The sequence below is a fragment of the Polyodon spathula genome, chromosome 24 (genome assembly GCF_017654505.1).
Source record: "Polyodon spathula isolate WHYD16114869_AA chromosome 24, ASM1765450v1, whole genome shotgun sequence".
In the NCBI taxonomy this organism is placed as follows: domain Eukaryota; kingdom Metazoa; phylum Chordata; class Actinopteri; order Acipenseriformes; family Polyodontidae; genus Polyodon; species Polyodon spathula.
Genome location: NC_054557.1, coordinates 12,170,344 through 12,314,522, shown reverse-complemented (window position 1 = coordinate 12,314,522; position 144,179 = coordinate 12,170,344). Strand labels below are relative to the sequence as shown.

The 144,179-nt window shown below is 38.3% G+C and overlaps 5 protein-coding genes and 1 long non-coding RNA gene across 9 annotated transcripts in view; 2 read left to right on the top strand and 4 right to left on the bottom strand.

Moving 5' to 3' along the window:
• Positions 1-25,988: 25,988 nt before the first annotated feature.
• Positions 25,989-41,602, top strand: LOC121299271 (aldehyde dehydrogenase family 1 member A3-like). Its single transcript, XM_041226937.1, has 13 exons — positions 25,989-26,256; positions 27,671-27,775; positions 28,533-28,673; positions 30,905-31,034; positions 32,850-32,911; positions 33,592-33,720; positions 34,306-34,419; positions 34,512-34,614; positions 35,339-35,523; positions 36,022-36,186; positions 36,970-37,127; positions 39,019-39,093; positions 39,648-41,602. The coding sequence occupies exons 1-13, from the start codon at positions 26,161-26,163 to the stop codon at positions 39,718-39,720; spliced, it is 1,536 nt and encodes a 511-aa protein (XP_041082871.1). The 5' UTR covers positions 25,989-26,160; the 3' UTR covers positions 39,721-41,602.
• A 421-nt stretch (positions 41,603-42,023) lies between these two features.
• On the top strand, positions 42,024-80,879 carry LOC121299086 (leucine-rich repeat serine/threonine-protein kinase 1-like). 3 transcript variants are annotated; one of them, XM_041226605.1, is made up of 34 exons: positions 42,024-42,418; positions 45,234-45,445; positions 50,282-50,442; positions 54,167-54,338; positions 54,775-54,954; positions 55,523-55,671; positions 57,044-57,270; positions 58,300-58,427; positions 59,175-59,338; positions 59,700-59,837; positions 60,476-60,588; positions 60,959-61,029; positions 61,673-61,802; positions 62,609-62,721; positions 63,082-63,296; positions 64,129-64,293; positions 64,977-65,149; positions 65,606-65,726; positions 65,973-66,132; positions 67,185-67,461; positions 67,639-67,810; positions 68,232-68,401; positions 69,159-69,298; positions 70,360-70,609; positions 71,197-71,366; positions 73,820-74,017; positions 74,320-74,597; positions 75,722-75,916; positions 76,365-76,516; positions 77,216-77,333; positions 77,646-77,762; positions 77,871-78,736; positions 78,901-78,999; positions 79,696-80,879. In XM_041226605.1, exons 2-34 carry the CDS (start codon positions 45,379-45,381, stop codon positions 79,871-79,873), a joined length of 6,027 nt encoding a protein of 2,008 aa, XP_041082539.1. In that variant the 5' UTR covers positions 42,024-42,418; positions 45,234-45,378; the 3' UTR covers positions 79,874-80,879. The 3 variants fall into 3 exon arrangements, with proteins under 3 accessions (XP_041082539.1, XP_041082538.1, XP_041082540.1); XM_041226604.1 differs by having other exon boundaries at positions 74,317-74,597; XM_041226606.1 differs by lacking the exons at positions 42,024-42,418; positions 45,234-45,445 and adding an exon at positions 47,469-47,706 and having other exon boundaries at positions 74,317-74,597.
• Positions 80,880-91,032: 10,153 nt separating this feature from the next.
• On the bottom strand, positions 91,033-132,049 carry LOC121299307 (chondroitin sulfate synthase 1-like). The gene is made up of 3 exons (XM_041226991.1): positions 131,328-132,049; positions 129,388-129,883; positions 91,033-93,951 (listed from the first exon to the last, which is right to left on the bottom strand). Exons 1-3 carry the CDS (start codon positions 131,639-131,641, stop codon positions 92,359-92,361), a joined length of 2,403 nt encoding a protein of 800 aa, XP_041082925.1. The 5' UTR covers positions 131,642-132,049; the 3' UTR covers positions 91,033-92,358.
• Positions 132,050-134,746: 2,697 nt separating this feature from the next.
• LOC121299330 (selenoprotein S-like) lies at positions 134,747-137,879 on the bottom strand. 2 transcript variants are annotated; one of them, XM_041227021.1, is made up of 6 exons: positions 137,702-137,879; positions 137,079-137,204; positions 136,691-136,797; positions 136,491-136,580; positions 136,334-136,406; positions 134,747-136,005 (listed from the first exon to the last, which is right to left on the bottom strand). In XM_041227021.1, exons 1-6 carry the CDS (start codon positions 137,781-137,783, stop codon positions 135,926-135,928), a joined length of 558 nt encoding a protein of 185 aa, XP_041082955.1. In that variant the 5' UTR covers positions 137,784-137,879; the 3' UTR covers positions 134,747-135,925. The 2 variants fall into 2 exon arrangements, with proteins under 2 accessions (XP_041082955.1, XP_041082956.1); XM_041227022.1 differs by having other exon boundaries at positions 136,334-136,403.
• Positions 137,880-139,098: 1,219 nt separating this feature from the next.
• Positions 139,099-143,371, bottom strand: LOC121298776 (U2 small nuclear ribonucleoprotein A'-like). Its single transcript, XM_041225984.1, has 9 exons — positions 143,144-143,371; positions 142,526-142,673; positions 142,360-142,438; positions 141,786-141,832; positions 141,449-141,551; positions 140,455-140,534; positions 140,007-140,082; positions 139,671-139,764; positions 139,099-139,340 (listed from the first exon to the last, which is right to left on the bottom strand). The coding sequence occupies exons 1-9, from the start codon at positions 143,223-143,225 to the stop codon at positions 139,279-139,281; spliced, it is 771 nt and encodes a 256-aa protein (XP_041081918.1). The 5' UTR covers positions 143,226-143,371; the 3' UTR covers positions 139,099-139,278.
• A 707-nt stretch (positions 143,372-144,078) lies between these two features.
• The window catches only part of LOC121299312, a 6,070-nt gene continuing 5,969 nt past the window's right edge, over positions 144,079-144,179 (bottom strand). Inside the window, exon 3 of the long non-coding RNA XR_005947381.1 lies at positions 144,079-144,179. This exon is cut by the window's right edge and continues 987 nt beyond it. This is a non-coding gene — a long non-coding RNA (uncharacterized LOC121299312).

Genomic DNA, 144,179 nt, shown 5'->3' with positions numbered 1-144,179 from the left:
AAAAACTGACAGCACCTGTTTCATAAATAACATTTTTGTGGTTCATTATAAGAAGTTACCTGCCTTCTGTGTAAAACATAAGACAAGTAATTCAAGTTTTCCACTTATGAGAAAAATCTAGTTCCAAAATGAGTTTAAAAAAAAAAAAGAAGCTTCTGTCATGTTTTATGGTACTATGTTTTAGATATTTTAGCAAAAAAGATAAACATTTTGTTCATACGAAAATATTTCCTTGCCGTACAGTTTCGTTGTCATTCTTACTGATGCATTTTTATACTCTCTTCCAGTTTACCTTCATGTTGTCAGGTACAACATTTTTGACCATCTTTAACGCAATTACACTTTCTCCACAAACTAACACACCGATATGGTTTCAGGTGTTTGTTTTTTTTTTTAATTATTATTTTTGCAGCTGCAAGCAACTTACAGTTTTAAATGAATTATTGGTAGGCAAGGTTTAACACAATTATTAAATTGATTATTTAACTACATTAGACTGCCCAATAGGATATGTTCCTGTTGAAACATTTGTTTTTGTAATGATGCATCAAATGTTAGATACAAGTTCATATTTAAGTGAAACTGGTGAAATAATCCCTTTAGTCTTGTACTGTTTGTGCTACTGTATTTTGTATTACAATTGTGCAGGGCAAGTTTGTTGTTGGAGTTTGATGTCTGGGTGTTTGCATTGGTAGGTTTAAAACCCCATTTCAGTGAGTGGGATTCTTGAGAATTAAAATTATTTGAAATCCTTTTGGAATTGAACACTTAATATTTATTTTCATACTGTTATGCTTGGCCACAGAATATGTCATGATACCATACAATGGAATTGCTGTAGCTTTCAAGCCTGAACTCAGTAATGGCTTTAAGAAGTAACAGCTGTGTAAAGTTGCATGACAGAAACTAGCCACCAGAGGTATGCTGTGTTACTCAGGCATTTAAAATGTAATACAAATATTACTGACACTTACTCGTTGTTTGCTAGCTTATCATAGCAACAACTTCCAACTTCTTATTGGCTAAATTCTTCGTTGATCATTTTCAAAGATGCATTGAACATACGGGTTATAAGACCTAAACAGCACTTATCAAATCCCTTCTTAATTTTAAACACATTATTTCCTCTGTCTTAATTTAAGAAGAATATTTTAGACCCGTAATGATAAATGTTTAAACATGCTTGAATCAAAAGTGCAACAGTGGCTGGATGTGTTCTTTTTTTTTTTTTTTTTTTTTTTTTTTTTTCAGTAGGTTAAAAATGGCACATGTCTACTATCAAAGTCACTAACCAATATTTCTTCCAGTCTTCCAGACATCATCTGCTGATTTGTTGGGATAAAAAAAGTAGTAAAATAGTGGAAAAGCGTAATATGTCAGCTGATTTGTAAAATGTAAAAATGTGTGAATTAAAATGGGAGAGTTATACTGTCTGCCATGGTGATTGTCTTCCTTTTACCCTTAATATTACCCTTGGTAGAATCCCTGTATTATGACTGAATAATGAGATTGTGTTCGTATTGGACTTGAATGACACAGAGCAGTCTTGAATTAGAATTTACAGTAACTACAGCCCTTTAACTGGTATATGTTTAGTTGTGCCTCAACATTATACTGGCAAAGCCTTTAGAGGAGGACTCCAGATCTGCCAGTGCTTGGATTCTGTTTTTCTGTTACAAATACTGAGCAATAAATCAGCATTATGTAGGATTGCTCTGTAATAAAATGAGACCTCAAATAACAGATCTCAAGTTTGCTATGGTTTGTAAATGACATTATTTTTTTTTTTTTATCACAATTACAGATTTGTCAAAATCCCAATAGATCTTATTCAGTGCAGAACATTGCATAAACATTTTGCATAAAGCATATTGTACTTTCTCTCCATTGAGAAGGATTTATTTAATGTTCTATTGATTTTACGTGAGATATTCAGCATAAAATGGTGTTCATGTGCACTGACTGTAAAATAAAATGGACTTAACCGAATGAGGCGTCCTTTCTCTGGATGTCACTCTTCCTTTGTGACGGGTTAATACAAGAGTTTGTTTTCGGTAGTGGCCTTAGGTTACATTTGATCCGTACCTTATGAAACTGAATACCTCTCAATGATTCAGCTCTTCAAATCAAGTAGCTGTTGGCACTTTAGAGCAGGGATTGGTTTAATAAGATTCTTACAGACTTCAGGTCTCGCCTCGGTTTCAGTAGTTGGTTATTAATGTTCAGTGGAGCCAGCATTTCAAGTGAAAATGCTCCTTTTGTCTTTTCAAAACTCTTGTCATACTTCAACTTAAATATTCATTTCAATGCCTGGCTTTTGATAACGTAAGGGATACACATTGCTGGTTAAATACTCTCCCTGATACTATTGTATAAGGCTTTCTGTTTCTAAATCTGGGAGTCACTTGTGGTTATCATCACAAGAGGACTCCAGAAAAGCTTGTTAATACAAAAGGTGATTTTCTAAAGGATCTAACAGGATGTCTAGAATGCACTGTGAAGTTTTTGATTTTCTTTGCTGAATGCCATTTGAAGAGTCTTTTGGCAAACAAGCAAATAAAAGAAAGCCTTTTGGAGGGATTGCATGAAAAGCTATTGTAGATTTTACTGAGCTTTCTGCAATCCAACACAATCAGTCTTTTGTGACAAGCAGCCTACCAACCCCTATCGATATTCTGCGTTTGAAAACAAATGTGATTTTGTTTTTTTTTTCCACCTTGTGGAAAATGAGCTTCAAACAAAATAAATTAAAAACAATGGACAGCCAATAGAAATAGCATCTCCTGGAAGTCCTGTAAAGCATTTAAGATGATTTGGCTGGGAAATATACTGATTGTGCATGATAAGCATCACTATTTTATAATATATCCTAAAGTCTCAAGCACTGGGCCCAAGGTTAGAGCGACCTCTAAAAGCTTTGGAATACTTGGGACTTGTATTGAAATTAACAGGAGCAATGGTTTTCTACGGGGAGTGCACAGGACTGAGTGAGATTGGTCAGATAGTTGCCTTGTCAAAGGCTTGTTTTACTTTCTGATTCTTATACAGTGCCATTCCAGTCCTGCCAGGAATAGCTGGAGTAATAATTCCGGTCCTCCCGAGCTAATAGCTTTCCAGTATGTTTTGAAGGGTCTGGAAGAGGATTGCTGTGTTGTTTGGGGTCAGTTCCCGCACAGCTCTTGACGTGCTGGAACAACCACTCTTCAAGCTCGCTTTCTAATAGAACTTGTAGATTCTCAACTCTTTTTTTGCACTCTCCTAGCTGTGCAGTAGTAGGTATTTTGGGTGTGGGAAGATCCTCATTATACAATATAGTAAAGTCTGATACCACGTGATTATGTATTTTTCAGAACCTACTAGTATTCTGGTTTTATAGATCCTGGTTGGCACAAACGACTTAATGTTGCCTGATGGGAATGTAGACCAAGATTAGTGCTAACTGAAGCCCACAATGAGAATGTTTAATAGTGCAATGACAATGTTTATCCACCAAGTGGCGCTGTATGCAGTGTAAAATTCAGATTCAAATCTAACATCTTGTTCATTTTCAGCATTCACATCTATACTGTGTCGTTTTACACTGCCATTTACAGATAAAAACAAATTCTGCATAGAGTGTCCTGAATATTATATCCTTGTACCCCCGCCCCCACCTATAAAAGAGCATCATGTTCCAAACATTGTGTGGACTAATTGTCAGCAACATGAACCATGCCAGGTACTTTAGTTTCAGTGGAATTTAATGAACATTTCTGGAAGGCTTTAGGCACCATGCAGGGATAATATAATAAGTCTTTTTTTGGCATGGCAAGCTAAAAACATCATCTAATGATCTGCTTTAGAAATATCAGCATATACATTTCTAAGTGGGTTTACCTACAGTTACTCTGATAGGCATTTTGCAGTACTTTCACAATAAGACATTTATGCCTCCCTTCAGAATAGGTGTTGTTCCCCTTGCTTCGTGCTCAGGAATGTCACAAATACAGCCGTCTTCTTTCATGTTAATGGGCGCGAATACAGTACATAACTTAATATTGGCTAAGGTGACATCATAGAAAGAAAGATATTTTTACATATTACTTTACAACAGCGTAGGTGGTTTTGTCGAGTGAATCGCAGGTAATGTTACGTTATAAAACAATAATATTTCTTTTAGCTAATCTTGCCTCACCTGTAGGAAAAAAAAACAATACAAATATTGTTTGAAGTCACTTGTGCTTGGAGGAAATTGCTGCGGTGACACAGTTTCTAAAAATAAACAATGTTCTTACCTTAAATCGTATCAGACAGATACTTCCAACTGAATTGAAATGTATAATTAAAACGCCTCGGGGTAGTACGTGCTGGGTAATCACTGCGTGGAAACACTGAGTATATTAAATCAGCAAATGGCAAGTCTAAAAATGAGTCTACATACTGAAACTATGCATGCAAACGTACAGTTCGGCTACACCTGTGATTGTACTATTATCCAATAATATTGGAGGTGGAAATATTTAATTTGGCAATCAGAAACTATTCATTTACAGGTCACCAGTTTCTCGGCGAAACTAAAAGCAATTAAACATTGCTCCTATGCCTGACTGTTTCAATGGTATTTAGTCTGGTAGCACCATAAGAACAGGGAAGGGGACATTTGAGAATTGTTTAACAAACAGTCTTAAGTGCAGTGCGGGTAACGACACATGTACAATTACAAGGTCATTGATTCTGTGCAAGTACGTGATAGGGACCATGTTTTTAAAAACAACAAAAAATAAGTTTTGAATGTTCTTTCAGTGGAACAGGAGTTATTCTGTCAGGCTGCCATGAATACAAATTGGATGAGTTCCAAACCTTGAAACATGATTCTTCAGTTCCAGGTCTACCATTTAAGCTTCTTACTAACAGCACAAGACAAGATGTCATGTACTTGCAGTGATGGATTCAGTTCTCAAATGACTGTGGTTGAGGGCTATATTCAGTGAGAGAGAGAAATGTGCAAATCCAAGAAATCTCTCATTTCCTTTATGAATTTCTGAACTAGAATCCTAAACCTTTGATAAAGAATAAATATGTTTAACTAATTAAAAAGATATTCCCAAATTGTTGTTTGTATTTGTTTATATTTCAAAAATTGAGAGAGAAATGCAAGAAATAGTACCAACTGCATACTATTGGCCACTTAGAATAAGTTCTTCTGTGTACATAGGTTAGTACATATCATAATGTACATTATATACCTTGTACTAATTAATACTACCAGCATAGTTATAATATATATATATATATATATATATATATATATATATATATATATATATATATATATATATAAACAATATGGAATGAGTCGATTGATGCTATTATAGATAATATACCATTGAATATACTTCATGGCCAATAAATATATGTTAGACCTTTTCAGTTTAAAGCTTTACAATTGAAATACTGGCCAGGGAGGAACTTGGGCCTAATAAAAAGCAAAGGCTGCATTCTCTCTTGTTCAGTACATCATTGTACAGAATTGTACCCCATGTGTGTTGAATTATCTACCATTTGTTTATGAGACCCAGTGGCTTTGAATTGTTTTTATATATATTTTTTCCACTATTGTTTCACTTGATTGATTGAATTATGTAGCTATTAATTTAATTTTATCATAACTTTTGTTTTAATACCAAAGCCGTCCCTCATAGACCTTGGAACAAACCTCTCTAGAGAAAGTATTTAAACCAGAAATATACTCTTGATTTGCAACATCTCATTTAGTGATTTGTGAGGGCTTGTGGGATTTGAGTGAACTGTTGCACTGTTACTCACAGTTTACAGTATAACCCCAGTCATATATCGGACTTCAATCTGAATAAAACATTTGACTTTTTAACATATATTGAAATGTAAAAAAAAAAAAAAACACTAATCAAATTCCAAGACTGCTACATATATATATATATATATATATATATATATATATATATATATATATATATATATATATATATACAAGGCAATGATTCATAATAAGAGTCAGGAAGCCTTTGTACAGAAATATTACTCTGTAAAGAATTTCCCTTTACTTGCCAAATGGACCTTTGGGGGTAGATTTTGCCAGTATATATTGTAATGCGAGCAATTACTAAGAACAGTTTAAAGGATAACAAGACCTTTAATCTTTCTAGTTAAGAACAGTTGGCCTGACCTGACTATTCAATTATGTATTTATTTTTTTTGTCTTTGTTTTTTTTTTTGTTTTTTTTAAATTAGGCCAAATGTTATTTTTTTTTTTTTTCCTAGTCTAAAGCAGCATGACGGACCCAAAAGCAACTCAAATTGCAAAAGACATTAGAAAAGCATTTCTCAGCTAGCCTTGATGCTTTTTATTGCTTTGTTTAAGCTCACAACTAGGGAAACTGGTCACTAATCTTGATGATAATTCCCATTATAATGTCAAAGCAGATCCCATTAGCTTGGTGGAAGGGAGTTCCTATCCATTTGTGTTTTACTTTCACTGTGCAGGATGCTTTCAGCCACTTGCAGGTCACAAAGGATTCTGGATTATAGAGATTAAAGGGTTAATAAATATTTGGTGCTGGTAAGGTATGTTTATTTAATTATTTATTTTTAGTATGTTGTGTTATCAGATGATGCACAATAAGGATTTGTTCATTTTAGACCCCCTAAGTCACTCAATGCAATAAACATAATAGCTGCCTGATTATATTTATAGAAGAACGACAAAGAACAGCCTGTTATAACAGAAACTATAACTTCCTTATAAGAATATACAATGAACATCCTAAAAGGTTAGTTGAGTGTCGATTCACTATTCAGTTCTTATTAACAATCCCTTACTTTACAAGCAAAATCAATGATATGATGTGGTAGTATTTCATTATATGTTGCTGTTGCTGGAAAAACAACATAAATCATTGTTCTAGGTAGTCAGCTTTTCTCTTCCAATTTTATTGCAAGGGGGATTCCAACAGACACAGTATGCTTATCTCAGGCTTCTGACAGGCGTGTCCTTGAGTTCTTCATTTCTCAATAGGGCAAAGATCCAACTGACAACCCTAAGGCTATACTAACAGGTTTCAGTTGTTTAGGTTTTTTTCTTAAGCAAGTTTGACATTCAAGCGATCACCTGCTGATTGTTTTTACATTCATACCCTGAGAATACAAAGATTTACATTATAGCCACTGTGATCTTATTAGCATGATGTGGGTTTCCCTCAACTTTTATTCTTGGAGGTAAAAAGAAAAATCATGCTGACACATCAACACACGCTCACTTAAATATAGGTAAAAGACATATAAGAGACTCATATAGTTGAGTAAACATCCCCAAACCACCCAGTGTGTTTAATGTGACAAAAGTGTAGACTTCACTCTCCCTTTTACGATCTCTACCACAATTGTAGAATCGGCCCACCGGGTGGCACTGTGTGCTATGCACTTCTCAACTTGTCAGGTTTTTTATTAGTTAAAGATGTCAGCTATAGTCAGCAATGCTCACTGCATATCCTAGATGTTACTGAACCACAATCATGTGTAGGCAAGCTCTGACAGACTCTGGATGGTTCTGAGGCCAGGACATGGCTTATCCTACCAGCAAGGGGCTTAACATGCTCTGCACCTACCAAGGATTCACAGCCAAGACATGTCAAGAAACAATAAGTGGCCACACTTTATATTAAATGGGCAGAGAGTAACAGAAACTATGGGGTAATCAACAAGGTTGTTATCTGTAATTTTCTCTGTAACTGGTAATACTGTTTAGGGTTAGGGTTAGTTTTGAATTTATAGGGTAATAAAATGAAATAACACAAAACTGCTTGGTCAACATCAAGCTTTACTGTCAGTGGAGCAGAGGGACCCGATGAACAGGCTACAATTGAGAAGAAGGGGTGCTGAAGAAGGCTCCCGCATCAATTAATCACTGCTGCCAATTGAATGACATACAAGGCAAGGTTGTATGTACAGACTTAATATTGCTCTTTAATCTTGTTTTAATTAATTTTATAGAGAGACGTTGATGATGTTCATGCAAGTGAAATTCCTTACAAAGTCACTTCAGAGTGGGCTTAACTAATAATATACACAAAACACTTTTGCCAGTTTTCGATATGAGCATGTACAGGGAATTCCGTGATTAAATTTAATTGCAGAGCAAACTTGATAAAAGACGTCTGCAGACCTTTTTTTTTTTTTTTACATGACTGGAACCTTTGTGTGTTTAAACCATTTTCTATTTTATCAAGTATTCCTCTTCCCAGTGAATGCATCTATTTCTCTTGCCAGATGTACAGAGCACTGATGCAAGGCAGACATTGGAATTCCCTCCTGCTGAGTTGCTCAAATAATAATCTACAGAAACCACTTGTCTTGTGGCAGACTCCTGTGTACTGTATGTCACTGTGGCCTGCAAAAAGACCTGACAGGGATCATTATTGTGTGTGCCACAGGTATGCACAGTGGAAATGCAGAGCTGAAAACCATTAGTTAGACGAAAGGAAAGGGTTAATCTGCTGGCTAGATGTGTCAGGTGTCAGCTGGAATGGTGCTGTTCACCCTGTACCTCATGCTTCATTTTGCTACTTTTGTGACATATTATGATTCATGTTTGTTGAATTCAACCAATGTAGGTATGAATGTGATATTAGTAGATGCATTTTTTTAATATTTAAAATGATATGGTAGCAAAATTAGAATGACTTAAACTTTGACTTGACCTTCAAAATGCTCACTGCGTGAAAGAAAACAAAAATAAAAACAACAATAAACAGTTAAAATATTTAATTTAAGTCACACAAAAAAAAGTACAATACCATATATAGCTAAGTACATTTACAGGCATTTCCCAGCGCTGTAGGCTTTTCTCATTAAGCCTTTCATTGGATTTACAATGTTTCTTTTTAGTATTTCTAAATATCTTTCTCATATAAATCATAGCTCTGCCAACCGATTCCAGGATTTATGGGAAGAAAGACAGCAGCTTCACCATATAAGGCTATTCGGTCACTGTTGTATATTTTGGATTAAACATCACACAATTACAGTATTACTCTTGTATAGGTCTTCTTTTATTACACGCTATTTCACACACTACTACTGACGCATTGAGGTGGGTAACGGACTGCTGATTTGGGCATTGCTTTGAAGTTATTGCAATAATCCTGGTTGTTTGTTCCAGGTCATGAAAACAACATGAGAAAGGGATCCAGTTAGGAGAAGAGAAGGCCAAAAGATGAAAGGAAAATATGGCATTCATGGGTGTTAACCTAAAAAAACCCTCACACATCCTAATTGTCCTTGCAGTGGAGAAGTGACCCCAACGGGATGCTTATGACTGGATATTGAGCAGCAAAGTAGGTTCTGCACAGCCTCAGTCGGCATTTTTGCAGCACTATTTTATTTTATTTTTTTTACGATAACATGCTGTCTTTGTGGGCTTGTGCTGTACAGAGTGACTTCAAGTAATAAGGCCGGAAAGGGTTAAGAGTTCTGGGAATCAGTTTGCCAATTTTGCTCATCTATAACTTCAAATGATCATAAAATAATTACAAAAAAAATAAACTTTTACAGTAGACATTAAGCATTATCTTGAGACACCTTGCTTAAGAAACTGCCTCCTGGATTAAGTTTCTTTCGTTTGTATTCAGACCCTCCTTGTTATGAATACTGTTCAATGTATATTAACAACTCCTGGACTGAAGTTTAACAATCTACTCAGCACAGTGGGTTTGCTTTGTATCACAAACAGCACTTGTGATATTAAAATGTCAGTCTCATTTAATGAAACTTATATATTTCTCAGTAATAGTATAGTAGAAAGTAGACATTACTGTTCCATTCGTTACATCAATTTACAGGTGGGGCCTGTTTGATAATAGGGTTATTATAAAACAGTTACTAGCAGATAATAGGCACTTTGTCCATGCACTACAACAGAACCCAAGAGGGGTATCAAAAGCATACTTGTTTTATTTATGCCACCTGTCTGCCATATACCTTCATAATGAGGCAAAAGATCTTGACCAATTACTGAGATGCTGTCAAGCCATAATTTCAAGGGTGGCCTCATCATAGGCTGATGAGAAAGCACCCTCAATTTGAATGAGCAATACATGCCAGCTTTTGTATTGATTGTAATGTCTTCACCTCCGCCCATCTCAGAAACACAATGAGCGTGCAATATTCTTATAGAAACACAAACCCTATTATCTTTCTCAAGAAATGCAACCTGTTCTACCCAGCTGTGTAACTTGTTCGATCTTGCTGCCCCATGTTTTCCTTTTATTTTTTTAAATATGTCCCACTTTTTAGTGTCTGAACAGACCAGCAGTCATACTGTTGTCTTTTCAATCTTCACGACCTTCAGGCTAAACTCTGTCTCACGCCATGATATATTTTTTTTAATTACATGTTTTGTGTTTTTTATTACCAGCCTTATTTCATTTAGTCTGAACTGACTAATCAGTTCATTATGCTGTCTTATTATGATGCTGTGCTTCCAGCACCATTGAATTACATCTTATTGCTCTATTTTTTTAATAACTTGTAAGTGCTTTTAATATTTTTTCTTTCAATGCAGAGCCAAGTGCACTGGTATATAATTGGTTTGTAAACACCAAAGTTCCTCTGCTAATACACAGCACAAGTAACTAGCAAATTGGCTACAGACAGAACAACATGGGAGTCGATTTGTCTTTATCTGTTCAGTTCCTAATTTTCTCAGTCTACTCACACCTGGGCGGGTATAGAAGTGTTTGCATTGATGAAATGTCAATGAAAGACACAGCCAGGCATTCTGGTACAGAACGCATAGTGCCGTTTTCAACCCTGTGTGTGCTGTTTGCTTAGCAAGCAGACGCAAATAGAGAATCAAACGTCAATAAGACAAATTTAAAGGACCATCTGAAAGCTCTTAAACCAGTTTGCTTTCATTTCACCTTCACCTGCTAAAGTCATTAGTCAAAGAACAAACCCAGGTAGCTAGAGAAGGGTTAGAGAGGGAATAAGTGGGATGTTATAAGTGAAAAAGTATTGTTTGGTCTTTGTTAAGCTGAAGGCATTGTGTTGTTTTCTCCCTAAGAGAATTCTCAGCATTGTACTTAATAATAGTAAGAAAATGCTAGTGCTGTACATATTATAGGAATCCATTTATGAATAATTTTAGTTTATACTTTGCTCCGTATTTCCTTTTGCTCAAAACATTGTGGCCATCAAGGCCCAGAACCTCTTGTAGATTTATTGTTGTACCTGTGAACAAAAATAGTTGAGATATTTACTTATTTAAAGCTCTTTCAAGGGTCTGGTTATCTTCCCAGTCTTTCCAAATTGCGTACTGTAAATAATTCCAGTGCCAAAGGCCACAGCTTTGAAATTAGACATATACAATCTGTTTCAATTACTGTTGTTCCAATCTACACTTATGCAACAAACACTTCTTTGCTTGAAACAAACCACCACCATAGAATATGACTCCTTGGGGATTTTAACAGAGCCCTTGTTTTGTTTGGGTCGCAAAAAGAGACGCTCTTATTTGAATGGCTTTGGGTTCTATAAGAGACATATGTGGCTCCACTCCTAAAGGGGATATAATGGGTTCTATATAAAATCAGTGAGTTCCCATATTTCAAAGCTTCATATTTGTCATGTGATTTGGAACGCCTGGTTATATGGCTCTGTTTTTTTTTCTTCTTTAAATTTTCCAGTAAAATATTGAGTTCACTTTTAAAAGGTTGTTGGAAGAAAGGAAGTAGCCTGGATTTATATTGGAGGGATTCAGCAAGTTCCCCATTTAAGTTACAAATAAAGTCAGCTTCCTTTGAGAGTTCTGCCCAGTGATTATTATTTTTTGTTTTAAAAAACTCAGTGATTACCTACATTTTTCAGTTTATAGTCTATTACAATTTATTACTTTTTTTATTACAGGGGGCACATACACTCATCCCTTTCCCCACTAGGTCTAATGGACCCTTCTCTTGCCAACAGCCTTTATTACAATGATGATGAATTTCTTTAAGGGCAGTGGATGCTCTTTCTCTATTCTCTAGGCTTTTTCCTGCCCTAATTACTTTTCTTCTTGCCAAAAGAAAGTTATTGCAATCTTGGTTTCTAACATTGAGCATGTTAACATGTTGTAAAGTTGGATTGCTGCACGTGTTTAAAATAAACCTCATAGCGGTATATTCTGGTTTATTTTAAAGCCTGAAAGGGGTGATAAAAAAAAATAAAAACACATGAAAGGGGTGATAAAAAAAAAAACTAGGGAGATATTTCTTGAAACTTTACCAGTGTAGGTATGCTGTGTGTTTGGGGAAAAAAGATGCTAACACGTGGGTTAAAGATATCTTAAAACTCTTCGATTTCCAGTAAGCGAGGTGTTGCACCAACTTCAGTGCACAATGCTTCACCTATGGGCTACACAGTGCAGTGCTAATCAGCTTTGTTGAAATAGTTGTGATAGTAATAGCAGTAGTGAGCATGGCAAATAATACAGGCAGAAACAATAGAGAATCATACAATACATACTAGGATATTAAACAATCAAGAACTGAAATCATAGGTACATGTAGATAACATAAAGAATCCCTTTATCAAATGGTAAAGAAAAGTCAAGCATAGTATGCAAAGAAAATGACCGCCTCTTGAATTCACAACAAGCTACTGGACAGTAGCTTCTTTGTGCAACACTTTTTTGTTGATTAGGAAACTTTTCCCATCCTTTTTTTTTTAACCAAAAAGTAACAGATGAGATCAAATAATTTAATTTATGTGGGGTGGATGACCATAGATATGGGGTAGAATGAACAATAGGCCCTTAACAAACCAGACTTTACAAGATGAGAATATGTGATAAGGCAGTTCCTATTTCTTCTCATATGAATTCATATCTCCAAACATCTGAGGCAGAAGGTATGAAGTAGGATGTATGTTGTCCATCAGGACTAAGCTCAAGGCTATTATATAATACCAAGGGCATCCAGCACTGATGTTGTTTCGCTTCACAGGCTGTCACTTTGTTTTTGGTAGCCATTAGGATTCTGCAATTGACCAATAAGACTGTCCCAACCCTGATCTGTGTTCATGAGGACTGTCGCAGGTATCTGGAGCTAGACTAAACCTGAGGGAACACAAAGTCAATTTGCGGCGTGGAACTTGGTTTCAGGCCATCGCATGGCACACCAGGGGAGATGTGGGCTTTGATACAGTAAAGTTGTCTCAAACTCGGAACTCACAGTCTCGGAACCAGGTTTCAAGCCACTGTTCCCTTAGTTTAACATAAATTATGTTTACAAATCTATCAGCGATGCTGAGGCCCACATTATTATAGTGACAGAGTAGGCAATAAACATCTACCCACATAGGAAGATTGTTGCTGCCATGCACTGAACTCTTAGTGTAAACAAGCATTTAACATTGAAATTATCATACACATTTTCAATGAAAAAGCAGACTTAGCTCATATTATGTTACATTTTTATGGTTGAATGTTTATGAAAATACTGTGGAGTTCAGCACTTTAACATTTAACTTTAACAGCCTTGTAACTCGGTCCTCAGCAGCTCACTCACACTGCTACCAAATCAAGAAGATGTACTCACTGATTCATTATCGGTTCTACTGCTGTAATTAACATATTCCTACAGGATGGAAACTTGGCACGGACACTGAATCATGCCAATGTGGAGTCAAGTCAGGATAACCCACCTAGATGACTGGTAATCTAAACTATTTATTATGTAAACATTGTAAGCATTGCCCTTATAAAGGGTGCTGCAGCAATGCAATCCCTACTTATTTTTCTCATGAGGGTTTGACACAGTGTCTAAGAGTGATGGGAAACCTCCCAGTAGCAGCAAAAACTACAGTCCTGAAGCATGGTCAATTTGATTGGTTCAGTCTGCTGGCAGGAGTTTGAGGTACAGCTGTTGACATTGTTTTCTGCACCAGCTCAATTTGAGGAGTAATTGGAGAGCATTTCCTTTCCCATGAAAAACTGCATTGCCACGCAAAAAAAATAAAACAAAACAAAAAGCAAGAACGCCAGACTATAATCGTTTGCAGGGACTGTGCTTTACTTCCATCAGAAACCAATCTGGCCAGCTGTTGAAATAAAACAATTGTGTTATTTTCAGAGGAAACAACACTATTAATACTGGTACCAGCCAAAATACTCATTAATAAAATGACATGAATGTTATATGGATCTCATACCGCATAATGCTTATAAAATAATAAGATCTGAAAATGAGAAGCTTGGTTTGTCTGAGATGGTGATTGACTTCTTTATAGTAGTTGGTCATCACATGGCTTGGCATAGGAATCCTTCTCTGTATACTGTACTGTAAACTGCAGCGTAGCCAGACTGCAATTTAGCTACTGTATCCTATAAGCGATTATATACAATCTGTAAACATGTTATTACTATGCCATAACAACAACTATGCCTAGAGATAATAGCACTATGTTGCAATACCCTTTTGACATGTTTTTGCAGTAAAAAAAAAAAATATTGTTATAAGATTAATGTTTAAAACCATCTCTATTAGTTTAACCTTCTATCTAAAACAGTAGACAATGAACATCCAACTCTTACGTTCGTTTACCAGTGGTCAAGTTCTTGGAAAACTGAATCGACAGTGACTCCTGCAGGCTCCCTCCTTTGGCTTGTTGCCACATCTGTGAGTATTCCTCTTCTAATCTTCATTTTGCGTAGCCATTTACCGTCATATTCATTAGTCAGTCAGTGTGTCAGTTGTCTTTGCCATCAAGTTTTCATTTTCCTGAATCATCAACCACTACGAGAAAGATGACCCTCTATAACCGTGACCCTCAAGATATGGACCCACCCCATCTCACTATCTCACCCTTAGGACTAGACACATCAAGGCTAGGAGCTTAGTAAACTAAGGCAGATCACTCTCCCCAGGACAAAGCACTTTCCTGCCATTTTTCTCCTCTGCACTCGCCTCTTCTTCTCCGAAACCTAAAGTCTTGGAATGTATGGTATAATAAATGGTCAAGGGTCTTCTTTAAGTTGTTTTGGTCTCTCCCTCCTGTTCTTATCAGGCCCACTCATTTCTGCGCACGCTGCTAACTCTTTCCATCCAGTGTTTTTTGTTTACAAGTTATTAAAATGTGACATTTCTTACATATTTCCTAATCATTGTGTCATCTGTTTTCTGACATTTATGCTTTGATTATCTTTTAATTTCCAAGTGTTGGCCATGTGCTGATGGCAGATTTATGGGCATTAAGGGCATGCATTCTTTCTAGCATGGGAGTAATCCTATTATACTGCCATGCATTGAGCACAAAGTTAACCATATTGCTTGCAGTGATGATGTGTGGGTTTCTTTAAGTTTTGCAACAAACCTTGTTTCTTTCAGCACAGTGTATCTGTCCTAGGGCTCATTTTTAAGTTATTGATTTAATGCTCATCGCGCTGAGTGAGACAAAGCAGAAAGGTCTCATATGTAAAATGTTGACAATAATCATTTGGGATTGCACCACCACTGCGGGACATTGATAGACTAATTTAAGACTGCAAAGCAAATCAATCAAAGCTGGAATGAGCAAATTAAAAGCATTAGTACAACTTTCATCTTTCATAAAATGTATACATAACTTACCGACAGTATATGCATGTAAGGGTAATTAACCAAACCAAAATATAGTTCCTGTTAATATGGGGTGTGCAACACCTGTCAGAAAAACCAAGGAGATTACAAGGAGATCTCATAGTGACTGGCATTGTTTCTTGGCATGTCATAATCCCGTCAACCTACCTTATTAAAAAAAAAAAAAAAAAAAACTTCTTGGTTTGTGTTTCATCAAAACCATAAAGGATCTCTCTTACATTCTTAGAAAGAGGGTGTTCATGCTACAGAGGTTTCACCATTCATTCAGTGCAAAAGAATATTAGCTTAACAAGATTACAACCATGTCCTTGTATCGGTAATTATATAGACAATGTTGTGCATACTAAGTGCTTTGTTAAACAAAAGCTGACATTGACGTTGCACTTTTCTGGTGCCCCACTAACAATCCACCTAGGCCAAAAGGGGAAATGTAAACATTGTTCAGTCATTCAATCCTCTACATTAGAGCATTGCTTTTGACAAGGATCCCTGCGTCCCTTTACAATACAGTCACATTCCGCTTTCCTTAGATGCCGTGCTGATATACTTCCCTGGTGACACACAATCTTTCAGACTAGCTTTCACCTTAACAATTGGCCACTGTACCAGCAGGGCAAGCCACCATAGGCAAAGGTAAGCACCAGGAGAAGAAAGCAAAGCCAATATACGTCTGCCTTTATCTTTTCCAAACGCTCCATCCAAATTCAGACCACTGCTGCTTAAAAATAATAACTTCCAATTGAATAGTGCATTGTGCATTTGATGTGTTCAGCTTGTGTGTACCATCTTTCTTCCTAGTCGCACATCAAAGCTCAACACAGCTGGATAATTTGGACTACTTAGTCACACCAATGAACCAGCTACAGTGCTTCGCTTTTGTTTTCTCCAACTGCTTTGAAAACTTATTTTATTATTATTTGGTTTATTTCTTTATATATTTCTTTTAACTTAAGAAGATTATACGTCACACAAAGCCTTAATAGAATACATATTAGCATCTTATTGAATTAACTGAAAAGTCTATTCTTTCCACAAACAAAAGGTATAATTTTAGTATTTGCAGTGTTTGATGACTTATTCAGTACTGCGGACATTAGCACCCTAAATATAACTACACACTGTGTGAGAGTTAAAGAAAAACTTGATTTATTGAAATCAAACAGTGTTGACTTTGTTGAGGGAGTTTTCTTTTTGTATATATTTATAGGGGCTGTGAAGTCCTAAGGTTCTTGCGAGACAAGGAAAGATTAATTTATTTCTAAATGAATATCTGTTTATATTGGCTGAAGTTATTTGCTTGTAGGGTCATTTGATTTGCTGACAATTGCAAGATCGCTTTGGTCCTTTTTGTAAATAAAACTGTGAGCTGAAGTTGTCTTTAATTTGTTTATGAATTTCTTCAAGAAACTACATGCGAGATTTTGGACTCGGAAACCCAGATGCAGCACTCAATTTCCAGGACATATTGCCTACTTTCAGTTTTAATAATACAAAAATAAACTGAAACATTTTTGAAAAAATTATACATATATCTGTATAATAGGTTCTAGAGTGTTTAGGTTATTGATAAAATACTTTTAGTTTCAGTATTTATACCAATAGTAAACCCAAACACTAAACCTACCCATGAGATTGCAATATACCAGTGCAGACTAGTTTAGAATTAAAGAATACATTGTTTCTTGCACATTAAACTTAAATCTCTTTATTTGTGTATGTACACCATAAGGTAAAAGAAGACGTAGCATTTTAGAGCATTTTACAGCACTGGGAGATTACACCTAAAATTAGTGGTTCATGCATTCCAGCTGGATTCCTTGACTGATGCTGTAAAATTCTGTAAAAAAAAACCCAAACAATTCAGCTGTGTTTTAACACAGATTGATCAAATCAACCCCTAAGTCAAATAGACAAACGTTTCTGCTTGTGCCTTCATCAGCGCATCAACATGCGTCTACCTGACTACGTTTTTTAAAAGGTTTACCTTATACTTTCACTGTTTTGAAGGTATGCACATCATAATGGGTCCAATTTTATGAACTGCTTGGTGAAAACCGTGAAACATACAATCAATGTTACTGAGAAAAAGGTTGAAAAACATGCTGCTGACCACGCAGACCTTAAGCATAAGATAGATGGTCTTGAAATAAAGCCAGCAAAAATAATTTATAGGCAACAAATGAAATCTTGCAGGGCGGTTACACCACTATTCCTCATTGTTTTCCCTTTTCTGTAAAAAAACAAATGATTAGAAGCAAATGGTACAATCCTTGTAGCAAACTAGAGTCACCCAGCACTCTAATACAATCAAGGTCTGATCTAATGATCCTGAACAGAAACTACCTGTGTTTGAAACTTGCTTTTAAGTAAAATAAGCTTTAAAGAGTACATAATAATTGTCATTTGTTTTTGACTTACAAAAATGCATTTTTTGTATATAATTGCACCATTACTTTTTTTTTTTTAATTATTATTATTTATCCATATAAATTAGTATGGCTAGTTGTACATATTGTTTCTACATTGTTTCATAGTATGAAGATGGAATGTGATCATCGTTCTTTCTCTGGTTATAAAAATCATATTTGGTATTGCTTAGAACCTCCTGCCAATGCTTCTCCTCCAGCCCACATTAACAAAGAGATACCGGTATGTCTTATTTATTCAATTCTTTGATCTCTGTAAGCTCTGATTTAGTTTGAACCTCACTTGTTTTTATTGTGTTGCTTGTACTTGTAATTGTCATTTTGTTGTTTTTCAGGACCTCCTTTCAGTCTCAATGGGTAGATCTCCTGGTTAAATAAATACATATACAAATTAGAAGGTATATCACAGGACTAGTAGTACAGAAACATTGCTTGTTTAAAACATGCTAGACTTTTCATGTTAAGTTTGTATTACTTGTTTTTCTCTTTTGGCTCTTAAAAACACCCTCTTAATAAAGATATTTCACTAAGCCTTTACTGACAAGACAAAGTAGATGGTAGACTCCACTCAATACAGGTCAGTACAGGTCAATTCACTTACCAAAATGCTGCAGGCAACCCGCCCTCCAGCACACTGCAGTAAAGCTGGAAGACCCCCCTTGTTGACTTGACTCCCCTTCCAGCTTCCCATAATCTCCATTTGGCATGTCATGCTAATGCTGGACCATGAAATTACAAAAAGTTAAGATACCACCAGATTTTAATAGACTGATCCAAAGAAATGTTTCTATCAAGTATGGGACAATGGCAGGTTGGCAAAATCCAGGCAACTGCAATGTCTGTCTGTTTTATTCAGATTTTCTGACTGTTTAAAGTTACGGTTGATGTAATGTTACATATTACTGCCATTTTCTCCAAACAGACCCTACTGCCAAGGCTGGCACACTTTCTTATGTATCTACTGGTGCCCAGAAGCACTTAGAGAAGTGTCGACTAACCTCTGATTAGCATTCGCAATATTACCGCTGACCTCCCTTTTCTTATTTTGGTTCTTTGCTTGTATTTAGACGATGCTATAGACTAAAAGCTGCTCCTACTTCCTGGCGTCTAATCGTACCATGTTCTGTAGTTCAGACTCACTCTAATGTTCCAGCTGTAATCAGGACACGTGAGCTACAGCAAAGGGACCGGGATGCAGCAGTTTTCTACAGCATTGTATTTCAAATATTTGCATCTGCTGCATTAACGTTAAAAAAAAATAATAATAATAATGTCAGAAATCAATGTACAGTGAAAGGGGGGCCATGTTAGTTAGAACTATTTTCAGCCTGCCTCTTCAATAATCCTATCAGTGGAGGAACATCACTTAGGTGCATGTCCAGTCAGGTAGCAGACAAAACCCTTGCATGTCTCCACGTCCTCTTTGTACAGCCAATGTATCTCAATGCATATTGACATGATTGTCTACGTCCAGACAGTTTAACCTAATATGAAACTTAATCCCCTGCTGGCGCTAAATAGTGTTGATGGAGTCCATATCTAAGGGCCTTTTATTAGACCGTGTTCCTCAATAAGCTTGCAAATTGCTCTGATCCGAAATACAAAGCTCCCTCTCACTCCTTTAACCATCCAAATATCCTTCTCAATATGATCTGAATTGGTGAGAATACCTGGGATAAAAAATCTCCTTTAGAACTTCAAAGGCAGGGGTTTCTGAGCTGTCAGCTGCAGGTATGTGAAGTGGCTGTCAGGAAAACGAAGATCTAGCACAGAGATAAAGGGAAAGTTAAAACCTCTTACTGAATTATTACTGTCTTATTTTTGTGGTAGGATTTCTGTGAAGGGTTTGATGTTATCATCTCAGTTGTGAACAATACTATCCACTTTTAGCTCTTAAAACTCAATGGAAACCGACCAAAGGTGATGGCACCTGTCAAATAAACTTATGAACACTTCCAGAACAGTTTTATGAAGTGTAATCACACCTTGTTCTAATTTCATGATAAATCCATATTTAATTTCACTGAAAACAATTCAAAACTCTGCTGGTATATCAATTTGATTCAAGCGTGTCTCCTTGAACAAGTCTAGAAGTACAGCAGACCAGTGAGGCCACAGGGTTACCAGCAATAGCAACACAATGGAGCTGGAACAAACATTGCATAGTGGTGGTACAATAATGCAATATGGTAGCAGCGCATATTGCTATAAAAAATAATAATAATTAAAAACACTGTAGCATGTCAGTGTAGTTCATTGTGCTACCATACATGCATTGCCATCGATAAGAGATTTCATGTCTTTTCATTTTGGGTGGATTTAAAAAAAATAATAATAACAATACCGATAACAAAATGTTCACAAAACAGGGTATGAACAGCTGCATGTCAATAGGATATTCAAATATAATATAATATGGTACTATATGAAGCCGCTATTTACAGAAGTGACCTGTGATTAGATATACCAACATATCTGATACGACGCATAGGCAGGCTAGTTAAGGCTGCGTGCCTTAACATCCCATTTCACGACTTCTGTGATTTTTAATATTATATAGATACAATTCAACACATTCTCATATATGAGCAATCGTAAAAGACACTAAATGGGCTTCTGTTTTAACTGTGTGTTTTGTGTGTGTGTGTTTTCTGAAGTGACCCTTTCCACTGGTGTGACGGAACATGATGTCCTGTTATGTTCTAATATATCTGTGTTGTTTGTTACGATATACTGTCCGAGTCCAGATTGCTCCCCTCTGCTGGAATTCCTGTAAAAAGCAGGTCTTTACTGTAACAGTATATTACCATCTGGGGGAGGTTTCTGGCACATCTTTTGCAGCAAGCGAGAGGCTTCTTCATTCTCAGAGGGGGCTGAAAAGGGCCTTTGTTCACACAATGAACACCTGGAGAGAGTTATATCAGGCTGACCCCCTCTCTCTTGTGCCACTGTGGTAGCTGCGGCTCGGTGTCTGATCAGTCAATAGTGTCTGGGAGAGAAGAGAGAGAAAGCACGGCAGGGCTGTCTGTCCAAAAATGGACTATCCTATATTTAAGTGATCTGTTGGCCTTGAAAGACTGCATCTGATCGTTCCTTTGTATTAAAAAATGCCCTTCACAATCTCAACTCAGATACCAGTTTAGGTTGTAATTAAAACTGTTCAGAGGACTAGCCTATACGCCACACAGTGTGTGTTTTCAGCAGACCTACACCAGTCTTACACTGCAAACATTCATTTGAATGATTTTGTCATCTTTTAAAACCGCCCTTGAAGAAAGAATTTGAAGGGAAATGATAACATTGCACCTGTCTGGAAAACTTTATTCGAGCAGCTCATAATTCCACAAGTGACTTATTTGCATACATCCATTTGCATCAAATGTCCGTCTGATCAAATGTATCAATTAATACCCATAGTTGTTTCGTTTAAAACAGGTTAGGGTTTTAATTTTGATTGCAATTTAATTAGAAATGTTGCACACTCAATGTAGACTATTCATTACAAAGAAATTGACAATGTAATGCTGCAAATGTACCTTATACTTTGCGCTTTAAAATAAAAAATCAAATAGAATATAAAGTGTGTGTAAGCTGCTGCATAATTTATTAAATGTAGTTCCTCCCTCTGAAGTAACATTAGTGTAATGGTATTTATTTCATTTTATTAGAGACTGGCTTGACACTTATAATTTGCAGTATTCATGCACAATAAAGTATAGGCCCTATAAGACTTTTAACTTATAAAAAATGTTATTGTCCGTTTAATATTGATAAGATGTATAGATATAGGCTGCTAATTGTATTTTATTATATCTACAGCTTTGATAATCCATACACTTATTTTATTTACTGAAATTATTACCACATTTGATATAACTACATTTTATCAATATCCATTGATATAATTTAAAAAGTTATATGCTTTTAGTTCAGAATAATACTTTAAAAAAAAAAAAAAAAAAAGCATTATCTATTTGACTGTTCAGGTTTATTTATTTATCTATTTAGTTTAACTTGTAGCCATAATTAAAGAAAATGACTGTTTTCCATTTACTAGTAAATGTATTATTAAAAAAAAAAACCTTTGATATTGAAGAGTTATTGCATCTTCTGATGTTCATTTTAAACAGTGTGAAGAAAATTATTGGGTAGTGTAAGAATATAATAATAGTTATGTTCTAAGCAACAAAAATGTATCTTTATAAATAATATTACCAGCAGTAATTAATATAATTGTGTGGATAATAGAAGAAAAAAAAAGATCCTGGGAGTGACCACCAGCTGTAATATGTTCATTTATTGACACAGATAATAGTTCGAGCTGTAACATATAAGGTGGTGTTTTCTCCAATATTATTTGAGTTAATAAAATGTTAGTCAATATTACAGGTTAGGCGGATAAGCAATATTATTGCACATAAACCACAATAGGCTAAAAAAAACAAATAAAAAAAAATAAAAATAGCTACTATTTTTGTATTCTAAATTATATATACCTATCATTGGGGTACACAAATTCCACTCAGTGACTATAAGATTATAGATTACAATAATGCGTTTATTCTGCTTCTGTATCTTTTCACAGTTTTATCTATTAGCCTACAGCAAAATGGACTGGGTTGAAAAATAGCAAGATAACAATTATCATATGTTTAAATGCCTGCACCTTAAGGATTGTTTTTTTATTATTATTATTATTATTATTATTATTATTATTATTATTATTTATTATTTTTAGTATGGTCCAAATGATTACTTTTTGTAATGCCCCAGTATCAGTTGTTATGTTCACGAGCATTCATCCAAATTGCAGCGTGTTCCATACCTGCAACAGAGAAACAAAAGGAGTAGCGGCGAGATTAATAAACAACCCGGCGGGAATATTTGTTGGTGGAGCTTAACGACAATACACGTCTACAGGTAAACACCTGGCTAACCTAGCAGCGGTGTTTTCAGGCACTTGCTCTTAGGATTCCTGAAAGTATTGATTATGGCCTGGTCATTTCTTTTAAATGTGTTTTGTGGTGTGATTAGAATACATTTTTTATATTTGTATTTATTTATGTCTTTATCTTTTTTTTTTTTCCTGTCCATATAAACACATAATCTGGTGGATTAATAGTGGTCGTAGTCATAGTGTTCTTCATTGTATTTTTGTTTCATTTTTATTTAACTCTATAATATGCATTTATTTTGTCTGTTTTGTATTTATTTTCATAGAGGATACCACTTAGATTGTACCATACGTGACATTTTGCCTCTAACAAGTTACGAAAAGATCTGTAGGCCGTTTGCATCTTTACTGTTGAGAACATAAATTTACCTTTTATTAGGGATTATTACTAAAATGTAATGCTATTTGCGTTGGTTTAAAGAATGCGCAATAGCAATAATAATAATAATGTATTTCAAACTGTGTATCCGGTATACTGGTATTCGTATGGCATATGATTTTATTATTTTAATAGGAGACGCCTCGGCGAATTTGATTAAAAAGGTGCGCGAGCCTAATTACCAGATGCAGCAACCGTGGCATTCAGAAAGATCTCGTGCAACTTTCCCACAGGTGAAACCGCGACAAATTAGCAAGCAAGGACATAACCGGATGTGAAGTCTTATGAATATTATCAAAACAAAAGTATTGTAAATCTTTAGTTTTACCAGTGCTTTATATTGGTAGGATATATGAATCATGTGCTATGTTGGATTACGGATACCTTTTGGGGACCAGACCCCTGGTTCTTGTAGATATTTGTTTATTGCAACAGACTACATTAATTTAAATGTCTGGACAGCTAGGGCCTGTTTCACTAGGTGTACATTAATACATTGTTATGTAAGTGAAACATACAGAGCATGCATTTTGGTTGATTGGTGGGTTACAGCTTTCCTTAAAAGGCACATACTATCATGCATCTAAAGACCACGATATTATAGCTTTGTATAATAGGTTACTATCATGTATGTGTTTCTTAGCTGTCTGCATGAATTAATATAACCTGTCTACTTTACCTATAGCGTACCTTCGCTACACCTGCACGAAATCAAATTCCAGCGCGTTACCCGGTCGATCCTTCTCGAGTTCCCTTTCAAGTTAATCACCCTCCCCCTCTCCTTTATTTCTTATAGTTTTTTCTGGTGTTTACATTTGTCTCACCTATGCCTTTTGCTTCCTATTTTATTTTTTCTTTCGTTTTGCTTTCCTTCCTTCCTCTTTCGCCTTTCCTTTTTTCCGTCCCTCGCATCTCCAGTCTCGCTCAACCACGCTTTTTCAGTCTCTGTCTCGTTGTTAAGTGTTAGAAAGTCGCTGAAGTGAGAAATGAGCCTGCGAAGCTCGTTGTCCTAATTAAACTTTGACAAGAAGCAACGGAGAGGAAACAATGCCAACAGTGTTTGAGAATGAGCCCAGAGCGGGGAAATGCTTTGTCCTTTCGAACAAAAGCATTTGTTTGCATGTGTTAAACTCTATTAAACTTCATCAGACCCAGGTGCAAAAACCAGCTTCTTCAAGAACATCACAACTCATCACACCTACACGGCTGATGAACGGTCCGCCGTCACTGCTAATCAGTTCATATCCACCCGTGAGTGCCAGATCAAAGGTACTCTGTTACAATATAAATATTGTGCTCCAAAACGAACTCACAGTCATTATTATCATTGCATGGCTAAAATACTGCCAGTGAATCAGGAACAAACTTTAACTGGTTTCCAGAGGATTTGCAAGATTTTTGTATTAATTAGTGTGAAGTGTGAAAACGAAGTTGGGTTACAAGCTGTGCAGTAAAAATACTGTATATGTTGTCTACTGTTTATAGAAATTAATACTTATTCCTCTGATCCTGTTATTATTATTATTATTATTATTATTATTATTATTATTATTATTATTATTATTGCGACTACTAATAATAATGTTTCATTTAGAAACTTCACCTGTGGGTATACTTAATACGATAAACCCCAAAATATCTGTTAAATGCCTACTGCGTTATTATTTTAGCAAAAATATGATTTAATAAGTAAAACAACGCACTGATTGCGGAACTGTTTATATATCCATGGCCAACATAACCGCGATCAGCTGTGTGGGTTTGTCTACCCAGGCGTGAGAATGGAAAGATTATCGGGCATTTGGCCCAGAGCAGATGTTAAATTAAAAAAAAAAAAAAGAAAAAAAAAAAAAAAAAAACAGCGAGCGGCAGCTAGATGAACAGAATAATCCATTGGAGCACGCAAATATGCTGGTAACACATTAGTTAGTTCTCCTTCCCTTAGGCTGTATGCAGTAACTTTAAGCCTACGCACAAGCACGACGTCTGGTAAGGTGGTGACAAAATGTTTACTAAATATAACTGCAAAAACAGTTGTGACGTGGGGAGATATTAAATACACATAGGATAATGGAATAAGCATTAGCAGGGTTCCTTTGATTGGTGTAGGCCATTTATTACATATTTTAAGTGCCAAGATGAGCGCAAAATTCGGCAGAATCCGACTGTATGGAAATAATTCCCATCTGCTCTAAAACTTTTCCATTTGTAGTCTGAATCCTGATCTCATAACCTACAATAAATAAATACAAGATTTTAGAAAGATGTTGCGGAAATACTACGACTCGTATGACATCTGTTTAAATCTTTACGAATTGTACAATAGTTTTGGTAGTCTATGACGTTATCGGTTTTAATCACATAACTTTACTGTAGCAATAGGTAGGTTATGTACGGGCTACAGTAAATTAAAAGTGTTTTTCTACGCGTAAACAATCATTATAAATAAAATATTGGAATTGGCAATACTCATAACATTTTAGGTATATGACAATGCTAACAATTAAGAAAAACACGCACGTTAGTCTAAAGGCTAACTCAGGTAAAACTGCTACTGCCAGAATTATATGAATGAAAAAATGAAAAGCGATTAGGGTTTGGGGGCGGGGTAATCTAGCCTGTTCTTAACCGCTATCCCAGTCTGGGAGGAACATGCATTTCTTATAAAGCCTGTTCACTGTGCTACACACACACAGACACACACACACACACACACATCAACACCCAGCAGCAGCGGAGCAATCTACAATATACATTATTATATCTAACATGGCAGAGAACGGGACTACAGAGAACGGGCAGCCAGAGAAAAAGATCCCTTTCTTCCCTCATCCCATTAAAAACCTGGAAGTGAAGTACACAAAGGTAAGATGCTGGGACAGGCAATTCCAGCATACAGAAGCTCCAGTACCTGTTGCTTCGGTTGCATTGAGATAGTACAGCGCTGTCATACGGCTGTGTTTGAAATAGACGAACACAAATTTGTCGGATTTAGGGGGAAGATGAGGAAACGTTGTACATGTTTAACATGTCATTTGTGTGAATTCACTATGAACTAAAATACGCTTTTAACAACATACCTGCTTAGAAATGTCGATGAATACAAAAACGATAATGTACAGGATACATGTGTTAGATACATTAATTTTAAAATGTCGTTTAACGTTCCTGTAGTATTTTCTTTTATTATGTAGGCTGCTGGAGTAAGGATCCAATAAGCACCGGATCCTAATAATTGTAATATTAGGAAATTCATTTTCCAGGTCTTCTTTGAACAAGAGATTTTAATCTCAATGAGACTTTCCTGGTTAAACAAAAGTCAAACACATTAAATGTTAAATTTGAAAAGGATTTGTAGTTTTCATTTTTATAATACAATTAAAAACTAATACAGTGTGTTACCATGTAGTCATATCTGACTTCATTGTATTATTACTTTTTTTAAAATAAATTAATTAGATTTTGTACTGGTCCTATACCAGCATTATAAATTTATGTTAAGGTATTATAAATAGCCTATACTTAATTCAAAATTCAAAAAACCAAACATATATTAGGTGTACGATAATCTATATATTTATATATATATATATATATATAAAAATATCTATATATATATATATATATATATATATATATATATATATATATATAGGGCACATTACTGTAAGGCAAACGGGTTTAACAGTGATATACATTTGTTTTTCAACAGGAACATTTCAATGCAGATTTGTCAGTGTGAAAATCAGAGAATATTTACTTTCAATAAGAATTTGCAAAATATCGTGTGCGTCTGTACAGAGATGGAACCTTTTAAATGTCATGATCGTTTTAGCTTGATATTAGAGAAACGCTGATGGAAATGCAAATAAGAGCTCTTTTGTCTACAGTGTAACCTACAGTAAATAGTCAACACATAACAAATCTCGTATCTTACTTCATTTACATGTAATCAGAGAAATACAATAATTGCAGTGATAATATAATCTGAGCGAAACAGGTTGATGAATTAAATAATATATAGCTATAGGCTTCGCAGGTGTTCAAGATATTGTCTTCGTTTTTTTTTTTTCGTTCACAAGATAACTTTCACTTATTTATTTAACTTATTTATCAAGCTCTGATGCTGTTTCCTTTTCTGCCTTTGGATTATGTGTGTTGCGGCAACAGGCGCGTTTCTTTTGCAGCGGGGAAATGCCTATACAAATAGCCCAATAGACATGTTTGGAAATACACTAACTGTGTGTTCGTTTGAACATGTTGTTTTCCCTTTCCACAGGTTTTTATTAATAATGAGTGGCACACTTCTGTCAGTGGTCTTAAATTTGCGACTTACAACCCTGCAACTGGCACTAAAATCTGCGACGTGGAAGAAGCTGACAAGGTAAACGTTCTGTTCTTGTATTTCCTATAAAAAAAATAAAAAAAAACTCGTAGTTGCTCGTTTTCCAACAGACACGACTAACATCGGATCTGCGAAATGTGCCCTTCTGTTTATACCGAGTTCTCCAATCTCTACACATTGTTTACTTCTCTTGAGAGCTGTATCACGATTGAGGTACATGCTCAAGACTGCTTTAAGAGGATTATGTATGTTCATGATATACTCAATAACTGCACCATGATGTAAAGGGTCAGTGTACACTTATGTATACCCATGTAATTACAGTTTCCTATCTGTTAACAAAACTGACAGTAACCAAATGTATTACTCAAGTTTAAGCCCCTGTCTGCCATCTATACCTTGTGGTAAATAAATATCCATAGGTTCTTATGTCACACTTATGTCTTAGGCTATATCTTGTGAAGCTTCAGTCATCCAATTGTTAAGCATATTTGCTATAAGTATTCCTTAGCACAAGTTCACCAGGGTATCAGAATCAAGGATTCTAATGCACACACAAGTCTATTAAGTCATTTTTTACTTTGATGTTACTCCTAGTATCTGATGATGAGGTCTAAAGGAGGCTATCAGGATTGTAGCAGTTTTATCACTGCTGACATACAATCACCTATTAATTTTATTATCCAGTTTAGCTGCATCTTTTAGAAGAAGTCTAGTGAGCAGAAGGCTCATTGTGGCTCAGATGTTCTGTAGTGGTGCAATGCGTTGTCTTTATAATCACATCTCTATTTCTCAGGCTGATGTAGATAAGGCAGTGGAAGCTGCAAAAGCAGCTAACCTCAGGAGCTCTCCATGGAGAAAGATGGATGTGTCGAGTCGAGGGAGACTGTTACACAAACTGGCAGACCTCATTGAAAGAGATCGGGTGGCGTTAGCTGTAAGTGCATCCCCTACCTGCCTGTCTATCAGTCTGCGTTCCTGATGTACTGGTAACTAACTGCATGAGAATACTGCCAGCGCCTATATCAATTTTACAAGTTCAGGTCCTCGGAAATTAAGAAAGGAACAGGGTTTAAAAATGTATGTGCCCGTGTAATGGAACCCAGAGGTTAAAATAATATATAAAACATAATAATTATGTTTATTTTACAGTTAAAAAAAATGGACTTCATTCCATATTTAGTGACGTCCACGTTCTGATTTTGTATTGTTTTTATGGCGCCTGGGGATGTAATTAGCTGCATACTTGGAGGCTTTCTGCAAGGATAGCTGGACCAGTTTTTAAAATATGCATCATTCAGTTTAAAATGTGTTTTCCTGCAGCAAATCTTTTCATTCAGTGCATGTTCTAAATTACACATCCAGAAACCAAAAAGTTGTATTTACAGGAACTAAAACCACAAAGGAAAAGGTAATGGGAAATTAAAGACAGTTATTTACCAGAACATAGAAATAGCTTGACAGTAGAGTAATATTCTGCAATTTAATTTAGGGGGCTGGTATGTACTCTGAAGTTATTTCTGATTAGTTTTAGTTTTTTAATTTGGCTGACAACTAAGTAAAAAAAAACATTGAGAATGTATTAAAAGACAAATTAAATTAAATGGCTGCAGTATTGAAATCTATTTAGATAATAAGACAGACCTCAGCAATGCAACACTAAATGAACTGCATCAACTAACACAACATTCCTAAAAGTTATGTTGCAAAACCATAGGCAGTTATTATATCGTACGTAATCAAATCCTGGTCTGAATCATTTTGCACTTAATTCAACTGTCACATCTTATAAAGGAGATACTATTTTAATTCACAAGGTAACAATGTGAATGAAGTCATGTTTTTGTGGGTTTGCATGTGACTGTTAATTACATACATGCCAGACTGGGTTACTATATCAGTAATTGCAGTGACTCCCAAACCTGTACACACAGAATGGAAGTAAACTTGGAGATGACAAAATAAACATAGATTTTGTTTAGTTTTGGTGATAGGTATTTAATGAGCTATTATCGGATCTGGATAAGTTATTTACTAGTTTATTTCATAATAATTAAAGCCTAGGGGGATAGGTAATTACATTTCTAAGAGGAAGTCTGAGCTTTTACAGCAAAAGATTGCTTAAGCCAACTCTTGCACAGGAAAACAAAAGAAAAAATCTTCGTTATCCCTTCTGATTCACATATGGGTTTCAGTGTTCAATGCAAAACTATTGCGACTGCATTGAGGAGTCTTTTCAGAAGTCTTCTCTAGAATAGTTGATAAGTATAGGAAGTAACGGCAGACGCAATAATATAGTATTAAACAGAACACAGAAAATTAATCAGGTTAGAAATAAGAGGATAATGTTGTATCTAGATGGTACTATTTAATTTTACAAATAACAAGAGTCACACATTTGCTTAAGCCTGTGTGGTGGTGTATTACCAGAATTATTGAAATAAAAAAGAGAACAAAAGAAAATACTGTTGAGCTGCTGTTCTTTAGTGATTGCTTCAGGGAAGAAAACAATCTTTAAAAAAAAAAAAAAAAAAAAGTTTTGTCACTCCCAAACTGTTATGTTTTGAACTGCAATTCTTTACTGCAGAGCTTTTATGAACTTTTCATTCTCTAGTAGCAGCATCAGCATACAGGTTATTGTTTTAGGTGCAAACATGGGGCTAGATTCCTGAATATATTCGAGAGAAATACCCACAAATACTGAACATAAAGCATCTATGTAAATATTGCATGATGGGTCCTTCTACTGTGAGTCCTGGCATGCACATGTGTTATCTTTTTTTTTTTTTTTTTAATAAAAGGACAATCCTCAGCTGGGTGTCTTCTCTGCAGTTGGTTTCATTCTCTTATTTAGATGAAAAATGATCTGAGGCCATTCATAAGAAAGGAATGTAATTCTTGCGTCCAAAGTCAGCGATAGATAAGTTGTGGATGATGTCCTCAGGGTGAGCTCTTTTTTCAATAGCAGTGGCATCTCAAGTAGCGTTCTGGGGAATTCATACAGGACAGAGAGCACCTACAACCCTGTAGCACCACATGTGTTGTTTTGTAAAACCCCCAGTGTGTTGCCAGGCAGACCTTAAGTCAAATCCACTGCAAGTTGTATGTAACCCCCTATGTTAAGATGCCAGCGCTTATGAAATATGTGTTCGGTGTTGTTTTTTGCAGACAATGGAAACGATGGACACAGGAAAACCATTCCTCCATGCATTTTTTATTGACCTGGAAGGCTGTATAAAAACCTTGAGATACTATGCAGGCTGGTCTGATAAAATACATGGCAAAACCATGCCAGTGGGTAAGTCCATTTAAAGAGGTCTGACATACATACATACATACATACATACATACATACAATCTTAATACAAATACGCACCTTGAATCTTATTTTGAAAGCGTTTCCTCCATTCATTAATTAACTTCTACATTTTTTAAATTGTTGCCAAATGAAAAACAATACACCTTTAGTGTGATGAAGAGAACTTAAACTATATACCTTAGTTGTTTTATTTCTAGTTTTGTAAAACGAACAGGTGTTTTAACTCTTTAAAATAAAGAGGAGTTAATTAAAGACTGGAGTAAACGGTTTGAAAATGTGGCCCATAATATAAAAATACGAAATGCACACCCTGTAATAATGTCATTATAAAATCCAGTGTTAGTTTGATACTCACTTCATTATTGTCTCCCAACTCATACAGAGTTCATTCCATAAACCACAAAAGTGCACCAGCTGGAACCTGAACACCAATCAGGAGACATATGATGAGGTCACTTGCTTGTGTGCGTAGCTAGTGTATTTAAAAAGGTGTCACTGGCAGCCAAACCTGTTGGAAAACATTTTTAAAAGTCTACTGATGTTAAGAAACTATTACAACATAGATTAAACATATTTCTGTGAGCATGATGTATGATGAGTCTTGGATTGTTTCAAACTTAATCACTTTTTACAGTGGGTGTTTTGATTACCGCACGCTCTCAGTGGGAGTTTTGTTTTGGTAATGTGCTTCAGCTCTGCTCAGCGTAATTCTGAAGCACACGTCATGGTAGCTAGAGTAGACCAGTTGGTCAGATTTATACACTCAGCGGTTACACGCTATTTAGACTGTTTGGGAGGGTGGTCTCATCTCGCTCTCTAACAGCTGGGTAAACTCCCCCACTGTTTAAGGGAAATAAACGCAATAACCGAGTCACTTATCGCAACATGGCACATTATTTCTGATCTGTCAGGGTTTTTGTTATTTCATACATTAATATTTCCATTTACCACAAGTTAATATATCTAACTCATGTCACTAGGGAAGAGCAAGAGGACTGCAAAGCTACAGTTCATCCCAAGTATAAACCAAAAGTTATCATAAACATACCCTTTTTCAAATCATCTTGAGTTGAAAACACACACACACACACACACACACACACACATATATATGGCAATCTTATGAAAACGTTACAGAATGTAATTGGGATCATACTGTGAACTGTACATTTTATCCTAACGTTTATTCATAAAGATTTGACTCAAATAGGGATCATCACAGTTACATATTGAAAGGGCACATTACAAAAATGTGATGTCACATATCTGCTAGTTGATATTTCAAATGACCGTCGCTTCCTCATTTCAGCTGAATTATCTACTTTCATACTTATGGTGGCTTTTGACATAGATAAGGAAGCCATGCTGTTAATGTGAAACTTGGACAAGCCTTCGATCAGCAATGCCACCTTAATTCATAATATTGCAATACCACCTTAAATTGCCTTTATGTCGATATCTGATGCCACCCTGTATCAGGAGTAATGGAGATGGAGTCTCTAAGCCCAGAACAAAGCTTTAAACCAGAGCCAAAGGTAAAATTCACAGAGCTTGAACCAGAGCCCACTCCTTTCAATGCTTCCTCTTCTCTAGTTACAATATGGCTCTCTAATAATATATAGTTATTTGTTCTGAGGCTGTGATTAGAATTGGCTTGCTATAATTCTCATGTTTTATTTTTTATTTTTTTTTAGTCCAGAAAGGTTTGCCCAGAAAGAAGCGTGCAATTCCTTGGCTCAGGAGAGCTTTGAAACCCTTTCGCTAATGCGCTGGTTTATATTTCTCTCCTTTTAGATGATGACTTTGTGTGTTTCACTAAGCATGAACCCGTCGGTGTGTGTGGAGCCATCATCCCCGTAAGTAAAGGAGGGAAATCGAGGCACATCAGTACAAAACTATCCCATCAAAGTCAGTGAAACTGGAGTCTTCAGCTGTACTCCAATGTGTTAGCTCACTAGGAACTCGGAAGCTCATGGAAAGCTCATTGACAACAATGAATGAATGTGGCATCTTCACTTAATGTAGATAACTGTGGAATGTAATTTGTACTTCACGTGACGCTCTGAAACCATTCGCTCTGTGCTGCCAGGTTCACAAATGCAGACGATCAAACAGGAAACCTCTGGATTCTTGTGCCACAGACCCATCTGTTTGCCTTGCACTTGTCCATCTCCCATTGTCAAACTGCAAGGTGGCTGTGGTGTTGCCTCTGTTGTTGTGAGCTCTTTAGTGACGGTGATGCTATCTGTCAGAGCGCTGAAGCAGAGGTGCAAAGTGAACCCTGGGGGAATGCAGTCCAGGTGTTTGCTTTCACTCACAGGTGAACATAGCTGGGTATCAGGATCTGAACTGGTGTCAGCTCGATAAGATAATGCCAGTCAGACTCTCTATATGAGATGGACGCACTTGGGAACACAGAGCTTTATCTTTTGTCTTTGTTCTTAGTCCTGAAGCACTCTTTCCCTTCCCTGTTTTCATTAGGGGGGTATCCAGTCTGGTTCTATGTAAAAACATGTGCTTCTCTTCTCCCCTGCAGTGGAACTTTCCCTTATTAATGTTTATGTGGAAGATGGCTCCAGCACTGAGCTGTGGGAACACTGTGGTTATCAAGCCTGCAGAGCAGACGCCTCTAACAGCACTGTACATGGGTGCTTTAGTGAAGGAAGTGAGTACACCAGTGCATACAGAATACAAGAAGCAAAACAAACAAACAAGTGACTCCTCTTCTATGATAGCAGTTCAAACACTTATGGATAACCCCTGACAGACTGATGCATAAAGCAAGGGTTATGTTTTAAAGCAATACCTGTTGACAGGTTCACACCGAGAATTAATTTGTAAGTGAACTTGATGTCTCTGGTACTCTCTTGGAACACAAGTTGTTACAAGCTTTAGATCTTAAACAGCACTTCAATAAGGAGCTGTTAGAAAATGCATTTGTGGACCATGCGCTGTAGAGTCACTGCAGTCCCGTTAGGCTCAATAGATTGTGAGAATTGCATCCTTGCTCCCCAAGGATTCAAGTGTAAGGAACCCTCAATATACCGATGGAGCTGAGACCGATCCCCAGGGGAACACATTGTTGTGTTGCTGTAATTGTAATTATAATTCTCACCTTCAGAATTACCTTTATTAAAAAAAGAGAAATATTTTAGACATGCATCTTAAACAAACAGGTTGATATCAGTGAAGTTAGTATTAGAGTGCTGTTTGCCTGTAACGGGTTACAGTTCGTTTTTTCTCGACTCAGGCTGGTTTCCCTCCTGGTGTGGTGAATATAGTCCCAGGATTTGGACCCACAGCCGGTGCAGCCATTGCTAGCCATGTGGATATTGACAAAGTGGCATTCACTGGATCAACCGAGGTATGTGTCTTTAATAAATAAATAAACATCACTGCAAAACACTCACATGCTGTTTGACCATTTTATTTTATAATTTTTTTTTTTTTTTGTAGATTGGGAAACTTGTCAAAGAAGCGGCTGCTAAAAGTAACTTGAAACGAGTGACTCTAGAACTGGGAGGGAAAAATCCATGCATCGTTTATGCTGATGCTGACTGTAAGATCTATTTATATATATATATATATATATATATATATATATATATATATATATATATATATATATATATATATATATATTATATTGTATTATTTAAAATATTCATCTACTGATGGTAGAATATAAATACAGGCTAGTACTTGACCAATGCTTTTCTCCCTCCTTGATCCTGTTGCCACAAACACCTGTTCATTGTAAATAACGCCATGACAGAAACTGTCTTTGCTAACTGACCTGTAGTGACGATGGAAGAGCGAGTCATAAATCTGTTGTATTGCTTCTGACAGTATCAAAGCAACATGTTACACTTGAACTGCTGATCCATAAGGTAAATATTTGCAGCATCAAATGGTCAAACCGCTTAAAAGAAAGCTTGGATAATAGAAGTGTTTTTGTCTACCTTAAACTGAACAGACTTTGATGAGGGATCAGAGTTGGTGTTAAAGTTCACAGAGTTTGAAGAGGTCATATCATTATTAAAAGAGCAGAAGCATGATGCTTTTTTATGACAGTGTAACCAATAGGCCAATATCTTTACATTGCTTACTGCTTTACAGGTTTGTTTGGATTTCTGAAGGCATTGTCCAGTTACAAATGTGGTTTGATTATTATGTGAGTTACCTGGTTGGGGAGGCTGTGTGTGAATTCCATTGTGAAATGATTTCCGGAGTCTCTCTCAGTGGTACACGGATTCATGCATCTCTCTGTGGTTCTCTTTCAGTGGACCTGGCAGTGGAGGAGGCGCAGCAGGGAGCGTTCTTTAACCAGGGCCAGTGCTGCACGGCCGCCTCTCGCATCTTCGTGGAGGAGCAGATCTATGAGGAGTTTGTCAGGCGGAGTGTGGAGCACGCTGGGAAGAGAGTCATCGGGGATCCGTTCGATCCACGAACATCCCAGGGACCGCAGGTACTTCTAACACAACAAAGCCTTGCGCTCTATAACCACCTTCAGTATAAAGGTTCATAAATTACAAACCTTTGTCTCGGGACTCTGCATATCACACCTTAAAGCTTCAATTAACTGTTGGTTTTTCTTAAAGTTTCATGCACACAGATCTTTCTTCATTCAGTGAAAACATGCTTTCTCTAAATAATCTTTATGAAGCGTGTGTCTGAGGTTAGTTGCATGTAATTTACCATTACACTCTGCAACATGCAGGGGGAGCTAATAAGCCTTTTTTTTTTTTTTTTGGATACCTGACAGTTCTGGCACTGCTTCCAATGTTGACTTAACATTGAAACATTGGAAATATGAAGTGCCATAAGAAGCCAGGGAAATCATAAATGTGTGCAGCAGAACAGCCAACAGAAACTAAACAATACCTCTAAATTCATTTATTTATTTATCAGTCCACATTCAACAGCTTGATTCACTGTTTTCCCTGTTGACCCTCTCCCCCTCCAGATTGACCAGGAGCAGTTTGATAAGATCATGGAGCTGATTGACAGTGGGAGGCGGGAAGGCGCCAAGCTGGAGTATGGCGGCTCAGCCATTGAGGACAGAGGTCTATTCATACAGCCCACTATATTTTCGGGTGTTAAAGACCACATGCGCATTGCTAAGGAGGAGGTACGCCACTGTCTGTATATGTAGTTAAACAACATCAGGGGTATTTGTCAGTTTCACACCACTTAGACCACTTGCTTACTAGATATCGTGGTATCTTGGAAGAGATCATTGGACTCACTTCAAAGATGATCTAGACATCTCATCAGAATAGTGGTGTCCCAAATGATATCTCCACGACCAATGAAGAGCTATTCTATGGATTGTTTGTTTTTCATTTTACTCTTAGTTTGGTTTTCTTTTGAAATGGTGACTTCCAAAACTGGTATCACATTGAATGTCGGATGAAGCATTTATTGATGTCTTATTTTATTTCTAAAATGCTACACCTGCTGAAATATCACATTTTTGATTATTTGACAAATGATTTTGGGACCATAGAGTCTTGATACTGACTACAGCAGAGCTTCTCAAACTCGGTCCTGGGGAACCCGTGTGGCTGCTGATTTTCATTCCAACCGAGCTGAAAACAAGTAAAAGGTCTGATTAAGCAAATTATCCGTTCAATTAAAGGTCTAGTTAAGTAATTGAGAGCTCGGTTGGAATGAAAACCAGCAGCCACAGGGAGTCCCTAGGACTTAGTTTGAGAAGCCCTGGACTACAGGTAGCGCAATTATTTTATTAGTGACCAGGAGGTGGCACCAAAGGACTAGCTCCTGCAAGAATTTATGGCTTTTTGTAGATAAAAGGCCAATATTCGTGTTCATTCTTAACAGGAAAAATATTTCAGCTTCACTATCCCTATTATAAAAACACCAATTTTACTGTGTTGATTAATTATTACAGATCTTTGGACCCGTACAGTGTATATTTAAGTTTAAAAGCCAAGAGGAAGTCATTAAGAGAGCGAACAGTACTCGGTATGGATTAGCAGCAGCTGTGTTTACAAAAAGCATGGACAAAGCGCTGAGTGCAGCTTCTGCTTTGGAGGCTGGGACTGTCTGGTAAGGGTTTCTTTTAATGCAATCCCAGTTCATTGTGTGAATTAGACATGCTTTGATGCTATAAGGATGACATAATTCACATGACCCAGTCTGGTTCACATGAGCATTAAGGAAAAGCTTCACAAACACCAGCCTATTATGTGCCACTATTACATTGCATGAAACTATACAATAGTGTAAATTATACCTGGTATTAACATGATATCGTAATCGCATTACAGAACACCCTGCAGCGTTTACAAGAGTGCATTGCTTTGCCATTGCTGTATCCAGTGTTGTTTGTATAACAGTGATTTTTTTTTTGGATAAATCCTGATTGTTTTTATATTTTTATTAACACCTTTTCACATGTGAGCGTTCTTCAGAAGAGAACAAATTTCTCCTATTAATTTCATAGTGTATCCAGTTCGCTCTGTCTCCTGCAGCAATGCTGGTTCTCTGATTGAAATGAATGGCGTAATGCGGAAACAGACAACTGCCATTGTTACAGGAGGAAGGCTGATCTGGATACACTACCATTCTCATAACAGAGATACACAATCTAACAATTCATTGGAAATTAAAGCAGTTGTGCATTTTATCCACAAGATGGCACTCAAAGATGGCAAATACAATACTGTAAGCATTAGAGTTTACATAGCCTGAGGAAAATGTCAGGTAAGAATGTCAGTGTTCAGCCAAAATGACACGGTAACTATTTACAGTCTGTCAAGAAGGGTTCCTCTGTTTCAGTATTGAATTTCTTAATTTTGGGGCTGTAATAAAGCACATTAAACTGCATTGTTTACTATGCTGTTGTAGAGCTAAACAGATGTCTGCTTGGCGCTGTTTAGTTCCTGGATTTCATTGACTAAAACTGATTAAAAGTGAAGCAGCTATTATCCCACCAGTAGTGCCCACCAAGCTTGGAAACTTGAACTGTGACTGTAACTATTCTTACAACCAGTCTTATACAAAACCAGGTCACGCATATTCAGAACAAAGGGGCCTTTCAATCACTTGAAGAGTGTCTTCAAATATCATTTTTTGTTTTAGTTTTTTACATTTGCCTGACTATTTTCATGACATTTACAGTCACTGTTTTACTATTTCATGATATTTACAGTCACTGTTTTACTATTTCATGATATTTACAGTCACGGTTTTACTATTTTCAAATTTACAGTCACTGTTTTACTATTTCATGAGATTTACAGTTATTATTGTGTGGTTCTGGATTGTGTTGTTCCAATATTGAACTTTCTTCTCTAATCTGCCTTAATGGTTTTCCGCTTGTTTTGAGCTTGTCTAGAGAATCCTACATTCCAGGACTAAGCAGCCTTGCTCATTCTATTAAAACCAAGTGGCAATATGAGCTTTCAACTGTGCTAAGACTACTTTATCTCTTACCAACCACTTTGTCTACATACCAGCCTGCTATATCTATCTAGCTATCTAGCTATTTATCTATCTAATATGTTCAATCCCACCACTGAGCATTCATCAGACAAGCTCAAAGCCAGGTAAAGGCAGATTTATATATATTTTTCTTTTCAAAAATTATAATAACTCTGCATAAGAAAAGGCAGCACCCAAAAGCAATTCAAATAAAAGCTGAAGCTACTGACCATTTCAAATGCCGTATCAACAGGAGAACAGTAGTCTATGATCAAAGTCTGGAGCAGAGTGTGGCAGACAGACGGACGGGTTCAAGGTTTTGAATGATGCCCCCCACAATAAAACACATTTCAAAATATATTTCTGCATATTTATTTGAGGTTCCCAACCTAATTGTTAGCTGCTGTTAATAATCTGTATGCAATTCAGGCTGTGTTGAGTACTGTTGCTTAACAATAAAGCAGCAGTTCAGCACTGCATTCTCATAGACATTTTTCTGCTTTTTCTCACTCAGGATAAACTGTTACAATGCTCTCCATGCACAGGCTCCCTTCGGTGGCTATAAGATGTCGGGAAATGGCAGAGAACTGTAAGAACATCTTGTGTTCTCTTCTATATATAAATAATGGCATGCAAATGAGTGATGGTGCTTGATATTGAAGTACATGTAAATCTATACACAGTACCACGTTGTATTTTACTGAGCGTTGTCAGCAAGCTATTGAAGCAAGTGGAGCTGGTTTCCCTGCTTTTACTTCTTCTGTAAGCAAGCAAGGAGAGCCCTGGAAGAAAGCAGTCTCAAACTCTCCACGGGTCTGGAAAGACTTGCCCCTGGTCCAAAATGTCTAGAGAATTCTGTAGATTTATATAACAGGGATGGAAATGGGAACTGCAGTTTGATCCATTCCTGGTTTTCCTAAGAGTTTAATAAGACACGCCTGCGCTTGTTACCTATACACTAGGGCTAATTAAGCGCATATTAAAACCTGGAATGGGTGAAAATGATATTCAATTGGAGTCTTATTTCCATCCCTGTATAGTCCTATTTTCTATATATTTTTGTTTTGTTTTGACCAAGGGCCATAAGGTTGTGTACAATTCAGTTTTTTAAATGTGTCTTATTTTTATTTAATTTTTTTCCAGTGGGGAATACGCTCTGGCAGAATACACCGAAGTTAAAGCAGTCACAATCAAACTTACACAAAAGGATCACTGAATAAACAATGAACAGAGAACTGGAAAACTCCCAGTGTACAGTACAAGTCACTACTGGAGTGGAGAACAAAGCGTGCCAGCCTCACAGCTGGTGCTACAGCAGCACATGCTACTGTATCAGAACACCAGCCCTTTAGAGATAATCAAGGGATGTGTTTTAAAACCATAGTGTATAAAAGAATCTCCTTATATGTTTTAGATTTTCGACTCTAAAAAGCTCTTATTTTATTTATTTAGAAATTGTCTACCCAGGAGGACTGAAGTACAGCCCCTTGTTTTCTTTTCCCTGCTTCTTGAGAAAGCAGCAGGGAAATGGTTTATTAAGAGGCTTACTGGGGCAATGTAATCAAGGAAGGTGCTGCAGAATTGTATGTATCTTGTGTATCTTGACATAATGTTGTATAACCTTTAGCAAGCCATTCAAGCCACAAAGGCTTATTTTTTGTCCATCAGCCAGTTTCCCCATTTCTCAAACCGCAGGGATATACATAGCTCTGTGAATTTAAAGTTTGCAAAGGCAGTTCCTGATATTTCACTTCACAGAACAAAAGGAAAGCTTCAAAGACATCTGTGGGTTTTGTGTTTTTTTTGTTTTGTTTTACAAGCCGTCTATAATTCCAAAGCCATCCAGAATGTTTTTCTAGTTTACGGCAACTGTAAACTGCTTCCCCACTGGCACTCTAACCTGCACTGTTGGTTCCACTCTTCCGACCAAGCCGTGAAGGTTAATTCAACAGTAAGGACGGAATTTGAAGGTGCACTCAACATTGTCAGGTTTAAGAGGCAGAGGAAGAGTTCAAACAAAATAACAGCGACAAGCTGAACTTGGCGATTGAAACACCGGCAGAACAAAAATAACTACTGTATTATCTAAACTAAAGTAGGCCACCACATGTATGAAAACAGACTAATAATTTGCCAGAAACATACCCTTTAATAGTTGGTTTGTTGTCTGCTTAATCTCTTGGAAGCAAAGCATTCTGTGCTGGATCTGCTGTTTGATTTCAGATTCCCGGTAGAGAATGAGGTCAAACTTGAAAATTGCTCTTTAGGACATTTATATAATATTTATATGTGAATGTGTATTATTAAAATTTTCTTTGTTAATATAAAAAAACAAAAAAAAACGTTGTTGTATTTGGGTATGAATAAACACTTCACATTTTAAGATTGCAATGGAACTTGGTATGCGGTTTACTATACATTAGATTTTGTTTCTATGAACATTATAACATCTCTGTGTAGCCGTTTAGATTTCCCAACTGGGACAGTAAATAGACCCCAGTAGAAGACCAGCTACAGCTTTTATAATCTTATGGTCTCTGGTTTTAAAATCAGCCCTTGATAATATATTCACTGGGTGGGGTGGGGACTCACACTAACATGCATTTATAGTTCAGCCCAATTCTATTGTAAATGATATGAATGAGCCTCTTCAATTATTATGACTCCCTGGTAATGCGAATGTGGCTACTTTAATAAAATGGTTTGCAAAATGGTTGTTAATTAATTAATTATATGTGTGTGTGTGTGTGTGTGTGTGTGTGTGTGTGTGTGTGTGTGTGTGTGTGTGTGTGTGTGTGTGTGTGTGTGTGTGTCTGTCTTACATTTGTAGCATTTAAGACAACTTGTAAAATATACAACAATCATTTTCTATTTAATAGGTCATTTAAGTGTTTTGTAAAAGAGATGTCTGTCCTGGTGGGTTTTTTTTTTTCTCTTCTTGAATAGATGACATGTCAATGTAGGCCATCAAACCAATTGTAATACTGTTGTTTCAGTTCCAATATAGAATGTTTAATTGTTATAATATTCTTGGATGTGTATGATTATGCTCCAGTGATTTCTGACTTTTAAACTGTTTTTGACTTTTATATATTTAAATATCCTACAACACCCCTTCTTTCTTTTAAATAAATGGTATTCAAGATTTTAAAAAATCTGTCCAATTTGTTTTCCTTCATTGATGTTTTGCATGTGTTGAACACACAACTATATCTACATTATCAAACCAGATACTCCCAATATGTAAGTTTTATTACAATTAGATAACCTAGACATATGTTTAAAGACAAGTCTGACGCACAGTATGCCTCCAGTAGGGTTACCATATCACTGCTCACTGGTACAGTTCAGGCTTTTCAACTCACATCGCAGTGCATTCTGGTACGTTTTACCTGGCTCAGGTACCTGTTACTTGTTTCTTTTCTTTAGAGAAGCAGGACTACACTTACCAAAATGCACTGGGGTGTAAATAAAAAAATCTGAACTGCCCCAGTGAACACAGTCAAACGTTAATCCTGTGATATACTTAATTATCTGTTCTAATTATTATTATTTTTTTTAAAAAGGAGGGGGGGAGGTGTTCTTCGCAAGATACATCATAATTGAGTTAGGAGGTCTATCAGAATATAAGAGAAAGTCTAGAGCGGATAGAAATTAGACTTATGAGTTGTTGAATACAGCAAGTACGTATTTCGTAAGGTGTGAGTTGGTGCATTGACAGTGGTTTTGTAAATGAGGAAGTGTTTCAAAGTTTACATTAGGGCTGCTTCATCTCGATTGGAATCAATGCTTTCAACACACTGCAACTAAACCAGCTGAAGTGAAGTACATCCCCCAGTTAAATAAATGCTTATCTTTCTACCTCGATCTTAATTACGGTCTAGCGATGAGCTCGAGCACTTTGGAACCATGAGGTAAGTGAAACTAAAAAGGTTTATTTTAGTTTAAGGACGGCATTCCCTTTTCGCGGGCCATAACCAAAACAAGGGATCACGTGAAAGTGCTCTCTCTCTCTCTCTAAAAAAAAAAAAAAAAATCGTTTCTCTGTTGAAATACGCGATGCTAATTGACGGGAAAGGTGTTGTGTTATTTTATTTCTACCCTATAATGCTTTATTTGTGGGTCAACTTGCAGAGTTTGAGAGTGGACGGTAAAAGTGATTTTGTCTGATCAGGGCGTGCTTGTGTTTTTACTGACTAGTCTGCTACACTGACAGTGTTTTCTAGTATGGGTTAACTGCAGAGCATTAACATAGTTAAGAGCGCCTTTTCTTATGAAAGCATGTTCTGCCTGCATGCTATAATAATGAAGTGTGAAGGGATACCTGCTGATTTAACATAACCGGTGCCTTTTTACTAATATCCATTCAAGTTGTATTCAATCAGTTGGCCTCTTGATCAGTTTATATTCATTTGAACTTTAATAAAATTAATACGATTTAAAAAAAAAAAATTGTGTTGTAATACTGTGTATTAAACACATGACGAAATATCATTTTGATAAACTGCAGCTTCATTAACTAGGAATCTCTATAGAAGTACAGTTGCAGTAATGTGTTAGCTGTTCATAATCCCGGTTTCCTCTGACAATACTAGCAAAGGCAAATTATTCCAGATGTATAGGATTAGGTAGCCATTTGTATCATGATACTGCACACTTTATTACCAGTGTAATAGCCCTTTGGGAATTTCAGTTCAAAATGTTAAATTAAGCTTGGTTGCTTGCCTGTTTATTTGTTTCAAACAGGAAGAGTAGTTATAATCATGTGCTCAGAAATAGACAATAATACTCATAGTGATGCCAGCCCACTCTGTTTAGCAACTGGACCCTGAACACAAATGCGTACATGTGACGTTTGATTTTAATCATACACTTGTGAAGAAGAAACACATATTTCAATGTTCCTTCATATCTTGTGGTATTTTTGAAGAAAGAACAACTGTGATTTCAGACTTGACTTCCCAGTTGCATTTAGCAAAAGATTGAGACACTAAATCCTGAAGAATTATGCCAAGAATCAGGAACACCTCTTCAGACAAAGCCTGTAAAACTCAACTCTTCCCTTCTGGACAATATAGCACGCTGCCTTTAATGCACTTTAACTTGCACTGAGCTGCGCCCTATTTTACTGTATTTAAACCTGCACTTAGTGTGTGGTATTTTTTTATTTCACCTGCACTCGTGTCTAACCCTGATGTAATTATCAACACAGTTATCTGCTCTTGAACTGCCCCAATATCTTATAATATGTCTTATTAGGACGGAAGCCATTGTATTTTGTATCTTGCTCTTAATTGTACTGTAACTCTTGATATGTATTTTATTTCATATACAACTGTAAGTCGCCCTTGGTAAGGCCGTCTGCTAAGAAATAAATCATAATGATAACAGAGACTGTTATTTGTAGGTTTTCTAGAGGGGCGGAAGATAACAGGAAAGCAAGATAACTAACGCAAATAGAACAAAGACTTGCTGTTCTTTTTTGAAAGTTATAATGAGATCTTGTGTGGCAATACTTCTGAGGAACCAATTACTACAACCCTTAGACTAGCACATAACTAGCTACTAGCTACACACACAGCCCCATATCTTTACTTTGGCTCCCAACTAGAGTTATAGTCCGGTACAGAAATTTTGATTGGTGTCTTTGTAACCGGAGTGGAGAGGATTTGCAGTACGCAGATTTGATGCTGTTGGATTCATGTGACATTAATCGGGTTTTGTGGTGCTTTTAAAACGTTCGTCCTGCTAAACTAATAATACTCAGAGCTAATATCAGCCTGTAAAAAGCACTTTTTTTTTTTTAAACCTGCAGTCGTAGTTGGACTCCAGTCCAGGAAGAGGTGTCTGCTGGCTGCATTATTGGCCTGCTAGAAATGTGTGCTCTGGTTTATGGTTGCCTTTCTGGATTTGACACGGCTGCCAAGAGGGCACACACTCGTCTCAAACACAACTGGGACAGGAGCTGTTGTGGGAAAGCTCTAACACTGCTCACAATGAAGGGAGAGGGAGGGATGCAAACGGACTCCCATTGCTTAGCAGTTTGAGCCATTTCAGGTTTTGCTATGAGGGTTATAAAACACACTTGATAGATGAACAGTGGAGAGGAAAAGCTCAGGTGGTCTAGATGAAGTTCATAATAAAAACTGGAATGGCTGAAACAGCTGTAGGAGTCGTATTTTAATCTCCATTACCAGTCTGTTCCATCCAAGTCTTATAATTTAGAGGCTTTGCTTGAATTCTGAATGGTGCGTGGTTGTTGTCAATGTAAATATGCTTTTGCTGGTGCAATCCTGTATAGTAAAGGAATTGTCTCAGATTGGAGGCTTAAAATACACCATTGTCATGCAGTTGAACATTAAATGAGGTTCATCCTTAATTTAAATACTCCATGATAAGATACTGTATGTAGAGAGACATTTTGTTATCCTTAGCCAGACGTCTTTTGCTTGAAAGATGCTTTTTTTTGTATTCTATCCTTTAAGCTGGACAAGATTAAGCTGTACATATTTTGTGAATGCTAAATGTAACTCAGTGGGAATTTTGGTCAACACTGCATTCATTTTATATTGATGATGACTGCAAATATAATGAATGGAGAGGAATAATTATTGGGATAGTTACACAGCTTCAAACTGTATGGTCTTATTCTCTGTTATTACAAGACAGTCTTCAATACTTTTAAATCTTGAATTGCAGATTTGTTTTGTCTGTTCTTCTGTTTTGCAGGATTGTTAGTGTCGTAGACGGCTGTCTGTTTTTGGCAGATAGTTTTGTGTAATCACATCCTGAGAGCTCCTATGGATACGACATTTTTCGCTTTAAGAAGCCACGAGAATTCGTCAGACGTGACACACTGCCAATAAAATGCAGGATGTACTGGTCTGTGGGCATAAGTGAATCAACCGACGGTACTGAGAACAGCATGGACAGACAGCATGGTGAGTAGCTCATTCATATTCACTGTTGAAACACATGCTGTGTGGTTTTTTACACTTGAAAATACTATGAACCTGTCGTGCACTTCTGCTGCTATACTGTACGTTCTTTAGATATAAATACTTCACAGTATTTGTTTATCTCATTTTAAATAAGGAGAAAGGGGTCTCAAGTACTTTAGGAAGCAGATCATTTAAGTATTATACAGAAAGAAGATTAACAAAAAAAAAAACACGAGTACCAGGAAAAAAGTCAATATTTGTTAAGCTATCTATTACAGTATTTTTTTTTAAATCATCTGCTTTTTCTAACGTAATTAGCTACACATTTGCTTCACTATGTGTTGGCATTTGTCTACCAAAATGACTCTTCTTTTTCCAAACAGCATTAAAGAGAAGTAGACACTTTCTGCCTGTTGCTGGTTTAAACTGTGTCTGACTTTACTGTATTTTTAACACCTTTTGGTTTCAGTTTCTAGAAGTACTGCAAATCTGTGAAAGGACAAATTAGATTGAGCTGAAATTGCGTGCAAGTGAACTCCTAACTTTGCAAATCTTGTATTTATCCCAGAATTGGGCTGCTGTGTGATTCCACTGTAGATATTAAGGATGAGGTTTGTCATGCTGGCTCTTTTGTTTGTATAGCTGGTAGAACAGGCTTTGCCTTAACTGATCACTGATCTGAGAGACTAGATAAGAAATGAAGGAATATCTTCAATTTTAAATGTATTTTTTTATTTTATTTTTTTTAAAGAATGTACATCTAAATTTGTACAATTACGTATGTGATGTCATATTTTTTTTTTTTTTTGTGGGGGGGGGGGGGGGGGGGGGGGGGGGGGGGAGCGGGCATTCCCCAGGCCTTGAGTTAGGAAAGGGTAAAATGCATCCAGACGGTTACCACCATCTCTCTTCTGTTTTTTTTATGTTGTTGTGGTAACCATGTGGGCCTCAAGCTTCCTCCCCTGCAAGTCCACAAGGAGTACTTATGCTGAAGAAGGTTGTAAATATCAGCAAGCAAACTTTATTTTTCAAATGATCTTTGTTCTGCTAATCTTTTAAAGACATGTCTAACACCTATTGAGGTGATACTTGCATGCCGCTTATATGATGCCCATCTTGAAAATGCAGCTCTTTCAGGCACCCTGAAGTGAAAGTTCATGAACTGCCTCCATGCCCTGGCTATGTTGTGTATCCTGTATTTTTTTAGTATGGCGACATATTTTGTGTTCTAAGCCAAAGGTAAAACATCCTGTTTTAAGTTGTGAAAAGCTTGGTAAATCTGACAGCTTGGTAAAAATGCAAAGCTTCTTGCTTTTCTTAGGGTCCTCTGCTAGTTGTGGTTTGTTATCAATTACTATTGCTGGTGTTGGGCAATGCAGCACAGTGAGAAGCACGTTAATATTCAGTCGTGAAGCGCATGGCAATAATATGAACTTGCACTTTTTCAGCTATGCTGTATGTTCTTTAGATACTATAAAGACTTTACAGTATTTGTTTAACTCCTTGTAGGTCAGTTGGTAAGTGTTGTTAAATCAATTTTTGAACAGTAGCCTCATATATATGTTCCCCAGAAAAATGATTGTAGCTGATTTTAGTTGTTTCTGTGACACTCTTGGATACTAGTTGCTGCAACTCAAGAGCTTATCCCGGTGTGACATTTTTAAATCAAAGTCTGAATTCACTACATTCATATTTTATACATATTAAAAAAAACTTGCAACAGGGTGTTTTATATATAGCAAACAAGTGTGTACAACATATGGCAGGTGTTTCCCATTTTTGATCCAGTCCCTGTAGATGTTACAGTAGAAAAGACCAGCGTGAATATCCTACAGAAATATACTCTATAACAATATTGTTAATGTACTAGAATTTAGCCGAAGCCATCTGGTGCGGAACCAGGCTTGGAGGTCACCTCAAGGCGACATGGATTTCCCCCCCCCCCCCCCCCCCCCCCCCCAGTTATCTCTACTTCAGTTAAAGAGGGTTGGATTTCACTGTAATGGCTTCTAGGATAGCAGAGACAAGGCTTGCTATCACGGCTAGGAAGCTACTGTCTTCTGAACACAGGAGCGTCAGCCACACCAGTCAGAAGAGCTGCAAAGGATAACACTGCAGCCACTGTCTCTAAGAAAAACGAGAAAATAAACCCAGTAAATGAACATGCCAGAAACGCACGGCTAGTGTCAAGAAATCGAGTTGCCGCACAGCATCGAGCTCCCTGGATCTACAGTTTTTCTTCACGCAGTATGAAAAGAAAGGTGAGCAGTATTTACCAACATACAAGCGAAGCCCTTTTCTTGTGTTCTGTGACACTTTGGAATCGGCTGTCAGTGTGAGGACAAGCATTATTTAACTGCTGTATCGCTGGCTGTGTTTACAGATTTAGTGCTCGTGAGCAGGCATGGCATGAGGTGAAGGAAGCACTTGACATAAAAGGAAATGATAGCTATGTGTTTAAATAGCTTCTGTTAAACAGCATGCCACTGTAAGGGAGTTTTATTGTTTGTTAATATAGGACATAAATATGAAGATATTTCCCAAGGAAATAAAATACAGAAAATAACTTAACATTACATATAATTTAATATGTATTTTGTTTAATTAGATATATAGTTTCTTTCCTAACTAATGTTGATATTAGCTGAATATTATCATGATAAATAAATACATGCTCTCGTCTGGAACACTCTCCAGCTGTCTCCACTTGTCTTTCTGATTAAGCACAATAATTCAGTGGTACAAGAATATATAAAATAGCGCTGCAATATGCTAATATAGGCTGCTGCTAGTGATTATTACAGCCAGTTCCTGAAATGGGCTAGTCACCAGTACCCACTGTTTTGTGTAGTTTGCACAGAATTCTGTTAAGCACCACCTTGGCACTCTAGTTGCCAGTGAACCTTTAAGCTCCAGTATGTTTCAGTTCTGCACCAGTTTAGCTGCTCTCTTAATACGAATGTTTAATAAGAACTCATGCATGAACAAGGACCACCAAGCAAACTGTTTTTAATATGTGAGCAAGCAAGTGCCTCTTTCAGCTACCCCCTTTCAGAATAAGCTCAGCAATGAACTTGAAGCATTTATGTAAAAATCTAAAACTCCTGTGATTAAGTGAAATTGCTGTTTGCATGGATGTCATTCCCTTTTTGAATGAAATAAAATTTAAAAAAAGGCCAAGAACATGCTACCAGTTTCGTTAATTCCAGATAAGCTGCAGATTTAAAGTACAAGTAAATGCACATTTCAGACAGACTAACGAGTTACCTTTCATTTGTAAGCATGACATGAAGGCTGCTTCAGGTTGACAGAAGTAATTCACAAGGTTTAGCAGCTGTGACTGTAGGCCAGGCTTGGTGAAAGCTTTTACTGGTGTTTAAGTGCACTGCTTGGGTAGTGAGGGAGGGGGGAGACGGTCAATCTGAACAATCGTTGTTTTTCTAAGGATGTGGTTCTTTTATTGATTTATTTATTTCTATGTGTTTGGCACTTCCCTTTGATCTATGTACTAAGCAGAAAACATACAGGTTTTTTTTTTGATGTGCACTAATCAACGTTTATAATAATATACTGCAACTGCACCGGATGCAGTAACTGTGAACTTGACTCTGCAGCAGTCTGTAGCGGACTAAACAAGAAAGTAATAGAAAGACTGTTGGTTACATGTGAACTTCTGATAAAATGCTTTGGCCTGTGGTTCTCAGTTTCTTGCCCTTCAGATTTCTAACTTGGCTGCATACCATAAAGGCTGCAGTGATGCTTGCTGTATTTCCAATGGCCATGATCCCCTGAGTTTTCTTGGATATCTGTCTGACTCAGATGCTTAATAATTAACAAGGTCTTATATTAAGCCGCAATGTATTAGGAATTCAAACAGCTGGCATCGGTTTTTCATTCTGCGTCTTGCAGCTTTTGACTTTCCCTAGAAACGGATACGTTTGTCTCTCTTGCTGAGGAAAAACAGAAAATCTATTCAGTATTTGATTATCTCCACAGTGAGAGGCTAGGCTTACTCGGTCCACAGTAAGTGGTTTGAGACAACCTGAGCCCTCATGAGTAGTTACAGCATGATGGTCTTTGTGCAATGTGCATCCTTTTAAAACCCCCATGGCTATATACTACAGAATATTAGCTATTATCTGCAAGCGTTTTACCTCCAGGATTGTTAGAGAGACATTACAGATCTGGAGTGCTTTGTGTGGTATGTGTTTAATATTCTGAACTATGAAAATTAGTTGAAATTAATTCACTATGGAATTGTACCTAACAGCAGTACAAGCGTTCTGCTATAGCTTGTGCATGCTGGCTTCTTTGTTGTTATACATATATATTTGTATAGTCGCCTGTTCTTGCCAGCTGAATACAGGTGAATGATGGAGAATGTATTTAATAGGCAGCCATCTGTCTTGTTCATTCACTGTAGTTGCTCGGTGTGTTATTCCTGATTGGTAACATTTTTCATATGAATAAAGTCATGCAATCCAGTTGGTGTTGCAACATGATTTGCATTTTGTCATTGCCCTAATGATTCTTTATGCACGCATTAATTACAAACAAGACTCGCTCATAAATTAATGCTGAAGTACTGTATGGTACCAGTAACTCCAGTCCAGCTGCAGAAGAGGCAAAAAAAACACATTTTCGTACTCTTATCAAACATGAAGTATAGTTAAGAATATCGCAGGAAAATTATATTTTCTCCTACAAAAGTGACTGATTTTTCAAAGCTGTCTTTGTACAGGGGTTGGTAGCTGCCTGTAAATCTGATTTTATTATTTTCCTACTGCAGCAGTGTTTGCTTAATGTGCTGCACTGCTCCTCTTCTTTCTGCTGCAGGCACTGTGGATATGGGAGGCAAGCAGTCCGTCCTGGGCAATTCCACTTTGAATCAGTCTCCTACCATCGAAAACATCCAGGCTGCATACAAAGAAGGTGAAACCAGCAGGGCAGGGGAGCTCATTAAAATCTTGTGTGGCGAGAACAACAGGCTGGAAAAGGTAAGGGATTGACTGGGGACGAGACGGCACACATCCAGGTGGGTTTGCTGCTGTAAGGCTCCTGTCCAGGCCGTCGGCTGACAGAAGACACACTAGTGCTTCTCTGCTGCAGTCTTCCTTGTTTTTCTGACCCATTTCGAAGTGATTTGTATGCAAATAAGTTACATTGTTAAGTCATAAATAGAATTCATTATAAAGACAGAAAGAAGAAGAAGAATGGTGAGGGTTTTCATTATGCAGTTAGCCAATAGTAAAATCATGCTTATACCATACTGTTACTGCGTCTTGTAAAGTGCTTTGTGATGGGGTGGTCCACTATGACGAGCGCTATATAAAATAAAGATTGATACAGCTAATGTTATTAAATAAGAAACACTACTATTTGTTCTCTGTTGCTCTGAAGCACATAGAAGAAATTGGGTGTTAAGATGATCTTGCCCATCATTGCTTTTATATGCGTTAAAACCCTACCTGAGCTGTACTCTGCATTACACTGATATAAAAATGCAGACAGACTTATCAGCTATGTTTTTCCTGTATAATTGGTATGACAGATGTACTGCTGGATTCAGTATGAATATCTTTATTCTCACCCTGCTGGGGTTGCATGATGAGGATGTGGCAGAGGCGTCTGCACAGTCAAGGTCTATATATATTAAACTGCTCATCTCACGTATTGAGAGGGTCAGAATGAGGGTGCCAGTCTTACACTTCTGATACATTTGTGATAAAACTTGAATAAGATTCTGAGGATATATGAAAGAACGTATCCACCCGTCTGCTTTCATCCATGATACTGATAGCTCTAATTTTACATGATGCTTCTTGTTTTAAGATGGTATGTAATCTCTTCTCGTAGTGTGGATATATGGATAAGGACAACCTTGATAAGCAAAAGCATGCAATTGGATGAAGCATATATGGAACGAGTTATATAGTTCTGTTGCTGGAAATGTCGGGGGGGGTGTATTGACTGCTGTAGCTTGTTCTATATATGGAACAGCAAAAGAGGACTAATGTAGGTGAGATTGGTATTGATATTGGGTAAAATTCCACCGACCGTTGAAATATTAGTCTTGTTTGCTCAGGGCCAGGAGATGCTAGTGTTCTTGAACATTCTGTTGCGTGCATCCCATGTTGTCAGATAATAAGTATAGTAACTACTGGAGGAGCCTGGGGTGCAGGCTGTGTTCTGGTGGTTATAAATATTACATGAAAAGGCAATTTCTTTTGTAGTTCTCTGTACTGCGGGGAGCTACCCAATCCGCTGAATGCAACGGTATTGTAATGCTATGAAGATTTCTGCTTTGAAAAAAAAAAAAATACTCTGCTGAAGGAAAATTAACAAGAGACTTGGGATATTTGTCTACACAAGTACACCTACGTAGACCAGAAAAGTAGTCCTAGAATAGCTTGAGTTCATTTATCTTTGTGTTTTTGCTGTTAATAGTTTGGTTTCTAGGAAGAGTACAGTGTTACTACTCACTGCAAATGTTTATGCTACTGTAAGAACTGTTCAGAAGATACAGACTCGCACAAGCACGGCTATATATATAACTTTATATTTTTAAAAAATCGCTTAGGGGGATTCATCAGGATTAGAATGAATAAATCTATTCAATATCATACTAACATATTAAAAATGTTAGTATGTTTTCTTAATAGTTAGTTAATATATAGTATACCATTGTAAATTTTTAATAACAAAGTCCAACTAAAAGGGTTCTGTAATTGAAAGAGATTATTGTAGCAATGTTTAGAAAATTAGTTCAGGTTTTGTTTTGTATCCCTGCCATTGCATCGGCACCCCAAGTAATTGCTAATTGTTTTCCACCAGGGGAATGCATTACCTTGGGGTTTACAGAGTGCTGAGAGAATTTCCTTATACTGCTTTGGGCAGGTGTTGATTGGCTAGATGTAAATAAGGTGGACTGGAAACTGTGGACTGGCAATCCTATGTAATTCCCATTCTTAATGCTGTCCTATTTACTGAAATAAATAATTATCTATCCAGTGCTCCAAACTGTAAATAAGATGAAGACATTGGATCAGTGTTCTTGACTCATGCGGTTATCACCCACTGAGACCCTACACGAAGTGCTCCAGGGAATGGAACTGTAGATTAGAAAGTGTCTTTGTGTCACCCACCAGGGATAGTATTATCTTCCCTCCTTAGTGATGAATTCAACTGATAGAGAGTGTTTAGTCCTGAAAATCTGTCTGTCTTTAATCAATAAGATGTAACCGACACCAGACCTAGCACTTGCTGTGCGGTGTGTTGATGTTCACTTGTAAGGGTTGCCCCAGTCAAGGCTGCTAACTGCAGCACTTCCAAAGCGGTTGTGTTGTGAGGTGCTGCCTCTAACAGGACTGTTTTGACTGCCATTTTGGTATTCCCTTAAACTGTCTTTACGGTCAGGCTGCAGGAAATCTGTTGTGATTTTGATCAGCTGAAGAGATTTATTTGTTGTAAATCTTTCACTGTATTAATTTTAGAAAGGCTTTAGGAAGGGGCTGCCGAGTGGCGCATCCAATAAAGGCGCTCCACGTGGATGCGCCCTATAGCCTGGAGATCGCAGGTTCGAAACCAGGCTATGTCATTGCTGACTGACCGGGGGTTCCTAGGGGGAGGCGCACAATTGGCCGAGAGCCGCCCGGGTAGAGAGGGCTTAGGTCGGCAGGGCAATCCACGGTTCACCAAGCACCAGCGACCCCTTGGCTGACAGGGCGCCTGCGGGTCTGCAATGGAGCCATCCAGATCTGTGTTGTCCTCTAGCACTATGGGTCTGGTGGCTTTGCTGTGATCTGCAGTGTGAAAAATAACAGATTGATAGAAACATGTTTCAGAGGTCGCATGTTTCAGCCTCCATTCCCCAGGATAAAAATAATTGGGCATTCCAAATCGTGGAGGAAAAACCATTTCCAACAACTTAAAAAAAAAAAAAAAAAAAAAAAAAAAAAAAAAGAAAAGGCAGGCTTCTGGAAACTTAGGAAGTTACAGCAAGCGTTCTGGCTACACAGCTTTCTCAATGTCTTCAGTTGAGAAACAGTACTAGTCAAATGATTTGTCCATATTTAGTATTTCTAAATTCAGCTCTGCTCAGTGTTTATTAGCTATGGAAGCCCCTTTTTATTAAACTTTTAGATTTTGTTGCTCGTATGTAGTTTAATCACCTGGGGTATTGCTTCCTGTGTCATTTCAACAGCATTTGTACTGCAGTTGGAGAAAGTCTGTATTTATCCAGATTGCTGCCTCCTAATACCAACAATGTGTTGAATAAGCGAATTGAAATGATTCATATCTCCTGGGAGGCTTCAGCAGTAAGCTGTAAGAATGATTCACAAGTCGGGGTTCAGTAACACACAAATGTCAATCTGTCTGCTTGTCGCTTGCCTGTCCCTGAGGAAGCCTAGTCAGTAGAGTTATTTTATACCTTCTCCTAAAAGGCAGCAGCTCTGCCTCTTATCAAATAAACAGTACTTATATTGCCCCCTAGTGAATATTTTTGGTAGGTTTTGCTCTATACTACAAAAATTTGAGGTGTATAAATATTTAGGGTACATTACTTTCATTCTGGGAAAACCTAAATGCATCCAGTAGACTGGGTTAATGATAATTTTGAGTTGATATATTACTGTAAACATTGTTTTGTAATAGGTTGATCAGAGCCTCAAGAGCAATGAGTTTCTATTGTCTATTTGATTGAGCGTGTTTGTTTTCCAGCACCAGCTCCTCACTGTTGCAGCAGGGAATGGAGACCTGGAGTCTGTGCAATATTTACTGAAGGAGGGCAGGGTGGACCTGCCCAGGGAGCCCACAGATGAAAATCCAGCAGTCGTTGCAGCTTATTATGGCCATGAAGACATTGTGAAGGAGTTGCTAGACTCCTTGCCAGGTGAGGCTGTCCTGCTTCAGAATTAAGTTCTGAAATGCCTTATTTTCTGCACCCAATGATAAATACAAGCTTAACGTGGTCTTGGAATAAAATTTAGGACAAACTGAAACTTTTGTATTTGTTGTGCTCATTTTGAATTTGTGTGTGTTTTTGTTTTTTTTTGTTTTTTATATGGTGCCGCTTTGACCAGGTTAATCTCAATGGGACTTTCCTGGTTAAATAAAGGTTAATTAGAAAATAATAATAATTTGTTTTCTTCCCATTATTTGAGTTCATTGTGCTCTAATCTTATGTTAAATTCTTGTTCGTACTTCATTAATGTGCTTTACCATGACAAAGCTCAAGGCAATATCTTTTGTTTTGTTCGAGTGAAAATGTGTTTTGTATTGTCGTCTTTAATGAGGTGAGGGGGTGGTATTGCTGTTTCTTCACCTAGGGTCGGGCATCTATAAAGATCTGCTAAACTGGATGCTGGCAAAAGCTTGCCAACAAGGACATCTGGCCATCGTCAAGCTGTTGGTGCTCAACTACAAGGCTGACACTGAGAACTGTGCAATAAGAAACAATGACTTCGCTGTCATCACAGGGGTGCCGCTCTATGCAGCGGCAAAGGCAGGTATGGTGAACACGAGCTGAAAGACTAACCAGCTGAATGTTAGTTTAGCTTTTAACAAACAGTGTTTTCATTGCTATTGATGTAACTTCTGGGAAGTATTTTGAGGTGTGTTTTGTATGATCTTATATTCACTACTGAGAAGATATATGTTGCAAACTCATGCATTACCTGATATTTGTGTAGTTATGTATTTGTTTTACCATAGCAGTTTACAATCAGTTTATTTCACCTGTACAGGCTAGTGTTTAGATTTTACCATGATGTATTACTAAATGACACAACCTTGCCTGTCAAAATGTCAATGAAATTGTACAAATAAGTGGTAATACATACATGCAGTTTCACTCCACACTGTAGCCTGGACTTGTATTAAAAAACGTTGCATTGGTTGGCTAAATATATTGTAACACAACAAACATTATTTTTTTTTTTTAAATTAGCACAGTTCCTCTTTGAGTAGTGAACTGAACTTCCCAAATTGGTTTAGCCATGCAAAGGGGATTTGTGCACTGGGTTTTAGTCCTATTTTCATATGAAGCATCACTTTTATTTGTTTTATTCCTTGTAGGAAATGAAGAGATTGCTGCCTTTCTGCTTCAGAATGGGTCTGTTTTCTGCTCGTATACTCTAATGGACCACACTCACTTCGCCAAGCAGCTTCTGAGAGAGAGATTTATGGAGCCTAGCACTCCGGAGCACAGCGAGGAAGTGGGTGATGTAGGTAACAGATGAGTTCTCTTTGTAGAAATGTTACATCCTGCAGCTTAGGGCTCTCTTTCTAAAGAGAAGCACAGAAGGACAGTGCAAAGTATGGCAATGTTGTGTTGTGTTGTCTTGTTGTTCCTGCAGTTTGCTGCAGCTTTAGAGCACAGGTGGCCAAAGTTGTCCCTTCCACTTCTGGTCTTTGTTCAAAACATGTTTTAAATTGTTTAATTGAACCAATGAAACCTCTATCCAGACTTTTTGAAGTAGTTCATTATACCTGTTAAACCTGGAGTGGATTGGCCCTCCAGGACCATGATTGGACCCCCTTGCTGAAGAGCGTTAGTTATGCTGCTTTTTTTCTTTAAGCAGTAGAAGGTTATTGGTCTATGAAGGCTAATCCTTTTAACATGTCCTGTACTCTTATTACTGTCCATGGGTATATACTGTGTTCACTGAATTGCTTTATATTGAACTGTACTGAATGTCGCTAATATATGAAACAAAATGCATCCTTTTTAAAAAAAATTCAAGATTATTATTTATTTATTTGTTTATTTTTACAACCTTGATCCCTTATCAATATCATTCAAGCTAACATGAGAGCCTAAAATTGAGTTTGCCTGAAACTTCTAAAGTTGCATTTGGTCAGCTGTGAAACAAGCTTACTGTATCAACTTGTTGTTCTGTTACTGTGAAACGTGAAGTTAGTTTCCCCACAACTGTGTTTTCCAGACTTTCAGTTCCACAAAGTTTATTGAGGAAATGTTTGGGTACAATTGTAGAAGTTAACAGTATGTGGCCTGCTTTTTCAAAAGGGCGCAGTGAAGACACACAAACTCGACGTGCATGTAGGTTACAATGAAAGACTGTCATATAACCAACAGTTAAGTATAAATGTTCTCATACAGCAGGCAGAAGCCTCCACAATCTTTGGAGTTGGTTTAAGCAGTAAGTTGATGGATGTAGGTCACTGTTCTGTAATAATACTAGATGTAGGCAATTGAGTCTGTTTTAATGATGCAGACACTGGTGGGCTGTGACTTGTAAACCATGTTTTATAGGGAATCTCTTTCTACTGTATTTTTAACTCGATCAGGCTGGGGGGGGGGGGGACAACTAGATAAAAGGTCGTCGTTATTAATCCCCACCACTGGTTCATTCAAAATAATAGCCCCCATTTCCTGCCAAATCATTAGCATACAGTAGCGCTAAGTATGTGTCACCAAAGCACACATGTTTCTGTTCTTGGTTTACATAGAGGCTAAGCATCCCCTTTTGAAAGGGAACATTCTAACCTTGTCTGGGAGAGAATGACCTCTGAACCGGGAATGTGATTGGTTGAGAGTGCAGCTGATGTTTCTCACAATGTTTCTTCGCTCCCCAGACCCTCTCTGTGCAGTGGTCCAGGTTGAAGCTGCCCTGGCTGGAACTGGACTGGTTCATTGACCTCTCCTCCAGGATCTCCCAACTGGACCTGTCTTCTAACAGCCTCACCGGCCTGCCATCCGTCGTCCCCTGGGGGCTGATCCAGCTGCGGCAGCTCAACCTGGAGGACAACCAGCTGAGAGAGCTTCCCTCTGTCCACTCCTCGGAGGGTATCCTCTGCACAAGGTGCGTCCCGCCTGCCACTGTTTCAAGTGCGTCTGCAAAAGCCAACTTCCAGCCTACATGTAGAGTGTGTTCCTGGAACGTTTCCATTGAAAGCAGAGCTGGTGTAAAAGACGCCATGTTGATTTGGGAAGCAAGTAAAGTGTTCTCTTAGCCAAAGTGTTCTTTAAGACAGAGTTGGCCAATGAACACAATATGAATCCATAAATAAATATTTGTTACATGTCATGATGCACGTGCAGCAACAATGAAATGTACAGAATAAGTAAGAGAAAGGCAATTGGCAAGTGATTGTTAATGAACTATAGTAATAAAGTAACAGACAAACCTAACGTTAATAAACTAACTGTCAATTTAAATTAACACACCACCCCTACACACGTTAAAAATGCAGCAGCAGCTCTAGATTAATTATGAATACAGGAGCAATATTCAAGAAATGCACACAAGTATTTAATAGAATGGTGAAGCAACTCGCCAGAACGGGAAACCCCAAATTGCTCGGCGACTTGTATCTAAGTCAGGTTTTTTTTTCAGGAGCTCAAACAATTTCCAACTTTTTGTAGCAAGAGAAACAGCAGCACATTTCCCCGTTTTTTGTTTACATGCGTTTTATAGCGATGAGGTGCACTTGTGGAAATCAGAAGACAGAACTAGCCAATGATATGACAGCAGTTCTGGAAGATTGAATAAACCAATCAGCGTTCCTCAAAGCACACGCAGTGACAAAAAACCATTTGAATTTAAGTTTGAGTTATCGGGCTACAAAACAGTACTGTATCAGTTGTGAACAAATCGGTCCAAAGTGTTCTCTTAGGAGGTGTCCCTATACGTGGACACTACTGTAGTCTATGCATATCTTTATATCGCATACCCCAGGAGCCACGTGGACACAAGTTCCAAAATGTTCAGTTAGGAGATAGGGCCACAGCGAAGAAGTTAGAAAAAGGCAAGCTGAGCTTTCTGTTTTGTCTCCTTTTATCTGCTTCTAATTGTAGAACTACATTTCATTGTCACGTTCTGTTTTCTCAGGCTGCTGGAGGTGAACCTCTCCCAGAATGAGCTAACCAGTCTTTCTTCAGGATTCTTACATCTTTCCAGTCTCCAAAAGCTCTTAGCAGCAAAGAACCAACTGACAACATTATTTGAAGCTGAAAATGGTACATTCAAGTTTTTATATTGCATTGCCTGTATGTTGTACAACACTTTAATTATTTTTCAAAATATTGCATAGCCTAATAGTGCAGACTGCTGGGCAGGCAACGGTTTGAGAGTCGGTTCGTTACTGAACTTGATTCGTGGAATCGCCTGTATTTTATACAAATACAGTGTAATAGCTGAATAATGTTTTTTGTTGTGGTCCTCATCAGCTTGTCATGCTCCTGCCAATTCTAATAAAACTTATGCATATGGCAGCATGCAAATGTAATAACCTGTACTCTGCCTGTCTGCAGTCGGGAAACAATACCTGAACCGACAGGGGGACATTAGGGGTCTGTGAGTGGCTCACCTGGGGGGCGGCTGGAAGCATGCCCACAGGGTGAGCCAGTCAGGGGAGCGCAGGTCCTCTTCCTGGCTGTGTGAAGTCACCGGTCTTCACTAGGGATTCTGGTCTAAGTGAACATTCTAAATTGGGTGGAAAATCTGGTGTAAAAAAAAAAAAAAACACTACATTTGTTTTAAAACGGACGTGGATATTCACAAGAAGAGGAGTAACAAAGTAGTTTTGCATGGGGGTGGGGTGAGCTTTATTGCCATCACACCTTTTAATGAGTGCCTGGGTGACCAGTCAATTGGCACCCTAAATCAGTTCGGCTGTACAAACTTTGATCCCAACTGTTAGTTTTCTGTCTGTTCCCGGCTACAGTGTCTTGCAGTGTTAGCAATGTACTCTTTGTCTTTTTTAGCTACTAACTGGATAGGACTGCGGAGGCTGCAGGAGCTCAATGTGTCGGACAATCTTCTCACCGAGGTCCCTGCTTGCTTCCTTCACTGCTTCAAGTCGCTCCGTAGCTTCAATGTTTCTAGGAACAAACTGAAAGCGTTTCCAGATCCATGGGCATGCCCCCTGGTAGGTATCCACGGGGGGGGGGGGGGGGGATGAAATGCTTCTTTGCTTGGTGTACCTTGTATTAACCACTAATAATGGACAATTGTTTTAATGGATAAATGTTCCGTGTTTTAATACGAGCTTGATTAGCCTTGGTGTATAGGTAGCAAGCTCCTGGTGTCTTATTAAAACTGGATCAAATCACTCTGCGATGGGAGTCTTAATTCCAGCCCTGGAAAGTGAATTGGTAACTTTTCTCCATGTTGGGGTTGAGCTGAGGTTACGGTTAGGGTTAATACTGTAAAAGTCCTGGTTTTAGGAGAAAATAGTAATACATGATTACAGTGTGTTTTTTTTTGTTTGTTTGTTTTGTCCCTCCAAGAAATATTGTCGGGCATCTTCCAATTCCATAGAGAGCATTTCAGACACTATTTCCATATTTTGGAAAAATCATCTTCAAGAAATTGACTTCTCTGACAACTGCTTGAAGGAGCTGCCATTGCAAATCTTTCAGCTAGAGGTAATTATACATTTGAAGGTGTATGATGAATATAAACAGTATTCCAAGCACTGTAGTAAGCTTTTTGAAATAGTTTTAGTTTCTTTAAGTACTGCTACTTTATTGAAGTTTACTTTTAATTTAATGAGTGAAACTGAAAGTATACATTAAATACATACAACCACTAGAGAGCACCTTTGCTCTATGCCTTGTGTAGCATGTCCTTGTAAACTATTTCAAGAGAAAGATACAAGACATTTAGAGCATAGTCTTTTTAAAGACATGTAGTATTTACAATGATTGGTATTGTTTAGTCTAATTTACATACAGTCTGGCAAGAGAGCAGCGCCTTCGTGCAATCTGCATGTTGAGGGCTGGACTAGGGCAGCATACTGTGGCGCCGTCTTGGGTGCTCACAGCCAGGAATTTCAAACCTGGCGAGACAGTATAACCACACACTCTGTCAATGACAGGCCACGAACTGGGAGACCAAGAGTCACAACACCTACCCGAGATGGACAGATCATTTTGCAGCATCTTCGCGATGTTTATTGTTAATCAGCACAATAAAATGTCATTGCACCTGCTCTAAAACAGAGTGTGTCATTTTGAGTTTGTCAGGATTGCAATCTGAAATGTTATCTCCTTTCTTCCTGCAGGCGTTGGTGTCACTAAAAGTGAGTGAAAATCAGCTAACTGCTTTGCCTTCGCCAAACAAGTGGACTTGCTCTCAGCTCAAATCGCTTGATCTTTCAAAGAATCATCTCGGAAAGTAGGTTATTGATATGGAGTCGCTGTACTGCAGTAGAAGGCTTTTGGTCTGGATTAACACGTTTAGCTCATGATTTTTGTTTTCAAAGCCTTTTAGCCTTGTGTTAAACCTTGGGGAAAGTTTGCAGATTCTTTTAAAAGCATTCCCACCATCAGTGATACTGAAATGAATTAATAAGTAGATAAATAAAATAGACCAGGGAATGACGCATCGAAACACATCCTTTTGTAAGAGGAAATAAAGACTTCTTTTGGAGCTTTTTAGCTCAAACTATTCTAAGCTTCAGTGTTTTAAAATTTAAATTTTGTTTTTAGATCACTCAGTAATGCAAATGATTGACCGTGAAGGTATATTTCTTCATTCCCTATAGGACTGAGGAGGGAGCAAAAACTAAAAGACGTGGTTTCTTCACTACATGGAGCAGAAGAGGCCCGGATACTGGTAAACTGGGTTTCATTATACCGTGTCTGGGTCTTGCTATAATGGCCGTGTCTTAGGCAGGTCCCCTCAAGGGATCCACTTTTTTTTTTTTAATTTTCAGTGTCCTGTTTCCTCATTTGCATTCAGTGTTTCACTTTGGGATAAGATCAATTAATAAATGCCAAGCCTGTGACCCCAGCATGATCCCCAGGATGGTGCAGCAGGTGAAAGGGCTTGTTCCTTTTAGATTTTGGTTTGTTCTGGCTGCTCTGGCCAAGCCTTTGCTTGAAATGTAGACTTTTGTCCCTAGCTGCAGTCTGAAGCATTCAGCCCAGGGATTCAGTCATGCTCGTGGTTTCTGCGTTTACCCTTTTCAAGAAACAAAATTCTCATCAGTAGTACCTTCTTAAATTGGGCTGCTTTTATTATCTCCTTGGTAATACACATTTGTAGTATGTTGCTGGGTCAGTTAAAATATGTACTAAATTAGAAAGTTTACCTCTGGATATCTGCTGTTACTTAAATGAAATAGTGTTACAATCCGAGTGTGTTTGTTTTTTTAAAGCGGACACTTTGTGCAGGTGTAAAGATGTGTGAATTTGGCCCGTGGTAATGTATTGATCTCCTAGACCGTGTGAAGTAGCTGTTGTTCTCTCGCCGTCAGCTTCTTTGATCGAATTCCCCGGGTTCCTCAGCGAGTGTTTGGAAGTCCTGTTCCTGAATGATAATCAGCTGGAGGCAGTGCCCCAGTCAGTGTGCTGTCTGAAGAGCCTGAATGAGCTCTATCTGTCACAGTAAGTAACCCTGGCAGTGGGGCAATGTAAAGTCCGTTACTGCAAACGTGTTTCTCCAGGGGACTTTATCGTGATTTCTGTGATTTTTTTTTTTTCTTTACAGCAGGGATAGCCATATTCTCCTCGTTGTTGGTGTTTTTTTTTTTTATTTTAGAGCCATATTATTTTTTTTATTTATTTTTTTAAACCAGTTTCTGGTATAATCCCCACAAATCAAATCACCTAACCAATGTTGATGAGCAGTGCCCTACTGTAATGTACTCTCATGACCATCTCATTCCTAGCTAGTCCTATAAACTACTGAAGTGGGAAGTGCTTTAGTTGTAAACTATCTATGTTTGTTAAGCTATCAACATGTTTTCTTGTTATAATTGATGTGTGTTTACAGCGTGTATAAACATGTATAAAAAATAAACCTCAACAGTGGCAGAGTGTGGCAGTGTTCTCGTCTTTCATATATATGTATATGAGTGTGAATTTCAGTGGTGTCAAGTTGCTGTTAGCTCAGCTATCCATAACCCACGTCAGAAACAAGACTACTTTCCAAATTGGCCCCATTAACAACGTGGTGTGATTGATGCAGATTACACAGGAAAGACTTAAAATGGATAAGCAGATCTTCCCTCTGGGGAATGCAAACATGAACAGTTCTTGGAGTTTGTCTGTTGGTGGCCATTCATTGTTTATTCCTGTGTCCTCCACTCAGAACCATATGTGTACTAAGCGTGTGAATATGTATGTGGTTAGTACTGTTCTGAGTATACAGTAACATTGGTATAATGCAGTATCCTTTCCTTCCCGTGCAGTAATCCCGGGATTCGAGAATTGCCTCCTGAACTAGGACAGCTGTCTAATCTTTGGCAGCTGGATATTGAAGAGCTGAATATTGGTAACATCCCAGCTGAGGTCAGGAAGGAAGGTAATGTCCATCTCCTGAGATGTGCCGACCTCTTAGCCCTGTCTGCTCGGCTGGTGTTCCTGCACAGTGGCAGCTGAGTCTGTCTAAGCACACTGCATTGACAGCTGGGGAGCCGATGCATGGAGCTTCTGATGGCACTCTGTCAGCTGCTTCAGGCAGTAACAATTCCATAAGAAACACACAACTGTAGGTGGATTGATAGGCTCACAAGACATCATTGTTAGTTAATAAGCTGCTGTACATCCACAACTCTGTCTCAATCACAAAATTAATGAAAATGGAAGACCGCCAGTGCTAGTACTACTACTAAATGTTTGAATGTGTTTTTTTTCACTGCGGTTGATTTTCTCATTGATCCAGGTCCTATTGCAGTGCTGGCTTTCTTGAGGGCTCATCTTAGGAAGGCAGAGAAGTGCAAGCTGCTGAAGATGATCGTTGTGGGGCCTCCTCGGCAGGGGAAATCCGCATTGCTGGAAGCCCTACAGACAGGGAAAGTGCCGCAGATGCTGCAAAATGAAACCAGCATCAGAACAAGCAAGTGGGAGCTGGAGAGGCCCAATGGTGTCAAAGCCAAGGTGGGCATGCATACTGTAGTGCTGTGTATCTGTGTTATAGCAACTTTTCAGCAGGGGTCGCCTTATTTTGCACTCTGCTATCTTCCTGTGAGTCGCAGTTTTCCTAGAATTGAATATTTTGATTTTGAAACTGTGAATTTTTAATGTTTTGAACTTGCACTTTGGGTAACTGTAAAGCATTAACACAGCCAAACTTATTTTTTAAGGAAAGTGTGAATCCCCTTCCCTCTACTTGTGATGTACTACTTAAATCCAGTCCAAGTAAGGAGTAGCTGTGTGCACTGTGGTTCCTGTACTCGATAGTTATTTGTGTTTAACGTGTGGTAATCTCTGCTGTTCCTCTGATTTTTCTTCACGTTGGTTGTGCCATTCTGGCCCATTTCATTTCTCCTTTACCCCAAAGAATAAAAAAAAGGTTCTGGTTCTATTCAGTAAAAGATACAAATATTTAATAAGTCTGATTTTAATTCTCTTTTTGGAGTCAATATTTAACTAAGTTACATGTTTATGTGTAAAGTTTGCAGTGTAAGCAGTATAAACGGTACTTGGAAGATGATTAACTTACACCTTGAAGGGTTTCATAAAGCAGACAGATTTTGTGTTACTCAAATGTAATTTTTTTTTTTTTTTTTTTTTTTTTTTTTACAGAAGCACAATCTGCAGCATTTTAAGGGTTAATTGGATAAGCTATATGGAGGGTTGAATAAAAAAAGGGATTTGGGATTAATGTCATTTTTTTCTGATTAGCTCAGATACGCACAGAGGAGTAGAAACATTGCCTGCATTATTTGTCAGTTTTATAGAGCGGTTTGTTCTTGTCTTGTGTGAATAGATCGATTCAGTGGAGTTCAATGTGTGGGATATTGGAGGCCCTGCCAACATGTCCACAGTCAATCAGTGTTTCTTTACTGACAAGGCCCTGTATGTAGTTATATGGAACCTGGCTCTGGGGGAAGAGGCTGTGGCGAACCTGCAGTCCTGGTTATTAAACATTGAGGTAAGAAAGAGGCCACTGCATCTCTCCTAGGAACCCTTTTTATTAACCTACTGTTCTTCCTCTCCTCCCCTGTCCCTGCCCCTGGCTCTCTGCGCTCCCCCTGGTGTTTCAGTGAACACATTCAGTACAGTATGGTGTCCCAAGGTACAGCCAGCCACTGTGGGTGGGAGGTAGCGTCCAGCTCCACTGTAGTTACTGCTGGGTGGAATCAGTTTCACTTTTTTTAAAAAGTAGATTTATAAATGTCTCTCTAAGCTGCAGAAGCCGTTATTGATGCATAAGTTGGGAATTCTCAGAAAAACGTCTACTGGCCCCAGATTTAGCAAGAATCGAAGGTAACTGGGAGGATAGTGTTTTAGTGTGTGTATCGGGGTTTGGAGTTTGCTAATCCCTGATGAATGACATAGCCAGCTACATACAACGGTCTCTGTATATCACAACTTTTTTTCCAGGGTGTACTTTTTTTTTTTTTTTTTTTTTTTTTGTGTGTGTGTGGAAGGAAAACCTACTAATAACAAAACTAACAACTTTACTTTTACCTAATTCACTAATTATGCAAATTGCACATTCTTAAAATATAAGTGCCGATATATTTAAAGCTTTGTCAACAAATAGTTTTTTTTTGTTTTGTTTTTTTTGCTCCACTAATGGAGTGATCTCCACCTTGCTGTTTCTCACTGCAGGCCCGAGCCCCGAATGCTGCTGTGGTGGTGGTAGGGACCCACCTCGATCTGATCAACTCCAAGTTCCGCACAGAGAGGATCGCCACCCTGCGTGCCTACGTCCTGGCAGTGTGTCGCTCCCCATCTGGAACCCGAGCCACGGGCTACCCCGACGTCACCTGTAAACACCTGCAGTCAGTACAGCCTTTCTCATCACATTCTCATTCCACTGCATTTTATCTAACCTGAATTACAATTGCAAATCCCTTTTGCACAGCCAGACACATCTCTACTAAGTGCATCTGCCAAAATGTTCCATCACTGAAAAACAGTACAACATCTAGCTTTTTAATCGTCTTGCTTATCAGACAAACTGTGCAAAAGGAATGAACACTGCAGGTCAAAAACAAATCTCTATTTGCAGCCCAGAAATTATACCAGACCCTGTTGTAGTAAAGCTGTGTTTCCATTGTCAAATGGTAGTGCTCAGATGCATACTCGCGCCTATTCTCATTCGGCACCATTCTCAATTAAAAGCAATAGTTTCTGTCTCCAAAGGTAGCTGCTTGTGTTGATTTAAAGTAGCATTTAACAGAGAGAGCGAGCTGGCCAGCAGTGCTGATGCACAAGTGTCTCTTTTTCTGCTCTAGAGAAGTGTCTTCTAAGACCCTCGAGGGCTTCGATGGGCTGCGAAGGTTGCTGTTTCAGGTTTCCTGTAACATAAAGGATATGTCCAATGCGGCAACGCCCCAGAAACTTGTGGGAAGATTGGTGAGTATTCTATAAAAAAAAAAAAAGCAGAAGAACCGTGCAGAGCAGTCAGTCAATTTTAAGGGCCCATAAATCCTTTTTCCTGTGGACAGCTTATTAAATCTATTTTTAAAAAAGTTCCTTTTCGAATGAAAAGCTTGTCTCTGGCTTTAACTGAATCTCTCATTTCTAGCACTGTCTAGAACAATAGGGGTGTTTTTAATGAATTGGTTCCCTTTTTTAATTACAATAACTGTAACCTTTCAGATACCCAAAAGCTATCTACTTTTACAAGAAGCAGTCCTAGCGGAGCGGCTGAGGAGAGACCTGGAAGATGAAGTCCAGTATCTGACTGACGTGCAGCTGGAGCAGATCATAGAGCAGAACCCTGACAGTGATATCAAAGACTACGAGGACCTGCAAAGCGGTCAGTCCTAGCCCCAAACTCGCTGTGCAGGATCCATTTCTCTCAGAGCTCCCCATTCCTGTCCTAGCCCCAGCACCAAGTTAAAGTCAATTGCCACATTTATAATTACCCACATAATCTGCTGTAGGACCCCTGAGTAGATTTCATATGCAAGTGTGTTTTGTAATAGTCTGATATTTAATTGAAGAGTTACTGTGGCAAGAGAATGCTAGCACACTCTGTGCTTCCACTTTTTTTTCCTTTCTTTTGACAGTTCCTTCATTGTATTGTGAGTTTTCTTGGACATGCTCTCGGAACAGCCAGACACTAGAAATAACCACAGAAGCAAGATGACAGACTTTGTTTTTCACAGTCTTTTCCACCTACAGCTATGGCTAAAGGTTTTGTCTCACTTAGAATTTTAGGATTGAGCTATTATATATCTATATATAGATATAGATATAGATATAGATATAGATATATATAGTCAGTTTTTCATGAAGTATATAGGAAAATGGTATGTAATTCCATATATTAACGTAACATCATCCAGCAGGTTTCAGTCAACCTTTTATGAAGCTAAACTTGTTAATTCTATTGGATGATGCAAAACGCTTGGCCATAGCTGTAGATTCTACATACTTGTACATATTGTATGTGTGATATTTGATAAAGGAGACCTTGTGTGTTGCAAAAGGTGCTCGAATAGAGGATTCCAGTCCCTTTCAGCCACTAATTCATAGAAGTTATTTTGCAGTTAGTTGTCAGAAAGTCGCTCACATTTAAAGTCATGTTAGCACATTTGTTTGTTTTGGTTTCCTTCTGATTGGAGTGCAGGCATTCTGACACACAGATTAAATAAATAAATCTAGTCCAGTAAAGTATATAAACTTAACCTGGGGAACAATGTTTGTGATCAAATCGGTGCCTCTAAAACGTTCTGGAGACCAAAGCCCACCTGTTTGCTATTAACCACAGAGCAGGGATAGCCTGGTAGTGGTGATGTGAGCTTCACCTCAAGCCTGCCCAGGAGGGATTCTTACCTGCCAGTGTGCCAACTGCTTTCTCGACAGCTCTCAGCTTCCTGATCGAGACGGGAGCGCTCCTCCACTTCCCTGACACGAGCCACGGCCTACGAAACCTGTACTTCCTGGACGCGGTGTGGCTGTCGGAGTGTCTGGAGAGGATCATCAGCATTAAGAGCTCCAAGTCGGTGGTAAAGAACGGCGTGATCAAAGCAGAGGACCTGCGCATGCTGCTGGTGGGCACCGGTTTCACTGCAGAAACTGAGGAGCAGTATTTCCAGTTTCTTGCCAAGTTTGAAATCGCACTTCCAGTTGCCAGTGACAGGTGAGCCCTTTTGAAAGCAGTCTCCTTCCTTATTTGTATTCTGCGCTTGTCTCTGTATGAAAATGATCAGTGAAGAGACCTTTCTAGGAATGCCCTAAAGGGAAAGTGGTTTTAACGTGGGTTTTCTTTTGTAAATGTGCAGTTGCTCACAAATGTTCTGACCTCTTTGTGCTGCAGTTACCTGCTGCCTCATCTACTGCCGCCCAAACCGGGACTGGATATCCACGGCTTCCGCCAGCAGACAGCCAACACCATTCAGAGGCTCTTCAAAATGAGCTTCGTCCCAGCTGGATTCTGGCAGAGGTTTATAGCTCGGATGTTGATTAGCCTCACAGAAATGGACCTGCAGGTACCTGTAATCTTGTAATGAAACAGCAAGGGGAATTGAGGGCAGGCCTCCGAACAGCTCTGGTATTCTCTGGGGAGCATCACCCATGGAATGCAGAGAGAGAGAGAGAACACGACTGTGAATCACTGAATCTCAAACTAGTACATAAATACCAACCGAAATGCAGCGGTTCCTTTTTATTATTTCAGCAAATGTACATTAAGTATTTTTTTTTTTATTTAGTAACACGAAACTAAGACTATTAAAGAGAGAAATACTTTTTTATTTTGCTTTTACTGATTTTATTTTGCCATAAAATCTGCAAGCAGACTCGCACAAAACAGTGATTGCTCAGACAGCAAATGACTACATTGTAAGCTGAGAATTTCTGTAATCAATGGTGTTGTGTTTTTTATTTCCTTTTATTTTTATTTCTTTTCAGTCATTTGAGAACAAAAAGAACACAAAGTCTCTGAGAAAAAGGCAGAGTATAATTTATAGCTTTGCTGGCAACCAGCAGCGAAACCGATGCAGTACCTTCCGTGTCAGGAGAAGCCAGACAATTTACTGGAAGGAGGGGCTGCTGGTGACATTTGACGGTGGCTACCTCAGGTAACCAGAATAAAGTTCCACGTTCAAGTACAATAAGCAGTCTGTATGATATTATTGAACTCCTCCAGCAGGCTTCCAGCCAGGCTGCAATATTTCAGGTCAGACTCCCTTGAATTAAGGGAAGTCTTGGCTCACTAGAATAAATAACAGCCTGTTGCATCAAATGCTCCATTCTGTGACTCATTAATACTTCTGTTCAGATGATGATAGGCTAATTCGCCTTTATTACAGTGTCAAAGAGATTCTTTGTATTTGTGTCGGAGCATTTCAGGTCAAACTAGGTTTCAGCGTTGTCTAAAAAAAAATAAGATTGGGGACGTCTTTATAAAAATGAAGAAATCTTAGCAGAATCATTGGCAGACCACAGCATTACCAGGACGTTGTAGATTTGCAACAACAGCCATGATAGTGTAGTGTTAATGGGATGGAATTGCAGTTTCACCCATTCCACTGATTCAAACTGCTGCGCAATGGGGTCTTATTTCCATCCCTGCATGGTACTGTGTTGGGTTGTAGGACAACCATATGTGTGTGAAGTAATATCTGCATGTGTTTATATGGCTGAATCCATCAACTGTGAGGTTACCATTTTGAATTGACTTAAAGGGTTGTTTTTTGTATAGGAGGTGGCCATACTGATATTGACAAAGCACAGTAGAATCCCAGTATAGCATGGTGTACACAACTGGCACTTTGAGCTGAAAGATCCACAGCAGTCTGTGATGTGGTGTTTGTGCCTTTCTGTTTGTTCTGGTAGTGTTGAATCATCAGATTTGAACTGGAAAAAGAAGAAGAGTGGAGGAATCAAAATAATCTGCCAATCTGAAAACCGCGATTTCTCCGCCATGGCTTTCATTACAGACCATGTGAACTCCCTGATTGATCAGTGGTTTCCTGGTGAGAGTCTGATTTTCATTACATCTGCTCAGATCCTTCCTGAGGCTTCTGCACTCGCTCCTCTGATAGTGATTTTGGGCAGAAGATTGGAGTGTTCTAGGCATCACAGGCAAATTGCTTGTCCTGTAGGATGCTTTTAATTGTATTTTGCAATGCCCTGGTGTTGGGGAATGAGTTATAAGCTTCCCAAGCCCTGTTCCATCATTAATCAACTCGCAATTTAAATAGGGTCTGCAAACTCAAGCTCTTAAGGTTTAGTCACTAAAGCTCAACATCAACACATTACATATTGCAGCAGGTGTGGGGCGAACATGTTTCTGTTCAAGCAAGGCAGCTGGTTTCAGGGCATCAGCGTTGTGATAATGTAGTGTCAACACTAGCAACAGGGCTGAGGTCAGAATTTCTTTAAAAGCAGCCAGACTGAATGGGAGTATGTGTTCAGATGGTCTATGACATTAAACACTCAATAATAAAGTCTGAATAAAGCTTAAAGAAACGTCGTAGTGTACCGTGGCTCTGTACAACATCTGTCTTTTTTATAACACACTGCAGAATCCAAGGCATGCCTCTCTGGAGTGTTGGCATTAATATGAGCCACACTTCAGTTGGTGACCTTGACTGACCAGTAAAATGGTTCATACTAGAACTTCTACTGATTGGGTATAACTCTTCTTGACCTGTTGGTTATGCAGCCATTCAGAACTATTTAAACAAGCTCAGTAGAGTATGCTATCCTCTGTGCTATCGTCTGTGTGTTGCAAGTGACAAACGTAACAGCTTTCTGCCTGCATCTGACTCACTTACCAGAACTTGTATTATTAATGCACTTTTTTAAATGATATAATATGTGATGTTTTGACAAATTTTATAGTTTGATCCATTTTATTTTTTGATAAATTACTATTTTATATATATATATATATATATATATATATATATATATATATATATATATATATATTAGCAGATTTCTGGTTGTCTGCTCGCTCCTTCTTTGCATGCCTGCTGAGGATCTCCTGCATTGTTTCAGAGTCAGTTACAATGCCAGTCTTCATTTCCAGCTCTGACTGCCAGTGAAAACGATGGCACGCTGCTGATCGAGCAGTATGCGCCGTGCCCCTTCTGCGCTACAGCCACCACAGAGAGGGCAGACGTGCCGGGGGCATCGAGGGCAGTGCACTACTTCAACATGGAGGACTGCGTTCACGCTGCCATGCAACTGGATCACATTGTCTGTCCGAATCACCCCTCTGTCCCAGTGCCCCTCCAAGAGCTGGTCCCAGAGCTCTTCATGACTGATCTCCCTGCACGGTAACGCCTTCATTCCCTCTTGCTGGAGCTCTCATTGCTCTCTTTCTGTGCCTGTTCTCGGTATGCAGTCTCCAATATTCATCTCTTGCACAGTGTGCAACCCAGATGAACATCGCTCTGTTTGGATTTTGGTTCGAGGATGCGCAACAAAACAAAAATCCTAATCTATTATTTTTGTTGAGGGGTTAAAATGTCAGCCATCTGTTCCATTTTATTTCAGCACTTACTGTATGTATATGCATTACAATATATACATACATCAATATTACGCAGGAAAAGCAAGATCATGTGTTCTAGTCAGCATTTGCTGTACACTGATGCAATAAACAAAGTCTGTAATATTTACAATGAGGGTTGTTTTCAGGAAATCCTTTATCCACATACAATAACATCATTGTAATGAATGCTCTAGGCACACCTGGTCTTGGCATAGAAAAGGCTGTATACAGTTTGCTTGCAGGCTGTTTCTACTAAATACAAATAAAAGGAACCTGAAATATAATGAATGCCTCTATGAAATGTAATAATCCAAAGGGGTTTCTTGTCCGTGACGTGGAGGGTGTATGAAGTTGTGGTTTCTGTTGCAGGTTGTTTCTTGAAAAGAGCAGCCTGGAGTATAGCGAGGATGAAAGCAACATCCTTGGGCAGGGTGGCAGTGGGACCGTTATATTCAAGGCCCAATACAAGGACACACCTGTCGCAGTGAAAAGGTTCCAGTTCAAGAGGTGTCGACAGCAGTCCTTGGATGCCAGCACAGGTAAGGGTGCCCTTTTCACCCAGCGAGATTCCCACCCTCCAAGGAATGACAGCGCGCCGATGCTGTGGAGCTGCCGGATGCTGTTTCTTGAGGGTGCCGTGTGGGGATGACAGCAGTTCTTCTCACACCTCTGACCTTTATTATTACAGTTGTGCTGTTCCCTTGCTGCCTGCTCAGTCTGTCACAGTTCCTTTCCATCTCTGCTCTGAAGAGCCCCACGCTTGAAAATCCATGCCCTTTACCTTTCGCTCCCACATGGGTCACTCTCCCTACTCGGTTCATTTTTAAACATGTTTGCCGATTACCTGTCTAAACAGCAGCCTTGATTTTTATTGTTTAAGATTCAGATTGATGACTGCTATCACAAGTTAATAAATCCAGTGTATATTAATGAGAATTTGGCTACAGTGCACGACTTGGATAATATACAGGGTGCCCTAAAAGTCTGGAATGGTAATCAATATCATGTTTGTTATAAAGATAAGAAATAGGGAAGAAACCAATTAATAATTGTGCAGAGACTGTTTTAATGTCCATTAGGACATTATTTATATATTTATTTTATTTTATTTTATTTAGCACAAAAATGGTGAAGCCCTTTGACATTTTCAGGTGCTCCAGTGAATCATTTGTCTAAAGCATTTGTCCTTCTTGATGAGTGATAATTATCAAGCATGGTAGAGATTTTCTCAAACTGGATATTCATTTTTTGTAGTGCCTAGCAGTGAGCTCGCTTCTCTGTTCTTAAACTATTCTACATTTTAAAATAACTGTAAGGTAAAATATTTCGGCTGTTTACATTATTCTACTGATGCTGGGCATCTGGTATAGTATCTAGCTGGTGGATAAATAATGGGGTGCAGTGCAAACAGTGTAGAGTGAGCTTGAGATCCTATCACTCCCCTTTGATGGAGTAGAAAAGAGGTACACTGGGATTTCATTTAACTAGACAAACAGGCTTGGGATTCTGATGAAGGGTTAGAAGAGCTTGTATAAATGCTACGTGTGTCCTTTGCGGTTGGATCTCTGTTTCCGGGGATGTTCCTTTCTCATTCGAACCCAGCATGATGCTGTAAGAGCTGGAGTTTGGGGGTTGAAACTTGCCTTCCATAATTGTTCAATCAGTGGGAAGCACAATATATCAAATGTGCATTATAACTGGAATGTATACAGCAACAAGAGAACCACTTTCCACTTATCAGCAAATTGATATTCCCAGCTGTCAATCTAGAACAATTTCAGGAGTGCGTCTTGTATTCCACACTTCGTTCAAACCGGTTTGGAATATTTAGAATTGTTTTTGCATGATTTATTTGCGTTCTATCCATGAGTGGTATAAACCAGTTCCATTGGGCTTTGGTGGAAATCCGTTGATTTAAAATGGTTTGATCTTTTTATCACTTTGTTCCACTTCTAACATCCTGTGTTTTACCTGGGTTTGGTGCAGTTTTAAAAATAAATAAATAAATAAATAAATCATTTAAAGTATACATGGGTTAGCAGGAAATGACAAAATGGGGAAAATGCAGTAAACCAGTGCTTTTAGATGCATGCTGGTTGGTTACATAAGATTCATGCTGATTGTTAGCCAGAGACCTCTTCACTTGCAAGCTTTTCATTGGCATCGAATATGACGTCAAGTGATACATTTTTTGTTAGTTTTTACAGTGTTTCCTTTTTGGCCACAGTGACTAAAGCCTTACAGCCCCTCCTAGCAGGGGCTGCCTCACACTGTGACTGCTGAGGGGGAGGGCTAAAGGTGACAAACATGTCAATAACTCTTAGCTGAATGAAAGAAAAGCAGTGTTCAGAAAACTCCATTCTGCATTGTGTTATGTTAGAACAACAAAACTTGAAACTGTATGATTTAACGAAAATAAAATAATTGCTGCCAGAGTAACATAACACTGAGTGTGGACCCCTGCTCAGTATGGTATCGTCATCTATTTTTAATGAAGTCATTAAACTGTTTAAATTGTAAATTGCTGCAGTATAATTCGAGCACCAGAGATATATTGTCTTTGGTTATATTGAAACTAACCCCTGCTTGTGTAAATATAGCATACAGTTGTTATTTAGACTAATGGAGAAACTAGGAATACTTTTAATAGCCTCGTTATTGGAAAGTGGTGTAGTGAGACCTTCAGAATGCATGTTTCGTAACAAAAGTATTATGTTTGGGGCTTAAAGGCTGTCTGCCATAAATTTGGTTTAAAAAGTGGGGGGTACAGTCTATGTAGCTGGGGCATATAGCAATATAATTCAGAATAAACGTTCATTTCATTCAGATTGGTGCCTTTGCAGTCGTGAACTCCCTCTTCTGCAGACAGGAGGGGTATTTCACAGCCACTCTGCGACAGTAAGATCCTAATGTTCAAATCCAACGTATTTTCTATTTAGAAACAAATAATGCCCTGCTTACAATATTCTTATTTTTCTCAATATTGATTCAGACACTATGGTTAGACACTTGCGGTCCATGGATGCTCTGAGGATTTTTTCTGAGTTCCGTCAGGAGGCCAGCATGCTCCACTCCTTGCAGCATCCATGCATCGTGTCTCTGATCGGAATCAGCATTCATCCACTCTGCTTCGCTCTGCAGCTGGCCCCTTTGGGCAGCCTCAACACTGTGCTGGAGGAGTACTCCAAGGGTAAGTACATTAATGTAATCGACAGCCAATTCCAGGGAACTCTCACTGCACAGCAGTTTGTTCCATTCCTGGTTTTACTATGAGTTTAATAAGACACACCTGAGCTTGTCATCTATACACTGTGACTAATCAAGCACATATTAAAACCTGGAATGGGTGAAACTGCTATGCAGTAGGAGTCTTATTTCAATCTCTGAAATTCTGTTTCCCTCAAGCTTGAGATACTCACTCACAAAGCCTAGCTTGTGCACTGGTTGAATAAGTCCTAGTCTCACTGAAATCTAAACATTTACTCAAAGCAGGAGTCCTGTTTATGCCACTGGGGCCAATGCTGACCTTCAAGGCAGCCTATCAGATTGCAGCAGGGCTGGCCTACCTGCACAGGAAGAACATCATCTTCTGTGACCTGAAATCTGACAACATTCTAGTTTGGTCACTGGAGACCAACGACCCGGTGAACGTCAAGCTTTCAGATTACGGAATCTCCCGGCAATCGTTCCACGAAGGAGCTCTGGGGGTGGAAGGAACTCCGGGCTACCAGGCACCAGAGATCCTGCCTGGCATTGTCTATGATGAGAAGGTACGGAACCTTCCTGGAGGTTCTAATTATTATAGGTCTGAACAATGACTTTTTTTTTCAAAATGCCGTTTATTAATGTTGTAATATACTTTGTCCCTTGTCCCTGCCAGAGGTAATCTGATAAACCGTCTACATTTACAGTGGAAGTCTTTGTGCAGTCATTTGAGATGAGTAGCTGTACCCGTGGTTCTCATGAGTTCATGTGGCCTTTATCACCTGGACCTGAGCTCATTAACTCTATTGGCTTTTATCTATTATGTAAATAACCACTGACTGTCTAATGAAATGAGGCAGTGTGGAGTGAGGTCTGTAAATTCCCACAGAGAATGACATTCGCCATCTATTTCTTATAGGAAAATAAAGAAAAATTTTTAAATCTGCTGAAACTGCCTGGTACTTTTCACCACGCTGCACAAAGGAAAATTATAGGTCTCTAAAAGCATAGACATGGACTTTCATAGCAATCACCGCCTCGTTATTTTTTGTTCTGTAATTGAGTAAATGCAGCTTTTTGTGTTCACAAAATTACTAAATAATTGTTTTTATCTGATGTACTGTTCTTTCTTGAATTGCACTAAATTGTGGCTCTCTTTTCATACAGTTTACTCTAGAATAAAATCATCTAACCATCCCTTTTCAGTATGCTGTGTTCTGTAAATTCAGACAATGTGCACATGTGCTTGCTTTATTGATTGAAAAAAATGCAGCCCTGGATTGTCCTGTGAGATGGTCCTTCTCATTTTAAAAAGAATGCCGTGTACTGACCACAGTACGCTCATGAAAACTGGGGCTTTGATCCACATCCTTCTGCAGTACAGTCCAGTGTTCTAAGTAGAATGCTTGAGGTTGTATCGTAATGGAAGTAAGATCAGGACGTAGTTAGCCAGACCTGACACCCCATAGTCTGGCTTTACTGTATTTTTCTAAACAGTGAGACTGTGACTGTTTCTGATAATTGATTCTAATTCCTGGTTTACTCAATATAGTCTCAATGGTTGTCCCGGTTGACAGTGTGCACTGTATGGTTTTTGCTCCTATGGAATGGTTCTATATTGTTTGTGCCTGTGTCCAGGTGGATATGTTCTCCTATGGGATGGTTCTATATTGTTTGTGCCTGTGTCCAGGTGGATATGTTCTCCTATGGGATGGTTCTGTACGAGCTGTTGTCCGGGAGACGGCCTGTGCTCGGTCAGCATCAGTTGCAGATTGTGAAGAAGCTCTCCAAGGGGATCCGACCGGTGCTGGGACTCCCAGAGGAGGTGCAGTTCCACTGCCTGCAGACTCTCATGCTGCAGTGCTGGGACACCAAGCCTGAGAAGGTACAGGGGGGAGAGTTATTACTGTGTGTGTCAGCTCACCACTGTACATGGGCACAAATCATATAATCACACAGTTAACCATTTTTAACATCTTAAACTAAGAAATGGACCAATCCACAGAAGTCTGTATTTGAGCAAATCCATTATTTATTTAATAATCATTGTTTATTTAATTCATTCATTACTTATAAACACACATAGAAAGTTTTATTTATCTTGTCATTTTAACTGCCAAATTAGATTCCCATTAGCAGCAAAGATAACCAAAAAGCCCTTTAAAGGGGATAACAGCTTTCAGTATTTTGCTATGTTGTTATTTTGGTCTGTCTGGGAGCTTTTGAAAATACTGTGTATACCCTGTTAATAGAACACTAGCCTGGATATCCCGAATTCAGACCACTAGAAAATGCCTGACTGTCTTTGTTTTTGGTTTTTGTCTTGTGTTCAGCGTCCTGTAGCTCTCTCGCTGCTGAAGCAGATGCAGGAGCCCAGCTTTCCTACCTTCATGTATCTGCTGCCCAGTGAGAGGCACTCCCAGCTGTTCCTCCCCACAGAGCAGGAGCACACTGTTGTGTTTTGGGATGGGGAGAATGAGGAGAGGTACTCCCATTTCCATGCTGCGAATCAACACTTGAGCCAAGGATCACTGCAGTGTTTCTGAAAATTGTTCTAAAAATTAATATTAAACGTATTTATAAAGAAGACACACCTTATTCATTTAGTCCTGGTTCTTTCCATCCTCATGTGTATACAGATACATCTTGAGCCCCACTGTTTGCAGTACAAATGAATGACAGAGGATTCTTGATAAGCAGTCTTTAGTAGCCAAAAATAGATCAAGTTTGTTTCCGGTTTTACAGTATAAAGCTAATATTTAGCATATCGTCTAAGCTAGATCTTGGTTTATTCAGGACTCTAACTGTACATTGCAGGTTCTTTTAATAGTCAACACTGCTAACAGCAGTACTGTTATAGAGCCCTGTGGATTTGTGGTCATGGCACAGCCTTTCATTAAAGCCTTAACCATTTAATTGATACTTTTTATTTCAGGATAATGACAGAAAGAGAGGTTTATGTGATTGTTTTTGTGTTGGGCTAACTAGGAAAAAGCACAAATGTACTGTTAATATGCATGGCCACTTCTTATAATACTGTGCTCTGGGGGCTATTGAAAGCAGCAGGGTACCCACTAAAATGTGATTTCATTACTATATGCTTCCGCCATCTATTTAAATGATTGGATGTGGCATCTCAGTAGTCTGTCCTGTGTATTTCAACATGCTTTGCTTGCAATCGCAGGAATTACACTGTGGTGAACATAGAGAAAGGCCTGGTGGAAGTGCAGAGAATGGCTTGTCGTGGAATGAAGTTGAGTTGTCAACTGAAAATAGAGAATGTACTCTGGACAGCGACAGAGGTAGTGCCAAGGACTTTTAAAAGCAGGTCAAAGATGTTGTGCCTTAATCTGTGTGAAATGTTTTTGGGCTCTGCCAAGGCTTTTCATTGCTAAGTATCAGATCATTGTTTTGTGTAATGCTGTACGGGTCTATTATTACCTGCTTCTTTTTACAGGAATGATGGAGAATGTTAGTCTATGAGAATTTTCTTTGTTCGGTCATTTTGTATTGCATATAAAAGGTTATAAATACAAGCTCATGCATATTAAAAGAAGCTGTGTGCACTTTGTGACCTTATGCTAAAAATATGTAACCATGTCATTTATTTGTAGGACCACAATATTTATATTTACATTCTGAAAGGCATGTGTCCACTAAGTACTCCACAGAAGTGTCTCCCCTGCCCGGCTATTGTAACTTGCATGCTTGCAGTGCCTGCTAAGAAAAAGGTAAGCGCTGAAGTCGTTTGGATTATTTCAAACTGAGATTCCCATGCACTGTACCAAGCTTACAACACAGCAGGGCTTCACATTTGTTGTTTTTTCGTCTTTCTTTAGACTTTACCGCTAGTCTTTGTCGGAATGGCAGATGGACTAGTTGCAGTGTACACGCTGATCAATAACCTCCCACATGAAAGCCAATCCTACCTGTGCTCGCACACTCTCAATAAATCCATCTTTAAGATCTCGGATGACGACCCACGACAAAACCCCTACCCGGTGAAGGTCATGGTGCTGGTGAAGAGCGGCTCGGAGATCTGGTACAGCACTGGCCCCGGCATTCTCATCATAGACTGTTTGACCCTTCAGGCTGTAAAAAGACTAGATCCGTACATCTGTCCTTCCACTGTCATCTCAATGGCCTGCAATTCTGGCTGCGGTGGAGAAGAGGCAGTTTGGTGTTTGGACGATAAGACCAACACCTTGCTAATGTACCACGCCGCTACATATCAGCTGTGTGCCCGCTACTTCTGCGGAGACAGCAATCCTCTCCGAGACATGTTTGCAGTCCAGAAATCTGCTGAGGTGACTCCAGACACTACACCTACCTCCTCCACCTCCCCCTCCATTGATGAGAAGGGCTCTGAAACCAACAGCCCTGGGGAGGTGACCATCATCTACAGTGAGGAAGCGGGGACCCAGATAATAAGACACCAGGACTCCCTGACAGACTATTGCTCCATGTCTTCCTGCTCTTCCGACGGGCTGTCACAGATTGACCGGTCCAGCTCCGGAATCTTGAATTCTCTTACCAGCTCCACCAGCATGCCCTTTTCCACAGAATGTGAGGAGTCGGACAGGTGGCAGAATCAGATGGGCATGCCTGTGCCGGAGAGCATGGATTCCTCTCCCCAGGGTGACGCTGTGGAGGGCCTGCAAGCTGTGAAAGTGCTCGCAGTTAAGGACACCTTGTGGATCCCAAGGTAACGAGTCTCCTGAATGAAAAGCGTTTACCACCTGACCTCATGGTAGAGATTACACTAGTGTAGCGGGCAGCATGTCCCTGTTTTGTAGAGTTTGTAGACTGTCGTGCTTTGCCTCCTATCTGTTCCTGTATCCTCACTGGTGTTTGGCTTGGCGTTTGCAGGAGAGGCGGGGATGTAATCGTTATTGAGCTGGAGAAGGGGTCTGGCAGCAGGGGCAGAGTGTTCGCAGTGCTCAAGGAAGCTGCGCTGGCTCAACGTGGGTAAGCTCAATTATATCCAAATTATTCCCGTATGATTGGTGTAATGTGTAAATCTAGGCAGGGTTCAAAGTACACAATTGCTATTTAGAAGAAAAATACATTCAGAAATAAGTACTATAATTATTAGGCAAGTATTTTACAATAAAAAAACACTTTTGTGTGTACATGCTGCTTCATTATACATTTATATTTAAATTGGCTATTTCACCAATGCTGTGTTTTGGGGTCAAAGCATGTCCTATATATTTTACATAGTTTACCAAACTATTATACTTTTATACCCACCAGTATAGATGCCTGACCTGAAATGCTCTTACACATATATGCTGATTCAGCTTCAGAAGACTCACAGAAATCATTAAGCTTCATATTTTAGTGGTTTGCTTGACTGTATTCCCGTTCAAGTTCTCCCAGCTGTTTCTCCTTTTAAGGGGGATTTTTGCTTAAAGTTATAAATGCAAAGTGGATTGTAGGGATTTCAAACTGAGTACCACCAATGCACCCTAAACTCATTTAATACACTACCATCATGGCTAGCTTTTGATATTAGATTCCTATTGCAACTGCACCTTCTTACGCAATGTGTTGAGCCAGCCCTCTCCGGGAAGCATTTCCTAGCACTACCTTCCCATTTCTCGGTAGCCGCACTTTAAGTTTGATTTTTTTTGTTTTGTCAATGCTGCCTGTTTTTCCCAGGGTGCTGGTTGAAGCTGCTGTAGTTGCAAAGGACACTGTTGTGTGCGGCTTTCAGAATGAAAACATGGAGTGGTGCCTGGCTGTCTGGAGAGGCTGGGGAGCCAGAGAGTTTGAAATCTTCTACCAGTCGTACGAGGAGCTGGGAAAGCTCGAGATCGGCATGAGAAAAAGAAGGTAGCTCTTGTGTGGCTCAAAATCAGGCCTCTGTGAAGGATGTGCTTTGGGGAATAGAGACTGACCGCCTTCACTGTTTCAACCTGAAGGGAGGCATGCTTCGACCAGAAGTGCTGTAGACAAGAAAAACATGGAACTGTTAGCTTGCAAACACTGTGTGTGTGTGGCTATTATTGGAATCAGGTTACACATGCATGCTGTAAAGTCATTAGAACACCCTAAACTACTTAGAGGCTGCCTAACTTAATGGATGCCTTTACAATGTCCAAATATGAGCTACGTTGAAATGATTTAGAATTTGAGACACTGGGGCAAACATAGCATGCTAGAAACAGACCCTGAATATACTGCACTGCATGTTCTGAGTGGAGCAAGAAATGCTATTTAACCCATGTTACTTAACTGGGCTATGTGTAATGTTCTTGTAAATATCATGAAATAAGCTGTATATGTAGATTTTTTGTGTGTGTGTGTAAATAAAACCTAAATAAATTGGACTGGTCTTCATATAAAAACCATAATGTATTCCACGTAGGAGAGCAATAACAAAATCAAATGGTTGAATGCAAAAGCGAACAATCTTGTCTGTTAATAAAGGAGGTACAGTAGGTCCATTTGATATCAAGTTGCCTACAACTAAAAACAGTAATCATTTTGTCCAGTAATAATTACCCATGCTGTTTATTAACTTCAAATTGAGTGTCTGATTAAACCCCTAATTACCCCCAGCAAGTCACTCCTTTTGGTCTTGTTTTTGTTATTATGCGCTCATAAAAATAGACGCAGGAACGGTAAACAGCAATTGTGCTTAAAAGCCCGCATTAAATGGTCTGTCCTTTTTTCATTCTTCATTCTTAGGGAAACAAATAAAGAACAAAGAAAAGAAAGGCCACCAAAGCCAGTTATTTTGGGGGGGAGGGCGTAGTTGTTTTGGTTAATGACAGGAAAGAAGACCTTGAAGACAATATCACCCTCCAAATTGAACGGCCTAGGAAGAGTATGACTAGGCATGCAAACAGAGCTTACTTTAACCTAAAATAGTACCAGATTTTTTTTTTTAATTAAAAGTCATGCTTTAAAAACTGTGACCTACATAGAGAATGGAACATATTTCATTAGTCATATAAAGCCTTATTGTATGTTTTTAAATTGGAAACAAACCCATGGTCGTTTTTATTCCTGACGTTTTGATGGAAGTGAAGGCCTTGAACCTGGCTGAGGGGGGTGAGGAACATATGTAAATATGAGGAACATATTTTTTTTCTCTGCTTTTTAATTTTACATGAGGGCAGTTTTAAATTTGTTTTGTGTGAATGCATTACAAACATATTTTTCTCTTTTTAAGACTGTGAACTACAGTTCAGCTTCCAGAATTGCTATAGCTAAAAATAAGCACCAAAAAATGAAATTTAATAAAAACTAAAAAACAGAAGCCCTAAATACAATACACCAACTATGAAAACTCACTGAAAAGTACTTTCCAAACCCCTTGAAAAGGAGCTTCTTGCAGTGTTTCATTTCCACTGGTTTCCATACTGTAATGTGGACCTTGCAGTTACACCCTTTGGCAGAGTAGGAACAAGCTTCCTCAGCCCTCGTCCACAGGCTGTTATAAATTGGGCCTGGACATTTAGCAGGTGATTGGTGAATTATTAAAGCGATGACAGGATCTGCACCTGGCTGTTAAAAATATGTATTGTTAAGCTGTTAGTAACCACAAATTAGTGCTATTGATCAGTACTGATGGAAGACTTAATAAAAACTAAAACCATCTCCTGGTGCTGCTTTCAGCACCAGCAGACCCAACCTTTGTGTGTTAAGGATCAAGTTCAAAACATTGTCTTCCATAACTCTTCTGAATACATGTTCTGCACACAGTATTCTGAATTGTACAGGTGCTTCATTCTAATCACTCTGAATAGCCCCATTTTATAGTCGTCCCAATTCCCTTCCAACACGAGCTGGTCACTTTCCGTGGCGACACATCCTCCTTCCATGTTTCTGGACTTGCAAAAGATCTCTGAACAAGCCCGGATCATTTCAGCTGTACTGTCAACTTCAAGCTCTTCAGAACCTCGTGTGATGGGTTGTATTTATGAAGGGTAGAGGGTTTGTGTTCTGCAGTCTGCTGCGAAAGCAGGACAGTGTTTTAATGCAAGTTCTAAGTAATGACAAGCCAAACATGCTTGGCTCCTTTTAAAATGTTAATGAAGTATTCAGCAAATGCCAACTAAATGTCACCAATATTTGTAACTGCACAAGTAATCATTTGTGCTTCTGTTTCATGGACTCGCTGTTTTATCGCAGTGAACCAAGCATTCCTGAAAGCCGGATGGCAAAGATTAATTGCAAAGTTGTGCCTCAAAACATCCAAGTGCGGCAAGAGAAATACTGGTCTAGCGTGTCCACTGTATTCCCATGTATCAGGGTCACTTAGATTGGTTGATTTAATACATCAATAGTTTTAGTGCCCTATTGAAAGAAAATGTGAATATGGACTTTGTGGTTTGGCTAGATGAACATATTTTGTAGGCAACAGAATTGAAATAAAAAGTTCATTTGTTTTTAATAATGACAGCTAACACTGCACAAGCCAAATGCTGACTGCTTTTGCAACATCGGACTGATTTTGAAGACTTTAAAGTATTTTACAAGTCTGTGACAACTAATGGCTTGCCGTAATCTTTTTAGGAAGAGCTGCTTTCCTGCTCACCTCTCACCACACACTTCTTCTGCTACCTGCTGATTTAATAGACACTAGGTGGCATTGTTTTTTTATCAAATAATCTTCCCAATTGGTTACTTGTAAGTCATTGATATGTCTTTACTGTATTTACATAAATTTATTTAATAAATAATATGAAGCTCATCCTACCCTTATGTCCTTAATGTATAGAAACTACAATACGTTATTATCAAGGAAGTCGGTGGCACACTCAGCTTGGCATGTTGTGGCTCTTCCAGTCCAGGTCTATGTTCCAACTGGGGCTTTTAATTTGAATTATTCAATTGATCCTTCTCGGATCAATTACATAAATTAAAGGCCTGATTTAAAAAAATGTGCGGAGCTCGAAGAACCACAAGTGAGCAACACTGTTCTAAGTCAGAAAGCTGTCCTATTTAGTTTATACTGGATTTTGTATTGCAATTTAACACACAGGCATAATATATACAATGTGTATGGTGCTTTTATGTAAACTGGATTACAAAGCCCAGCTTTCTGAAATAATTGACTTCAGTGCAATTTAATATAATAAGCAAGTGCACTGCCCGAAATTGCTAATGCAACTGTCCTTTTCATCACCAGCCCCGCTCACAGCTGCACAGCAGCAGACACAAGCTGAAGGTAAGCTGAGAAGTCAGTTCCACAGTAGTAAATGTCCCTCTTTTTGACACTACGAAAAACTTGCAGTGCTTGGGGAAAAATGTGCATCAACGTCGAAGAGTGGGGGGGGGGGGGGGGTTTGAACATATTCCTCAATACAACTGAAACATGGGCACATGAAACTACAGTACAATTACTAGCGGTAACACTCAAAGATTATTCATAGCTTCTCAGAATAAACCCCACACATCACTTTCAGTTACAAGAACTGTTTTCTAGGAAGCCTGGTCAGCTCCATAAAGCAGCTCCTGGCTGTTCTGAGAAAGGGGGTGAATTTCCTCATAAAACAGCAAGAGGCCTGGCCATAGACGGCTGGTAATGCCTTCCATATGGTGGCCAGCCCCCAGTGACTGTCCCCTGAGAGGCCGGTGTAGTCAAGTGGAGGGAAGCTAATGGGAGAGAAAGTTGGAGCTAAATTACAAGGACTCGTTTGAGCAGCAGAAGGGTCTAGGACCGTCGTGTTAACAGCAGGAAAGTGGAGTCCGCTCCAGAAACTGAACCCTTGAGCATTGCTTTAAAGAACAGCCTAACACTGGACTTTTTCACACAGCTTTACCAAATTAAAATTTCAAATGCTGACACTTAAATTGTATATAATTGCTTTTTTCACCCCCCCTCTGTGTTTGGCTTTAAAATACATCCAGATTCACGGTTTTTGTTATTTTAACAGTACTTTTTACTTGAATAGCCTACATTCGATCGAATGAATGTCAATTCAAAGATTTCATGTTGAAAATACAACTGTTTTAAAATTTTGCATTACTAAGAACAATAGATGATAGTTTCTCATTGGGTCTGAACTAGTCACATGACCTACCGCACTCACACTCATCCACATACACACATCATGTGGGGCTTGATTTGGGTAGGGTTTGGTAATTTAGCACCATTAGGGTCTCTGTTGCTAAACTTTCAAAACAGTTTAACACGAGTAACATTTGTTACTATGTTAGTAAGCTTGTTGTTAACAGTGTCCCGTTGGGCCCATTACTCTAAAGTTAAGCTTGCTAATTAAATGCTAATTGCATTATTGATTTTAGTTTTGGCCAATGGCCTTCAATCAATATAAAAATACTGGAGAATCGAAAACCGGCCTGCCTGTAATTCATCTACATTCTATACTGTGTAAATGACTGACTCTACAATTAAGTGCTGCCAAATTTCAATGTTTTTGGCAACCGTGGCGATGTATTACTTATCGGTATATCTGGCCTTGTCAACTCCATGTCCTTGAGACTGAATTTATTGAAAAGAAGTGGCCTGAAATGTAGCCATACAGAAAAAAAGTTAATTGACAGACTGAAAGGACATTTCGGATTCAACAGATATGCAGACATTTAAAAAACTGTTCTCCCTCCCTCCCAGTTGACCTATAAAGCTGCCGTCTGTTACTCCGTGGTCTTGATACTTCAAACGACAGCCTGGGCAACCGTATGGTTCAGTGAAATACAAAACTTGTACCAATCTAACCTTAAGGAGAGCATCAGTGTGTTTCTTAGCACCCATTACTACTTCCTAAACAAAACAGCTGTTTGCAGTCACATGTTGTATAATGTTTATTTGTGCTGCCCTCTCATCAGTAATGGATAGGGGTTAGGAGACCATAAGCCTTTTGCTCCAGTAAAAACTGCCAGTGTTTGATAATGTGAAATAAACAACTTGGAATGGTAATTAAGGTTTCCTGCAAGTACCGACAGTTGGCTTAGCATTATTTAAAAAATAAAAAAGCAAGGCACAACAGCAAATCTTTAATAAAACGGATAAATGAGCCCCTATGCTCGGCGCATAGCTGAAGTTTTCTCTGTAAAAGCATGTTTAAGCACGAAAAAAGAGTGGGATAGAGAAATGCATTCTTAGGAAAGTCTACCATGGTAACCAAAGGAAGGAAAGGTTCTGAGGGTGCTAGTTCATAACATTAAACTTTTGAATTTTAAGTTACTTGGTGCCAAATGTCTCCATTCACTTAGTTTTGTAATGACTGATGATGATGGCATCTGTAAACTGTTAAATAACAGCTTAGGGAAGCAGGGCTGTCCTTGTGGGGCACATTTGTTGAAATCCACTTAAAGATCTGTGACCGCTTATTATCTGGAGGGAAGCAAAGCAATGAACACAAACGGGAACATCTATCTCAATAATAACACACAGGGTGTGGGTTGGGGGGTTTGGATAACCCACAGCTGTGAAAGTGTACCTCATCTTCAAGAACAAACATTGTGAAAGCTGGACTGCAGTTACTAAGGAAGGAGTTTTGAGCCTATGACTAATCAACACCTTTTTGTTGTGCATATCTAGTAACCTAGAACAATTCTGCTATTGTTCTGATGTTGTACACATTGTTCAATGTCCTGAACAGTTTTGGCTCTTTTATTAATTGCCCTTCATAAAACACGCTTTTGGCAAGATATATTTAAGTTTATGTCATTACTGTTTAAGTAGTAAAATTAATACATTTATTATAAAAAAAAAATCAGCCAAGAGATCAGCAGGCCTTGCTTTATTGCAAGTGTTATGTGTGTCTGATGATGGAAATGCGTGGAGATATTTGTATTTGTTCTAATGTGCACCAGGTGCCAGTATTGTCACAGTGAGGAGGACTTGAATAACACAAATCAGAGGCAGCTGTTGATTTACATTGTTACCTTCAGAGCAACAGGGAGGCCTTTACTTCTAAAACACTCACACACATTCCTGCACAGATATTCCACATTAAGCAATCAGCCACCATCTAGAGATCCCATCTAATTGCTTCCTGTCTTGCTTAGGTGAAGGCTGAAGAGATGTGTACTAGCCAGCAAACCCATGCATGGCTCAGACACAATCTTCGACTTCATCTTGTCAAAAACTGCAGGTGTTTTGGAGGAGGACTTTTATTTTTTTCCAAAATTAGTTTGAGCGCAAAATGTTTCCCCTGCTAATTAGAAAGAAGCCAGTTCCCTGTTACAGGGAGGCTTCAAAACTTAGGAACTGAAGTACAGGGACAAATATGTTATTTCTAATTTTGTTTTTGTGCAATACTTGGCTGTCGCATTATAATCTGATATCGTTCAAATTTTAGTTCTCAGTCACTGTTGCATCCTGTCATTACAGTGGGCTATAGATCAAAGTGAAGGAGAGAGTCTTAATGCAGTAATCTTCATCTGAGGGGCTGTTGATTTCTGTGTTGAGTGTGGAGCTTCTACACAGTTGGGAATATACTTCTATAATTATTACAGCATACACTCACTGGTCTTTCTAACTGGCTTTTGAAATAATAGACTTTTGTTCCCGCAGAAGGGAGCTGAGCCATATCTATTGCCATCATATCAGCACAACTCTAAAACCAGAGTGGCATTAGAAACTCTTTAGCCATGTGTTCTACAGATGACTTTAATTAGTATAAAACTAATTTAAAATACACATGTACCTGTGAAGCAGAGCATGTTTTTTTCATTTCTTCATTTTAGGTATTTTTCTCTATACTGTGGCCAGCTCTTAGCCAGGTTTAGCACACAGTTCTGAAAATTGTTTCAAGATTTTTTATTTTTTTTTTCATTCATTTTAAACAGAAAATAGGGAAAGTGTACCCACAAGCCTCCAGGATGTGATCCAGATTTTTTCCAGTTTACCCTGAAGCTACAGCAACAGTTACTTCTAATCAAAACAATATGCTTTGCAATGAGTAGGGCTTTTATTTATCAAAGCATAACTGATACAACAGTCAGGGCCCAGGAGACTGAAAAATCTGAGCCAGTCAGTTTCCCTTTTTTCAGGTCTTAATTGATTAATTAAAGGATAACGGTGTAACTGGTGTGTGTGTGTGTGTGTGTGTGTGTGTGTGTGTGTGTGTGTGTGTGTGTGTGTGTGTTCATTGTGAAAGAAAGTTTTGATTAAACCTTGTTTTACCTCTGGAAGCAGAGAAGATGCTTCCATAGTCAATTATACTGCTGTTGACCTGAGGGGTTTAGTTATAGATTTAATGTGTTAAAGTGCTACTTCAGATCCAAGTTCTTTTACAGACCTCAATTAAGTGAAATAATATTGTTTAGGTACCAACAGGATTTCTCAAAGATTGTTACTATAACTGTAGATATTTTTTAAAACTGCAAATGTTTTGTATTTTGTGTTTTGATTTGAAACTGATTAGAATTGTATCGTACCGTACAAAAAAACACAAAAGTTTTTTGTTTGTTTTTTTGCCATCCTGTGTTCTCGTCGCTATGGAGACTACAGTACAGAAGACATGGCAAAAGGAGAAATGATAAAGGCAAGGGGGCAGGGAGGAGGTGTGTTTTATATTTAGTTTGATTAGGGTGCCAATCCTACAGATGTTGACGTTGATAATACCTGTAAATACAGGCATCACCAGCAGCTGAGAATGGCCTAAAGGCAAGATGTTGCTTGTTTGGATCTCTAACACTGTAGATACATTTTTGAAGGGTATTACTAACTGTTAACCTAACAGTCCTGCTCAAGATACTAACAGCAGCTAGCATCCTTTTCCTGACACTCTCGAGGGCTGTGTTCATTTATCAGTGAGCTAATGATCCAGATGTTTTTTGAGGGGTTAGGGGAATGTATATGAATGCCATGAGGTTGTAGTTAACTGTTTTTTTAGGAGTTGTATTGCCTCAAATCCATATTTTGTAACTGTTACTGTTTTTTTTTTTTTTTTTTTATATATATATATATCATCAAACAGTCAAACTTATTTAGATGTTAACCTGAAATAGGTGGCAAACCTGTAACTTTAGTGGAAGTAAATCCATTAAGTGCCTTTGTCTTCATTTGAGGACAGGCTACTTTGTAATTTTTGACCTATTTTTAATGATTACGGCTAGTCTAACTTGACTATCCTTAAACTAGGATGCAGCAGCTTGTAGCCAAAATGAAGGATTTAAGTTGTTGATTTACAGCAGAGGAAATGATGAGGTATCCAGAAGCAGCAGCAACTTTTTTTTTTTTTAACCTAGAACTTTTAAATTGAAATATCATCACATACTGTACCAAATATAAGAACATCAGAAAATCTTTAAAACCTGAAAATTAAGACATTGTGCTGCTAAAAGGGAAGATATTTAGCTTTTTAACTGGTATCGGAACTCTTTAAACACTGAAGACCTGTATGGGTTATAGGAAACAGCATATTTACTAATACTCATGTAATATGTACACCAATGCCCATCATTTTGTTGTTTTATTCTACAGCCTGCCTAGACTTTATCCAGAATATAAAAAAGTAGCAGAACCATTTGTCTCTTATCTGATAAATGGCTACATTTGTGTCACTTATGAAATCCAGATGCTGCTTGACTGTTTTGAATTGTACATCGCTTTTAACTGAGCAGTTTCAGATACAACTTGGACATTATTCATGATGTCGTTTAGCTTTGTGATATGCAGCGCCTGCCTGTCATCCTCCCAGCCCCTCTAGAAGGAGGACAATAATCATTATCTGCAAGGGTGAAGCTCCGGGCCTCACAGCAAGGTTAAAAGGCCCCACTTGAGAGTATTAGGTAAGAGGTTGTATAGCAGACTATTTTATGAAAGACGCTATGATGAGCCTGCAGTTAAGGACCTTTTCACTTCTTATTAGACCTTCCCTGTGAAATCAGCACACCCAGCTGCAGGGCACTGCCTTGGAAACTGGGTGAGCTGAGCGAGTCCGCACAGATAACAAAGCACACTGAATTCTCTCGCCCATCATTTTCAAAAATGATTTCTGGACTCATTTAAAAGTTATTTCCAAATACTTTCAAAGGTGCTGAGCTGTTTTATTATCTTGGCTTGTCCAGAACTTTATATATATATATATATATATTATATAATTTAAAAATTGATACCTTTTATTGGACCAACATAAAAGTTGAAAATATACAAGCTTTATCAGTTGAAAGGGAAAGGGAAGTAGTAAACTAGCTTATATGCAGTTTGTCCTGCGAGTCAGGTATCATAAGCAGAATTATTAACATTAGCAGTCTCTCTGTCTCTCTCTGTCTTTCATATGTGAAATTTCTAACAAAGAAAAGCCATTCGGCTCCTTTTGATGCGTGGTACAGATAGTCAACGGGCTATGGCCATTTGATTCAACAGAGAACATCCTAATAAAGCCTATGACGCTGCCTCCGATGCCTGAATTATCGGACCCTCATGATCCAAAAAAAAATACAAACTTCAACAAGCTGAAAGGGAAGCTTATGGTACGTACAACCATTTTAAATGTTCAGTTCCCTATAGCCACTCTCGGCATAAGGGGTAGCAAAGAATAGCATTAAAGGGTTTGTAAATATCTTCAGTGAGTTGATTGTACCATAAAGGCAATTCTACATCAAAGTTACTGGTATGTGTAATCATTGAGCTAAATAACTGTTTCTCATTACTCCATGTGCATTCAATAATCAAAGTCTTATTATAATCTGTTAATGGTTCACTTGAAACTGCATAGAGGCAAACGTACAGGTGAAACGAGACTCCCAACAGTTCAGAGGTTGAATTTGCTACTGCAATTTAAGTCTAAAGGCTGCCACTATCTTTCTTTTTGTTACTTAATGATGTCACTCTAAAGTTTTATTAGCCAATGACCATGAAAAAGCATTTACAATTGGAACCGAGCTAGCCACAGCCTATGTAAATCTGCTACAGAAACCCAGAACCTCGCGGCAGCTCTTTTGCATTACCCTCCTGCGGGGGTGTCTTGCGAGTTCTGGGAAACGCTTGTGCTGCACTCAGAAGGCTCCAGCTCCACTGTCCTTCTATTGTAATTCAATAGGGATGGAGGGAAGGGTAGATTTAGTGACTTCAGTGGGGTCAGAAGTTGGAAAAAACATATTGGTCTTGCCTTCTGGTGTGTTGGTAAGAGCCAGTAACAGTTCCAATAGGAATCATTGATCTAAATAGGAAGTTGGGAGTAAAACTACCATGCACTAAGCGGAACAGAGACAACATGTGGTATACGTTACCAATGTACATAATCTAGTACAAATGGCATAAGAAAAAGAACAAAGTGTGTTTCTTGCGAAATCCAAGAAGGTTATTGTATTTAGACAACACCCTACAGAGGAGAGAAGAAAGTCAACCAGCTGTTGGGATTACATTTTAATTCTAGGTGCCGCCACCCATAGTGGCTTTTAAAGAAGTAGCAAATAAGGAAACGTATCTAAATTGGAGACAGGCTCCCTCTCCCCAGCAATGTGATCTACTCCAGGTTTTACCGTAACCATATTCATAAGACCTCTAATTTAAAAAACCTGTGATTAAAAGGATTCCCCTTATAAAAAAAGGAAACACATTTTTTTAATTCAATCTCCTGTAAAATCATTACAGTACCAATGGTATATAAAGTCCTTTATAAAGTATATTAAAAAAAAAAAAGTATAAAAAGGCTCCTGCATTTTTAGAGTCATGGGACTCTTCTGCTGAAAATAGCTAGGCTTTCATCTCTCTCACTTTCCAACAGTAGATAGCAATGGCGCTGCCATAGAAAAGGTCATTGCTCGTAGCAAGCAGGAAACCGAGAGACAAGCCTGTTCCTACACTAATTAAAGTGCAATTGAACAGGCAACGTGCTCAGTATGCAGTGTAGGGGGCCACGCTGGCACATCGGGGTTTCCCAGGGGTCTCTTGATCTCATTGTCACGGTGACATTCATAGGCTAATAACTTCATGCCTCCAGGTTTCACATTTCATGGTTTTGTCAGAGGGAGAACAAAACACAAAACCACTTTTTTTTTCCATCCCAGAGGCTTCTGCTCATTTATCAGACAGTCACAGTAAAAACAAGAGAGGAAGGAGCACATCTGTGTGGTTTTGTAAAATAATTTTATTCCTTAAATATAAAACCATACCCATTGGAACAAGGTTTGAACATATTGAAAACAAAAGCCCTATAGAAGTAAAAAAAAGGCTATGGTGGGAGATTGGTCTTCACTGTATAAACCCAAGTGTAAAGCACAGAAAACACACTAAACACAGTCAGGTGGATTACTGTATAAACAAACTGTAGAATAGTCCTAATCCACACAGACAGCTATGGAGTATTTGGACTCCAGTCCCTTGGTCAGACTCCTCTGTGTTTCATACACAAGGTTGTACAGTATGTTTCTCCGTTTGCTGTGTATCTGCAGTATATCCTGTTCTGGAGGTTATGTACCTTCATTAGCAGGGTATGCACAGACGCAGAAAGTCAAACAAAGAAGCAACTGTGCAAAAACACTTTGGAAATCAATTTACTCTGAAAAAAGTAAAAAGAAAAAAAAGTAGGCTACCCGAAAGAGTGACTGACAACGAAGGTCATAAAATCCTTCTAAAATACACAAGTAACAATACATAAACCAATGATCTGATAACAGAAAACAAAAAGTGAATGAATATTCAATAAATTAGACACAGTCAGCATTTAATAATGCAGACATTTTAAAATCCAGCAGGTGACTGAGGAAGAAAAACATTTCTTAAAAATGTACTTCAAATGAACAACATAAAATTTAAAAAGTACTTAAATAGCATGTTCAGTGTTACTCTCAATTTTAAGAAAAAAACACACACAAATCTATGGCTTGCTATTATGGTTTTCTTTCTGCAATTCTCAACCCTGTGAATTATTTTGTGTCTTCATGCACCTTCCTGTAAACCATAAACATTACAAATTTAGCCTCATACCATTGCGCAAAATTCAAGACTTATCCACTTTTTATGCCCAATTAAAACAAAAAAAGGTTTCACAGCCAGTTTACATACACACTCCCGAGTCCAGAACATCATTCAAACACAACAAGTACTGTAGTCTCCATTACTTGAACAATCTTGATAGACACTGATAGCACAATACTGTCACAGTATCTTCAATATTTAAGCTTTCTGGATATTCTTAATATGCTAGGAATACAAGTATAAAAACATAACCCCTCTATTTGTTCATAGTTCCCATTCCATTGCTTTAAAAAAAAACAATGCACATTTACATTGGTTTAGGCTCAGCCACAAGAAAACAAAAACCTGTTTTTTTTTTTTTTTTGTTTGTTTTGTTCAAAAATCTCATCTTGAAAAAGTCTGTCTTTGTTAGAACATTTTTTTTTTTTTTTTTATTGTAAAAATAAATTAGGTAGTTAAAAACCAGTCAAGCTTGTTCATGATGTCTTCGCTGATCCATTATTATTATTGCTGACTCTCCGAAAGCTGGGGTCATTTTTTTCAAGCCACAGTTCAGCCAGCTGCTGTGTTGACCCATGCGATGAGGCTTTGGATCCCAAGCACATTTTATACTGTTTTGGATCAAGATTGGGGTCACATATGACCGCATGGTGAACATGCACAATACCAATGTCCGTGCTCCTAAATATTTTAATGCCCGATTGGACAAATTTGTTAAAAAGGTCCACATCTTCTAAACCCCATCCCTGGATGCCGACGTCAAAGCCTCCAGCCTGAACTAGGTCACCTTTATAAACACAGGTAATGCCAAACCCATAGTGCCTCCACAAACCAGTTTTGAGAGTGAAAACATAATGGTTGTCACTTTGGACTTTTCCAGCATAGACAACCTTTGGATCGTACTGGCTAAAGATGATTGGGAAATAGGACTGCTCTCCTAATATTGTATTGCTTCTACATCTTTTTATGAAGTCTGCCGTAAACAAAAGGTCTACGTCACAGTAGAAAAGCAAAGACTCGTTAGAAAAACGGGAAGAGCCAACTTCCAGAGCCAGGGCTCTGGAAAAGGGACCAGACACTGACTTGATCTCCATGTCAGCCTTTGGATACTTCATATGATATTCTCTCATCAACTCGACCTGTTTCATCTTTTCGGTATTGTCTGTGCTGAAAAGCAGAAGCAGCAATTTGACATTCTGATTCGGGATAAGGCAAGTTTTCTCAAAGTTCGCCATGAATCTGACAAATATTTCGTAACGCCCTGAAAGCGGGACCAAAATGTTGATTTTCGTCTCTTTGGGCTCTTTGTACTCTGCGTTCGTGCCGCCAAGTTTGAAAGGAACCAACATCTTCAAGGAGTTGGAGAGGAATGACAAGGAGCCGGAGTCTTGGTTGATTCTGCTGGCCAATTCTCTGGCATCTAGCTCCTCCTCTTCTGTAAACTGTATCTTGCTGAAGGTCTGCTGCAGGTAGGCATGTCTCCTCACCGGGACAGTCATTGCCTTTCCCTTGTGCTTTTTGTAGAGCAGGAGCAGATCCAAGACGTACTCGGCTCCGTACATAGGGTTGACTCGGCGGTAGCCATACTGGATCTCTTTGAAGTCAATGACCCTTCCCCTGGTCTTGGCGTTGGCATTGATCATTTCCATAACCTGCATGACAATGTCGTCCAAGGCAATCTTCTGAGAGGAGTCCATCCCTCTCCGGGGAGGCTGCCCGTCTGCTGCTGAATAAATGTACTTCCCAGTCAGGAACTCCCACTCCAGAATGTCCTCGCGCTGGTGGGGGTGAAAGCGCATGAAGGAGGGTGGGATTCCCAGCTGCAGGTCATCCTTGTGGACCTCCGTGTTGCTGTATTTGCTCATCTGGACAATCTCGCGGTGTAGCTGGATGGTGCGGTGGCGAAGCTCGGATATCTTGCGGCTCAGCATGTAGCTGTGAAGACGGTACTGGTAGGGCGGGTTCTTGTTCGGGTGGAGAGTCATGGCTCGGTGAATCTTGCTGTTGTGCAGGTCTCGGATGTAGCCTTTCTTGTTGGGTTCGTAGTTTTCATAGAACAACTGCTGCATCTGAAAGAACACACAACAACAAATTGCTTGTTAAGAAGATCATAAAGCCAGTTTAAAAAATAAATAAATACATTTGAAATCTGGGATCTAAACCTACAGTGAAATCACATCTGGAAAAGAGAGACTTTTAGACTTTCTGCGATTGGGGTTCATACTGATTTTATGGAATATTAATAGATCTTTGTCGGTTATACATCACTATTATCCATAACAGCATTTCCTGTATTACTGTTCAAAGAAGCAGATTGTACAAAATAATAACAAAGTTATTATCATTTAAAACTTGTCCCTGGCATTTCTACACTGACAATATTACCTTACATGCGCAAATAAAAGATTCATGCCAAGTACTTTTATTGCAGAAAACAGTACTCTCTTGTATTTTAAAATTAAACAGCTTACATGTTTAATAGGCTATAATTCTTAATTGCTATTGAAAACATGTGTGCATTCAAAACAAAACAAGACCATTTTTGAGCTGCCTCCTTGCATGATACAGAACTTTTCTACAAATTGACATTCCTCTGGACGAGCAATAATTAGAACTAGTTGTTAGTTTTAAATCAGGTAGCAATCATCCAGCCCAAAACATACTACTGTAAAATACCCCCCTCCTTCCAAAACAAGATGTACAGCAGTGTAACATTATGCATGACAACACACCGTGGTACTCCATTTAAAACACCTCAAAGAAAAATAAAAAAATCTAAAAAAAAGGAACTATTAACAGCACGTGGCATTCCAGAGACAGAAGTCTCTTACAGCTGGACGTGCAATTATTAGATTAGATTAGAAATTTGCATGCATCAAAATTGCCTACAGCAGACACTGGTTAAAAAAGAACTCCAAAGTGAATAAAGCCCCTCTTCAGTTGGCTCAACGCTGTCAATTCTAATGACTTTAAGGAACACATCCTTCAGGAACAGTGTTGTGAAAAGCCACATGTTGGGGAAGAGCAGGCCCTTGTTGGTCAGTGTTTACTCAAAAACCTGTCAATGCCGTAAAAGCCAAATGTTGAGAGTCACTGGGGGCCAAATATTTAAACTGTGCTACAGCTGCTACAGCCTCTATTGGCAGGAGCTGAATACCTTGCCATAGAACTGAAAAAACTGTGTTTTATGCTGTTAGTTTCTAATAAAGAAATGATTTGTGAAAGATGGTTAGACGGAGGATGCTAATTCAAAAAGCAGCTTGCACTGTAACCTCATTCTAGTCCCAAAGGAATCTCTCACACGTCCCAATTTAAAAAAAATGGAAAACAAAACCAGCACTTAGAAAAAGACAGCCAATGTTGTACAAAAACAGGGGCTATGCGAGTGCTTCGCTAACACTCTTTTATAAATAAGAATAGTGTGCTTTACAAACTGCATAACCACCACAGGGTCTGGATGACTTCTAACTTGGCAACATTTTCACACTTAGTATGTGACGGCCATGCTAATCAATTTGAAAGAGTCACTTTTATATAAATATACTTAATGTAATAAACTTAATGTATGTGGACAATAGCCTATGTTTCTAGTTCAAGCAAATTCAAATGGACTGCTTGCAGTAGGTCATCATTTTGTCTGCCAGTCTACTGTCTAACTTAAGCCAGCTTGAATTACTGTAGCACTGTGACAATTAAAAAAGAAAACATGAATCCCTAATGAAATTTCTTCTCGCATCTGTTTTTAACAGCTGCATTAACACAAGGGTCAAATTAATAAAACAAGCACCAAATCAGACATCTATAACTTAGACACAAAGTATCTACAGTAAAGATCCAGCTGGTTCATTACTGTGGACACAATACAGAAGAACAGTGAAAAAAGACCTCCTCCCCTCCCTTTCTACATTTACTACAGTATGTGACAATACAAGGGAACTACTTCATAATTTTCGGTCTATACAGACTACGCAGATTACTAACCAAAAGCAGTAAGAAGGCACACTTTATTCAGTACTGTATCTGATTATAAACGTTGATTGACTAGACCATGCCAAAATCCAATTTTAATACACTGCCGTTGGCAAGGGCATGTTGAGGAAATGACGACTCCTTCTTTAGAACGTAGTTACATTACTTCACATCTTCAAATTGAAAAACTTTTCACAGGCTGGCACTCCAGTATCATGCTAAACAGTCCAATAGGCTAAAAAGCACATTGTCAATTTAAAACCAAGCCAAAAAGCAAGTTCAGAAGCTTCCCATGGAAGCTGTAGTCCAGCTGTGAACAGCTGACCAGGCAGGAGCGGGATGTTTACTGCATGTTTGTAGAGATTGCATTATTATTCCTACAGTAATTGCCTGCCCTTTCGAATCCCATATTATTCATTAGAACAATTTCTTTTACAGTCATTAACTTGGCTGCACTGTTACAGCCTGCTTTCAGCTAATGACCCTGGGTATGCCATTTTAAAAAGGAGTGTACGGGACAGCTATTTGTTTCCACCAAATAGGCGATACCAGCAGCCCCCTGGCTGTGTACAAGTTGGCCACACTCCCCAGAACATCAGTGGTCCATGCCGAGCACATTTTAGTGCTGAAGCTTTTTTATTAATCGCCAATAACTTTGTGTAGCAACCTGTCCAACCTTTAAAGGGCTAAACCCCATTCTTGAGCTCCTCGAATTAAAGTAGAAACCTGGAAATGCCCAGTTCTCAGAAAAGCTTCTGCCGCAGGCAGTTCAATAAAGTACAATAAAATTCTGTACAATAAAAACACATGGGGGGGGGGTTTGGAACACTTGGGAGGGACTACTTTACTTGCTGGTATGTTTTGTATAAAATCAGCACTTCAATTTTCTGAAAGTGTCCATACAGTTTTGAATCAATTGTATGAGTCACGTGAATGAGAAAAAAATATATAGAAAAATCACTTCCCACGGTCCATCTAAATCTCTGACAACTTAAAAGTGAGCAGGGACAAGACAAACCGGAAAGATAGGTTAGGGCCTAAATGAAGTCTATGTGAATGTTCATCATGCTCCAATGCCTCAACACTACCGTGCATGGGGAATATGTTGCACCCTACTTTAATTCAAAAAAGAAAACACTTGGCACACACACAAGCGCACACACACACACACACACACACGAAACTGTTGCCCAAGGCCAAGCTGAGCAGCTCAAAAGGGGTTATTCAATATAGAAAATGCCCAAACAGTGAGCTATACTGTAACACAAATAAATAGGGACCTGTAATGGATGGGTTCCATTAGTGTTTAGATAAGATTGTCCAAAGCACAACTGCATAAACAAACAGAAAGACTTCATGTGCTAAGATAACAGGCCAGGGGAAAAAGAGATTTGCTCAATTAATGGTTGGGTCTGTTTAATGTTGCTTACACAGGCGTTTCAAGCACAGAATTTTACTTAAGAAACCTTCAATACAACTACCAGTACTTTTCTCTGCGACCGACTACAGAAACAGCCAGACAATTACAGCACAGCAACATTCTCAGCTATTTCATGTTTTTAAATACTATGGGAGTGTCAAAACTATAAATATACTAAACATTTAAACATTTTTTTTTTTTGTATGCAATCGTTGATCATTTAAACTGCCATATACATTTTTAATTAGTAGTAGACTTGAACCATTTAAACATTTACAGCCTCATATTACCAAAATTTCATCCTAAAATTCTTCAGGTAAGTTTTTTACTTCATAGACCAATTTGGAAGCTTGTCTAACAGTGCAGTACGCAGCACATTCCTTCAAGAAGCATCTAATGCGCAAATTCACCACCATTTCTGTGGCACCTGCAAGCAATATGTTTACGCTTGTTAATGCAAATCCGATATGGCCTTGTCATTCAATGAAACACAGTATAATTAACACAAAAGGAGTAATACACTCTTGCCTTATGCAACTGTATATAGGCAGAGCATTGTGTCTGTCTTGTTAAAACACAAAAGAACAGTGCAGTTCATCAGCATTAAAAGCACTCTTTAGAGTGCTTTCAATTACAAACACAACAGCACCGCTGCCGTACGAACAGCACTCTGGAAAGCTGGAGTTCAAAGATTTCAAGTTTGTGCAAGTTGATTTTTTTTACTCTATGTGCCACAAATTGAGAGCTGATACGCTGTTCTGTATAATGCCATCAAATCAGGCTGTATAAAGCCAATCTCTTAAATGGAGACAACATCCCCTATTGGCTGTTAGACTAACACTGTACAAGCATGCCTGTGTGCAAATTCCAGCTTAACTCCTCTATCCGATCACAGATGTTGACATTACTGATAAATATGACATTCCATACAGAATTCAGAATTCGCTGAGCAGAAGCATAGCACGTCTCCATGGCCTGAAGGGAACTTTCAGAACAAAAATGGCAGCTTCTGGGAACAAAACAAGATATCAGCTCATCTGAATAGCATGCAGCTTTGAATCAAAGTGTAGTCCAGGATATTAGACAAAGATAAAAGGGCAGGATATTAAAATAATCTTAAAACATAAATCACAAGGGTTACCACTCCCAAAAAGAACCTCTCAACCAGGAAACAAGCCAATTTTAAAATAATATGCCAGTTCTTGTTATGCAGTATCCCATAAAACTTGTGGCATGTTTAATGGATTACTTTAGACCAGTGGTCTTCAAAGTGGTGCCCGCGAAGCCAGGCCATCGCGCCCGTGGCAGCTGTTCTTAAATTATGGGTTGTGAACACATTTCTGGTGGGTCGTAGCATGGGAAAATAAATAAAGCTTTAAAACACATTTTCCAACAAAAGCATTACAGCAGTCTATTTGTCCTCTTATTTTAGTTTATTCATGGTTGTCTGTGTAAACACGCTATTTAAAAATATTTTCATTGCGTATTTTATCTAAATTATTTAAAAAGAATAAGTGCAGCACGCACAATTACTGTCTGAGACTGGGTCTAGAGCCAGCCAAGAATAACTCCCACTAATATATATATTGGGGAGTATACTGTAATATTGTATTGAAAGTACATTGAATTCTTGTGCTGAATGAAGCCTAACTATTGTTGGATGATTAAATTTGTTGATGTGCATATAAACAAAAAATAAACAAAAAAAACAACACTTGTTTAATATCCTAACCTAGAACAAATAAATATGTATTTTAAATGTTACAGCAGTGAGTTTTAGGGGCAATGAGGAGACTAACTATGGTAGAATCAAGTCCTTTTGGATCATTCATTTGATACTTTTGTACCCGAGGCTCAATGTGTAAAACGGATTTACGAAGTCCATGGTTTTAATAGACCTTCCAAGCTCCTGCAATAATCTGGTCTTTATCTGTGTCCCACTGCAGGGTAGCGAGAGTGCACAGGTGAATTATGTTACCTTTTTATCAAGTCAAGAAAGCAAGTTTGTTAAATAAGATTAACAATACAACTTGAAATGGAAAAACCAATATCAAATTATTACTCTGTGTGTGTGTGTGTGCACGCAGCAGTAGTAAAACGACTTCACTACAGTAATCTTTCTGTGATGTCAAAGCATGAGGATTTTAATACACTTGATTAACAGGAGTAAGCCAGGATGATTTCAAAAGCAATAAAGCCACCATAGTAGACCAATGTGAAGCGTATTAAATTGGCAGTTAATTAGTAATTAATAATCACCATAAGGTTGGTCCATGGTTGGGATTTGTGCAAAACACTGAAATCTACAGCTTTATTATTTTATTTATCTTGACAAAATTTACATGAATGTTTTATTTGAAAAGTAAATACTGCTCGGTAAAAGCTGTAGTAGTACAGTATGGAAGAAACAAGTACAAAGAAAGGTTCTTTAGCGGAGTCAATCTCATTATTGCACGTGTTACTTGATTTAATTTGTTGTTATAATTTTTGATTTGCTTATTTTTTAGTTACGGCAGATAAGCTGCTCACACAAAAACACATAGTTCTACTAAAATAACAGCGGACAACTGAAAAATATGTACATTTATATTCTGCAAAGTGATTATCTTAATCCATACAACGACTGGTTATTCCCCAGATTGACTCAACTGTGCAGTGTTGTTATTGTAAGCAGCAGGATTACTGTAAACTTGACCAATTAACCCACTTTATCCTGGCTGATGTTGGTTTCATAGTAACAAAAGGCAAGGCTCAGAAACACGAATGGGAGTCACTTCTTCAGGAGGTGCTGCAAATTTAAACTAGTAAAAAAACCAAATCACAAAAGAGAGAGTTCTTCTGGAAAACCTTTTTGGTATGCCAAACATAAACCCACTGGATATGATAAATTAGCCTAAAAGCTCTGTGAAAGGAAACAGCAAGAGCACTAAACACCACACAAAGCTGTGCTGAACAGAACACACAATTTCTCCATGTATTGTTCCTCACACGGCACCGAGAATAAGTAAGCTCCAGTGAAAGTAACACCTAGCACTGTTCCTGTGGAGCTAATGCACGAGATCCAGCAGCTCATGTTGACAAAGATTTATTAACCATAAATACAGCAGCATACAAACTGGGGCTTAATTAACTGTAGAAGATGGATGCAATCACGCAAGTGAAAACTAAAACTCAGTTTCCAAAAGAAAATGTTGATTTGTATTGAAATGAAGTGATAAATGACATTCCTAAACAAATGGCTGTATAACCACGAGCCCAGTGTTTCCTCAGAGCAAAGACAAGGCCAGTTTACTCACGGGGGGGGGGGGGAAGTACTGTTACAGGGCACTCGATTTCTCATTTAATAGCGAAGTACCATGTTCTTTCCAACATGATAATAACACTCCCATAAAACTACCGTATTAAAAACTCACTGTACGTCATGCTAAACACTTTAAATATGGCAGTTTATGTGAAGACTGTTAGCAGACACAATGCTACTGACAAACAACCCAAACATGCCGACATGTTGATTTGCACTACGCTGGAAGAGACAGCAGTGCTAATTCAGTTCAAACCATTCTTACAGGTGAAACTGTCAGTCTGGAGCACTATCTGACATAACTTGGTACGACAGGTAATCCAAACAAATACAAGATTTTGAGAAACGTGCTTAGCTCGGAAGTAAACGTATTTTCAGCTGCTGCTCAGAAGAGTGCTGTGCATGCCATGAAAGAACACCAGCAACCTAATTAAATAACCTTCTAATGTACTGGAATTGAACGCACACAGACTCTGCAGAAAGGCAGCTAATAAGATACCTCTAGTTAAAGTGTGAATATACATATATATATTATATATATATATATATATATATATATATATATATATATATATATATATATATATATATATATATACACACACACACACTAGACATTGAAGGAGTTGTAACGTAAATAACGAAGAAAAATAATGAAACAAGTTTAAGTCCTTCCATGTGGCAAAATAATGCTGCTAGCAATCATTACTATGACAGAAACAGAAGCAGCTGGCCAGACACCTATGCATTTTTTTCCTGGTGTAATGATCTAAAATAAGACTTGTAATATCAAAGAAACAGCCACAGCATGATGAGGCTGTCCTGCTTTTGACAATCCAGCCTTGGCAAAGGAGCTGTGACAGTCTAATTGGGACAGTAAATCTAACTGGCTGTGAAACCGCAACTTCGGAAAATCTGAAGCCCAATGAAAATATCAGACTGTCAAATAGCCGAAGGTTTAGTCAGCTGCCAATAAAAAGTGAAATAAAAAGTTAAATCTACCGTTTAGACTTCCTAACTCTGTACTTAACTGCCAGAGTATGTGGCAATAAAAGAATACTGTTCTTAATATAACGCTCCAGATTGCTAGTTCGTTTTTTCTTAAAGACACATTTGTAAACATGTTTTAGCAAACAAAGCTATTATTTATATTCAAAGTAAGCCATGAGGGAACATAGAACACAGAATATGAATTGGTCCTTTGCTGATGCACAAAGATTTAATGGTTGCTGGAGCTTTGTGATAATAAAAGATTGTAGGCTGGAATGTGCCAAGTAAACATCTTATAGTATCATGGTTGTAAATACTCCACCATCAGCTCCAGCTACTCATAGTCCCTTTGACTGGAAACTAACTGATTTCTGTAGTTTAAACTGTACAAGGTTCAGTACCAATAATTGTGCTACCTCTGTGCTATTCATACACCACGTCCCACTGATCAGTTCTTTACTCTGCTACTAGAAATTTAAAAAAAAAAAACAGGAAATGTAATTCACTGTGCTCTAGCAATACAGTTTTTTATCTTTTGGGGGAAATCACTTCTGCAAAGACAGTTTGCAATGTTGGTGAATCCATCCATCCTTTGAACCAAGGATGCACAGAATCTTCACCCTTCAAATTCAATTTCATGTATTGGAAGTATTCATTTTCCTAAGGGTGGGGCGGTTTGCGGGTGTACATCTGAACCAAAATTACTGCAAAAAGCATCTTGACCTTGAGCTAATTTAAACACTCATTCATGCCACATAATGACTGGATAATTCATCTTTTTTGTATTATCATTCACATTGGGTTTCCATATTAAAAGCACTGAAAACAGAAACCTGCAGAAATATAAACAAACAGCAGCTGCAATTGATACTGTAGCCTTGGTAAATGCAGGACGAGGATTGGCTTTTGCTACTACACTGAACTGGTCTGATCCCACTCCTTCAAGGTACAATCAATTGTCCTAGGCACAAGAATGCACAGAATGCCACACACTAATATCCAGTGTTCCAGTTCTTTGTGTGATGCTACAGTGCTTTTCATAAAGGAGACTACCACAAGGAACATGGCATCTATATGTTCAGTTTTTACAGGTGAACACGCGGTGGCAGCTCATTTGAATGAGTGAAGTCAGTCACTTTCACTGCGCTCAATCGGCTCTGAATGACATTAGCAATAACTTCCTCCAAAGCTGCCTATATCCTTAGTTCTAACAGCAGCTGGGTGGTACAAAGCCACAGACTTTCTGAAAGCTTGACCTCTGACAAGTATATGAAGTTCCAGCCTTTCCAGCCTTCAGAGCCCGAGAGAAAAAACAACAAGTGAAAATGTGGGGAATACAATAAAGATGGCAGGGCAGACAGACTAGGGGATGGACATGGTTTAATACCAACAGCATAATAAACAGAGATGATAATGAATGCAAGTCACACCTGTGCAACAAGAAGGCTGAGCTTCCTGTGACAGTGGGTGCTCAGTAGAATCAAACAGACAAAACTTGTGCCTTTTCCAAAGTGTCTTCCCAGGTCTTTCTGCTCCACTCTTTGTCTAAAAATAAAAAGCAGGACAGCAGGACATGCCCAGGCTGGAAACAGGAAGAGAGAGAATCAGCAGCAGCCTCTCAGCAGGTTTTTAAAAGCATCCAATAACGTATTTTAAAAGCATCCACAAAAGTATTGCTGTTAAGCCAAATGTGGATGAACAATGTATTGGGCTTTTTTTTTTTTTTCGCCCCTTGCCGAGAAATTTCTCAAAACCTCTCCTCATTAATGATCACGCAGTTCTGAAGCCAATGAGAGGGAGTCTAGGGAAAAAATAATAATAATTTCAATTGACTTTTGACTGCAATAATTTCAATTGACTTTCTCATTTCTTTAGCAAAGGCTCATAAGAAAAACATATACATCACCACAATCTCCCTTGCCCAAAAAGAAAAAGTAGATCCACAATTAAACTAACAAAGCCCTAACATTTACATAGGACTACAGCCAAAACGATTGAACTGTTGATTTCAATACACAAGCACGATGCGTCAACGTTGTCGGACGTAAAATATGTACAAAAAAGTTTTCACAATCTTATCTATTGTAAATATTAAACGTTTACTGTTTGATTAAGCTCAATTTAAACTGATCACTTGGCAGCAGGCAAAATGTTGTAGCCACAGGGTAAATATAATTATATTTACAGCTCGCCCAGGGGGTTAGTTACTCGTTATGGTCTGACTGAGGGTTCAAAACTGCTGTAACCAGAGGAAGAATGCGCCATTGCCGGAAAAAGCTGAACATTTAGAACGGCTAAAAAAAATAAAGAAAACTATGTTATTGGAGTCCTTTCATCGGCAATGGTAATTATGCCTTTGTGGTGAGGAACGGCACACACTTGAGAGACCCTGGTATCCCAAAGAGCTGGCAATTAGATGCCATAGGGGCACTCCACCCAAGAAAAGAGAATGAACCACAGGAGCAGAGATACAGTGTGGTCCAAATCTCCTTAAGGATGTTTATTAATAAACTTGACTTACTGAAAGTGAGACAAGGAGGGGAAAAAAAAAACAACACAGCGCCCATTAAAAACTCTAAGCCTGTAATCTTCTTTGCATAGCTGGAGAAAACCATGCCGAAATTTGAGGCTCCATTTCTTAGCGTTTGGTGTTTCACAATATTTTATTACTTTAGTTCCACCTTGAAGGCTAACTGAAATTATAGGGATGGAAGCCCGAGGCATTTTCTATAGCAAACTCCCCAGCTGTTGCTATTTGTTGCCTCTAATTGTTAAAATTGCAGATTACTGCACTGGGTAGCATGCTCACGTTCCAGCCTGCTCTAGTCTGTGCCAAGGAAGCTCTACAGTCTGAAACAGACTGGAAAAAATGATCCTTTGCACAAATGTAACTAAAACCAGGAAAAAGGTTTTATTTTTATCTTCAAATCAAAGTCTCAGTTTTTTTTCAATGAAAGGTACCACGAGAAAGTCGGTTAAAATGGCTGATGTTCTTAAAACCCTCAACACGTATTAAAGTCAGAATGGAAACTTTGGGTAAAGCAATAAAACATACATGTATTCTTTATTTAATCCACATGTTTCATTGAACCCAGGATTCTGCTGTTAAGATTTTTTTTAAAGCTTCTGGTTGTAAAGCAATCTGCTACTCAACCACAGAAATAAACAGTCGATACAGAAAGCATTTGAAATCATTTGGGCACGCTCACATTAAAACGTCTTCATTTGTCTCGAAGAGTAAGTTGAGGCATGTCTTTAGACTGGAGATCAAAAGGAATTTGGGGTGATTTATGTGCAGCTTCCTTTTTTGTAGTTTCTCAGTGAAAAAGGTCAGGAATTTGAGGTTTGAAAGTTTCAGACTGAACCCAAAAGGTACCGCACACTACAGGAATTTCAAACACGTACTTCTTAACTGGTTTATACTGCTTTTTACATGTCACTTTTGAGACAAGGCTCACCGCTTTTGGTGGTTTAACTGCTACTGTATACATCCTGTATTTCCTTCTCTCCTTATCTGAGGCCATCAGTGCTGGTTGGTTACAAAAACATTGTGACATGTCACACACACCCCGCCTCACCCCCAGCACTCCACACTGAAATCATACTACAACTGCCCTCCAGGCTAGAAAAGATTATACAACACATAGCATTTGTTGATACAGCAATAGGGGAATACAATATTTCAAGTGTGCACAAAATCTTGGTTGTTTTTCTTACAGCTATCGGCGCAAATCAGCCAGTTAACATTCATACTGTACACAGAAGACTTTGAGTGCAGTATGACTTCTGTCAGGTCAGCAAATCAGCCAGAAAGAGACAGCTTACAAGAGGCTCTATGCTGTTGTGTGACTTTAAAACAGCTGTTATTTCTAGGAAGTGTGGGTGGCAAGACACTATCCTTCGTTATCCTTCACCTCCTTTGGTCTCAGCCTTTGGTCTCTGTGTGGACATTCTACTCTATGTTGCAAAATAACACCACCATATTAAAATGAGCACAATTAAAAATACAATGCAAGCTGAACAAACCGTAGTCCTATTGCTGAGTGCATTATGTTGCCTTGTTTGTCTATTGGTGTTACTTTACCATGTACTTGCTTTATTAAAGACGCTTTAATGTAAAACAGAAGTGCAAAATGTACAGATCAGTAAATAACGAGACCCCTTAGTAGGGCTATCCTTGATACATATTTGTTACCAGTTTTAGAAACACTCAATTAAGAAGCAGCATACTGGCATTTGGCAGGCATTGTTTTCCGCCATTTGTAAGACGGTGCTCCCATAATTCCTTGCTGACATGAGACAAACAACGCTCCAAAGAATAAGCCCTTCAGGTTAACAAGCGCTGTGGAGGCAGTTTCGCTGTAGATGTATTAAATGTATTAAATAAAAAAATAAATAATATTTTTTTAAAGAATTGTATGACTAATTGTAAGACCTACGATTGTACTGCCTACATTTTTAAAAGCAGTTGTTATGAAAGTGGGTTCTTTAACCCCAGTTACGCTTTCCACTGAAGTGGTGCAGGGCTTGAGGCAATTCAAACAGATCTATTGTCAAGTGCAAAAGAGCACACTGGGTCAAAACAACCACTGAACATAAACTTTTATGAAATCTGGTTCGGTTATTTTTATTTTAGTGGCGATGCATGTGTGGATAAATGCTTGGACTTCACTGGAGTTTTGGATTACATAAAGAAAAGCTGTTCTTCATTTTTTTATGATACTTGTTATTAAAAGATCAATTCCCCAGATGAAGAGAAACTCCCTGAAGAGAAAAGTGCTCTATGGATTAGCCACAGTAGAATGGCACACAGTCAGACTCTGTATTTAAGCTTTGAATACATTCAGCGTGCTGATCAAATCATTTAAATTCAGAACTTTACAATATTATTAAGAATTGAATCTGCAGGTTTTGTGTTTTGCTGTAGCTCAAAACCAAGACATTTCTTTGATTGATCGCACTCGTTGCTTACTCACTGGGGGACTCCTGTTATTCAAATCATTAGTTACAACTTCACAGCAGACTGTTACCTGTTTATTAGGATCAAAGCAGTGCCGCCTCTGTTTCCTCCCAAACCAATTCATTATTATAGCTTGCAGGTAAAAGGCACAGACTGAAACGCAAATAAAAATACGACAAATTGGGTAGATGCACTGTTCTATTAAACTCCAAGGGTGAGCTGTACATTTAATATTTTAAACTGAAGGGACAGAGCCCCTACTGAATTGTAAACTGGAGTCTTCATAGAAATCCAAAGGAACAAACAACAATGCCAATTCCTTTTCCTAATAAAAACTCCTTGAATATTTGGGAATTTAACCAGGGTTGCATTTCACAGCGAGCCGAAGACGTGGTTTTACAAGACATTTTATTGTAGTGTTAAAGAATATATCTCAGATGGTAAAAGTTCTCTGCCAATAGGCCACATGTGAAAGGAAGATGACCCCAGGCACTCTCAAGCGGTTCTTCTGATGTAGAGCCATCAAGGTACGGGGTCTTCAAAATCAAAGCCCCAGCCAGGGATCCATCAACACATGACAGAGCTATTTAAGAGTCTCATTAAGTCCCACTGTTGAAGTATACTCACAGCACCTGGCCTATTAACCATATAATAGCCAGTTATTGGTACATTGCATTAAAACTGTTGGCCATTGTTACTTGTGTAAGAAATAAACTCTTTGTGCTCTACTGCAACTGCCTTCGACCAGCGACCAGCCTACTACAATGCCCATGTCTTTTTCATAGTTCAGTAGCACACATTTAGTATTTTAATACTACATTAGTCAGATTTGCAATTTATTAACATCATGTTTCATTTAATGTCCTCCAAGCTAATGCATGTGTGTCAGCCACTCCCCCTAATTTTGTGTCATCTGTATATTTTACAAGCGATCCACTATTAAATCACCCCACTGTTTTGGTCACTAAAGTAGATGATATTAGCATACACTGGTAAACACAGAATATTTATGTTTTACTTATTACCAATAAAAGTAAAAATAAATCTTCCCAGACTGCCAAATAAAAAATAAACAGGTGATGTAAGATGCTATACTTACCAATAACAATATTGAAGGAGATCAATCAAAAACCATGAAAAGTGAAAAATGCAAGTTTAAACAAAACAAAAAAAACAACCTTGCAGTTACCAGAATCTGACAGCCATACCGTCTCATTTAAAAATTAAAACAGAAGCTTAATGCATCAAAAAATCACTTTCAAATGTTTCTTTTCCTGTACCATTTCATTTAAATTGCAAACTACTAACAGAGGGGTGGAAAACTAGGGGTTTTAGATAGGGAGAAAAGTAGCATGTAGTGTGAGGCAGTGAGCTGCACTGGAATAATGACATGATACTGTATGCCACGGGGAATCTAAAAAACAGAACTGCTAACACTGCAATTTAAGAGAGGCACAGGTTAGACAGTATTGAAAGATAAACAGAATAAAAAGACACAAGTACTGTATAATCCCGCAAAAGCAACAAACAGCTTACTGCACGTCAACATTTAATAAGCCCTTAATTGAGAAGTCATATTCTGACCCGGATCGAATATCATAGTACATGAAATCAACGCAGTTTACAAAGTGTGGTGGAAAATTTGGTAGTGCAGGTGCATTTCATACTTGTTTAATGGGAGGCTGCAGCATACAATAAAAAAAACAGACAGGCAGCAGCTACACCAGGCTTGTACACCAATTCCTTTTCTAGAAAACTACAAGGATCATATGCGGCTGGAACGAAAAAAAAATGCAATACAGGTGTGGTGTGGTGGAACCCAACTACTTTTCGGGATTAAAATCGCATTCTATGTATTTTAGAATGATTAGAAACTTTCACGCAGCCCCTGTGTTTAACCATGTGTGTGTGTCACATGTTTGTACTGATATATTAAATGAATCGACCAGATACAGCACAGCGGAGTAATGCTAGCCAAGCAATGATCCCCAGGCCAAATTTCTGTCTGAGAGATGACCAAATAACCTAATTCCACATCTGCAAGGAGACTTATTTCCATGAAGCAAATGTACACGAAGAACCACTATGCACAGGGGCTTAATGTTGTTTCTTACTAATATGATACTGCTGAATGAGATTAACTTTCAGGAAATGTGCTCTATACTTGAACTCTGAGGGTATTACATTTCTAGACGGTTTTAAAAAAAAACAACACTTTAACAGTCCTGTGATCTGGTAAATGTGTGGTTTGGTTTCCATTGAAAGAGGCAATGAAAGTATGGAAAGTGTGCTGCTGCTGCTCCAAGCAGGCAAACCCTGAATGCACTGATGGAAAGTTTAAAAGATATCATTCAATCACATTGCAGGAAGCAGGCGATTCTTTCATTCAGGTAAAGCCAGTGTTTCCCACATTAGCTGTATATAATTGGGAGCTGGGCGCACGGTGGAGCTCTTAGATTTGTTATACGAGTGGATACAGAAAAGTACTTTCTTTAAAACTTCAGCAACAAAAAAAAAAAAAAAAAAAAAAAAAAAAACAGGTAGCCATCATTCCATTCAGTATTTCAAATCCACCAGACTAACTTTACAGACTTTACAGAACTACAGAACTTCCACTGACTAATATTGACTGAATTTCTCTGACCTTTTTTTTTTTTTTTTTTTTTTTTAGAAAGACAACATAATTTAATGTGCCAATAATGAACCACGATCAATTTAGCTTTCTGTTACCAAAAACACAATGAATGGTACAGCTATTATCCCCAATGCATTTAATCCAAGATGCAGAACGCTGCAACATGAAAATAATAGCATTACATAAACATAACTTGATCCAAAAGGTTCTTTCTGCTGGGTAGAGTGCAACATACTCCCTTTAAAAACTTATAAAAAGGCGTGCACCTCAATACAACAAACAATATACTGTGCTTGTATTGAAAAGTTCCTCAGAGCTTTGAAATATGGTATTTTTGCAGAGTAAATTATATTAAGGAAGTCCTAACTGATATTTTAGAAATTCCATTTTAGTTGAAGGTCATACTTATTGAATTTTGATATTGAAATTAGATATATAACAAATCTGTAATGGAATTTTAAAAGGAAACAAGGTTGATGAATTTAAATTTAAAACTATTTCATAGGGAAGCCAGGAACTGAAAGTTTAAAGTCAATTAAGATGTTACTGTACGGCATGGGAGTATTCCTGAATGGAAATTGTTGAAATTATTATTCCAGCCTCATAAATGCTTTGCAAATGAAGTTATTTTAAAAACTAGAACATCAGGAACCTAAAACTAAACACTCATTTTAATACAGACATACAGAGACCTTTTTAATGTACTTTGACATATGGGCATGGGTGGCACTAAAAAACATCATCACTGTCATGAAGACCTACCCTCGCTCGCACGCACACACACACACACACACACACACACACACACACACACGCGGAGCTCAATTCATCATTGACACAGTTCAGTTTTTAATCATATCGTGCCCTTCGAATGGTACCCATGAAGAAAATGAAACTAAGAATGCAATTTATAACCGTGAACCAAGCAATACAACCTGAGACACTTGAGTGTCTTGTTAACAAAACAGACAATTTGCCAGGAGTATGGGCCAATATATTACATACACACACACACACATATATATATATATATATATATATATATATATATATATATATACACACACACAGCGCTCCCTCGCTATAACGTGGGTCTCGGGACACACAATATGAGCGTTATAACTGAAGAGCGTTATAAACAGGGGAGGGGTGGGGGGGGGCACCGTGGGACACAACACACATCTGACTAAAATACAAAATAAAATAACTCCCGCTCTATAATGCATGCATAGTGAAGAAAAAAATTAACAATTCCATGAATTAACCATGCATAAAGAACCATGTAATCAATATAAAACGAATAAGATGTCTGTGTTTGAAATTGCCAGCGCAGCTTTCCTTCAGTTCAGATACTGTATCAAAAGGGAGCGGCAGAAACGGAAGGTTTACAGTTTGAACACCACCAGTACTGTACTTATTGTAGAAATATTGCATGAATCACTAGTATAGGGAATTGGTACCGCTCCCACAATAAGTCGCTGCCCTGACCACCAGGGCACTTAAAGAAGCTACTGAATGCCTCTGAAGAGGATCCCCTGCTTGCATTATGCAGTGATCCTCTTGGAAGCACAAGCCTGCTGTAATCCAAACAAAGAGGTAATTCTGGCTGGAAACCTGACAAACAGAACCCTCCTCATCTCTACAGAGAGCTTCTCTCTCCACCTCCCTCTCAGTAGGAGGTGCCCTGACCTTTCTGTACAGTGGGCACTGCAGACTCAAGGAAATCTGTTTCGAAACTGATCTGCTCCATCAGCATCCCGAAAATTAACCACTTACACAATACTGTACTTTCAGTTAAATAGCATAAAGCTCCATTCATCTGCTTAGTGGTGCTCACACTATGAGGAACCCTGCTGGAATGAACAGTTCTTATTTTGGACCAGACAAGTTTAGCCATCTATCGATTTTCCTAAGACCCTAATTTAAAGATGAATTTGAAGGATAAGCGCAAGCTTGGTAAAAAAAAGCATGTGACAAAAAAAACTAGTTTTTCCAACCGTCACATTGCACATCACCATCTATAGGATCATGTGGGAGGAGTTGGTATTTTCTATTTAAAAGGTGCTTTTTTATCAGTCTTTCCATTTTACATAAGCCAAGGCACTGAAATCTACAAAGAAGTCAAACTGAAATGCGAGAGAGAACCCCTTGCTAAGAACACTGCACCAGTCTACAGTAGATTCACATCTGCATGAATATGTCTTTGCTAGTATGCTCTCTAGACATTGATCAGGTTTTGTGTTGTTGAAGATATTTAAATATTATTTCAAAAGGGTTGGTGGGGTACAGTAGCAGGATTCCAAACATCTACAAAAATAAAAAGTCAAAGAGGAGCTTGGTTATGTTGGTTAAAGGATTTGGAAGATGCTTTTCTGATTATATCAAACCATCAATAAAATACAGGTGATACGATACTTTCTCTCTGGTAGCACCTTGTTTACAAAACAATCTGCATGCAAATTATAACCAGTTATCACAGAATGGACTTAAGCTGATCCTTCAAATACCAGCCATTTGAGATTCCTTTATTCCAGTGATGTTTAATCTTCACTGCTGCCAGTTTTGATCAAAATGTAATTTATGGCCTAAGAGAAAAAAAAAAAAAAAAAAAAAAAAAGAATGAAGAGGAAACAAATTCATTACAGCTATTGAACACCCACGGGTTAACGTCCAATGGAAAAAAAAAAAAAACCATATACGGCATTATACAGCTCAAACTGTGCATGTTAAACAGACTGAACAATACGATCCAACATGACAAATCATCCCCTGGGGCACACTGCTGGTATTTAACTGGTATACCGGTTGGATTGGTCCCCTCTAGTGTATGAACTTTATACAATAAAGAGAACACTGAGCAAACAGAATAACAAAAGAAAGGGTTATTTTTATCTCTCAAGAACGATGAGAAACTTTCCTGTAGCTCCTGTCTAGCCATACTATCTTCTTAATAAGTAAAGCTGAAGTCACAATAAAATGCAATTCAACACTAAATGAGTAGTACAAACTAAAATGGATGAACACTGTCTGCAGATTTATTTTTCCTTTTTTTTTCCTTCACAGAATAGAATGTAACAGGGTTATTATTATTTTTGTATTTAATTTTCTTTGAAGATCGCACATAATAGAGAATTATGAGCCATCCCCCAAACCGGTTTTGATTTTTCTATTTACATGAGAAGGTACTGCATGTATTTTCTGTTAATGAGTTTTCTGGTATATGGTAGCAGGTTTAAGAAGCTTATTGCACAATCCCATTTAATTGGATCGAAAGGCTTATTTACATGCCCTGAGCTTGTCTGTTGTAAATGTCATGACAGGGTAACATGTTCCGAACTGGGGAAACTGTTCTGTTCAGCTGACGAAATCGCCAGCCTCCAGTAAACTCTTCAATCGGACAGATGCTGAACAAAATCGGTGCTTTGAACTTCATGGGTGCTTTGAACTTCAGCCTAGCAAATCTTGTGGAAATTCAAATTGCTTCATGTTTACCTGTAGCTTTGTTTAAAAAATGTTTGTACTGGTTTTGTGTACTTGCTGATTAGCATTTTAAAACAAAAAACATAAATCAATCAAAGTGTTGCTACCTTTGGGTGACGTTTTCATTGTTTGTTATCACTAAAAAGAAGAGAATTTACAATAGAAAAAGTACTGGAACAATGTATATTAGCATAACTTTCTCAAGGGAATGGTTTTGTCAACTTACCAAGCACCTGGTAGTATTACAGTAGCAACAAATGTTTAGATAGGGAACCAGAACAAATGGGAAAGGAATTCACATGCTGGAAATGCCTCTGGATCACTGTAATCCAGAGGTCTGATCTGGTGCTTTAACCGACACTGCCAGAGTAGTACAGCACCACAAATGCTTAGGATATCCCTGTAAAACTGGTCTGAACAGTGAGGCGTTTTCCTTTTACATTTCTGTAGCCTGGTAGAAACTCAGCCCCAGGTGTGAATGTAATCTGCTGTAATCTGTAATACCAGCCCTCGTATTTTAACTGGGCATTTGTCGAAAATAAAAAAAAAACAGTATCACGCATTTTGTGGGTAGAATCTCAGTAGACATGAATGACCGGATAAACTTGGCTACATGTGTAACCACTTTCCAACTAAAAAGGTAGATCCTTCTGTATCCACTTGGTAATGTTAAGGCCAAAATAACGATTATGCCATTTCTGATTAATAACAATCTTCATTACAATAACCAAATTGCTTCAAGAGCCAAACAAAAAGTAAAAAAAAATTAAAACTATTCTTAAGCACAGTGTGTGATAAGCTAAGCCACAGCAAGTGTGGATCTACCCCAATCCAAGCAACTGTATGCCAGCCCGGTATATTACACACATTTACCAGTCAAAGCTTTATTTTCTAGAAACAGCTGATGATAAAAGCCAACAGTTTGAGCTTTCTTGCTCCCAGTTGGAAGGCGATCAATGCCATGTTTGTTGTTGCGAGTGCCGTGCCATGCCGTGCCGTGCCGTGCCGTGCGTAGAGAAACTCCTCCTCCACTGCCTGGACTTGAAATGCCAGCTCTGAGGAGAACACTGCTCAGCCTCCTCCACTGCCTGCAGCTAAACCCATCGGAGGGGAGGACATAAAATTCAATATGATAAAAAAAAAAAAAAAAATAAAAAAATAAAAAACACATGCATTCCCTAAAAGACACATACCCACTACAACCAGAAGCACAGACAGATGGACAAACACCCAGAACCCTACCAAGACTTATTCAAACTCCCGCTAGTACTTTTTAGGCCGCATAATCTGAAGGATACTTGGATAAACAGATATGCAGACCAAAATATAATATAAATACTTAAAGACATACTATAAAATTGTACTTACAGCTACAGCCACAGGTTTTGCATCCCCTTGGATTTTGGTAATAGTAGTACAGTATTTCATGTTAGATTTGTTTTGTTTGTCTGCTTTTTGTTTTAGGCTTTTGTATTGAATATTGTTCTGGGAGAAACTGGTTAAAACCAGCTTACTGTACAGTACCAATCACAGTATATGCAGGATTTGGGTCCTTTTTATGCTTTTACCTGGTGCTAATTGTTTGCATTTTTTGGGGTTGATACGACAAAATTATTGAAGAATGTATTGCTTCTTTTTGGGGAACATCATTTGGTATTGCTTTTAATTAGTTTTGTGATTGAACTTGTGACTCCTTGCTTCATTCTACATGGGTGTGCTGTGAAGCTACTTGACCTTTGCCCAATACAAAGTTAACCTGTGTTCCAAAAATGTATCTGCAACTATCTCCTGTAACCAGGGGTACTGTGAACACTTACGTGTACAATGACACTCCTGGTTTTAGCAGTTTAGTTTGAATGCCTGTGTTAAAAAAAAAATCTACACCTTCACTACTTGGAAATGTACAAAAACTAGAATGGCAACATTGTTTTCTATATAATTGAGCGCTTTGCTGCTTTCACGGATTCTTAACCGTTTATCTCCTGTAACCAGGGGTACTGTGAATGCTGACCCACTTCGTATGGTCGTGTTTTTCTACACCTCTTACACTTGTTTGGGCTACACAGTTTTGTTTGGACGACACCCCAACTTCAACCTACAACAAAGTTTGCAGATGATACTCTAAAGCATCTGTTTTACCTGTTTCGTGTGAAAGAATTTATTTATTTAACACAGTCAATCGGCAGCTTAATTTTTTGGAAATATACCTAAACTGGTACGGCAGCATTGTTTAATACACAATTGAGCATTGTGTTGCTTTAATTCAAAAGGCATAATCAGCCTTCATATCTATGACAAGCCAATTTATCAAATTAGTTTAGATATCTCGCAATATTTGAAGATATCGCAAAATGATTTCCAGATCTCTAAATATTTAGAATACCTCTAAATCATTTTAAGATACAATATCTAAATACATTTAGAGATAACTGAAAATTAATTCCAGATACATCTTTACATGGAACTTTAAAATGGGTATCTAAAACACATTTACAGATATCTTTAAATCATTAAGACATCTCAAAGTTTTTGAGCTATCTTTCAATCATTTTCAGATATCTGAAATTTAATTTAAGATCTCGATATGACTTCCCATTCATTTAGCTAATATCTAATCATTTAGAGACATCTTAAAACGATTTAGAGATACCGCTAAAAATGAACAAGAAGTTACTTGGAGATGTCAATAAATGACACTTTGGCATACCTACGTTGGACAATTCCTTATTTTAAAATTGTGTTCTTTAGAATTGTTTTAAAAGTACAACATGTTTGCTTTATTAATTATAAGGACAATTGTAGTACATTGTTGTCTAGTACTATTTAAGCCTACTCCCTTTTTTTTGGTTTTACACACGCGTGAAGTAAACAGTTCTATGTTTGGGTATTTCGTGTTTCTCGTGTTAATTTTTTTAACACTGTAACATTCAAAACACATGTACTTCAGTGCCATATTTGTACAGCTACATTACATATCGTTGTTCCATATAAATACACTTGAAAACGGGGGCTTTTTGCTTATTGGCAGCTTTCAGTTATTGACAACGCTTTGGGGAACTGAGAGGTTGTTAATAAGCAGCATCTACTATGTCTCCAAATGATAATTTGGCTTGCCATATATAGCTAACATTTGTATTGCTTTACCACAATCTCTTCTTATGGATCAAGTCTTTTCTGTTAATGCAAACAAATAAAAAAGCAAGACCTTTCCCACTTTAGATTTCTTCCCATATATTCACAGTATTGAATATTGACATTACTTCTTAAATGGAGTACAGTATGTGCAAGCCTAGATCGACATGTTAAAGAAGGTAGGCTATTGTTCATTATGTGAAAAATGAGCCTTAAAAAAAAAAATATATAGCAATACCTTATCTTGTTAGCGATTAATTATAATTTGTATATCGTCCCTTGTTACTGTCAATTACAACATTAGCAGCAGAACTACCGGCGGGATTTGGGCCCAAAACTTGTGGGGGCAAAACAAATTCACAGAGCTGACCTGTAAAAACGCTTTCCAATCACTAAAAAAGTGTTACTGTCTATCTGCCATCTACAAACCCAACTAATAACCCTTTGTGCCATTTCTTTGAAAAGCCACTTAAAATAATTGTTAAGTGCTAATTGTTAGCATTTATTTGTGGTTGATGCAATACAGTTATTGAAGAATGTATTGTTTCTTTTTGGGGAATATCATTTGTATTTGTTTGAATTAGTTTTGTGACTGAACTTGTGACTCCTTGCTTCATTCTACATGGGTGTGCTGTGAAGCTACTTGACCTTTGCCCGATACAAAGTTAACCTGTGCTCCAAAAATGTATCTGTAACTATTTTTCTTTAGGCATAATTCCTGATGAGGCGTGATCACGCCTACACCCCCAATTACCAGTAACCAGGGGGGGACTGTGAACACTTCACAATGAATGTCACAAGAATATTTCCTGATAACATTCAACAGCACCTGTTTTACCAGTTTAGTCTGAATGTCTGTGTTAAATTATTATTTTTTAAATCTGCAGCTTCACTACTTGGAAATGTACAAAAACTGGAATGGCAACATTGTTTTCTATAAAATTGAGCGCTTTGCTGCTTTCAAGGATTCTTATTGTATTTCTTCTGTCGCAATTCCAGGCGAGTCGCGATCACGACTACACCCCAGCTTCATATCCCCTGTAACCAGGGGTACTGTGAACACTGACCCACTTTGTGTGTTTGTGTTTTTCTACACCTCTTACACTTGTTTGGGCTACACAGTTTTGTTTGGACTACACTCAAACAAAACAGTTTTGTGGCTTTAATTCAAAAGACATAATTAGCCTTCAAGCCAATTTATCATTTATATATCTCGAAATAATTGAAGACATCTCAAAATGACTTCCAGATTTCTAAATATTTAAAAGATCTCTCTAAATCATTTTAAAGATACAGTATCTAAATATTTAGATATATCTGAAAATTATTTCCAGATAGATCTTTAAATGGAGCTTTAAAGTAGGTATCAAACACATTTACAGATATCTTTAAATCATTAAGACATCTCAAAGTTTTTGAGATACCTTTTAATCATTTTCAGATATCTGAAATTCAATTTAAGATCTCGAAATGACTTCCTGTTCATTTAGCAATATCTAATCATTTACAGAGTTCTTAAAAACGATTTAGCGATATTGCTAAAAATGAACATGAAGTTATCTGGAGATATCAATAAATGACACTTTGGCGTACCATGCTAGAAAAACAGTTAAATATATCTGTACATCCATTTGAGATATCTCAAAATATTTCACAGTATCTCAATGCAATTTGAGATACAATAGATGCCGTTTATTAACAACCCTGATAAGACAACTTTCGGTTATTAGCAACATTTTCCCAGGAACCAATCCCGTCCCATAGACTTTAATGTTAATGCAATTCTGATATTAGCAACTATTTATGTGCATGCTTCATGCAGCTTTATAAACACACTAACTTCGCAACTGCAGATTTCTGGCAGACCGAGTTATGGCAGTAGGTGAGCTCACTGATGCACATCATGAGGCAGTCGGTGCTGCTAAGCACCCTCAGGGTGAAGAGTCACAGGGTACTGCATCAGACGAGGAGACTGACATTGTCCGCATGATACGCCAGAATCGTGGCTTTGAAACTGGCTGCGAAGCTGCACTCAAAATTGAGATGGATTTACAGCAGTCGGTAGTACATCTTAAAAAGCAGACAACATTGGACAATTCCTTATTTTAAAATTGTGTTCTTTAGAACTGATTGTAAGTACAACACATTCTTTATGTTTGCTTTATTCATTGTAAGGACAATTGTAGTACAACGTTGTGTACTACTATTCAAGCCTACTCCCTTTTTTTTTGTTTTACACATGCGTGAAGTAAACAGTTCTATGTTTGGGTATTTTGTGTTTCTCATGTTGTTTTTTTAACACTAACATTTAAAACACATGTACTTCAGTGCCATATTTATACAACTACAGTAAATATCGTCGTTCCACATGAATACACTTGAAAACGGGGGTTTTTTGCTTATTGGCAACTTCCGGTAAATACAACTTTTTGGGGAACAGAGAGGTTTTTTATAAGCGGCAACTACTGTGTCTCCAAATGATAAATTGGCTTGTATTTGTATTGCTTTACCTCAATCTCTTCTTAGGGATCAAGTCCTTTTTGTTAATGCAAACAAATAAATAAGCAAGACCTTCACATAATTGAATATTGACATTACTTCTTAAATGGAGTACGGTATGTTCAAGCCTAGAACGAGATGTTAAAGAAGGTAGGCTATTGTTCATTATGTGAAATACGAAAAAAAATAATAATATAGTAATACCTTATCGTGTTAGTGATTCATTATAATTTGTATATCGTCCCTTGTTACTGTCAATTACAACAGTAGCAGCAGTACAACCGGCGGGATTTAGGTCCAAAACTTGTGGGGGCAAAACAAATTCACAGAGCTGACCTGTAAAAACGCTTTCCAATCACTAAAAAAGTGTTACTGTCTATCTGCCATCTACAAACCCAACTAATAACCCTTTGTGCCATTTCTTTGAAAAGCCACTTAAAATAATTGTTAAGTGCTAATTGTTAGCATTTATTTGTGGTTGATGCAATACAGTTATTGAAGAATGTATTGTTTCTTTTTGGGGAATATCATTTGTATTTGTTTGAATTAGTTTTGTGACTGAACTTGTGACTCCTTGCTTCATTCTACATGGGTGTGCTGTGAAGCTACTTGACCTTTGCCCGATACAAAGTTAACCTGTGCTCCAAAAATGTATCTGTAACTATTTTTCTTTAGGCATAATTCCTGATGAGGCGTGATCACGCCTACACCCCCAATTACCAGTAACCAGGGGGGGACTGTGAACACTTCACAATGAATGTCACAAGAATATTTCCTGATAACATTCAACAGCACCTGTTTTACCAGTTTAGTCTGAATGTCTGTGTTAAATTATTATTTTTTAAATCTGCAGCTTCACTACTTGGAAATGTACAAAAACTGGAATGGCAACATTGTTTTCTATAAAATTGAGCGCTTTGCTGCTTTCACGGATTCTTAACCGTTTTTCTCCAGGCGCAATTCCAGACGAGATCATGACTACCCCCCAGCATCAACCTATCCCCTGTAACCAGGGGTACTGTGAATGCTGACCCACTTCGTACGGTCATGGGTTTCTACACCTCTTACACTTGTTTGGGCTACACAGTTTGGTTTAGACTACACCCCAACTTCAACCTATAACAAAGTTTGCAGATGATATTCTAAAAGCACCTGCATCTTAAATGTATTGGAAATGTACCCAAACTGGAAAGGCAACACTGAAGTCTTGTACAGAAAACATTCAAAGGGCGTGATTAGCCTTCATATCTAAAAATATTACACTTTTTAAAAGGAGTACAGTATGTGCAAGCCTAGAACTACACGTTTAACACGTTCATTACTTAAAAATAAAAATAGTAATACCCTAGCATGTTAGTGATTCATTATAATTTGTATATCGTCCCTTGTTACTGAAATTACAGTAAAATGATACAGTTGCTAGCATTGATTACAATAACAGTACTGTGTAGGCCAATATAATAGTTATATATGCATATATGCAGGTGTACTGTATGTATACATTTTATTTAATACAACTTTAGTTTTGGTTTAGCCAAAGCAACTACATGTTTTTTTATATCCAACTACATTATCCATCTCTCCTAAAAACTGCAGCACATATTAAATTACAATTAACAACTGAATTACAGCCGGGAAACAAACAAGGGGGATAAAAAGCAGATTAAAAGCTGGGATAATGTGAAATGTCTTATAATGTTTATTATTAAAATCAAAGGATAACCAATGTTGAATACATTCCCTTTTACAAGAGGACCCTGTAGAATCTCAAGTAATTTAGTATTTCATTTCAAACTCCTGCACAGCAGATGGCAATTCACTGAACTCTGAGTATCAGATTTCCTTAAATGCGAAGCAGATTTGCAAGGGATTATTAGAACATCCTTCAACGCATTTTCTTTGGAGTTCATGCAGGTGTTTTATTAACATTCACCCATTTTAAACTACTGGTAAAAAGACAACACTGACCACCTACACACCAGCTTGGAAGAGTAGAGAACATGGGCTTTGTTTTGCATAAGCAGTAGACTATACCTAGCTTAAATATCTGTAAATACAGTTTCTTGGACATGCCTTTTTATTTGCTACCAAATAATTTAATTTACAGTATTATGTTGTAGAACGCCACTAATATCTTAAAAACTCTTATAAAGAAAGGAAATTAAACTTTGTTCCTGAACACAAAACAAAACAAAAGCCATTTAAAAACGTACTGTACAAGCTAACATATCTGTACCGATGCACTTAGGTACGCCGTGGAACTCAGCGGGTCAGAAGTCAGAGGTCTGGGGTCAACACCATGCTCTCCTGGCTACAGTGGGCAAGCGCAAAGAGACCTGTAACTTCCTCAGAGAAGTTGCTGCCTCATTATCAGTATTAAATGCTGTTCAATCATGTTAGCTGGGTCCCTGAGGAATACAGCGGTCAACCTATTAACCCTGATGCTTAGATTAAATGCAGACAACTTGGACCATATTTTCAGCATGTTTCCTCCGTTCTTTAATTATGAACTGCTATTTTTTGAAAGGAAAATATAATGATGTTGACATTACAAAAATGAAAATAAAAACACATTGAGAATGCTTAAATATATTACTTAGTTGTTTGGTTCTAGTGTCCCCCCCCCACCCACCCCCATTTGTTTAGACTACACAAAGACTGGAGTAAATGCTTTGAAAAAAGACCCTTAGCATTACATGCCTTCCTGCCCGACACCTCTCTCATTCTGCTCTTCACTAATCGGCAGACAACCATTGAATGGTTTTCGATCATTAGCGTAAAGATTTCAGTTAATATGCACCATTAATATTCTTCACACTTATGTAATATCAGCCAGAGGACATCACTTAAAATGTGTTACTGAAGCCTTAGGAGTCCATCATAAATACACACACACACACACCCACACAAATACAGTTCATAAAATGTCTACAGAGAAGTTCTCATTTCAAGTAAGCCTAACACCACAGTGGCTCCCAACACTAAGCTGGGGGTTGAAATATAGCCATGCTAGAATGACAAACACGCTGCCGCTAGAGCTACCAGTAATCAACAACCCCTGTGAAAGGAGCCTCGTTTCTTATTTTTCTAATTTATCAAATGGCATTCAAAGCAAAGCGCTTTGTGATTGTGGTCCACTATGAAAGGCGCTATATAAAATAAAGATTGATTGGTTCATAGAAATTCCCTTAGGAGGTATTCAGATGTTCTTCCCAAAAGTACCTAATGAGTCAGAGAGGGTCATAGCCTTTATAAAAAATTTAAATAAATCTGTAACAGGGGCCAGTGGCTTAAAGAAAGGCAAAGAGAGAAATGAGGGACTCCTGGGTACAAGGAGAGATCTAAATGAGACAGAAGGCACAAGATTACAAGTGTCTGCCTGAAAAACCAAGCCTACAGGAAGGCAGTTACCATGGCTTACTGGGACCCGGGCCCATGCCAGCGCCCCATGAGACTGCCGAGATTCTGACAGGCACTGGCATGAGCACAACTGAAATGCTTCTGGCCTTTTGCAAATAGAGTAAGTGATGACTGGTAAGATTGGCCAAGGCACAACTGTGCAGAAAATTTTAAAAAGAAAACTCAGAGGAGTTAAGGGCTTGGCAACCGTACTGAGGCTGCTAAAGCTAGGGTTTGGTGTGGCTTAGCATGTGTTCCTGCATAACAGTATCTTTTTTTCACAGACTGGAGAGCACCTAAAAAGCACAAATGCAAAGGCAAAGAAAATGTTTCTGAAAGGAATAAAATCATTGTGCAAGAAACTAAATTAAGGTTGTAAGTAGTTTGCTCCTTGTCGAGAGAATTTTCCTGTTAGTTTTATTTCTTTCTAAATTATTAGATTCCTTTCATAAAATGTTCCCTTTACAATTTCTATTAGGATACCTTGGGCTGCAACACAGACCTTTTAAAAAAAGGTCAGAATAGCTTTTAAAATGGGCAAATAACGGTTCCGACGATGAGCTACACCTTTTGGTCCACAGCATAGTTGTGCTCCAGTGTGTATCTGAAGCTCACGTTTCTATGGCTCAGATAGGTGCTTTTCTTATATGTATGACCTTTTTTGGACGACTGTACACCTGATAAAACATTATCCCACAATCAGAACAATAAATATGAATGGATTTTGATCAGCTCTCTATTTAATGCACATCAAGACTTTTACATTCTCTTGTAGTACAAGCTCAACACACCCCACTAGCATGGAAACAGGATTCCTCAGAGAGAGAGATCGTTTGTGTCGTTTTATATCACTGTCAGTATGCAGAAGCATGTGCATTTACTACAAGACTATGGAATCGTTGGTCGTGGCTTGTTTCTTGCGATGCACAGTAAACATCCATTTCTTAGCGATGAAGAGATGAACTTTGCAACAGCTCTCTCCTTTCACATTCAAAAACACACATGCATTAATAATCCACACACACAAAAAAAAAAAAATATTGTACTGGTTATGCCTTAGTAATAGTACTGCACATGGTTACAGTATATTGAACAACATAGTAAAACTAAATAAAAAATAATCATTTTATGACACAGATACCAGTGTACAATTTTACAACAATTTAGGTCATCAATTTATTTTGATTCTCCGAAGCTTTTTGTATTTTGGGTACAGTAGTCCCAGCATATAGGAACACCTCCCAGGATAACACATCAGCTTAGTGACCTTGTAGTGAAATGTAATTTGACCATTGTAAATGCGCCGCCTAAAGGCATAGGAGCTTCTAAAAAGAACACCTTTTTGGCATCTAGCGATTCGTTGCTAACTAATTCAAACTTGCACAGTACTGTTCTGTAACATAACTAATCATCATCAAATCAGAAACTTTAAAAGCTTTGAACATCATTTGAGGACTCATTCAATGTCAGGGTCTTTCACGCAATTATTCTTTCATTATGGTTGTGGCATAAGTGGTGTGTTTTAAAGAACCAAAAGAAAGGCTTCTACCTTATTTATTACAAAGCCAGGAGTTCCCCAATGTCCTGGATTGTTGTTACACTATTGTGTTCACTAACTTTGTGCAGGTCTTGAATATTGCTCCTGTATTCACATTTAATCTAGAGCTGCTGTAATTTTTTTTAAGGTGTGTAGGGGTGCTGTGTTAATAACCACCATGTTAAAATTCATGCTTGTCTTGAATAGAGCTCTCGTATTCATAATGACTGTTATAGCCTCTGCTGCATTTTTACCATATACGATTTATTAATTTAGCTTGTCAGTTCATTTACTAACATTAGTTTATTATCATATGCCTGCTAATTGCTTTTCTCTTACTTGTTCTGTTCATTTCATATGCTGAGTCATGTACATGTATTTATTGATTCATATCGTGATTGGCCTTGGCATATTGTGTCTGCTGTTCAGCTGTGTCTTAGAGAACACTTTGGCTAAGAGAACACTATGCTTGATTCCCGAGGGTTGTTCTCTTAGCCTCAGAGACTACTGTATATCTCCCTCCCCATCATCTGCAGGACTTTTCAAACAGCATCATATAGTATCTTAGTTGGAGGAAGCAGAAGAACAGCCAACAATTCCCCCATCACAGCGCCTGGCAATTTTAAATGCAATACTCATGTTTCAGCTTCCCTGGGGCTACTAGCTAAGAGGAGGTCCCCCTTTCAAGTTTAAGATTATGGTCTGAAACTTCAAACTCCAAAAAGCAGTCATAGCACTCAAATAACTTGTTTAAACCTTTCCCTAAAATACTAAATAAAAAATAGAGACGTATTATAGTGACATGTTTATTACCCTGAATAGTGTAAACGAAAAACCCTACAGAGCACTAAAAACTGTATTTAAAAAAAAAAAAAAAAAAAAAAAAAAAAGGAATATGTGACTCAAAACAGCTGTATGTTGTATATAGCATTTTTGAAACAGGAGACAATCTGTAAAGCTGTAACATTGAGGTTGAAATGATTCAATTTTGAAAGCATGCTAACCTTCTCCTCCATAGATGCAGCTTTTTTTGCACAGCATTTTAGGAGGGAAAGGGGTTAAAGGCATAGGTAATTTATCATTAGAGCTCAAACAGATATCCTTCTCTTGCTCCCATGAGGGACAGTGTTTGGAAACACTTTCGGAAGTGAATTAGTAGCGCACTCTGTTAAATCTGTAAATGCATGCTTAAAAGGGAGACCTCAGTGGGGTTGAAGAGGGAGGGTGACAGGAAGTGGCAGAAAGTCTGATTGAGAGTATGTGTATTCAGGAAATGACACATCCACAAGCAGCAGACTACTCTTTTCTCCTTTTTGAAATGCAGTATTGATCCCCCCCCCCCCCCCCCCCCTCCACCCCCACCCCCCTAGTTTTCAAAAACCTCTATAGTCACCAGTTTCAGTTTCTCGAACTGATACTTTGTATTGATCTGCAAAAGCTAATTCTCAGGATTGACTCCCCCTTCCCTCCCTTATACTCACAAAAGCGTGAAGATGATATGAAGGGTTCAATTTAAAACCTCTTGAATCTGCTTGGGGATGCATAAATAAAATAAATAAATAAAATCATTGGCTTTTTATATCTGTGCTTGTTATCAGTTTTACATTATAGTATGGAGGTGGTGAAGAGGGTTAACACACTGGCCAGCCCACAGGCTTCCTGAAGCATATTCTGGGAATGTTTCTCAATGAGCATGACAAAGACTGCCCTCTGCCAGCCCTCTGCATTCCATTTCATTTTGGTAACAGCCTGAACGCAAAGCAGCCTTCGAAACAAGAAGAGATGTGTGGTTGGGGGGGGGGGGGGGGGGGAGAGGGATTAAACATGTTAAACTAGCCCATCAGTGTCAGTGCTGTGATTAAACATAGGTCAGTGTCTTACTGCTGGTGGAACATGGGTCCATGGAAATGCGGCTTTACAGACCGGATAAGGACAGGAACAAAAAGGAATTTAGCAAACATTTATAGTACTCTAAAAAGTCATAACTATTGTTTAATCATGGGTTAACCAAGTCAAACTGGACACTAATGATGTGTTCAGGCATTTGGTGATATCCGATAGGTAGACATCAAAGCCAGTTCAATTAAGTTCAATTAAAAAAAAGAAAACCATATTCACTTTGATAAAAGAGAACTCTGTACATAGAATGAGATTTCATTGTACAATCGAAGGTTTTGTTCAACCTCGAATAAAGTCTTTTGAAACAGTACAGTGTTGTATAAATTAACTTGACGTCTGTCCCATGAAGAAGACTGCAGTACTCGGTCAAACAGTGGGTGTGTGTCAGATTGATAGGGGGAGGGGGTAATTAACAGAGCTAAACACTGAAGCACAGGTGTCTCATTAGAAGAGATCTGTAAAGCAACTTTATGACCAATTGTGACATTTAACAATACAGTACACTAACACAGGAAGCTTTGAGACAGTAAACCTTAAAAGAAAAGACAGGGGAGGAGAACACGCAGCAAGCAGTGCAACCAGCATTCTATCACTTTGAAGCAGACATCGTCTTACATGGCAGATCTACCCCAAAATACAAGTTTAACAGCTCAGAGACACATAGGCCTACAATCTGGGTTCATGAAAATAATGCAATTGATTTTGGATTGGTGTGTAGCTTGTTTAATTAAGATCAACATGACCTTGAGCCACAAACACACACGCACATATAAAGCATGGTTCGAAAGTACAGTCAAGCTTGTGCACTTCATTTAAATTTAATAGGAATTACTTAAACATGAACCATCCCAGCCTTGTTGACAGGGAATCATATTGGGATATCATTCTTGCTGATGTTCACTTAAGACAATAGCAATACCCAACTGATTGTACAGGTTCATTTTCCCTGTCATTAAGGATTAGAGAGACACGCCAAGTTTGAGCTGCAATCTCAGGATGGATTGAACCCTCCTGCCATCACAACAAGACAGGCGTTTTTCTTCCATTTTCTCTCTGCAAGGCAAATGGCAAACTTACACAGCAACGTTCTTTTTACTAGGGGGGCATGACAGACAGGGGTTATTGGCATTGCAGTGCCCTTTCCACCAAAATACTAAGGTTTACCTGCACAACATACTGATCACTAGATACCAGCACTAGAGACTGTATCACTGTAAAAAAAAAAACACTACTGCTGCTGTAGCTCCCAACTACAGTAGGGTCACTGGTCTGTAACCAACACCATTATATAGGGTAAACAGCTGTCTGTTTAAAGGTCTAATTTTAGATTTTTTTAACAGCTACTTATAGAAGAAAGACAGTAGGGCATGTGTAATTTTAAGAGAAGCCACAGGATATCTGAAAATGAGCTGAGGTCTCCCTCATGCTGGGCGCACTGCCTCAAAAGACTGTTTATTCATTTGTATTGTGAAAATTCACATTGCCGTAACTTAGATCTACTGAATGCGATGGTGGCCCAACAAGGACACGAGCAAAGTAATAAGATTCTGAATGCTAAATGAGATCTCGACATAGTGGTTTTAAATCTCCAGATCCTGAGCCAATTATCTTCTGATTTTTCTGCTGTTATTCCCCCCCAGTGTCCTTAATGACCCTCCGTAGTATGCACACCTGAAAAACACTATCAACATACAGTAGCATGCTATAAGTATGCAGAGGTAAAGTATAACCGGGTTGCTGTATAGCAACTTGGCAATTTTAAACGCTGAAAAGGGTTAAACTCGCAGAAAAAAAAGGCTCCCTGCACTACCCTAGACTGCTAGAAAGTATTTCATACTGAATCAGTCTCCAATCTGCAAGCTTTCACACTGACTCATTGCAGCATCGGAAGGAGATAAAGCACAAGATGTTTGCATTACAGCCAGTGTGGTGCAGTGAGAATTCTGACCTGATCTGAACATGTAAGCCAGTTGAAAGATTTTATAAAAACAACCGTGTGTCATGTTTTACATCTTCTGGTGTGTGTTCTCTAAATCGCGGGTGTTTACAGAAGCAGAGGACGAATACTTAGTTAATTTGTTTAACAATCAACAAGTGGTCCGATTAGCTTGTGTTCCAAGCCAGGCAACTGCTTTCAACAGATGTTCCCTTTTTCCCCAGGATTCCCATTGCTTGGTTTCCAATTACACGTACTGCATTATTCAAAACATGTATAAGAGATGCAGGCAGGTTAAGGACAGGGGTAGGTGGGCTGGGCGGTCTGATATACTACAGGAAATTATCTTTAGAAACGGTTCTACAATCTGTCCATCAGAGAACCAATCAACACCGTGGTGCTGGAGTGCTCGTGCAAATTGTTTTTGCAGGAGGTTAAAATGGGTCATACTGAAGTGACAAGTCGTCTCTGTTTATTTCTGAAAAGGAAATAATATCTATATGTACCAAAACTAGCAAGAAAATACAGCAGTTATGGATTATTACATTAGAACTGATTTATTCATCTCAGAAAAAAAAAATGGGGGCAGACTTTGTATTAGTTCAGTGCTTAAACACTGCAAAATCAGCAGTGTATGTTTAAAAAAACTAATTTCATCACTATATTAGACTAAAAGTAAAATGATGAATTATGCTTGTCGTCAAGAATGAAAATACAAAAATACTGAACACGTCCCATCAGTTTGCGGCCAATTCCCTGAAGGCTGGTCATCTTTTGTAAATTACAGACACTGTAACTAGCATTAGTGCGTTCAAAACATCACTCCTACGGTATCAAAAATACACGAAACAATGCTGCAATTGCACAGTTGTTTCCACTGCATCACAGATAAGCCGCTGCCCACAGTGGAGCCAGGCTATCACAGAGAAGCGTAGAAGCAGAGGTGCAGAGTCAACAAGAAAGAAAAAGAAACGATTGCTTTCCAACAAAAATCACACCAGCAGTTGCTGCCATAAGTGCTCCGATTTGCAGCCTTAACTGCACCCACTCACTTCTACCCCTTTCAGGTTCATCACAAGCCAAGGAGCCTCAAGGAAGCATTTTATTATGGTGGATTTCTACGTGTTAACCCTTTTTGTCTTCTGTCCTTCTGTAGTCAAATCCCAGCCTGATGTGCAGTAGGTTAGAGCACAATGTGCAGTACTTTACTACAGTGTCTCTTTTCCTCCAATAACACAGAGCATGTGGTTTTTCTTTTTTTTTTTTTTAACTGTTCTTTTTGTTTGTTTCAAAAAAGACTGCTTCACACAGTTCTTTGTTTACAAAAAGAACTGGACTTTATTTAAATGATGATTTTACTACAGTTAGAAGACCAAAACAAACTTATTTTTTTGTTTATAAAGTAAGGTTTAAAACTTCAAAAGCAAATCTGACTTACATAAAAGGAGTTTGGATATACTGTAAAGATACCAAGAATTCTAAAATCCACTTTGATTTATAATGGACCATTACCCATTTAGTACTAGCTCACACATTTGTTATAAATTACCTTGGCCCCTACAAACTAGTGGATTAGATCCCTGGAGAACTTGCTTGGTTTACTGACCTTTGTAATCTTACAGTTACTGAAGCTCTGAAACAACTCTCCACTAATCTGCAACTAGCTAAAATGAATATTCTCTCTGAAAGACCAGGACTAGAAAAACAAATAAAAACAAAAAGTGGCCATACCATAGTACAAGTAACAAAACGTTCCAATCTATAGGCTAAAAATCATGACACTGCCCTTTACAGCATCCAAATTACAATCAAAACAGAGTCAAAAAAGAGATTTAAAAGGCTGAGATTTTAAGACTTGATGACGTCATGTCTGGCAGTCACACCCACTTCACATTTCAATGGAATGCAGCTTCTATAAGAATGCTGTGCAATGAAAAATAAATATCAATACCAAAGGTTAAGTCTGTGCTTTGGTTGTTTACTTCGACAAAGTAAAATTAAGATAGTTAAATAAGTCAATCAGTAATTGTGTTATTACCACTTTAACCAGCTCCTCCTCTATTGCGCTCCAATACCTTACAACAATGACCATAAAAAAAAACTAAAAACATTTCAATTCTTATCACATTTTGACACAAATGGAATAGTTTAACACATATTTACAATTCCTACCAGCTGTCTCCTAAGTTGTTTCTGGATCTCAGAGTGAAGTGTGTCATAGAAGAAGAACATAGAAATGTTAGTATATTTAAAAAGATCAGTCTGTACCAAGCCTGGACCCAAACCAGTACATCCAAGCCACTCACCTGGTGTGAAGGAACAAAAAGGCAATAATAAAGCATCCTCACCTCGTAAGACCAAGCGCACTGCACTCCTGCGAACCTCCTGACACAGCGGCCCACCTCCACGTCCTCATGCGTGGTGTACATCTCCTGCAGGCAGGTCTTGATGTGGGGCACCATCCTCCGCAGCACCTCTCTGCTCATGATCACGCCCGGGCCACCCATGCAGAAGTTCTCTCCCGGCTCGAGCGCCAGCTTCCCCAGCTCGTCCCTGGCGCCCATGCCAGTCTGCCCCAGGAAGAGAGCCTCGCTGCTGTTGAGGCTGCGCAGGAAGCTCTCCAGCCGGTCGCTCTTGATGTAGACGTCGTCGTCTGCCCTCATGAACCACTCGTACTGGTTCAGGAAGTGGTCATGCATGTACTTGATCATCATGAAGGACTTCTTCTGGGGCGGGTATGAGTCGTCCACATGCTCCAGCGCTACAACGGGGATGGGCAAGGACAAGTCTGAGCCTTCGCTGGAGAAAAACACCACCTTGCCAGGGATTGTCTGAGCCCAGGTCCTGAAAACCAAAGCATGCATTCTTTATTTATTTATTCTTTGATGTCACTATGAAACATGATGATGTCACTACAAAACATGATGAGCTACTTGTGTAATGTGTATCAATAGACTAGTACTAGATCTATTTGACTAACCCACCATTTGGAGCAAAGTAGCAATAAAAGGTACAATAATCAACCCGCAAAGCCTTGCTGTCGTTTAGCTTTAGGCTCAGTATAATGAACACATACATACATATATAAGTAAAGGCAATGGTTTTGTTGTATTGCATAGGTAAACATAGGTGTAAAGTGAAATCTAAAATTTCCACACACTTTGGATAATTCATTTAAAAAGCTTGGTTAAAACTTGGTTAAGACTGGAACCCTAAATTGGTGGTTGAAGTGTCAAAGACTTGACCTGTTCCTCACAGACAGGAAAAGACACCCTGTTAAACCAAAAGGCAGGAGAGACAACAGCCAAGTTCAGACTTGGAGCTGCACATTTTCTGATTCTGCCAACAAGTGAGCTTGCAGTGTTTGCTTGAACTAAAACTGGCACACTCCTAAAAATCCTCCACACCAGACTGAGCAATTTTGACAAAAACTGACTAAATACAAATACATGAGGAGTATTCTGACAATTTCTTTATTTAATATTAAATAAATAAATAAAAATCCACTCGTTTTTGCAAATGCCTTCCACAATTTATTCTTGCAGAAGCATGAATGCAAATGCATAAAAAATACATTTTCGGCTATATGATGCATTGTTATATTCTCAGTGCTCACTTTTTAATGATCTCCTGATTTGTATCCAAAATCTGGCACTGAATGCAGTCACTAAAAACAAAGCATTGGATTGCTTCTCATCTGTTCAATATAAAAATGAACTGTTCATTAACTGAACAATAATTCTAATGTTCCTCATCAAAAGACTGTGTTCCTTATTTTCAAATCTTGCAGAAGGAAAACTTCTGCAAAAGGATCACGGCAACCCCAGTTAAGTTTCACTAAATTAAATCTAACTCTGTTTTTCCAGCAACAAATATCAGAAATGTTAAGCAATACCCCCTCAGCTTAGCTCAGGGAGCCTTCCTTTTCTTTAGCCATTCTGCAGTTTAAATCATGTGTTCTTGAAAAAGACAAATTTGGAGGACATATTTTTGGGGAACAATAGACATGTTAAAATGTCCATAACTACTAATTAGGCATAGTTTGTCCCAAACTGTCCCATTGTCAAATGTCTTCATCCAGGACACTGTGCAAGCTACCTGAACCAAAATCTTAACTTTAGACCAAGCTGCTCTGTTGTTACAAATGGCACGTGATAAAACTCACCAAATTATAAACAAAATATTAAATACATATTTAGACAATAAAAATACCACAGAGAATCCACGCAGTTATTAGTACTGCAGTACATAACGGTAAAGGTAACCCTAACCCAGCACCGTCACGTACCTATGAGCAGCTACTACCCGGTTATCCAGATACTTCTGTGCTGTCATTACGCCGACAAAGAGGAAATTCTTAGATCTGGGCACCGGTTTGTCTGTTGACAGCAATCTGTTATCTTGTTGCGGTTGCCAAACTTGTGCGCCGCTGTACTCTCTGCGCAGACCCCGTTGCAGCCCGCAGCCGCCCGTACTCGCTCGCTTGTGTCCGGCGTTCTTCAGCTCTGTGGCCCTTGGCAAGATTACAAAGGAAGCCAGGGTAAACCCGACCACCAGCCCCAAAAGCACACTGAACCATGATCTGCAGCTTCGTCCAGCCATTCTCAACAATAAAGCCAACTTTTTCGGTTTCACCGCTTATTCTTAAAGGGTCTCTCTAAAGCAATCTTGTTTCCCGAATCCAGGCACCTCCAGAATGCTCGGATTTCTCTGTCATTATAGACAAGACCCCCTTTCCTCCCTGCTGTGTGACTGACTGCACACGTAGTAACACAGCAGTTTTAATGTACCTTCCTCTTAAAACGCCCTCTTCGTATTACTCATCTAACCATTAAAACCGGTATTGTTCCATTTCAGCAGATAATTATGTGCTTTCCCTGTTCATCCTTCTTAGCTGGGGAATCTCCTCCATCCTCTCTTCTATCTCGCCATTGAAAGAATGCCCAAAACGTCATGCTGCTACGCGGCTTAAAGCAACGCTTGACCTAGCTCGGCTTCCATTGCGCCAATCTGATTGGTGTAAAGTGAAGCTCGCTCGTACTGCAGGGTGTTGGAAGAATTTTTTGCTTTATAAATGCGTCTTTCCCCTGGGGTCGTGGAGTTAGTGGGGCGTTAGTTAATCCATGTGATTTTACTTATTCACTTTTGTACTTATCTGCAAAAATGTTTAAAATGAATAATGTTGGCGTCTTGTGTTTTTATTGTGTGTATTAAAACAATATTTGTTTTATACCCAAACCAATTCAATATTGTAATTAAATATGCAGGAAAAATAAACACAATATCTGAGCCCGAAGTCTGGTTAGCACGCCGCCGCATTTACGCAATGACAGCATATTTTACATTTTTGGCGCATACGGTTTAAAATTGTGATCTGATTGTATTGGATATTAAAAAACAAACTTCATATTAACAAGTATTGTTTCCCTTTCAAAGTGCTTTGAAAGAGTCGCTGTTGACAGATTCTCTGCCGTTTCATAGACTTACCAAATTTTACTTAATAAATTCCTATGCAAAATTAATTAATCAGTAAAATGATCAGTGATTTTGTTTCTCTTTGCCTCGGGGTTATTTCCTTACTCTGTCTAGGGCATCTTTAAATCAAACTGTCTAAACGGGCACATTTGTTTTAAATTAGGGGCATGAAACAGAGAAAGTAATGTGGGTCCTTAGTGCTGTGTTTTTTTTATTTATTGATCTACCCCTTCAGTACTGTATGATCAGATTGTGTACTATGTGGCCAGATATTTAAAAAAAAAAAAAAGAAACATAATTAGACTCTCAAAAATGCGGTCTGGTTGAATGGGAGCTCTGTAAACTAGTAAAACAGGTACTATAAATCTTTTTTCCAGTAATTTCAGGCTGTCAAAACAGATACAGAGCGTGTGAAGGACTCTACCGTCTTTAGCAGTGGTATTATTTTTTAATAATAAGACAATGTTTTAGAATTGGGAACTGTATTACACTACATTGCTACTCACATGAACACAGCTTTAACATATTCTTTTAAAAGGGGGTTTTAAAGTGTGCTCCAGCAGCTACACATTATCCCCTTGATGTATCACTTAACTGGTGCAACATTATTGGGATAGATCCTATGTGCTCAGAAAATTTCAAACAAATAGTGGGAAACTAGCCATACATATGGGGCACCACTGCACTTGTGAGACGGATTGCTCATTCAAATCTTTTGCAAGTATTTAAGAGAAGACAAAGGTTGTCAGTGAGGTAAAATGGGCAATAGCCCCAACCCAAGTTATTCTAGAAAACAGATAACATTTGGGTGGTACCAATGCACTCATGGGATGGGAATTTGAATTGGGATAATAATTTATTCAGATATACTAATAGAACAAATGTTCCAACCTTGTCTCCACCCCATTTCTACAGGTTTATCTGCATTGTTATCCGTCACTCTACCTGTACAATAGCCCTGTGGCTTGAGAGGAACAAAATGTGTATATTGTGTAAACCACTTATACTTTTATAGCACTCTTCATGTAGGCATGAGAGAGCTCTTTACACAAAGACATATCAGAGAAAAGTATAATGCTAACTAATGACCAAAAGCCAGTGTTAAACCTAGATTTAAAAAGATTTACTGAGTCAGCATCTCGGTTACTCTAAGGAACAGGATTTCAAAGACAAAGGGCATTATAACCACAAGACCTGGCTCCAGCTGACTTCACACTGAGCCCAGGGGCTGCTGCAGAAGCCCAGCACCCTGAAACCTCACAGTACTTGCAGAGGCTTAGGGAGTGAGCAGTTCCATTGTCCACTGCAAGAATAACTCTCATTCAGTATCACTCAGGTGTTTTGTGTAAACCACCAACAACCTATACAGCATGAAAGTGGATTAACATAAATAGAATAGAAAAAACAAATTCAAAATAAAATACTATAGGGGGCTACAGGACAGTGTTTTAAGCAGGGGTCTCCCACCCTGGACTTGGAGGGCTGGTGTCCCTCCTGCTTTTTGTTCCAACTGTACGCTATACATTACTTAGTTGGACCAATTAAGTGCTTATTAAAGGCTTAATTGGTACAATTAATTTAGTGTACAGTTAGAACAAAAACCAGGAGGGATATCAGCCCTCCAGGACCAAGGTTAGAGACCCCTGTTTTAAGGATACGGTAATATCAACATGATATTTAAAATATACATGCAATTAACAATGTTGTTAGTTTGTTTGCAAACTATGCAGTGAACTTCATTTGTGATAGGCAAACATTGTAGATTAGATATGTAATGTGCAACTGAACAATAAATTCTCTGGACAAGAGTGTGGGCTCCCTCTGGTGGTCTTTTGGCAGGTTGCAGAAGAGATAGTTAGTAGGTTGTCATTAACTTGTTCTTTCCTTGGGCTGTTTGTGGTATTGATTCTGTACCAATAGCTAGCATACATGCTGATTTTGCTACTGTATCTTGAGTGTCTGTACAATAAGCATCTGTTCAGTTGCTATACTTGTAGCTTTCCCTTTGCCTCTTTGCTACTTACCACTCGTATCCAAACTAGTAACAAAACACAAATGCTAGCTGGAATGGTTTATGACATATTAACAGTTGTCGGCAACGGATATGCAAATTCATACAAGCTTCCCTGGATGCAGAACAAAAAGTGCTTCAAGTCATAAAAACATATGGGCTTGCTTTACTGATGCTTCGGGCAGGTATACTTCAAAATATAATAAACACAGTACACTCAATAGAACCACTGCACTTTTTATTAATAAAGAGTTAGTACAAATGGCATTCACATAATGCAACAGTCAGCACTAAAATGGCACTAGAATTGTTTATTTACTGTTTTAAAGCTTCAGTTAATGAAAAAAATGCATTTGGATTGAAAATGGTAAAGGTTTTCTATAATAAAAATGAACCATATTTTCTAACTCCACATGAATTACGTTGGTATAAACAGGATCATTAAATTCATATGTGAATGGCGTTCCATACCAAAGACATTCTTTGAAATTCCAATATGATAAAGTCTCTTAATCCTGGAGACATTCTAATAGAGACGAGTGGACTTCTTACCTAACAGCAGTTCAGCCTTGACTGGTAAATCTACAATGGAAGCATGGCGTATAGGCCAGCACTGTGATAGTATTGGCTTCGACTGACAAATACATGTTCACACTTTCAAATTGTATATATATATGCCAGTTAAAATGAGAAACATTTCTGTAAATGTGTTGATCACATTGCGTTTGATTGCATTTGGATAACATTATGGCAACCTAGGCCAAGACTTCACACTACATAGATTAGAAGATGTGGAAAGCATGGATCCACGCAAGGCAAAGTGACCACCCACTAGATATTACAGGGTGCATCATTATGGAAAAAAACAAGAAACACACCAGACCTTGTGAACTATATCAGTCCTCCCCATTGACTGGTTTGCCATTTACAAGGAAGACATCATTGGAAGCGGGCAATCTCAGGAAATCAGCAGCTCATCGAATTAATCGATCAAATAAACATATGAGAGTCAAGAGACCTGCCATGAACTCAGTTCAGTGCAGCTGGCAGGTCACAACCCTCAAAAGACTTTGTAACAGTGGAAGCTGTCTGCCCCTATGAGCTTCGGCGGTCTACAGTGTCATTTGATTTTTGATCAGTTGTAATATTTGACTAGGAGTGTTAATAAACAACATTTGAAACCATTTAGGTATTGTCAACAAACATGTCAAATACAAATACAAACATCCCAAATATTAAAAAAAAAAAACTTCCAAAGTTGAACTGTTTAACAATCTAACAACCTTAATTAGTCTTGATTTTCTGAGATCTGCCAGCATTAGTCACAGTATGTCTGTGTGTGCTCTTGAAGCAATACCTCAGGGCTCACTGCAGCAGTGAAACACTGACGTGATTTACCCTCATCCGCCACTAGAGGGACCTCTACGACCGGGTCTATATGAACAAGCTCCTCCACCCTCTCCAGACAGGGGATTAAAACCTGTGAAAATAAGTAACACACACAGTTAGCATTTTAATAAATAACCCGTTTTTGTCAGTCCTAAAAAAGTCAGTTACTACATCTGCATTACCCTGAAAATAAAGAATAAGAACATTTTCATTTGAAATGTTGCTAATAAAGTTGGTACTTTTGGTATAAGTCATATCCTGGTACTCAGTTCTTACAGCCCTCCTCAGTAGCTTTATCCCACCAAAAACTAGGGATTTATTAAACAGGCTTCAGTTAACTTCTGTCAGTGTAAAATTTGCTTTTTATATTTTCTAAAGCATATTTACACAGACAACTGCAGCAATCATTGTATACATACCACTGCGCAGCGGTTTCTTTCCAGACTTGGGTTTTAAGACAGATGTGGAGCTGGACTCATCAGTGCTTTGCTGCTAAATTAAAGAGAAAAGACGTTTGGCCCACAGAACAGGTTCAACAAATCAAACCATAAGAGAGTGTGCTATAATATTCCTCACCTGACTTAGTTTTGTATTCCCTTTGTAACTCTTTCCCTCCTGCATGCTTTCCCACATCTCTATCTTCTGCCTTCTCTTTTCCTCTTCAAGCTGAGGATGAACAACAAACCCTTTATCCAAACGTTTCATACCACCTGTATGAAAGGCTGGAGTTTGCAGCCTTCTCGTTTACGGGTCAGACCTATGCTATGCACGCTTACTTGCTTTTGTTTTTCCTTGTATTGTTCAGCTTTAGCATCTAATTCCTCCTGCATTCGCCGGCGAGCCGCCTCTAACGCTTCTTGACGCCTCACAACTGTAGCAGGATCTAGAAAATATCATTTCTTTATTTACATTATATAAGAGACCAAACCAACTACACAAAGGCCTGGGCACACGGCTCAGAAATTCTACATCTAACTGAAAAATATTGTTGCTAAAGGTACAGAACTGCTCCGCTTGCTTATTTGATTATTAAAATTGCTTCTGATCCCTTTATACATTATTAGCTCTTCAGCATCTGTAAACACCTGCAAGCTCATTCTTAATAGATTTCCACTGTGTTAAACCATGAAGGCAGAGATGTGTCGAGACTGTATTTATCAGTACCTGGAACGTCCCTAGGGCCACTACTCTCCTGTCCTCCTCTTTGTTTGCTCAGCTGCTGGATAACCAAGTAAACTGCAAGAGCGCCGAACAGAATGTACCAGCCATAGTCCGAAACAAGGGCTCCCACTACAAAGAAACAAAACAAGCAGGCGATATGCAAAGCCACGGTTTCATTTTAGAATTTAGCCACCTGTTAGTTTCAAACATGAACGAAGTTTATTCAGTAACTCCGCCAGGGTCGACATAATCGCAAGGGGCTCGGCTGTATACTTTTAAAGTATATTTTTTTATTTTTCGGTTTTATTATAATTTAAACAGCTACACCCCTAACTGAAACTTTGAGCTGCCTGAGATTCTAGAATCTGTTGCGCACTTTAACCACGAACACTACATCAATCTTAATTTATATTTTGTAATCCTATGTATCAGTCATTCCCAGATAAAACCAATGGCTTAACCTGATCACCAACCGACTTTCACAATTGCAGTCCATGGTCACAGGCTCATCTTGTATTCTGTCAGAGCCGGGTACACACAGAAAAACAGGCTCTATGTTTACGTCTTTGTACTTTCGACACTGTGCTGGTAGGTAACCCCACTTTTACACGTTATTTTAAACTCACCTGTCTGTTGCAGGAAATCGACACCCTGGTGTTCGACAGTCGGTTCAGTTTTTATTTCTGTCGTATCCTCTTCTGTTTCCATTTTCAGATTATAAAGTATTAAAAAAAAGATAAACCATACAACTGCGTTACTGCTCACACTAGTTCCGCCACGCCGCGTCTTGTTCCTCTTTGACTCAAATTACCCAACCGCTGGGCCAATCACAGCAAGCGTTGACGTGGAAGCGCTTGAGCGACACCTCTGGAGGAGGGAGACCTGACAGTCAGACACCGCCCATCCGTGTAACAGCTTAGTCATTCCTCAGAAACGCTGTTCTGCACCATCATTCAGTTACATATTGCAATAATTATCTAATGCAACCTTTCAACAATCATACATATTGATCGTCGAGTACCAAACCAGACAGTAGTTTATTTAATAGCCCATATAATTAGTTTTACTCTTAATTAGGAGTCATATAAATGTTCTGCTACTTGTAATAACTTCAAACCAATTATACTGTATCATCTTTCAGGCTTTACAGTCGTTTTGTTCTGCCATTTCAATAAAAAAAAAATTATATATCCCAGGACGAGTCACCCCGGCTTTTATAAACTGTTCCTGAACACTTTTGTAGCGCTGGCATCTGCATTTCTAATTTATGTTATATATATAGTTTAGCAGGTTAAACAGTGGAGTACATGTGGAGATGAAAATGCATTGTAACCCCAAAACCCACATATGCTTCATGAAAATGTATCTCAGCATACAACCAACACACAACTTCAAACTGGATAAAGGTGTGTGCCAAATAAAATGCACCCAGACAGGGGAGTAAATACTCTCACAGGATTAACAGCCACTAGGACCTCTTGAACGTTTAGACCTTTTGTGCTAATCAAATAATGTAAATTAAAAACAGTGTACACTGATTCAGGCAAACACAAATCTATAGGTATAGCTTAGGCCCCAGTTTAATGGGATTGTCATACCCACCCACTCCAAAAATAATAAAAAGTTAAATTGCCACCTAGAACAACAAGCACAACTTTATTATACAGCCCAGTGTCTTTCAAAAAGGTTTTGTGTAATTATGAAGCATGCATTGAGTAGGGCCTACTATCAAAAACATGTGTTTCGAGATCACCCTTTTGAACTGGCCATTTATCCTTTTTAATTTTTGAATGACCAACACTTAAGCATTTAATCTGAAACAGAATGCCACACAGCATAATTCTGGTGACAATGGTTTTGTGGGTGCCTGTATGCTTCCAGATGTTGATAGGTTTGCTTTCAGTTATAATAGTGGTTTGGTTATAATCGTCACATTATATAGAAATGCAGTCTAAAAACAAGATAAAGGCTTGGGAATTTAGATTTCTAAAGTTAAATTCATTCAAAGCACAAAGAGTTTAGAAAAAAAAAAGTTTAATGTACTTAAGTGTTCTCAATCACTTGAAACAGATTCACCCGACTGTCTTAAAATAGCAAAGATCTACCCACATTAACAAGATAGCACAGCATTATCTACAGTTGGCTACTTCTGCCTTCTCCAGCAACAAAACACAATAATCATTTAATAAAACAAACAAAAAAATTATAATCCATTCATTGGTGTTTCCTCCTCCATGTCCTCCTCTTCAGGTCCATCCTCTGGTCCTAAAACAAAACAAAAGACTTAACACATAGTATTTTAAAGCCTGCACTCTCAAAGATTGTCTTAAGATGTACTTTTCACTGACAAGCAAGAACGTGACAATTAAGGTAGCTAATATCTATCCTCCACCCCCCCCACCCCAAACCCACTGTTGTCAAATTAGATGGAGCATTTACCATCTACTGAACTATAAATGAGGGCAATTTAATGCCAACTGGCTTTGTTTAAAATGCAATCATTAACCAATACAGTATTTAAACCATCGGTAGGTTTAACCTTTCACTATACAGCTTGGATGTACAAACCCAAATCACAACACCTGAAGAACATACCTGTTTTCCGCTCTTTGCCAGGAATCTGACCGGACTGCAACATGCCCCTTAACCTCTCCACTTCATCTAGAGAAGTGGCATTGGCAATAGCATTCTGCAGACGCACAATTCAGGAGGAAACAATTGTTACATTTGATTGTAAGCAATTAAGACATCACTTATTAACACCTTACTACACAACAATTTGTAAAGCAACTGGAAGAATTAAGTGCCAACGACAAAGCACTTCAATCCCTATTCTCAACCTCAATTTTATTTGTAAGATTTGCAGTGTGTTTATGCAGCCATGCCATAATTCAAACCCTGACTACGTATGTTCACAGTTAAAAACGTTACCTTAATTGCTTCAACATCTGCTGGAGAAGGCCCAGTTTTCTTCTTTTCAGCTTGTAGACCTGCTCCCGGGGTGAACCTAAAACACAGCAGAGCCTGAAGAGTCATACACTGCTCCATAACGCAAAGCTTCTCAAAGCCTTGAGCACCAAGCTTTAATTACATCAGTGTAGTATCTCATCTTTGTCAATAAACTGATACAGTAGAGAATTCCTTGAAATCAGCTTCCCTCAGAAACACTGGAGTAGTTTTAGAACGGATTCAGGCCAATGCCTCCACTGCACACTTCCAGGGGGTGGAGGGATTCCCCCAAAGAGGGTACAAATTCTAAAACAAACAGTGATCCTATAAACCCATCAGATTTAAGAGCGTGTTCCCGAATGGCTCTATACCCTTCACCACATCCCAGTGTTTCTGAAGGTCTGTGCTAGCTCAAGTACTTTCATCTTACGTTTTAGTTCTCTTGGCAATATCCTTAGCAAGCTGTGCACCCCGTTTGCCTTTGAACATTTTCTCCGCCTCCTGACGCTCCTATGGCGATACATCACATCGTTAATGCAAACAGTTCCAACACTAACCATTCAAAGGCAGATCCCTACTACTGCTGCTAGGCAAACACCTGAATAAAATGAAGATGCACAATTTCACTACGTCTGAGGAGATCAAGTAAGAATTGTGGTTCTTTAAAATCTCCACACACTGGACACAATGCGATTTGTCCTGCAATAAAATGGTACTTTCACACCAGTGGTGACAGGCACTGGCAATGTCATAGGCGACTCTCCTCTGACTATCAACTGAAAAAAAACAAATAAAAACACACACGATAGTCCTGTTATATAACTCATAAAAATGTAAACTACATAACAGCAAGAATACTTTTCAGTAAAATTTAAACAAATTACACACCAACTTCATCCAGTTCCCTGGAAATGGAATGCCAGATGTTCTCCCTCACTGCTCAGTCTTTATAAATGTTGTCCTTAATTGTACAGCTCCAGGTATTTTGATACCGCAAGAACTATCTTTTTCCACCATTGTTTACTGAAGGCGTGCAAGAGAAGCTGTTCCTCATTGGTCAGTTCCCTAGCTGCCACTTGACAAATCAAAGAGACACCAATCCTATTTTTTCGCATTGCTTCAGTGTTGCCCGTCGCAGGCAGTGTGAACGGCTCATCACATGCATGTTTTATTTATTTTTGTCGTGGTGCTGTGCGTTATACAGCATCTAGTGTGTAGAGGCCTTTATTTCACAAGAAATGCTATCCAAAGATTGCAGCTCTATCATGCAAAACTCCTTGAATGACTGTGGAACTCAGAAGTAAAACTACCAGTAACCCACATTAATTGTACTATACTTATCACAAATGCAGTTTATGATTTAACTACTAGATTTCATAAATTCTGCAACATCTACTACAGAATACCTCATAACAATTACTTACCTTTAATTTCACTTTCTGAAAGTCAAGCACTCTGATTTGTGGGACCTTGTTGATCACATACAGTCTGTAATGCTTCTTGTTTGTCACAGGGTTCCTTAAGAGACTGCAGATACATTTTATTTAAGCACCAAAGAGTAGCGGTTTTGTACACAATTAACATTTGTCGAACTGCTAATTGCATGGAAAATATTATAATATCTAGTAATTTATTTAGGTAGGGTTATGGCACAAGTTTAACAATCTCCATTGACCTTATTTATTAAATGTGTAATATCCAGTATGCATCAAATATAATGCAAAATTGATATAACATTGAGGTAACAAGGATAAATGATACCTGAGCAAGGTCAAAGTCTTTATAGATGCAAGAGAATCCAAATCACCCTGCAAAATTGAACATTTGTTAGAACACACTTGGATTAAAAAAAAAAAAAACACACAATAATAATAATAATAATAATAATAATAATATTTAGTTTGTTATTGTATTCCAATTCCGTTTCTTTAAAACCAATTCGAAATTTCACATTCCCTTTTAATCAATTCCAACACTTCACTGATCAAAATCGCAATTAACAGCACTCTGTTCAAATTAGCTTCTCAGTGGCAACACATTAGTTGAATTTAAGTCACTGTTAGTCAGTTAAATTGGCCTCAAATAAAAGCAGTTAAACAACGAATTATGACTAAATACATAAATTCCAATTATTTCAAAAGGAATTGGTTTAAAAAGGGAATAGAACAGGAACTGACCCCAACCCTGGTTTCTTTGTTGACTGGTTAAACAATATTTCACTGTACTTTCTTATAATAGCGGTTGGGTAATACAAAAAAGACACACATGCATTAAGCAATGTATACTACCATAAGGATCATCACACAATTTAGCACATGGCTCTGTGGTAACTTACCAGTTCTTGAATGCTGTTGTTTGTTAAAACCAATTCTCTCAAGTCTGGCAGAGACTGTTCAATACCTTCCCCTATGCGACTAAAAAAAGAAAAAATCAAAACCAACTGCATTAGCAAAAGGGAGAAAGCCTTTGTAAAAGTACCGGTCCGTGCTCTGTATACTCACCACACTCTGTTGTTGCTCATCAGCAATGTTTTCAGTCGTTTCAACAAGGGGAAGCCATCGAGTTTCCTGATTTCGTTGTCAGAAAAATCAATGGTATCAAACTGGTCCAAAGTAGCGCCCAGATTTTCAATAACAGGAACCTTATAACCTGCAGAAGGGAATAAAAGAGACAGGTTTGTTATTCTGGGTCATACTGCAGCGTCCCACGGCGTAAAATGACACACGCATTAGGCAACATATATTACCAAAAACACACCATTAAGCACACGGTTCTGTGATAGCTTACCAGTCCTTGAATGCTGTTGTTTTTCAAATCCATTCTCTGGCAAAAACTGTTCAATAACTTCCCCTATGCAGCTGCATTAATATGGAGCATTCCAACTGCATTAAATGCGTGTGCGAGTACCCCTTACTTCTGGTAACAATGCTACATATGCAATTCAATTGACATTTTAAAATAAAAAAGACTGTTGTAGTCATATTAATTCCCTAAATAATATTACCATTAAAATATATCATTGAAATACACCCGTTGACACTGTGGTTTACACTGAATCTTATGCAGGCCTAATTAAACTCTACAGCGCTCCAGCCGCTAGGCTTGACTTCACTACGCACCTCTGAGATCCAGCTCTCGATCTCGCACCGGGTTTGTGTACTGAGCCGCCTGCTCAATCAGTTCCGCTGATAACTTCACCATGGTGATAAGAAATACTCTAAATGATACGATATGGCTTTTCCACAAATGTTTTATTGTCCAGTTCAGTTTTAACCTCCTTGCTGTTCACACGCTGCCGCCAGAAACCATGTTCATTATTACCCAGGATGCACCAGAGGATGGGCTGTCTAAACAGGGTAGAACTGAGAGGGGTGTTTTGGACGTTACCATTACCTCGTGTAAAGACAGGGGAAAGTTGGGCTTTTTTCTGAGTCCTTCGTTTGGTGCTTAACGCCGTCTGGTGGATTTTGCAATAATAAAAAAATATATATTCTATTGGAATGCAATAATGATTATATTAAGCGGGGGTGCCTGTAATAATAATAATAAATAAATAAATAAATAAATAAATGTGCAACTGATTTAGATGGATACTGTTTATTGTCCAGTAAATAGCGTGTACAATAAAGTATAGGGCTACCATATGACTCCATATACACTAAGACAGCGGACCAGTTCAGGCTTTTCAACTCACGTCGCAATGCATTCTGGTAAGCGTAGTCCAGCTGTGAAAGGAACCCGACACAAGTGAAACATAGCAGCATGCATTGCGATGTGAGTTGAAAAGCCTGAACTATCCGATACAGTGTACATGGAGTCATATTGTTAACCATTTTTTAAACACAGCTTCATAGATTTGTACAATAAATGCATGAATATGTATAACATTGATTCCTATTTATGTAATACTGTATTTCAGCAGTTATTAAGTAGGTGTAACATATAGATTGTTATGTAAAATAATAGATACTTCTAAAGTGGTGTTAGAAGTTGTGCATATTGAATGATAAGCTAATAATACTTTGGATAGATATAGTTTGCAATATAAAATATGGCATATTCCTGATATTTAAAACCAGTAAACATAATACAAATAATAAAATACTGTATTTGTCTCAACAAGGCCCCATCTAATTAATCTAGTTTCAACCATTC

What these genes read in the sequence shown, in the direction of transcription:
- LOC121299086 (XM_041226604.1), top strand. Translation starts at nt 45,379, where the DNA reads ATGTACTGGTCTGTGGGCATAAGTGAATCAACCGACGGTACTGAGAAC. An exon ending in CTATGCAGCGGCAAAGGCAG is followed by an intron (nt 54,955 to 55,522) that starts GTATGGTGAACA and finishes TATTCCTTGTAG; the next exon opens with GAAATGAAGAGATTGCTGCC. An exon ending in GGGACACCAAGCCTGAGAAG is followed by an intron (nt 75,917 to 76,364) that starts GTACAGGGGGGA and finishes TCTTGTGTTCAG; the next exon opens with CGTCCTGTAGCTCTCTCGCT.
- LOC121299330 (XM_041227021.1), bottom strand. Translation starts at nt 137,783, where the DNA reads ATGGAAACAGAAGAGGATACGACAGAAATAAAAACTGAACCGACTGTC. An exon ending in GGAATACAAAACTAAGTCAG is followed by an intron (nt 136,407 to 136,490) that starts GTGAGGAATATT and finishes TCTTTAATTTAG; the next exon opens with CAGCAAAGCACTGATGAGTC. An exon ending in AAAGAAACCGCTGCGCAGTG is followed by an intron (nt 136,006 to 136,333) that starts GTATGTATACAA and finishes TTATTTTCACAG; the next exon opens with GTTTTAATCCCCTGTCTGGA.
- LOC121298776 (XM_041225984.1), bottom strand. Translation starts at nt 143,225, where the DNA reads ATGGTGAAGTTATCAGCGGAACTGATTGAGCAGGCGGCTCAGTACACA. An exon ending in ACAACAGCATTCAAGAACTG is followed by an intron (nt 141,833 to 142,359) that starts GTAAGTTACCAC and finishes TCAATTTTGCAG; the next exon opens with GGTGATTTGGATTCTCTTGC. An exon ending in TGGCAAAGAGCGGAAAACAG is followed by an intron (nt 139,341 to 139,670) that starts GTATGTTCTTCA and finishes GTTTTGTTTTAG; the next exon opens with GACCAGAGGATGGACCTGAA.
- LOC121299307 (XM_041226991.1), bottom strand. Translation starts at nt 131,641, where the DNA reads ATGGCTGGACGAAGCTGCAGATCATGGTTCAGTGTGCTTTTGGGGCTG. An exon ending in CGGGTAGTAGCTGCTCATAG is followed by an intron (nt 129,884 to 131,327) that starts GTACGTGACGGT and finishes TTTGGTTTTCAG; the next exon opens with GACCTGGGCTCAGACAATCC. An exon ending in AGTGCGCTTGGTCTTACGAG is followed by an intron (nt 93,952 to 129,387) that starts GTGAGGATGCTT and finishes GTGTTCTTTCAG; the next exon opens with ATGCAGCAGTTGTTCTATGA.
- LOC121299271 (XM_041226937.1), top strand. Translation starts at nt 26,161, where the DNA reads ATGGCAGAGAACGGGACTACAGAGAACGGGCAGCCAGAGAAAAAGATC. An exon ending in TGTGTGGAGCCATCATCCCC is followed by an intron (nt 32,912 to 33,591) that starts GTAAGTAAAGGA and finishes TCTCCCCTGCAG; the next exon opens with TGGAACTTTCCCTTATTAAT. An exon ending in CGTTTATGCTGATGCTGACT is followed by an intron (nt 34,615 to 35,338) that starts GTAAGATCTATT and finishes GTTCTCTTTCAG; the next exon opens with TGGACCTGGCAGTGGAGGAG.